General features: G+C 36.0%; 3 protein-coding genes and 2 pseudogenes across 3 annotated transcripts; 2 read left to right on the top strand and 3 right to left on the bottom strand.

Moving 5' to 3' along the window:
- Window positions 1–8,387: 8,387 nt before the first annotated feature.
- Window positions 8,388–21,251, bottom strand: LOC135275238 (uncharacterized protein C12orf50 homolog). The gene is made up of 9 exons (XM_064376676.1): window positions 21,098–21,251; window positions 20,012–20,089; window positions 19,816–19,929; window positions 17,780–17,890; window positions 13,688–13,804; window positions 12,153–12,254; window positions 11,702–11,905; window positions 9,780–9,872; window positions 8,388–8,443 (listed from the first exon to the last, which is right to left on the bottom strand). Exons 1-9 carry the CDS (start codon window positions 21,249–21,251, stop codon window positions 8,388–8,390), a joined length of 1,029 nt encoding a protein of 342 aa, XP_064232746.1.
- A 9,677-nt stretch (window positions 21,252–30,928) lies between these two features.
- LOC135275237 (uncharacterized protein C12orf50 homolog) lies at window positions 30,929–71,632 on the bottom strand. Its single transcript, XM_064376675.1, has 12 exons — window positions 71,579–71,632; window positions 69,463–69,582; window positions 69,011–69,128; window positions 45,968–46,123; window positions 44,882–44,959; window positions 44,686–44,799; window positions 42,651–42,761; window positions 38,554–38,670; window positions 37,019–37,120; window positions 36,568–36,771; window positions 34,643–34,735; window positions 30,929–30,978 (listed from the first exon to the last, which is right to left on the bottom strand). Exons 1-12 carry the CDS (start codon window positions 71,630–71,632, stop codon window positions 30,929–30,931), a joined length of 1,317 nt encoding a protein of 438 aa, XP_064232745.1.
- Window positions 71,633–76,604: 4,972 nt separating this feature from the next.
- LOC135275236 (RNA ligase 1-like) lies at window positions 76,605–90,212 on the top strand (annotated as a pseudogene).
- A 453-nt stretch (window positions 90,213–90,665) lies between these two features.
- On the bottom strand, window positions 90,666–127,993 carry LOC135275235 (centrosomal protein of 290 kDa-like). Its single transcript, XM_064376673.1, has 9 exons — window positions 127,916–127,993; window positions 105,580–105,666; window positions 103,724–103,888; window positions 103,070–103,192; window positions 101,548–101,720; window positions 95,740–95,881; window positions 94,510–94,583; window positions 93,809–93,903; window positions 90,666–90,816 (listed from the first exon to the last, which is right to left on the bottom strand). The coding sequence occupies exons 1-9, from the start codon at window positions 127,991–127,993 to the stop codon at window positions 90,710–90,712; spliced, it is 1,044 nt and encodes a 347-aa protein (XP_064232743.1). The 3' UTR covers window positions 90,666–90,709.
- Window positions 127,994–143,110: 15,117 nt separating this feature from the next.
- Window positions 143,111–143,968, top strand: LOC135275234 (small ribosomal subunit protein eS4-like; annotated as a pseudogene).
- The last annotated feature ends 211 nt before the right edge of the window (window positions 143,969–144,179 follow it).

The following is a 144,179-nucleotide window of genomic DNA, read 5'->3' as shown; positions in this document are numbered from 1 at the left end:
CTGACTTTCTCTATTGGTTTTCTTTATTTATATTCTCTAGTTCATTAATTTCTGCTTTAGTTTTTATTATATGCTTCATTCTATTTGCTTTGGGTTTAATTTGCTCTTCTTTTCCAGTGTCTTAAGGTATAAGGCTAGGTTATCGATTTGAGATTTTTTTTAAATATATAGGAATTTACAACTTATAAATATTCTCCTAAGCACTGCTTTACTTACCTGCCATGAGTTTTGGTATGCTTTGTTTTACTTTTATTAAACACAAAGTATTGACTAATTGCCCTTGTAATTTTTTTGTGATATCTTGGTTATTTACATGTGTATTATTTAATTTCCACATATTGATGATTTTCGCAATTTTTTTCTCTCTACATTTGAAACCATTATATTCAGAAAACATACACTGCACAATTTCCATCATTTTAAATTTATCTGGGTTTCTCTTATCACCTAGACTGTGATCTATACTGGAAAATATTTCTAGTGCACTAGAGAAAAACATCTATTTCACAACTGTTAAATGGAATGTTTTGCTGAAGTATCTTAGGTCTAGTTCCTTTACAGTTGTCCAAATCTTTTATTTTCTTGTTTACAATTGTTTGCATGGTATATATTTTCTATTCTTTTAGTTTCAGCTAATTGTTTCTGTTGAATTTAAAAGAGTGTTTTCTGTAGACAGCATATAGTTTTATCTTCATTTTTATTCTCACAATCTCTGCCTTTTGATTACATTTTTTAATCCATTCACAATTAATGTTATTGATATAGTTGGATTCAGGTACACGATTTTACCTTGTTTTCTATATGTCTAATGTCTTTGTTGTTCTGCTGTTTCTCTTTCTTTTACACTGATGAATATTTTCTAGTATAATATTTACTTCCTTTAATCATTCCTCATTTTTCATAGTATTTTTTCATTTGCTCTATGGCTTACTAAATATTTCTGAACATCAAAATCTATTTCATATTTATACTAATTGAATTCCAGTGATATATAAGAGGTTTCTCCTATATAGGTCTATTCCCACTTCCTCCTTTCTGTGCTATTATTGTTACATACGTCACATTTCTATGCATGACAAACCCAATAACACATTGTTATATTTATTAATTAAGATAATTGTATGTCTTTAAGGAGATGAGAGGAAAAAAGGTAAAGTATGTTTCTATAGTTTGTTCTGTAAATAGAGACTAATCATGTTTTTATTTATAATTTCTAATTCTTTTCACCTGTTCCTATGGATTTGTGTTACTATCTGGTGTCATTTCTTTGCCATCATACAGTTTTGCTTCCATCTGCCTCCTTTGTGTGACTATTGTTGAATATATTACATTTCTAAGTATTACTGGCTTAAAAAATATAATTTTATATATTGTTTTACAAACTTTTAAAACAGAGTATAGAAGGAAGAGAAATAGGCCCTTATGATGGTTTTATAGTTACACAACTACCTTGATCAGCATACTTTGTTTCTTCATGTGGATTTGAAATACTGACTCAGGTCACTTGCTTTCCACCTGAAAATTCTACTTTAGTATTTAAGGTATGCATACTGGCAACAACAAATTCTCTGTTTTTGTTTTCTGGAAATGTTTTCATTTTGCCTTTAATTTTGAAATACAGCATTTAAAACTAGTTTTCTGGACAAAGATTCTTGGTTGACCCTTTTTTTTCTTTTGGCCTACAGTGAAAACTGCCTATATTGTTTCTGACGATAAGGTAGCTGTTAATCATACTGTGGTTCTATTTTATGTAACAAAACATTTTTATCTTGTTGTTTTCCAGAATTTGCCTTTATCACTGGTATTTATCATATTTAACATGATGTGTCTGGATGCAGATATATTTGTGTATATCCAACTTAGAGTTTGTTGAGCTTCTTGTATATGCACATTAACTTTTAACCAAATTTGAGGAATTTCAGCCATTAGTTTTTCCTTCCTTACATTTTGGTAAAATGCCTCATATTTCTCTTAGGCTCTGTTCATCTTTCTTTCTTTTTTTCTTGGTTTTTCGGATTGCATAATTTCTGTTGATTTATATTCAAATTTACTGGTTCTTTCTCTTGCAGTTCTCAAATCTACCCTTGAGCTCTTATACTATATTTTTCCATTTCAGTTATTGTGTGCTCAACTCCAAAATTTCAGTTCGTTAGGGTTTTTTCATGGTTTTTACCCATTAATAGTCTCTACTTGTTAAAATGTTCAATGAGCATTGTCTGCTCATGAACGCTTTTCAAAGAAGACATATACACAGGCAACAAGCATGTGAAAAAATGCTCAACATCACTAATCATTAGAGAAATGCAACGCAAAGCCACAATGAGATACTATCTCACACTAATCAGAATGGCTACTATTAAAAACCAAAAAATAACAGATGCTGGCAAGGCTGCAGAAAAAAGGCAATGTTTATACACTACTGGTCAGAATGTAAATCAGTTCAGCCATTGTGGAGAGCAGTTTGGCAATTTCTCGAAGAACTTAAAACAGAAATACAATTTGACCCAGCAATTCCATTATTGGGTATATACAGTCTACTGTGAAGACACATGCATGCGTATGTTCATCAAAGTGCTATTCACAATAGCAAAGACACAGAGTCAACCTAAAGGCCCATCGATGGTAGGCCGGATAAAGAAAATGAGGCATGTATCCACTATGAAATACTACACAACCATAAAAAAGAATGAGATCATGTCCTTGGCAGCAACACGAATGGAGCTGGAGGCCATTTTCCTAAGGGAACTGACACAGGAATCGAAAACCAACATTGCACCTTCTCACTTACAAGTAGGAGCTAAACATTGAGTACACATGGACACAAAGAAGGGAAGAACGGCCACTGGAGCCTACTCAAGTGCGGAAGATGAGAGGAGGGTAAAGATTGAAAACTACCTATCAAGTACTATGCTTATGACCTAGGTGACAAAATAATACATACATCAAACCCCAGGACATGCAGTTTATCTTTAGAACAAACCTGTATAAACAAACCTGTACCCCTGAAGCCAAAATAAAAGTTGAAAAAAAAATCGATGCACAGTTGAACATCACATTCCTCTCACAGGAGGTATTCTATGGCCTTCTGTGTTTCTATAAGTGAATTATACATTTCTGTTTTTTTGCATGTATCATAATCTTTTACTGAAAACTCAACATTTGTGACAATATATTGTAGTAACTCTGAATATTGATCTCTCGCCTTAACCTGAAGCTTGTTGCTGTTTGCTTTTTAATTTTTGAGTGACTTTGTTGAAATACTTGAGTAAAATCTATTTTCTCCCACAATATGCAGCCTCTGTTGTCATTCCTCAGAGGATGTAGCCTTGGCATGTCCACAGTAAACAGGGATAACAAGGGCTTTAGCAGGGTTCATTTTGCCCCTTGCCCTATTTTCTCCGCTAAGTTGTCCACCTCTACTGGTATCACACTGAGATATTAGCTTCCATATATTGCTGGCTTAATGCTCTGTTGTGTCATCAATGTATAGGGCATAAATTGCTCCACGGTTTAACCTGAGCAAATTCTGACTCCTTCGGAGAGCTAAGCTTGGAGGCCAATCTTCCAAGTTTGTTCCGATCCCAAAAGAACTATTTTTAATTGTCTCTTTACCAGGTTGTCTTTGGTAAACTTCTAGCTGGGTTGCAGTTTAGTTTGCTCCTCTCTCAGAGAGACTAGCCTCCTCTTAATTACTTATCTCGAATCACCACTGTTTTCAGAGCATCCATAATTTTAAACTTCCCCACACTATGTTCTATTTCAAATAAATTTGGTTTTTTTTTGGAGCGCTTCAGAGTTTTCTACTCTCTACCTGCACAAAATCTCAGTGCTAATGCTAAGAGCAGGGATAGTCACTAAATTCTTTTGGAGTGACACCCCTGTTTTACAATTGGGGCATGAAGCAGAGGTTCTAATTTCTGGTCTTTATGACTTGTGCCTCCTGGCATGGGACCTCCACCCATGCTCCATCTGAGGCAAAGGTAATTGGGGTCCAATGATTCCTAGTCTGCTGCATGTGAGATAGAACTTTTGCTTTATGCATGGGGCTGGTGAAAACAAGATTCAAATCTCTTGGAACTTTTGCTTTATCAAGGGGCTTAATGAAAACAAGATTCAGGCCTGAAAAATAGAGCTCTAGCAACATGGAGTTGGGAACTGGGGAGGATAAGAAACGTTAGCAGCTTTCTTCCCCCCCAGACACATACTATAGTTCTTGACTAGAATCTAGACATAGAAAGAGCTCTATGTTCTTGGCTCCATCCATTCAGAGTAGAGCTTCTGTCACACTAAACTGAGAGGTGGTGAAAGGAGTGGGTCGTGGTTCCAATACAACAGACTTACCATTTCTACTGGCTTTAATTAAGATTATCGTTCTTGTATTTTTACAGTAGATGATAAGTATCAAATAATTATAAGATGTCATTAGATAAATTCATAATAAGAATGAGAAAACTTTTACCTTTAACGTCAGTATTGAAACAATGTTGAAAATTACACCCTTTGCAACTATTTAAACTTATCATTTGAAAGTTTAATGAAAAACGTCTTAGTGGATATTTCATCACAAATAAAGACCATTGTTCATCACACCTTTCTATTACATGTGTTTAAATACACATCAGAGGGAGAAAGAGATACGATGGGAAAGAGCACATTTAGTTAACAGAAACTAAAAACCAATTAGAAATATGGAACAAATAATTCAAGTAACCAAGTAATGCAGTAAAACTTCAGACACTGGTAAGTTTACCTCTCTGCAATGATTGAAACAAAAATGTGCTGAATTTGACAGATATTATTATATCTTTGTTAATTAGAGTAACTTTCCTATGAGATCACAAATACCAATGGTCTTTGCATTTTAAGAAACTACTATAATGCACTTTCCATGAATTTATACATAGATAATTTTTGTCACCTTGATTTTTCTACCCAAAGCATAGCTTCATGTCACTAAAATCAACTTTGATGTGATCACATGTATTTCACATAACTCTTTTGAAAACTATATTTTTAAAAAATATTGTATAGTAATTATGATTTTGGCTTGTTCTTTAACATATATTTTTTGCTCTCATTTTAGGTCAAGTATATCAGGGCATTTTTTAGGGAATCACCTTTTTCCCATTTTCAATCTACTTAATGTGAGTAACGATGACCCCCGGGACCCAAAGATTAGCTAATCCCCTAGCTTGAACAACTATTAAGGATGAGCATGTTTTCTACATCGTTAGATGAGATTCAATACTCAGGCTTTAGCTGAATGAGAAAGACTTATTTCTTCTGATGTTAATTGAGAATGATGATGCTAATGAAAAGACTGATTACTCACTCTTTGCCAAGAATTCTAAACTATTGAGTATTTATCTGTTAAACGTCTAAAACCCAGTGACAGATACTATTACTATCTCTACCATACAGATGAAGAAATTGGCCCACAGAGATATTAAGATGTCCATGTTTATAGTGGCAAACATGTGGTAGGTTGATGTTTCAAGCTAATCTGAGCTAGAGCTACTATTCTTAATCTAAGCCTATTCTGCTCCAAAATCTAGGTCTGGAGCTTCTGGAGTAACTGCAGTATATAGAGAAGGACAACTGGCTAAGAGCCAAGAGTTGGTGAAGGAAATATGGATCCAGCCAGGTCTGGGGTCAGCTCTGTCCCTAATCTCTTCAATTATATTAGCCAAGAATTCCAGTTTTCCCATGAATAAAATTGAGTTGGGTTTCTCTCCTTAAAACCAGTAATGTACTGGAGTGGGCTCAGATAAGCATGTGAGAACTGAGAAATTTTCAGGAATTTTGCAAGTGTACTGATGTCACATTTATAGCTTGAAATTGGCTGTAGAGAAACTATTTGCTTTACGCTAATTGTCAAATGTGAAAAACCAGAGCGATTTTGTTTTGGATTTTTTCCAGTTGGTTTTTCTGGGGGAGGGGAGCGAGGTGGGGGAAAAGAGCCAGTTGTTAAAACATTTAGCACTACTCCATCGTTTATGACCAAGACAGTCTCTACAAGAACTTACAATAGACTATCATATCACATCAGATCATGCCAGGGCATTTCATTCATGAACATCTACTTTACACGCTTTCTCAATTTTCAAAACAAATTCTGTTTTTTGAAAACAGATGTCATCAACATTATCATCATAATGCAGTATTTCCTACTCCTATAAATACTTCCATAGCTAGAACACACATGCAATACAAAACAAGTAGGTTAAAAGAAACTTTTGTATAAACAAATTATTTATAACCAAACAAGTTGTTTTTATTTAGATTCACTAGGAATTGGGCACTGTCCTTCTCTTGTCCTTCAAAGAGTACAAGAAATGCTAACTTTTGTAAAATTCACAGAGCGGAGGTTCTTCACAAAGCATTTTTCTTCCCCTTTCACTAGTTCTTTAAGGGCACCCGCATGGAATTGTTTGCTTAGGGCATTAGGGCAAATCTATACAATGCTTGCGTAGATTTTACAATAACTAATTGATCTTTGTAGTATTTTTGCAAAAAAAAAATATTTTAATCTAAACGTAATTAGGAGGAAACAAATGAACAAATCACCTTAGAAGATATCCTACAAAACAACTGGCTTGAACTCTTAAAGTTTATATGACATGGGGCATGTGCAGTGGTTCATGCCTGTAATCCTAGCACTTTAGGAGGCCAAGGTGAGAGAATTGCTTGATCCCAGGAGTTTGAGACCAGCCTAGATAACATGGTGAGATCCCATCTCTACCAAAAATGACAAAATTAGTTGGTCATTGTGGCATGAGCCTGTGGTCCCAGTTACTCAGGAGGCTGAGGTGAGAGGGTCACCTGGGCCCAGGATGTCAAGGATGCAGTAAGCTGTGTTCACACCACTGCACTCCAGCCTGGGCAACAGAGCAAGATTCTGTCTCTAAAAAGACACATGTATAGGACAAGGATGGAAAAAAAATCCTGGGAAATTTTTAAAGAGATATAAGATTTTTAAAAAGAGATTAAATAGAGACATGACAACCAATTGCAATGAATGATGCTTAATTGGAAATCGGAAGAGAAAAAAAAACCAACAATTTTACGGCTGTCGTACCCAACGTTTGGTCCCAAGAACCTACGAGCTTATTATAAATTCAGAACCTCAGCCTCCAACCCAGATATACCGAATTAGACTACAATTTAAACAAGATTGTCAGGTGATTTCTGTGCATACTACATTTTGTGGAAGCATTGCTATTACAAGCATTATCAGACAAGTAGAAAATTTTGATACAGATTGAATATTAGACATGGTTGATTCTATCAATTCTATCAACATTGATAGAATTGTCTATATATGATAGTCATGTGTGATTATATCGGAGAATGCCCTTGAACTTAGAAGGTACATGCTGAAGTATTTAGCAATGAAGTGTGAGAATATTGGCAACTAACTCCCAAATGGTTCCAAAAAACAAAAATAAAGAAATACGTGTTTGTACATTTTATGCAGATATATAAATACAGTCAAGGAAAAAGAGAAAGTAAACGTGACAAAATGTTAATTGGTGAATATAGGTGAAGAACGCATGGCTGTTCACTGAACTATTCTTGTAAATTAAAGAATAGTAAACTATCTTGTAAGTTAAAAAATGTCTCAGAAAGTTGGGGAGGAATCAAAAGTATAATGAAGCATCAGTTTCACTGGTGGTCTAAGTGGTGACTGAGAACTGTTTTGGTTTTTGGTGGTTGTTGTTTTAAGCTCACCAGTTAATTCTAATGTGGAGCCAGAATCGAGAGCATGGGGGTGAGACAAACATCAGATAGGGTACCTGGGCTTCTGAGCTTCATGTAATATAAGGGAACATGTTTCAGAAAAGAGGGAAATATATATTGAGAAAGAGAAAAGAAACCTTATTTAATGGAAGTACACATAACTCAGAAGTGCTATAATATCTCACTCTATACTGTAAATTAAAAGGGAAAGGGAGTCTTCTACTAAATATGAAGAACTTTAATAGCTTTGAAAAGAAGTCTATGGGGTAGGATGGGATAGAATTAGCCCCTCAGAGGGCAGAAGCCAGATCAGGAGGTCTGATGCATGGTCATTCAAATGACAAAAAGCACTGGAGTATACTTTAAATGTCATGTCTAATTTTTTTGTGAGACGCTTTTAGAGTCACACAGAACTATGTTTAAAGTCAGAAACTGCCACTTATGAGAAGTTTTATATTGCCTAAGATATTTGGCCTCTACACCTCATTTTCTTTATCTGTTAAGCCAGGAGACTATACCTATTTGGCCAGTTTTTATGATGATTAAATAAAATTAGGCATGAAAAGTGCTCAGTATAGCACTGCCATATGGAGCACGCTTAACAGATTATTCTAGCCCTAACACTGGGTATGTGATTTTCTGATTTCTTATAACTCCACTTCGTTTTTTAAAAGCCGTAATGAAACTGCAAGTTTACACGGTCCTATAAAGCAAGTTGTGGAGGTCTTAAACATGACTAACAAATGTTAAGCCTGAAGAACGAATATTTGAGTTCCTGCTTTTATTTTTTTGTAGGTTTGGATACTCGTTGGTCCTTGGATGAGAATGGATGCAGTATGTAGTCAGGATAAAGAATCTCCCAACCAACACAAATTATCCCAGGGGCTACCATTCGGTGTGCTGTGGCATTTCCTTAAGTCCTCTCTTTCTTCCCCAGAGAGGAAAGAACTAAGTTGAAGAACTTTTACCCTTATAACCATTATAAATTGTCTTCTTCTTTTCTGAAATATACACACACGCAAATTAGCCTGTGTGTACTGACTCAAATATTCAAGTAAAATATTTATTAAGCTATTTAAAAACAATTTATTAGCAAGTGGCTTTTCAAGACTTCAGATAAAAGGCAGGTCATAAATACATAGGCTAGACATTCTAAAGAAAGCTGACCAAAGTTTCGTTTAAAGTGGCCAAATCAGTTGTCAAAGGCATCACTGGACACTGACTGAGAATAAATAATTATCAAATGATTCCATTCAATTGTTCACTACAGAATAAAATGGCAACTAGCCAAGAAAAGATGAGCAATTTCCATGTTCAAGCTAGCTACTGTGTTTGGAACAAAATTTTCTTCAGCAAATTTAAGAACAAATAAAAAACAGTTTGTCTAAGAGAGTACACTAACCTCTAATGTATACCATAGGAGAAAGAAGAAGTGCTTACCAGGCTTGCAAAGAAAGCATGGATTGTACTCAGAAAATGTCTAGGGAATTCTTATGGTAAATATAAACAAAATTATGTTTTCTTAGCATTCTCAATTGGTTTAGTAGCTGTTGGCTTTTAAACTTAGAGATAATAACCAGAGGGATTATGTTGTCTTTTAAAATTCCATGGTTTAGAAACATGTAAAGAAAATATCTTGGATGTCCTGTCAGCCTGTACCAGCCAATTTGTCTATGGTAGATATAGCAGAGCCTTAATGTCTTGTGTTAAGACACAGTTTAATGTATTTGCTTTGTAGCACAGCCAAAAATTCATCTAACATATTACATACTTGCTGCAATTACTGTTTGTTGCCCAGGAGAGAACTGTATAAAAACCTTTTCTGGTAACAACGTAAAAATAGGCAAAGAGGAACACAGCAAAACAGTCGAATTAAATTACTAGTAGACATGATAACTACTAAACTCCAAGTAATTAAATGTGCATATATATCTTGACATTTTTATTTATCTTCATGTTTTCTAAAATATTCCTTGCACTTAAAAACTTACTCATTTTCAGAATTGCATAATACATTAAAACCACTTATAAATAGTTACCTGGATATATCTTCTCACTTTTTGAATATGTTTTTGAAGAAGGAATTCGTTTTGGCCAGGCTGAACCATTATATGATGTTGATACATGTTTGTCTGAGGGAAAAAAATCCAGGATTAAATATTTTAGAACTTTAAAATCATATTCCAAGGGTGTTTCAAAGTTATAAACATCTCGGGGTGAAGCTATTCTCTAAGGAATTTATTTTACCATTTCAAAGCTAAGGCATCAGGGATACAAGTGAGTTTATTAAGACAATTTAAGTTATAAGTGAACATGGTTACAGATTATTAATTGGCTGTTCAGTGCTTCAAATAAAGGTAAGATACAGGAGAGTATGATATCTAAACGTAATCAAAATTTTCACTGCATGACTTAATCATAGTTTTACATACGTTCTGCTAGTGTCTGTTAGAGCTTTTATTTAAAAACTGTGAAACTCTGAGGTACAGGCCAAGTCCTGTGTCCTTCCATGAAGTGACTTCCATGGTTGCACTAAGTAGCATGATGAAGTAGTGAACTCACTATCCCAGACAGCCAAAGCATTTATATCCTGACCTGGTCCTTCAATACTTATTTTTCTCTGACATAGCTACATTTCTAATACTATCTAACAATGTTATATTTGTGTTTTCAAATATTACTATGCAGCTGTATTCTCAAACATGATCCACAATACCAATAATTTGCTTTTCTCTTGTGTTGACATTTGCGCTAATGGTGCAAAAGAAATACAGAGTATAAACTCTGGCACCTTCATACAAATCTAGACATTGACAACTGTTCTAGTACTCATTGTATTCTTCACAGCCATCCACTTGCAGTTAAACAATAATAACAATAAATAAAATAATAATAAATAAAATTAAAAGCCAGTTTCACCTAAGAATATCCTGATTTACATATACACATTCCTATATCGTTCTAAAGAAAAGAGAAAAATAACTCAAATAATGCAAATGTCTATTTAAATTGTATAAGAAACACCTACTATGTACCCATAAACAACATGTTTATATACACCTACTACGTACCCACAAACACAAAATGTTTATGGGTACGTAGTAAGTGTATATAAACATTTTGTGTGGGTACATAGTAGGTGTATATAAACATTTTGTTTGTGGGTACATGGTCGGTGTATATATTTCTTAAATTATAAAAGAAACTAAGAAAGATATAGTCTTATGCTTCCGAAAGTAGAAAATATTCAGAACTCCACTAATCAGACCATGAACAAGGAAAAATACAAACATGAAATCATACAGAATTGAGCAGCAGTTTGTTAAGTTGAAAGAAATGAAACTCAACTTCAAAAGAGCAAAATCCATCTGAGAAACAGGAAGAAAAAGAGATTTGGTTCTCTTCTCCCTGGTAGCCTTGTACTTCCAGACATATACTATGACTCTGCCTATTACATGATGAAATGACTTAGAAGCAATCTATACATGGTGAGAGGGATGAGAGGTTGTCAAAAATATGGCAGTTAATCCCCAAACTAACCCTTTCAGAAAATAATCATGAAGGCCTACAGAAATGGCAAGGCACTAGTCTGACAGTGATAACTGAACAATGTAGTTAATGGAACAAGAAAATGTCAGCCATTTAAAAACAATCCTCCAGAGTGGCATGAAGCTGTCCAGGGGGAACAAAGTACAGTGCTCTGATAAAAGAAGAAGAAAAACCCTCTAGGGAGGTGCAATGTGAAGTCATTGCACTCACAACGTGAGTTTTCTTCCACATCCCTTAAATCACGTGCAGGAGTGCACGTGGAAGAAATCTTCTCACTAGTTTCTATGGTGGTGATGGCCAGGAAAAAGAAGAGGGGAGTAGGTAGCAGTGAAGATTAGCCAAGCCATCAGAAAATTCCATGGGAATGCCAACCACAGACAAAAGTAAACCACATCAAGAAAGGACCTCTCACCTGGACTGACGTTGGGTTTGGGTTCCTTGTTAACATGGACTTCATTGTAGGACCCCTGTGTGGGCCTGCTGCGGGGAGGTGCATTCAACGAGACACTCCTGACGGCATCTCTTTCAACGTGAACATAAGATGCGTTCTCAGTATTTCGATTTTTATTATTGCGATAGTAACTCATTTTATTTTGGGGACCTGGGGTCTGTGCTGCTGTAAAGAAAGGCAGGAGGGAGTGAGGAATAAAACACAGGCTGGTTTCACACCCATAAATAATATATTGCACTGTAGGTGCTTGATGGCATAATGGAAGCCAAAATAATGAAGTTTAGAGTTGAGTTGACACCTAAAGTAACATCTATGTCACATGACACTAATTTGTTTTTCAGGTAGAAGATATTTGATATTTACTCCCTTTTAAAATTACAATTTAGAAATATCAAATGTATGGACACTTTACCTCTCTGCATTCCAGAGCCAGGAAAGTTCTTTGGTTCGTCATAAATCCATTTTGTTTTTTTCACACCTTTAAAATGAGGGTTCCTCGGCTGGACATCGTTCACTTAGAAAAGATACAAATTTTACAGTTTTTTTAAGAGATGCTTTTATCTTTGAAATTACTGTGGGTGATAATTACATATCTGTGCATTCACATGTCAAGCAAGAGTAAAAAATAAATGGACTACCCTAATACTTTACTTTTTAGAAAAAAAGGTGATTTATTTTTAAGTGCCAAAAAAATCTATCTTGGAAGTAGATTGATGAGATAACCTTCAATAAGTAGCTTTCCTCAAAGAAAAATACTTTTCTCCAAACGAATGTGTGGATTCTTTTAAAGGAACATAAAATTGCATTCAAAATATAATTATAAATATCATTATAATGCTATTATTAAGTAGTTTTAGAATCATTACTTTCAACATGAATCTTTTTGTACTTTTTAGCCAAAACTACTACTTCTTAAGAAGTTGGATTAACATGAAATACTTTCAGTGAATTTTACCTTATTCTTTTAAGGTCTTAAGTTGGGTGTACAGAGAGTTTGGTCAAGACTAAGTAATCAGAATTTGTAAGTTCTAAGAATATTAAATTTTCACTTTTTATTTGCATATTTTCACATCCAAAATTTTATAGATATTCTCAGTTTTTCAGGAATTTCTATGGTACATATCTCCAGAGAATTTTTAAACAATTTTGTAGAGGGGGCATTCTGTCACTTCACTGTGCGGGGCTTCTGAAAAATCACAAGTGACCACTGCACAGAGAAACTGATCACCAAATGTGCAGTGTAGATTATACTAGTTTTCTACAGTAGACTAATACATCTTTCTGTGCTCTCTCAGTTTAAGCTTTAAGCCCTCAATAAAGATCTGATTCACTGTCCCTTCCTCAAACATCATGGCCCTGCCCTACTCCCAAGCTGCCAGTCCAATGATTTGGAATCCATATTTTTAACAAGAGCTACTAAACTGGGCTTCTTGGAGGCAAATCACAATTATTCCTATCAGTGTCAGGCTGCGATCCAAGAATATTTTAGGGGTTCAATACATAAAATAAGGAACAAAAGAAAGAAGGGAAGGGATCAGGAAGATTCACAAGTCTTCACTGTATCAAGAGAAGTAGTTCATTGAGCTGAATGTCAAGGAGAAGCCAAACTAATAAAAAATAATCCAAAATGTCATAAAAAGCTGTCAATGCATTATTCCACTATGGGTGAAATTTAAAATGTTATGCTAGTGAATCTTCCAAAAAGGTAGTATATTATTAATTTTAAGACCCAAATTTAAACTAGTGGGAAAGCATATAATGCACTAGGACCTACATCACAGTTCATTGTCAGTTAGTAGAGGATATCGTGTCTTTAATTCTTAGTTCTGAATAATTTTGAAACCTTTTTTTCCCTTCTTTTTAAAAATTCTGTTTTAAATAACCAATACAAATCCATGGCAAGACAAATATATCTAAGGCCAAAAAGTGATAGAGCTAATGTCTTACTTGAAGAGGGATCCTCTCTGCACTTCATACTGATATTCTCAGTAGCATTTAATACATGCGTTGTAAGTACTTGTCGGGTAGTTAGGGAATGCTTTAGATGAGGACTGTCCTTGTTATCTTTTAAAGGAAATTAAGAACATAAAACGTCAATATTAGTTTTAAAAAAACTTTCAGTTGGTATTTCACTATTCAAACATTACATGATGGGAACAGTTCTTTAAAATGATATATATGTTTATTAATTGTGAGGAAAGCATCATTAACATTCCCTAGTTGCCACATGGATTTCCAAATGTCATCAGTAACAAAATAAAACTCTGAAACTATAGCCATTATTTTCAATATGTAAATTAAAAAATGTGGCAATATTTTTAATATCTCCATATAAAACTTTTAAAAGGTTTTAAATTTTTATGTTGAATGGTCCCATTTAAGTTGGGGTTCTGAACATATTTTAAATGTAACAACTTTAACTTGTCATATGCTTTGAAGCAGAACTAACTTCTTGTTACATGCTTTGGAGCAGAACTCCTTGGTAGGGCTTTCCACAATGATGAAAATGTTCTAAATGTTCCTAAAAAGGAAAAACAACAAAGAAGTTCCCCTGAAATAGGCATAAAACTAAAACTCCCTTTAGGTCATTACCTGACTCCCACATTTTTCATGCACAGAATGGAACCCTAGGAATTAAGCAAAACAGCATCTGGGAGGTTAGAAACTGGTCAGAGATTTCAGCATCTACATACAGCTCGGGAGGTAAAATTTGGCACAGAAGCCTCACCAGAGTAGAGATATCTTGGTGAACACCCCATGTCTCAGTTGATAACCCAGTAAAGCAATGCTGTAGGGGTGAGGGTCATATCCTAGGAATGAGGACTATACCCTCAAAGAAATGAAAAATAATGTATCATCCCTAGTAAAGCCCAAAACCAGTCCTTCACAGAATTAAGGTGGCCAGCTGATAGTCTAGCTGCATGCCAGAAGAAAAGTTTCTTTCTTAAAAAACAACATCATTCATACACCATGTAATTTTTATCTATAATGTTCAGTAGCAAATAAAATATCAGAAGGGCATAGTAAGACAGAACAAATGAGCAAAAACCTGAGGAAAATGAGAGATATCCCAGTGTTATCAAACAAGAAGTTGGAAAAAATAACAGGCACATTGTCAAAACAGAGAACTGATAGAGAATTTAAGTAGAAAATCAATAAAAAGGTCAAACAAATTTAGAATTTAAAATATGGATTGAAGAGCAGAGAGGAAGAGAATTAGTGAACAGGACAGTAGGTTGGCAGAAAGTATCCAGATTTACCTAGAGAAATCAATAAGGAAAAAAAAAACATTTAAGATGGACTAGAGTCTTAAAAACGCACCAGACAAAAGAGAAAGTCAAAATGGCCAATGAGTTTATGAAAAGCTGCTCAACATTATGAGTCATCAGGGAAATACAAATTAAAACTACAAAGATGTGCCACTAGCCCCCCACCAGAAAGGCTAAAGTTAAAGGACTGAAAATTCTCATTGTGGGTTAGGATACAGAGCAAGCTTATCTCAAAGAAAAGGAGTGCTTATGGCCTTTAGAAGACATGTGCAAGAAAGAATGTTAACAATAGTCCCACACTGGAAATATTGTTCATCATAATCCCAGTATTCGATACTCATGGTGCTTTCGTGTGTTGTTTTTTGTTTGTTTATTTGTTTACAAACGTATAAAGAGTGGTGAAAAGTCTGAGTTGTTAGACCCACACATTTCTAGCTGAGGTCTAACAATGGCAATGCTCAGCATTCTCATTTCATTTCATACAGAGATGACCAGAGAATGACTGGAGACAGGAGGGAGCAGCGCAGCACAGTGCAAGAAGCTCTGACTCTGGGGAGAGGTGAAAGGGATCTGAATCCAAGTTCTGAGGCTTGTCGGTGCGGGAACCTCAGGAGAGTCACTTAACACTTCTTAACTTTGTTTTCTCTTTTGTAAAATAAAGAAAACAGAATATAGCAGGATGAGTAATTTCTACGATTTAAGATTATAATCTCTGTGCGATGTATGTATATGTGTGTGTGTACGTATTTCCCCAAGGAGCAATGATTCAGTGTCTGCTAATTCAGTGTTCAGGTCAGCTTTATAGAACGTAGCTACCAGGAATAACAACAGTCAATCGTGTGTGGGCTTGTGTGTGTATCAACTGTGTGTATATGTATAGACTATATACAGAGAAGAAATGCCCATGTTTTCATATATACATACATATATATAGCATACATCTTATATATAGATATGTGTGTATATATGTGGCATATATCTATCTGTCTGTAGATATTTACAGCAATATAAAAAGGCTACTGCTACAATCAACAGCATGGATCAGTCTCATAAAAAGAGCATTAAGTAAAAGAATCCAAACTAAAAGAGTTCAAACTGCATATTTCCAGTTATATAAATGCCAAAAAATGCAAAATTAGCCTATAGTAAGAGTGAGCAGAGTAGTGGTTACCATTGGGAGAAGACTACTGACTTGGAGGGAAGGAGCCATCTGGAGTACCATAAATGTGGTTATATTGATACACACACACGTAAAATTTTAACAAGCTATTCACTCCAGATCTGTGAACTTTCTTAAAGTGTATAACACATTAAAATAACATTAAGATAAGACAATACCTCAAGTATTTTTCTTGAAATTGAACACTAACTCATTAATTATAATTTCAATTTTTGATCACCTTCATTTCAAAGATGTCTTATGAATACAGGGGTCTGAATATGTTTAGATATATCTATCATATACATATACCCAGAAGATTCTTTTATCTAGTGACACAGAGAACAGTATGATGCCTGGAAAATCAATAAGCCTAACTATGCCAGAATCTAGAATGCCAGATGATGGAATTCTTGTAACATCCTTTTGGTATGGTTGTTCAACCAGTTTATGATAGTAATTTATAACGATATTACAGTAATAAACTGGTTGAACAACCACACCAAAAGGATGGTAGATAGACTAATGACTGTATAATGACATTCTCACATTTTCTAATACCCAACAAAGTAGGGAATATATTACTAATGTCACAATGTGAAGGAAAGTTTACTTTTATATGAAATCATTAGTTTATCAATGGTTGAAAATAACTTTTGATTAACCAGAAGGCAATTGGATTTAATAATATTTCAACAAAATGTCCAATTAGAATTGCTCAGGTTAAGTGGATCCCACTTATACAGGTTATATAGATAGAGGGAACTCCGATGGGAGAAACTAGCAGTGTTTCTAATTTGCAGCTAAACTGATTACTTCAAGGCAACTAAACAATGCCAGCTAGACTAAAATGCTGCAGATATAAGAAGAAAGAATCAAATTACTTTAGCACCAGAAGAAAAAAGAAAAAAAGCATACACAGAAGAAAATGACTGACACCAGGACAGCAGAAAGTATCACCAATATGCCTAAGATATACTGGTCCTTACTGACACCTGCTCTCAACTCCCTTCCTGATCTTCATGCACATTGTTCCCACCAGCCACACCTTTCAATCTCCCCACACACTCTCTATATATTTTTAAAACGAATGCCTGGAATTTTCAGTCAAAGGATTGATTTTCCAACATGTTTATGCTAAAAAGCAGTTCCAAAATATTTAAGCTATAATACACAGTTAGAATGTGATGTGTTGGCACACATGATATATATTTGAACACAGCTGCTTTAAAGCAGACTTACTCAAATGACTTATTAAGTGCCTCTTTCATTTACAGCTCTGTTACATTATATTACAGCACATACATGACACCTAAATTCATTACAGTCTGGAGTTGAGCGTACACACACACACACACACACAGGCACACACACACATCAGGTTTCTCATTAAAATATGGAAAATGGAATGTCTTACACACTGAACACAAATTCGCGCAAGGTATTTGGTAGACATTTTAGTCTCTGAAAGCATCTGATTTTGTAACGTACCTCCAACTCCCTGTGTTAAACATGACATGGTCAAAAAAAGAAAAATTAGTTGTAAAAGATAAAATTCAGACATTTGTTATGTGGTGATAGATTCAGTCAATCAGTAATAAATTAACTCACCTCCATTTTCAGAAGCAGCAATGTCAGTCCCTGGTTTCCTATGCAATGATGCTTTTATTTCACCTTGTCTTTCATATTGGTTAAATTTTTTCGGAACTGTAAGACTATCTCCTAGAAATAAGAAGAAGAAAAAGTCACTCCAGAAATTATTAGATGCTTAAATAAGAAATCTATGGTAGAATTCATGATGAAAGTAAAAAAGTTTTCAAGTTAATGCGAGTATTGTTTGAACAGTGATCTAATAAACAATAAATTAATAAATATATGAGTTTTAAATTCTGTAATTGTCAACAAAGAAGTAAACGAGTATATTCTCCTATTTGGATTATTAATTCAAAGGCAATTTAAAAATTTATGCTATCTAACACTATTGTATGTATTTAGTCAACACTAAACATATGGATATGTTTCTCATATACTGAATTTTGTAATATTGCTTTTGATTTTATCTGTTCACCATGAACAATCAGATAAAATGTATTAACACTACAAAATGCTAATTGCACTGATAATTAAATAACACTCTCGGCTTTCCTCATGCACTTCTAGATAATTTTCTTCTAAAATAAACAAAAGCAGAATAAAAGAGACATGACAACCTAATGCAATGTGTGATTATGGATTGAATCCTAGACCAGGGGAAAAAATTAATTTTACTATAAAGAACATTAATGGTATAATTGGTAAAATTTATGGGAAAAGAAGGTTGTAAATGATAGTTATCATTGGTAATTTTCTGATTTTTATATTTATACTACAGTTATGTAAAAGCAAAGCGATATCATTTCTATAACTTATTCTCTTAAAGAGCTCCGAAAATTATAATTGTATATTTAGAGAGAGTGAAAATTGAAATATGGTAAAATGCTAACATTTGAAGGAAATCTAGGTGAAGGCTATATAGGAATTAACTGAAGCTATTTAAAAATAAAAGCCTTGAAAGCATAATACAAAGCAAAACTACATACAATAGTCTTCATAATATGCCATCTTTTTTTTTTTTTTTTTTTTTTTTTGAGACAGAGTTTCGCTCTTGTTACCCAAGCTGGAGTGCAATGGCGGGATCTCAGCTCACCGCAACCTCCGCCTCCTGGGTTCAGGCAATTCTCCTGCCTCAGCCTCCTGAGTAGCTGGGATTACAGGCACGCGCCACTATGCCCAGCTAATTTTTTGTATTTTTAGTAGAGACGGGGTTTCACCATGTTGACCAGGATGGTCTTGATCTCTTGACCTCGTGGTCCACCCCCCTGGCCTCCCAAAGTACTGGGATTACAGGCTTGAGCCACTGCGCCCGGCCAATATGCCATCTTTAATGTTCATTGTTAACTTATTTTTTTCTTTTGTTTTTATTTCCTTCTGTTTTTTCTCCTCTGAGTAGTGCAGCCTTGCAATCTGTCCTTCCCTATATGGCTCCCAAGTCTTGCAGACTCTTCTCCATCTGATGGTGTGTTGCTGCCACCTACCGCCACACGTTTGAATAGTTCGCTACAAACAGACTTGCACAGCATCTTGTGAATGTTGACCCACAATAAATCAGATTCTCCAAAAGTAAGCGCCATAAAACACAGAGCCTTTGATTTGTCCTCCAGCACAGACCCTGAAATAGTCTTGTCCACAGAAGACTCTCATTCAATGACCAAATAATCTTTGTCCTGCCGCTAGCGTCATTCTGTGATCTCTTCTTCTTGGGCTAGGCTTACTTTTCTATTCAGAAAGAAAAATCTAGACCTCTTTCACAGGGGTGATTTATCTCAAAGACAAACAAAATGGTAAAAGCAAATTATTTACAGGATTACCCCATGGAGTGTGTAGTGTCATTGTGTGTTATGAAGTCTATTCATTCTGTCATTTCTCTAGGATAACATAACCCCATTAATACCAGCTTTGGGTCATCCAATACAAACACTTTTTTCTAGCTCTCAATTACAATGTATTATTTATCACTTTATTCTTCTGTACATCATACTAAATAATTCAGTCTATCACACCAAGTATCTCTTATATATTACTATGAATGCTGCCTTTTCATTTCTTACCTTTTTGCAATTCACTGCCACTTTCCAACGTCTTTTCTGACTCTTTCTCTGCTCTACGGGCCACACTTTTCGAGGATGAAATACCTGGAGGAGTATGAAATCCATAGTCTTCTCCTAATCGACCATAAGAAAAGTAATAGTTAGTATATTGATCACATCAAGTATTATAAAATACAAAAAATGTTTGATTTCTTACCAGATTTACGACAAATCTCCTCAATTGCTCTTATTTCTTCAATTTCTTCAGGAGTCCTTGTCCATAAACTAGAAGCATCTATAGGATACATTTTTCTAGTTAAATTTTCCCAAAGCCAAATAATGTGAAAATTTATAAACTAGAAAGAAAAACCCCAAATACTGTTTTCATGGATAGATTATGTTTTTATATGTTTAAAGTCAATAATTTTACATACTAGTAATAGTTTCAAGTTGCTACATTTTAAGTATTAAAGAGAGTTAGTCAAGAGAAAAGAAAGGACTATGTCATATGTACTTTGAAATGAGATGCTGAATGTATAGACTCAATGTTGAGATGATGTATGTTTATTTGGAGGTTGATGTAGGCATGAGAGACATGGAGCTGCAGCACACAGAAACAGTAATAAGTAGCTCTGTGTATTCCTAAGCACAGAAACTATGGTGGCCTGTGGCCCACAGAAGGACACATTCCAGCACAAAGACAGAGTGAGAGTTTATTTTTCTTCATGTTTATCTTGTATATACACACTTTCTGGCACCACTGTTCTGGGTTGATATGGGAGGCAAAGGATGGACTAAACTGCAAAAACCTGGGTTCTAAACCTGTTCATACTCTTGTGAGGATGACCTAGAATAATGCAGATGACAGTGCTTTATAGATTATTAACTATTACATAGACCTCTGTAACTCAAGGATTAAATGTGAAGCTAATATATTATTAATACATATGTATATAAATAGAAACATGTGCATCAATGTGTTTTAGAAACAATTTATATAAAAAATGGAACTTATTAGTATCTCTCTATATACTAATATAAACACCTGTATATATTTAAGCATCAGATATGTCTCCCAACCATCACACAACAAAAAATTTCCAATCCAAATGATCATAAATATGCTAGACATAGAACAAATTAGAACATAACGAATTAAATTTGTTTAATACAATTCACGTAATGTTCTCAGCAAAATCTGCCTTATATATTTCATCATAAACCTCTATAGTTAAACATATATGTAGAAAATGTCGTGAGGTTTCTGAATGCGCATTATAAACCTGAGAAAAGGTCTACTAACCATTTTGTTTATCTATTTCCTCTTCTTCCTCAAAATTGGTTTTTAAAACTAAAAGACCGTGGATGGGTCGTGATATATTGTCCTGAGGTTTCAAAGGTTTCTGATTCTGGGTCTGGAGTGGAATTCCTTCCAGACTTTCTTTCTGTAGTGTCATATCTGCAGAGAAAATGCAACATTTTAGTCCATTAAAGATAAATGTGATGATAAGTATATTCGATAATCAATCATTGCCCTCCTAATTAACCATATATTATTTTACAACATGTATAATAATAATGCAATAATAGATTGTGTTTCTACGCATTAGCAATGAACAAACTGAAAATGAAATGAAAAATAATCCCACTTACAATAGCATCAAAGAGAAAAAATATTTAGGAATTAATTTTAAGATGTGCAAAATTTATATTCTGAAAAGATCGTTGAAAGAAGAAAAAAATGTTGTTGAAGGAAGTTCCAGAAATGTTGAAATGGAAAAATATCCTTGTGTATGGATTGATTTGCTGTTGGTATGGCAATATTTTCCAAATTAATCTATGGGTTCAATACAACCCTTATCAAAATCCCAACAGACTTCTTTGCAAAAATTGAGAAGCTGATTCTAAAATTTATATGGACATTACTACAAAACTAAAGTAATCAAGACTATCCGAACTAGCATAAAAACAAAAATAGATCTACGTATCATTGGATTAGGATTGCAAGACCAGAAATAAACCTTTATATGAATCAATTTATGCTCAATTGGTTTTCATCAAGGGTACATAGACCATTCAATGGAGAAAGAATAGTATTTTCAACAAATGGTGCTGGGACAACTACATAGCCACATGCAAAGTAATTAAGTTGCACAACTTCATCACATTATAAACAAAAATTAATGCAAAGTGGATCTAAGAACAAAATCCAGGAGCTGAAGCTATAAAACTCTTGGAAGAATCCTTAGGTTATACAAAGCTTTCTTAGATATGACATCAAAAGGATAAGCAATCATTGAAAAATAGCCAGCCCCCTGGCACATGGAGGTGAGCCACGAGAGCACCTGTCAACAAGGCCTAGATTTTGCTGAAAAGCAGAAAAGCAGTTCCCAGCCCTCTCGGCCAGAGAGTGAAGAGACACTCAGAACCCCAAGGTGATGCAGAAAGAATGAGTAAGATCCAGCCTGGGCAACATGGCAAAACCCTATCTCTACAAAAAATACAAAAGTTAGTCAGGTGTGATGGTGCACACCTGTAGTCCCAACCACTCAGAAGGCTGAGGTGGAAGCATCACTTGAACCCCAGAGGTTGAAGCTGCACTTAGCCAAGATCATCCCACTGCACTCTAGCCTGAGCAACAGAGCAAGACTCTGTTTCAAAACAAAACCAAAACCAAATGAGATATCACTTCATACTACAGTGATTGCAATTATTACTTTTTTTTTATTAAAAAGACAATAACAAGTGTTGACAAGGATGTGAAGAAACTGGAATTTTCATACATTGCAGTTGGGAATGTAAAATGTTGCAACTACAGTAGAAAACAATTTGACAGTTCCTCAAAAGGCTGAACATGGAGTCATCATAAGTCCCATCTATTCCATTTTCAGCTACATACAAAGGGGTGTAAAAATATATGTCCATATTGTACAAATGTTCATTTGTACACAAATGTTTATATCAACGTTGTTTATAACAGTCAAAAAGTGGAAACAACCTAAATTTCCATTCTCTGATAAATGGATAGATAAAATGTGGCATATTCAGACAATGGAGTGCTATTAGGCTATAAAAAGTAATAAAGTACTGCTGCATGTGAGAGCATGGATGAATTTTGAAAACACACTAAGTGAAAGAAGTAATTCACAAAACAATAATGTATGATTCCATTTATATAACATAACAAAAATCTATTTGTAGAAACAAGAAGGAAATTAGTGACCGTATAGGTTTCAGGAGTTGGGAAGAAATGAGGAGTAACTCTTAACGGGTGTGGATTTCTTTTTTGGAGTGATCCAATGTTCCAAAATGGAATATTGTTCTTTGATCCATTTTGAGTTAATTTTTGTAATGTGATGCAGTTGTGCTACTTAATTACTTTGCATGTAGCTATCTAGTTGTCTTCGCACCATTTGTTGAAAATACCATTATTTTCCCCATTGAATGGCCTATGTACTCCTGTTGGAAATCAATTGAACATAAACTGATTCATATAAAAGTTTATTTCTTGTCTTATAATCCTGTCCCAATGGCATATAGATCCATTTTTATGCCAGTGAAAATAGTCCTGATTACTTCAGTTTTGTGGTAACTTGTAGATTTTTAAATCAGGAAGTGTAAGTGCTCCAAATTTGTTTTCCATTTTCATCATTTTTTTCACTATTCTGGACCCCTTAAATTTCCATATAAATTTTAGAATCAGCTTCTCAATTTCTGAAAATAAGTCCATTGGGATTTTGATAAGGTCTGCATTGAACCTATGGATCAATTTGGAGAACACTGGCATATCGACTACAAAGTCAATCTATGAACAAGCATAGCTCCATTTTTCAAGGTTTTCTTTAATTTCTTTCAACAATCTTTTGTAGTTTTCAGAATATGAACTTTGCACATCTTATGTTAAGTTAATTTATCAGTATTTTTTCCTTTTCGAAGCTATTATAAGTGGGATTTTTTCATTTTATTTTCAGTTTGTCCATTGCTACTGTAAAGAGACACAATCCATTATTGTATAATATTATTGCACCCTGCAAAGTTGCTAAACTTATTTTTAATAATTTTTAGATTTGCAGAATTTTTAAATAAAAGATCATGCTGTATCCAAATAAAGACAATGTTGCATCCTTCTTTCCAATCCGGAAGACTTTTTACTGATTACATTGCAACAATTCCCTGTCTTGACTATAAATGATAATGATGAGCATCCTTGTCTTTTTCCCGATCTTAGGGGTAAGCTTTCAGTATTTCAGCGAGTATGATGTCAGCTGTGGATTTTAAGTTTTTTTCTGTTTCTAGTTTGTGGAATATTTTGTGTAATGTATGTGTGTCAAATTTTATCAACTGCTGTTTATTCATCTGTTAAGATGATCGTGTGTCTTTTACTCTTTATTATATTATCATGGTTTATTATTATTATTATTATTATTATTATTATGGAAATTTATTTCGGGAAGTTGAATCAACCTTGTTTCTGGGTTAATCTCACTTGGTTATGGAATATAATCCCATTTTAAAGCTGTCAGATTTAGTGTAATTGAATTTTGTTGAGTATTTTTCAGTGACTGTATTCATAGAAAAAGCTGGGTCTGTAGTTTTCTTGTAATGTCTACGAACATCTCGTAGACATGAGTTGGAAAGCATTCCTTCATCTTTTGCATTTTTGAAAGAATTTGTGACAAATTGGTACTAATTCTTCTTTAAATTTTTGTTATAATTCAATATTGAAGCCATCTCAGCCCGATTTTAATTGTGGCAATATTTTTAAATACTTAATCAATCTCTTTATTCCTATAGAGGTATTCAAATATTTTCTTTTTTTCTAGAGTCAGTGTTGGTAGTTTGTGTCTTCTAGAAAGGTTTCTATTTTATCCAAGTTATCTAATTTGTTGAAATATAGTTGTCCACAGTATTGCCTTTTAATTCTTTTTATTTTCATAGTATTAGGAGTGATGTCTCATCTTTCATTCCTGATTTTAGTCATTTCAGCCTATCTCTTCTTTTCTTGGTCAGTCAAGTTAAAGATTTTTAATTTTCCTGATTTTATCAAAGAACCAACTTTTGCTTTCCCTGACTTTCTCTATTGGTTTTCTTTATTTATATTCTCTAGTTCATTAATTTCTGCTTTAGTTTTTATTATATGCTTCATTCTATTTGCTTTGGGTTTAATTTGCTCTTCTTTTCCAGTGTCTTAAGGTATAAGGCTAGGTTATCAATTTGAGATTTTTTTTAAATATATAGGAATTTACAACTTATAAATATTCTCCTAAGCACTGCTTTACTTACATGCCATGAGTTTTGGTATGCTTTGTTTTACTTTTATTAAACACAAAGTATTGACTAATTGCCCTTGTAATTTTCTTGTGATCTCTTGGTTATTTACATGTGTATTATTTAATTTCCACATATTGATGATTTTCCCAATTTTTTTCTCTCTACATTTGAAACCATTATATTCAGAAAACATACACTGCACAATTTCCATCATTTTAAATTTATCTGGGTTTGTCTTATCACCTAGACTGTGATCTATACTGGAAAATATTTCTTGTGCACTAGAGAAAAACGTCTATTTCACAACTGTTAAATGGAATGTTTTGCTGAAGTATCTTAGGTCTAGTTCCTTTACAGTTGTCCAAATCTTTTATTTTCTTGTTTACAGTTGTTTGCATGGTATATATTTTCTATTCTTTTAGTTTCAGCTAATTGTTTCTGTTGAATTTAAAAGAGTGTTTTCTGTAGACAGCATGTGGTTTTATCTTTATTTTTATTCTCACAATCTCTGCCTTTTGATTACATTTTTTAATCCATTCACAATTAATGTTATTGATATAGTTGGATTCAGGTACACGATTTTACTTTGTTTTCTATATGTCTAATGTCTTTGTTGTTCTGCTGTTTCTCTTTCTTTTACACTGATGAATATTTTCTAGTATAATATTTAATTCCTTTAATCATTCCTCATTTTTCATAGTATTTTTTCATTTGCTCTATGGCTTACTAAATATTTCTGAACATCAAAATCTATTTCACATTTATACTAATTTAATTCCAGTGATATATAAGAGGTTTCTCCTATATAGGTCTATTCCCACTTCCTCCTTTCTGTGCTATTATTGTTACATACGTCACATTTCTATGCATGACAAACCCAATAACACATTGTTATATTTATTACTTAAGATAATTGTATGTCTTTAAGGAGATAAGAGAGGAAAAATGATCAAGTATGTTTTTATAGTTTGTTCTATAAACAGAGACTAATCATATTTTTATTTATAATTTCTAATTCTCTTCATCTGTTCCTATGGATTTTTGTTACTATCTGGTGTCATTTCTTTGCCATCATACAGTTTTGCTTCCATCTGCCTCCTTTGTGTGACTATTGTTGAATATATTACATTTCTAAGTATTACTGGCTTAAAAAATATAATTTTATATATTGTTTAACAAACTTTTAAAACAGATTATAGAAGGAAGAGAAATATGCCCTTATGATAGTTTTATAGTTACACAACTACCTTGATCAGCATACTTTGTTTCTTCATGTGGATTTGAAATACTGACTCAGGTCACTTGCTTTCCACCTGAAAATTTTACTTTAGTATTTAAGGTATGCATACTGGCAACAACAAATTCTCTGTTTTTGTTTTCTGGAAATGTTTTCATTTTGCCTTTAATTTTGAAATACAGCATTTAAAACTAGTTTTCTGGACAAAGATTCTTGGTTGACCCTGTTTTTTCTTTCGGCCTACAGTGAAAACTGCCTATATTGTTTCTGACGATAAGGTAGCTGTTAATCATACTGTGGTTCTATTATATGTAACAAAACATTTTTATCTTGTTGTTTTCCAGAATTTGCCTTTATCACCGGTATTTATCATTTTTAACATGATGTGTCTGGATGCAGATATATTTGTGTATATCCAACTTAGAGTTTGTTGAGCTTCTTGTATATGCAGATTAACTTTTAACTAAATTTGAGGAATTTCAGCCATTAGTTTTTCCTTCCTTAAATTTTGGTAAAATGCCTCATATTTCTCTTAGGCTCTGTTCATCTTTTTTTCATTTTTTCTTGGTTTTTCGGATTGCATAATTTCTGTTGATTTATATTCATATTTACTGGTTCTTTCTCTTGCAGTTCTCAAATCTACCCTTGAGCCCTTATACTATATTTTTCCATTTCAGTTATTGTGTGCTCAACGCCAAAATTTCAGTTCGTTAGGGTTTTTTCATAGTTTTTACCCATTGATAGTCTCTACTTGTTAAAATGTTCAATGAGCATTGTCTGCTCATGAACGCTTTTCAAAGAAGACATATACACAGGCAACAAGCATGTGAAAACATGCTCAACATCACTAATCATTAGAGAAATGCAACGCAAAGCCACAATGAGATACTATCTCACAGTAATCAGAATGGCTATTATTAAAAACCAAAAAATAACAGATGCTGGCAAGGCTGCAGAAAAAAGGCAATGTTTATACACTACTGGTCAGAATGTAAATCAGTTCAGCCATTGTGGAGAGCAGTTTGGCAATTTCTCGAAGAACTTAAAACAGAAATACAAGTTGACCCAGCAATTCCATTATTGGGTATATACAGTCTACTGTGAAGACACATGCATGCGTATGTTCATCAAAGCGCTATTCACAATAGCAAAGACACAGAGTCAACCTAAAGGCCCATCGATGGTAGGCCGGATAAAGAAAATGAGGCATGTATCCACTATGAAATACTACACAACCATAAAAAAGAAAGAGATCATGTCCTTGGCAGCAACACGAATGGAGCTGGAGGCCATTTTCCTAAGGGAACTGACACAGGAATCGAAAACCAACATTGCACCTTCTCACTTACAAGTAGGAGCTAAACATTGAGTACACATGGACACAAAGAAGGGAAGAACGGCCACTGGAGCCTATTCAAGTGCGGAAGATGAGAGGAGGGTAAAGATTGAAAACTACCTATCAAGTACTATGCTTATGACCTAGGTGACAAAATAATACATACATCAAACCCCAGGACATGCAGTTTATCTTTAGAACAAACCTGTATAAACCAACCTGTACCCCTGAAGCCAAAATAAAAGTTGAAAAAAAAATCGATGCACAGTTGAACATCACATTCCTCTCACAGGAGGCATTCTATTGCCTCCTGTGTTTCTATAAGTGAATTATACATTTCTGTTTTTTTGCATGTATCATAATCTTTTACTGAAAACTCAACATTTGTGACAATATATTGTAGTAACTCTGAATATTGATCTCTCGCCTTAACCTGAAGCTTGTTGCTGTTTGCTTTTTAATTTTTGAGTGACTTTGTTGAAATACTTGAGTAAAATCTATTTTCTCCCACAATATGCAGCCTCTGTTGTCATTCCTCAGAGGATGTAGCCTTGGCATGTCCACAGTAAACAGGGATAACAAGGGCTTTAGCAGGATTCATTTTGCCCCTTTCCCTATTTTCTCCACTAAGTTGTCCACCTCTACTGGTATCACACTGAGATATTAGCTTCCATACATTGCTGGCTTAATGCTCTGTTGTGTCATCAATGTATAGGGCATAAATTGCTCCACAGTTTAACCTGAGCAAATTCTGACTCCTTCGGAGAGCTAAGCTTGGAGGCCAATCTTCCAAGTTTGTTCCGATCCCAAAAGAACTATTTTTAATTGTCTCTTTACCAGGTTGTCTTTGGTAAACTTCTAGCTGGTTTGCAGTTTAGTTTGCTCCTCTCTCAGAGAGACTAGCCTCCTCTTAATTACTTATCTCGAATCACCACTGTTTTCAGAGCATCCATAATTTTAAACTTCCCCACACTATGTTCTATTTCAAATAAATTTGGGTTTTTTTTGGAGCGCTTCAGAGTTTTCTACTCTCTACCTGCACAAAATCTCAGTGCTAATGCTAAGAGCAGGGATAGTCACTAAATTATTTTGGAGTGACACCCCTGTTTTACAATTGGGGCATGAAGCAGAGGTGCTAATTTCTGGTCTTTATGACTTGTGCCTCCTGGCATGGGACCTCCACCCATGCTCCATCTGAGGCAAAGGTAATTGGGGTCCAATGATTCCTAGTCCGCTGCATGTGAGATAGAACTTTTGCTTTATGCATGGGGCTGGTGAAAACAAGATTCAAATCTCTTGGAACTTTTGCTTTATCAAGGGGCTTAATGAAAACAAGATTCAGGCCTGAAAAATAGAGCTCTAGCAACATGGAGTTGGGAACTGGGGAGGATAAGAAACGTTAGCAGCTTTCTTCCCCCCCCCAGACACATACTATAGTTCTTGACTAGAATCTAGACATAGAAAGAGCTCTATGTTCTTGGCTCCATCCATTCAGGGTAGAGCTTCTGTCACACTAAACTGAGAGGTGGTGAAAGGAGTGGGTCGTGGTTCCAATACAACAGACTTACCATTTCTACTGGCTTTAATTAAGATTATCGTTCTTGTATTTTTACAGTAGATGATAAGTATCAAATAATTATAGGATGTCATTAGATAAATTCATAATAAGAATGAGAAAACTTTTACCTTTAACGTCAGTATTGAAACAATGTTGAAAATTACACCCTTTGCAACTATTTAAACTTATCATTTGAAAGTTTAATGAAAAACGTCTTAGTGGATATTTCATCACAAATAAAGACCATTGTCCATCACACCTTTCTATTACATGTGTTTAAATACACATCAGAGGGAGAAAGAGATACGATGGGAAAGAGCACATTTAGTTAACAGAAACTACCCAATTAGAAATATGGAATAAATCATTCAAGTAACCAAGTAATGGAGTAAAACTTCAGACACTGGTAAGTTTACCTCTCTGCAATGATTGAAACAAAAATGTGCTGAATTTGACAGATATTATTATATCTTTGTTAATTAGAGTAACTTTCCTATGAGATCACAAATACCAATGGTCTTTGCATTTTAAGAAACTACTATAATGCACTTTCCATGAATTTATACATAGATAATTTTTGTCACCTTGATTTTTCTACCCAAAGCATAGCTTCATGTCACTAAGATCAACTTTGATGTGATCACATGTATTTCACATAACTCTTTTGAAAACTATATTTTTAACAAATATTGTATAGTAATTATTATTTTGGCTTGTTCTTTAACATATATTTTTTGCTCTCATTTTAGGTCAAGTATATCAGGGCATTTTTTAGGGAATCACCTTTTTCCCATTTTCAATCTACTTAATGTGAGTAAGGACGACCCCCAGGACCCAAAGATTAGCTAATCCCCCTAGCCTGAACAAGTATTAAGGATGAGCATGTTTTCTACATCGTTAGATGAGATTCAATACTCAGGCTTTAGCTGAATGAGAAAGACTTATTTCTTCTGATGTTAATTGAGAATGATGATGCTAATGAAAAGACTGATTACTCACTCTTTGCCAAGAATTCTAAACTATTGAGTATTTATCTGTTAAACGTCTAAAACCCAGTGACAGATACTATTACTATCTCTACCATACAGATGAAGAAATTGGCCCACAGAGATATTAAGTTGTCCATGTTTATAGTGGCAAACATGTGGTAGGTTGATGTTTCAAGCTAATCTGAGCTAGAGCTACTATTCTTAATCTAAGCCTATTCTGCTCCAAAATCTAGGTCTGGAGCTTCTGGAGTAACTGCAGTATATGGAGAAGGACAACTGGCTAAGAGCCAAGAGTTGGTGAAGGAAATATGGATCCAGCCAGGTCTGGGGTCAGCTCTGTCCCTAATCTCTTCAATTATATTAGCCAAGAATTCCAGTTTTCCCATGAATAAAATTGAGTTGGGTTTCTCTCCTTAAAACCAGTAATGTCCTGGAGTGGGCTCAGATAAGCATGTGAGAACTGACACATTTTCAGGAATTTTGCAAGTGTACTGATGTCACATTTATAGCTTGAAATTGGCTATAGAGAAACTATTTGCTTTACGCTAATTGTCAAATGTGAAAAACCAGAGCGATTTTGTTTTGGATTTTTTCCAGTTGGTTTTTCTGGGGGAGGGGAGCGAGGTGGGGGAAAAGAGCCAGTTGTTAAAACATTTAGCACTACTCCATCGTTTATGACCAAGACAGTCTCTACAAGAACTTACAATAGACTATCATATCACATCATATCATGCCAGGGCATTTCATTCATGAACATCTACTTTACACGCTTTCTCAATTTTCAAAACAAATTCTGTTTTTTGAAAACAGATGTCATAAACATTATCATCATAATGCAGTATTTCCTACTCCTATAAATACTTCCATAGCTAGAACACACATGCAATATAAAACAAGTAGGTTAAAAGAAACTTTTGTATAAACAAATTATTTATAACCAAACAAGTTGTTTTTATTTAGATTCACTAGGAATTGGGCACTGTCCTTCTCTTGTCCTTCAAAGAGTACAAGAAATGCTAACTTTTGTAAAATTCACAGAGCGGAGGTTCTTCACAAAGCATTTTTCTTCCCCTTTCACTAGTTCTTTAAGGGCACCCGCATGGAATTGTTTGCTTAGGGCATTAGGGCAAATCTATACAATGCTTGTGTAGATTTTACAATAACTAATTGATCTTTGTAGTATTTTTGCAAAAAAAAAATATTTTAATCTAAACGTAATTAGGAGGAAACAAATGAACAAATCACCTTAGAAGATATCCTACAAAACAACTGGCTTGAACTCTTAAAGTTTATATGACATGGGGCATGTGCAGTGGTTCATGCCTGTAATCCTAGCACTTTAGGAGGCCAAGGTGAGAGAATTGCTTGATCCCAGGAGTTTGAGACCAGCCTAGATAACATGGTGAGATCCCATCTCTACCAAAAATTACAAAATTAGTTGGTCATTGTGGCATGAGCCTGTGGTCCCAGTTACTCAGGAGGCTGAGGTGAGAGGGTCACCTGGGCCCAGGATGTCAAGGATGCAGTAAGCTGTGTTCACACCACTGCACTCCAGCCTGGGCAACAGAGCAAGATTCTGTCTCTAAAAAGACACATGTATATGACAAGGATGGAAAAAAAATCCTGGGAAATTTTTAAAGAGATATAAGATTTTTAAAAAGAGATTAAATAGAGACATGACAACCAATTGCAATGAATGATGCTTAATTGGAAATTGGATGAGAAAAAAAAACCAACAATTTTACGGCTGTCGTACCCAACGTTTGGTCCCAAGAACCTACGAGCTTATTATAAATTCAGAACCTCAGCCTCCAACCCAGATATACCGAATTAGACTACAATTTAAACAAGATTGTCAGGTGATTTCGGTGCATACTACATTTTGTGGAAGCATTGCTATTACAAGCATTATCAGACAAGTAGAAAATTTTGATACAGATTGAATATTAGACATTGTTGATTCTATCAATTCTATCAACATTGATAGAATTCTCTATATATGATAGTCATGTGTGATTATATCGGAGAATGCCCTTGAACTTAGAAGGTACATGCTGAAGTATTTAGCAATGAAGTGTGAAAATATTGGCAACTAACTCCCAAATGGTTCCAAAAAACAAAAATAAAGAAATACGTGTTTGTACATTATATGCAGATATATAAATACAATCAAGGAAAAAGAGAAAGTAAACGTGACAAAATGTTAATTGGTGAATATAGGTGAAGAACGCATGGCTGTTCACTGAACTATTCTTGTAAATTAAAGAATAGTAAACTATCTTGTAAGTTAAAAAATGTCTCAGAAAGTTGGGGAGGAAACAAAAGTATAATGAAGCATCAGTTTCACTGGTGGTCTAAGTGGTGACTGAGAACTGTTTTGGTTTTTGGTGGTTGTTGTTTTAAGCTCACCAGTTAATTCTAATGTGGAGCCAGAATCGAGAGCATGGGGGTGAGACAAACATCAGATGGGGTACCTGGGCTTCTGAGCTTCATGTAATGTAAGGGAACATGTTTCAGAAAAGAGGGAAATATATATTGAGAAAGAGAAAAGAAACCTTATTTAATGGAAGTACACATAACTCAGAAGTGCTATAATATCTCACTCTATACTGTAAATTAAAAGGGAAAGGGAGTCTTCTACTAAATATGAAGAACTTTAATAGCTTTGAAAAGAAGTCTATGGGGTAGGATGGGATAGAATTAGCCCCTCAGAGGGCAGAAGCCAGATCAGGAGGTCTGATGCATGGTCATTCAAATGACAAAAAGCACTGGAGTACACTTTAAATGTCATGTCTAATTTTTTTGTGAGACGCTTTTAGAGTCAGACAGAACTATGTTTAAAGTCAGAAACTGCCACTTATGAGAAGTTTTATATTGCCTAAGATATTTGGCCTCTACACCTCATTTTCTTTATCTGTTAAGCCAGGAGACTATACCTATTTGGCCAGTTTTTATGATGATTAAATAAAATTAGGCATGAAACGTGCTCAGTATAGCACTGCCATATGGAGCACGCTTAACAGATTATTCTAGCCCTAACACTGGGTATGTGATTTTCTGATTTCTTATACCTCCACTTCGTTTTTTAAAAGCCATAATGAAACTGCAAGTTTACACGGTCCTATAAAGCAAGTTGTGGAGCTCTTAAACATGACTAACAAATGTTAAGCCTGAAGAACGAATATTTGAGTTCCTGCTTTTATTTTTTTGTAGGTTTGGATACTCTTTGGTCCTTGGATGAGAATGGATGCAGTATGTAGTCAGGATAAAGAATCTCCCAACCAACACAAATTATCCCAGGGGCTACCATTCGGTGTGCTGTGGCATTTCCTTAAGCCCTCTCTTTCTTCCCCAGAGAGGAAAGAACTAAGTTGAAGAACTTTTACCCTTATAACCATTATAAATTGTCTTCTTCTTTTCTGAAATATACACACACGCAAATTAGCCTGTGTGTACTGACTCAAATATTCAAGTAAAATATTTATTAAGCTATTTAAAAACAATTTATTAGCAAGTGGCTTTTCAAGACTTCAAATAAAAGGCAGGTCATAAATACATAGGCTAGACATTCTAAAGAAAGCTGACCAAAGTTTCGTTTAAAGTGGCCAAATCAGTTGTCAGAGGCATCACTGGACACTGACTGAGAATAAATAATTATCAAATGATTCCATTCAATTGTTCACTACAGAATAAAATGGCAACTAGCCAAGAAAAGATGAGCAATTTCCATGTTCAAGCTAGCTACTGTGTTTGGAACAAAATTTTCTTCAGCAAATTTAAGAACAAATAAAAAACAGTTTGTCTAAGAGAGTACACTAACCTCTAATGTATACCATAGGAGAAAGAAGAAGTGCTTACCAGACTTGCAAAGAAAACATCAATTGTACTCAGAAAATGTCTAGGGAATTCTTATGGTAAATATAAACAAAATTATGTTTTCTTAGCATTCTCAATTGGTTTAGCAGCTGTTGGCTTTTAAACTTAGAGATAATAACCAGAGGGATTATGTTGTCTTTTAAAATTCCATGGTTTAGAAACATGTAAAGAAAATATCTTGGATGTCCTGTCAGCCTGTACCAGCCAATTTGTCTATGGTAGATATAGCAGAGCCTTAATGTCTTGTGTTAAGACACAGTTTAATGTATTTGCTTTGTAGCACAGCCAAAAATTCATCTAACATATTACATACTTGCTGCAATTACTGTTTGTTGCCCAGGAGAGAACTGTTAAAAAACCATTTCTGGTAACAACGTAAAAATAGGCAAAGAGGAACACAGCAAAACAGTCGAATTAAATTACGAGTAGACATGATAACTACTAAACTCCAAGTAATTAAATGTGCATATATATCTTGACATTTTTATTTATCTTCATGTTTTCTAAAATATTCCTTGCACTTAAAAACTTATTCATTTTCAGAATTGCATAATACATTAAAACCACTTATAAATAGTTACCTGGATATATCTTCTCACTTTTTGAATAAGTTTTTGAAGAAGGAATTCGTTTTGGCCAGGCTGAACCATTATATGATGTTGATACATGTTTGTCTGAGGGAAAAAAATCCAGGATTAAATATTTTAGAACTTTAACATCATATTCCAAGGGTGTTTCAAAGTTATAAACATCTCGGGGGGAAGCTATTCTCTAAGGAATTTATTTTACCATTTCAAAGCTAAGGCATCAGGGATACAAGTGAGTTTATTAAGACAATTTAAGTTATAAGTGAACATGGTTACAGATTATTAATTGGCTGTTCAGTGCTTCAAATAAAGGTAAGATACAGGAGAGTATGATATCTAAATGTAATAAAAATTTTCACTGCATGGCTTAATCATAGTTTTACATAAGTTCTTCTAGTGTCTGTTAGAGCTTTTATTTAAAAACTGTGAAACTCTGAGGTACAGGCCAAGTCCTGTGTCCTTCCATGAAGTGACTTCCATGGTTGCACTAAGTAGCATGATGAAGTAGTGAACTCACTATCCCAGACAGCCAAAGCATTTATATCCTGACCTGGTCCTTCAATACTTATTTTTCTCTGACATAGCTACATTTCTAATACTATCTAACAATGTTATATTTGTGTTTTCAAATATTACTATGCAGCTGTATTCTCAAACATGATCCACAATACCAATAATTTGCTTTTCTCTTGTGTTGACATTTGCGCTAATGGTGCAAAAGAAATACAGAGTATAAACTCTGGCACCTTCATACAAATCTAGACATTCACAACTGTTCTAGTACTCATTGTATTCTTCACAGCCATCCACTTGCAGTTAAACAATAATAACAATAAATAAAATAATAATAATAAATAAAATTAAAAGCCAGTTTCACCAAAGAATATCCTGATTTACATATACACATTCCTATATCGTTCTAAAGAAAAGAGAAAAATAACTCAAATAATGCAAATGTCTATTTAAATTGTATAAGAAACACCTACTATGTACCCATAAACAACATGTTTATATACACCTACTACGTACCCACAAACACAAAATGTTTATGGGTACATAGTAAGTGTATATAAACATTTTGTGTGGGTACATAGTAGGTGTATATAAACATTTTGTTTGTGGGTACATGGTAGGTGTATATATTTCTTAAATTATAAAAGAAACTAAGAAAGATATAGTCTTATGCTTCCGAAAGTACAAAATATTCAGAACTCCACTAATCAGACCATGAACAAGGAAAAATACAAACATGAAATCATACAGAATTGAGCAGCAGTTTGTTAAGTTGAAAGAAATGAAACTCAACTTCAAAAGAGCAAAATCCATCTGCGAAACAGGAAGAAAAAGAGATTTGGTTCTCTTCTCCCTGGTAGCCTTGTACTTCCAGACATATACTATGACTCTGCCTATTACATGATGAAATGACGTAGAAGCAATCTATACATGGTGAGAGGGATAAGAGGTTGTCAAAAATATGGCAGTTAATCCCCAAACTAACCCTTTCAGAAAATAATCATGAAGGCCTACAGAAATGGCAAGGCACTAGTCTGACGGTGATAACTGAACAATGTAGTTAATGGAACAAGAAAATGTCAGCCATTTAAAAACAATCCTCCAGAGTGGCATGAAGCTGTCCAGGGGGAACAAAGTACAGTGCTCTGATAAAAGAAGAAGAAAAACCCTCTAGGGAGGTGCAATGTGAACTCATTGCACTCACAACGTGAGTTTTCTTCCACATCCCTTAAATCACGTGCAGGAGTGCACATGGAAGAAATCTTCTCACTAGTTTCTATGGTGGTGATGGCCAGGAAAAAGAAGAGGGGAGTAGGTAGCAGTGAAGATTAGCCAAGCCATCAGAAAATTCCATGGGAATGCCAACCACAGACAAAAGTAAACCACATCAAGAAAGGACCTCTCACCTGGACTGACGTTGGGTTTGGGTGCCTTGTTAACATGGACTTCATTGTAGGACCCCTGTGTGGGCCTGCTGCGGGGAGGTGCATTCAACGAGACACTCCTGACGGCATCTCTTTCAACGTGAACATAAGATGCGTTCTCAGTATTTCGATTTTTATTATTGCGATGGTAACTCATTTTATTTTGGGGACCTGGGGTCTGTGCTGCTGTAACGAAAGGCAGGAGGGAGTGAGGAATAAAACACAGGCTGGTTTCACACCCATAAATAACATATTGCACTGTAAGTGCTTGATGGCATAATGGAAGCCAAAATAATGAAGTTTAGAGTTGAGTTGACACCTAAAGTAACATCTATGTCACATGACACTAATTTGTTTTTCAGGTAGAAGATATTTGATATTTACTCCCTTTTAAAATTACAATTTAGAAATATCAAATGTATGGACACTTTACCTCTCTGCATTCCAGAGCCAGGAAAGTTCTTTGGTTCGTCATAAATCCATTTTGTTTTTTTCACACCTTTAAAATGAGGGTTCCTCGGCTGGACATCGTTCACTTAGAAAAGATACAAATTTTACAGTTTTTGTAAGAGACGCTTTTATCTTTGAAATTACTGTGGGTGATAATTACATATCTGTGCATTCACATGTCAAGCAAGAGTAAAAAATAAATGGACTACCCTAATACTTTACTTTTTAGAAAAAAAGGTGATTTATTTTTAAGTGCCAAAAAAATCTATCTTGGAAGTAGATTGATGACATAACCTTCAATAAGTAGCTTTCCTCAAAGAAAAATACTTTTCTCCAAACGAATGTGTGGATTCTTTTAAAGGAACATAAAATTGCATTCAAAATATAATTATAAATATCATTATAATGCTATTATTAAGTAGCTTTAGAATCATTATTTTCAACATGAATCTTTTTGTACTTTTTAGCCAAAACTACTACTTCTTAAGAAGTTGGATTAACATGAAATACTTTCAGTGAATTTTACCTTATTCTTTTAAGGTCTTAAGTTGGGTGTACAGAGAGTTTAGTCAACACTAAGTAATCAGAATTTGTAAGTTCTAAGAATATTAAATTTTCACTTTTTATTTGCATATTTTCACATCCAAAATTTTATATATATTCTCAGTTTTTCAGGAATTTCTATGGTACATATCTCCAGAGAATTTTTAAACAATTTTGTAGAGGGGGCATTCTGTCACTTCACTGTGCGGGGCTTCTGAAAAATCACAAGTGACCACTGCACAGAGAAACTGATCACCAAATGTGCAGTGTAGATTATACTAGTTTTCTACAGTAGACTAATACATCTTTCTGTGCTCTCTCAGTTTAAGCTTTAAGCCCTCAATAAAGATCTGATTCACTGTCCCTTCCTCAAACATCATGGCCCTGCCCTACTCCCAAGCTGCCAGTCCAATGATTTGGAATCCATATTTTTAACAAGAGCTACTAAACTGGGCTTCTTGGAGGCAAATCACAATTATTCCTATCAGTGTCAGGCTGCGATCCAAGAATATTTTAGGGGTTCAATACATAAAATAAGGAACAAAAGAAAGAAGGGAAGGGATCAGGAAGATTCACAAGTCTTCACTGTATCAAGAGAAGTAGTTCATTGAGCTGAATGTCAAGGAGAAGCCAAACTAATAAAAAATAATCCAAAATGTCATAAAAAGCTGTCAATGCATTATTCCACTATGGGTGAAATTTAAAATGTTATGCTAGTGAATCTTCCAAAAAGGTAGTATATTATTAATTTTAAGACCCAAATTTAAACTAGTGGGAAAGCATATAATGCACTAGGACCTACATCACAGTTCATTGTCAGTTAGTAGAGGATATCGTGTCTTTAATTCTTAGTTCTGAATAATTTTGAAACCTTTTTTTCCCTTCTTTTTAAAAATTCTGTTTTAAATAACCAATACAAATCCATGGCAAGACAAATATATCTAAGGCCAAAAAGTGATAGAGCTAATGTCTTACTTGAAGAGAGATCCTCTCTGCACTTCATACTGATATTCTCAGTAGCATTTAATACATGCGGTGTAAGTACTTGTCGGGTAGTTAGGGAATGCTTTAGATGAGGACTGTCCTTGTTATCTTTTAAAGGAAATTAAGAACATAAAACGTCAATATTAGTTTTAAAAAACCTTTCAGTTGGTATTTCACTATTCAAACATTACATGATGGGAACAGTTCTTTAAAATGATATATATGTTTATTAATTGTGAGGAAAGCATCATTAACATTCCCTAGTTGCCACATGGATTTCCAAATGTCATCAGTAACAAAACAGAACTCTGAAACTATAGCCATTATTTTCAATATGTAAATTAAAAAATGTGGCAATATTTTTAATATCTCCATATAAAACTTTTAAAAGGTTTTAAATTTTTATGTTGAATGGTCCCATTTAAGTTGGGGTTCTGAACATATTTTAAATGTAACAACTTTAACTTGTCATATGCTTTGAAGCAGAACTAACTTCTTGTTACATGCTTTGGAGCAGAACTCCTTGGTAGGGCTTTCCACAATGATGAAAATGTTCTAAATGTTCCTAAAAAAGAAAAACAACAAAGAAGTTCCCCTGAAATAGGCATAAAACTAAAACTCCCTTTAGGTCATTACCCGACTCCCACATTTTTCATGCACAGAATGGAACCCTAGGAATTAAGCAAAACAGCATCTGGGAGGTTAGAAACTGGTCAGAGATTTCAGCATCTACATACAGCTCGGGAGGTAAAATTTGGCACAGAAGCCTCACCAGAGTAGAGATATCTTGGTGAACACCCCATGTCTCAGTTGATAACCCAGTAAAGCAATGCTGTAGGGGTGAGGGTCATATCCTAGGAATGAGGACTATACCCTCAAAGAAATGAAAAATAATGTATCATCCCTAGTAAAGCCCAAAACCAGTCCTTCACAGAATTAAGTTGGCCAGCTGATAGTCTAGCTGCATGCCAGAAGAAAAGTTTCTTTCTTAAAAAACAACATCATTCATACACCATGTAATTTTTATCTATAATGTTCAGTAGCAAATAAAATATCAGAAGGGCATAGTAAGACAGAACAAATGAGCAAAAACCTGAGGAAAATGAGAGATATCCAAGTGTTATCAAACAAGAAGTTGGAAAAAATAACAGGCACATTATCAAAATAGAGAACTGATAGAGAGTTTAAGTAGAAAATCAATAAAAAGGTCAAACAAATTTAGAATTTAAAATATGGATTGAAGAGCAGAGAGGAAGAGAATTAGTGAACAGGACAGTAGGTTGGCAGAAAGTATCTAGATTTACCTAGAGAAATCAATAAGAAAAAAAAAAAAACATTTAAGATGGACTAGAGTCTTAAAAACGCACCAGACAAAAGAGAAAGTCAAAATGGCCAATGAGTTTATGAAAAGGTGCTCAACATTATGAGTCATCAGGGAAATACAAATTAAAACTACAAAGATGTGCCACTAGCCCCCCACCAGAAAGGCTAAAGTTAAAGGACTGAAAATTCTCATGGTGGGTTAGGATACAGAGCAAGCTTATCTCAAAGAAAAGGAGTGCTTATGGCCTTTAGAAGACATGTGCAAGAAGGAATGTTAACAATAGTCCCACACTGGAAATATTGTTCATCATAATCCCAGTATCGATACTCATGGTGCTTTCGTGTGTTGTTTTTTGTTTGTTTATTTGTTTACAAACGTATAAAGAGCGGTGAAAAGTTTGAGTTGTTAGACCCACACATTTCTAGCTGAGGTCTAACAATGGCAATGCTCAGCATTTTCATTTCATTTCATACAGAGATGACCAGAGAATGACTGGAGACAGGAGGGAGCAGCGCAGCACAATGCAAGAAGCTCTGACTCTGGGGAGAGGTGAAAGGGATCTGAATCCAAGTTCTGAGGCTTGTCGGTGGGGGAACCTCAGGAGAGTCACTTAACACTTCTAAACTTTGTTTTCTCTTTTGTAAAATAAAGAAAACAGAATATAGCAGGATGAGTCATTTCTACGATTTAAGATTATAATCTCTGTGAGATGTATGTATATGTGTGTGTGTACGTATTTCCCCAAGGAGCAATGATTCAGTGTTTGCTAATTCAGTGTTCAGGTCAGCTTTATGGAACATAGCTACCAGGAATAACAAGAATCAATCGTGTGTGGGTTTGTGTGTGTATCAACTGTGTGTATATGTATAGACTATATACAGAGAAGAAATGCCCATGTTTTCATATATACATACATATATATAGCATACATCTTATATATAGATATGTGTGTATATATGTGGCATTTATCTATCTGTCTGTAGATATTTACAGCAATATAAAAAGGCTACTGCTACAATCAACAGCATGGATCAGTCTCATAAAAAGAGCATTAAGTAAAAGAATCCAAACTAAAAGAGTTCAAACTGCATATTTCCAGTTATATAAATGCCAAAAAATGCAAAATTAGCCTATAGTAAGAGTGAGCAGAGTAGTGGTTACCATTGGGAGAAGACTACTGACTTGGAGGGAAGGAGCCATCTGGAGTACCATAAATGTGGTTATATTCATACACACACACGTAAAATTTTAACAAGCTATTCACTCCAGATCTGTGAACTTTCTTAAAGTGTATAACACATTAAAATAACATTAAGATAAGACAATACCTCAAGTATTTTTCTTGAAATTGAACACTAACTCATTAATTATAATTTCAATTTTTGATCACCTTCATTTCAAAGATGTCTTATGAATACAGGAGTCTGAATATGTTTAGATATATCTATCATATACATATACCCAGAAGATTCTTTTATCTAGTGACACAGAGAACATTATGATGCCTGGAAAATCAATAAGCCTAACTATGCCAGAATCTAGAATGCCAGATGATGGAATTCTTGTAACATCCTTTTGGTATGGTTGTTCAACCAGTTTATGATAGTAATTTATAACGATATTACAGTAATAAACTGGTTGAACAACCACACCAAAAGGATGGTAGATAGACTAATGACTGTATAATGACATTCTCACATTTTCTAACACCCAACAAAGTAGGGAATATATTACTAATGTCACAATGTGAAGGAAAGTTTACTTTTATATGAAATCATTAGTTTATCAATGGTTGAAAATAACTTTTGATTAACCAAAAGGCAATTGGATTTAATAATATTTCAACAAAATATCCAATTAGAATTGCTCAGGTTAAGTGGATCCCACTTATACAGGTTATATGGACAGTGGGAACTCCGATGGGAGAAACTAGCAGTGTTTCTAATTTGCAGCTAAACTGATTACTTCAAGGCAACTAAACAATGCCAGCTAGACTAAAATGCTGCAGATATAAGAAGAAAGAATCAAATTACTTTAGCACCAGAAGAAAAAAGAAAAAAAGCATACACAGAAGAAAATGGCTGACACCAGGACAGCAGAAAGTATCACCAATATGCCTAAGATATACTGGTCCTTACTGACACCTGCTCTCAACTCCCTTCCTGATCTTCATGCACATTGTTCCCACCAGCCACACCTTTCAATCTCCCCACAAACTCTCTATATATTTTTAAAACGAATGCCTGGAATTTTCAGTCAAAGGATTGATTTTCCAACATGTTTATGCTAAAAAGCAGTTCCAAAATATTTAAGCTATAATACACAGTTAGAATGTGATGTGTTGGCACACATGATATATATTTGAACACAGCTGCTTTAAAGCAGACTTACTCAAATGACTTATTAAGTGCCTCTTTCATTTACAGCTCTGTTATAGTATATTACAGCACATACATGACACCTAAATTCATTACAGTCTGGAGTTGAGCGTACACACACACACACACACACACACAGGCACACACACACATCAGGTTTCTCATTAAAATATGGAAAATGGAATGTCTTACACACTGAACACAAATTCGCGCAAGGTATTTGGTAGACATTTTAGTCTCTGAAAGCATCTGATTTTGTAACGTACCTCCAACTCCCTGTGTTAAACATGACATGGTCAAAAAAAGAAAAATTAGTTGTAAAAGATAAAATTCAGACATTTGTTATGTGGTGATAGATTCAGTCAATCAGTAATAAATTAACTCACCTCCATTTTCAGAAGCAGCAATGTCAGTCCCTGGTTTCCTATGCAATGATGCTTTTATTTCACCTTGTCTTTCATATTGGCTAAATTTTGTCGGAACTGTAAGACTATCTCCTAGAAATAAGAAGAAGAAAAAGTCACTCCAGAAATTATTAGATGCTTAAATAAGAAATTTATGGTAGAATTCATGATGAAAGTAAAAAAGCTTTCAAGTTAATGCGAGTGTTGTTTGAACAGTGATCTAATAAACAATAAATTAATAAATATATGAGTTTTAAATTCTGTAATTGTCAACAAAGAAGTAAACGAGTATATTCTCCTATTTGGATTATTAATTCAATGGCAATTTAAAAATTTATGCTATCTAACACTATTGTATGTATTTAGTCAACACTAAACATATGGATATGTTTCTCATATACTGAATTTTGTAATATTGCTTTTGATTTTATCTGTTCACCATGAACAATCAGATAAAATGTATTAACACTACAAAATGCTATTTGCACTGATAATTAAATAACACTCTCGGCTTTCCTCATGCACTTCTAGATAATTTTCTTCTAAAATAAACAAAAGCAGAATAAAAGAGACATGACAACCTAATGCAATGTGTGATTATGGATTGAATCCTAGACCAGGGGAAAAAATTAATTTTACTATAAAGAACATTAATGGTATAATTGGTAAAATTTATGGGAAAAGAAGGTTGTAAATGATAGTTATCATTGGTAATTTTCTGATTTTTATATTTATACTACAGTTATGTAAAAGCAAAGCGATATCATTTCTATAACTTATTCTCTTAAAGAGCTCCGAAAATTATAATTGTATATTTAGAGAGAGTGAAAATTGAAATATGGTAAAATGCTAACATTTGAAGGAAATCTAGGTGAAGAGTATATTGGAATTAACTGAATCTATTTAAAAATAAAAGCCTTGAAAGCATAATACAAAGCAAAAGTACATACAATAGTGTTCATAATATGCCATCTTTTTTTTTTTTTTTTTTTTTTTTGAGACAGAGTTTCGCTCTTGTTACCCAAGCTGGAGTGCAATGGCGGGATCTCGGCTCACCGCAACCTCCGCCTCCTGGGTTCAGGCAATTCTCCTGCCTCAGCCTCCTGAGTAGCTGGGATTACAGGCACGCGCCACTATGCCCAGCTAATTTTTTGTATTTTTAGTAGAGACGGGGTTTCACCATGTTGACCAGGATGGTCTTGATCTCTTGACCTCGTGGTCCACCCCCCTGGCCTCCCAAAGTACTGGGATTACAGGCTTGAGCCACTGCGCCCGGCCAATATGCCATCTTTAATGTTCATTGTTAACTTATTTTTTTCTTTTGTTTTTATTTCCTTCTGTTTTTTCTCCTCTGAGTAGTGCAGCCTTGCAATCTGTCCTTCCCTATATGGCTCCCAAGTCTTGCAGACTCTTCTCCATCTGATGGTGTGTTGCTGCCACCTACCGCCACACGTTTGAATAGTTCGCTACAAACAGACTTGCACAGCATCTTGTGAATGTTGACCCACAATAAATCAGATTCTCCAAAAGTAAGCGCCATAAAACACAGAGCCTTTGATTTGTCCTCCAGCACAGACCCTGAAATAGTCTTGTCCACAGAAGACTCTCATTCAATGACCAAATAATCTTTGTCCTGCCGCTAGCGTCATTCTGTGATCTCTTCTTCTTGGGCTAGGCTTACTTTTCTATTCAGAAAGAAAAATCTAGACCTCTTTCACAGGGGTGATTTATCTCAAAGACAAACAAAATGGTAAAAGCAAATTATTTACAGGATTACCCCATGGAGTGTGTAGTGTCATTGTGTGTTATGAAGTCTATTCATTCTGTCATTTCTCTAGGATAACATAACCCCATTAATACCAGCTTTGGGTCATCCAATACAAACACTTTTTTCTAGCTCTCAATTACAATGTATTATTTATCACTTTATTCTTCTGTACATCATACTAAATAATTCAGTCTATCACACCAAGTATCTCTTATATATTACTATGAATGCTGCCTTTTCATTTCTTACCTTTTTGCAATTCACTGCCACTTTCCAACGTCTTTTCTGACTCTTTCTCTGCTCTACGGGCCACACTTTTCGAGGATGAAATACCTGGAGGAGTATGAAATCCATAGTCTTCTCCTAATCGACCATAAGAAAAGTAATAGTTAGTATATTGATCACATCAAGTATTATAAAATACAAAAAATGTTTGATTTCTTACCAGATTTACGACAAATCTCCTCAATTGCTCTTATTTCTTCAATTTCTTCAGGAGTCCTTGTCCATAAACTAGAAGCATCTATAGGATACATTTTTCTAGTTAAATTTTCCCAAAGCCAAATAATGTGAAAATTTATAAACTAGAAAGAAAAACCCCAAATACTGTTTTCATGGATAGATTATGTTTTTATATGTTTAAAGTCAATAATTTTACATACTAGTAATAGTTTCAAGTTGCTACATTTTAAGTATTAAAGAGAGTTAGTCAAGAGAAAAGAAAGGACTATGTCATATGTACTTTGAAATGAGATGCTGAATGTATAGACTCAATGTTGAGATGATGTATGTTTATTTGGAGGTTGATGTAGGCATGAGAGACATGGAGCTGCAGCACACAGAAACAGTAATAAGTAGCTCTGTGTATTCCTAAGCACAGAAACTATGGTGGCCTGTGGCCCACAGAAGGACACATTCCAGCACAAAGACAGAGTGAGAGTTTATTTTTCTTCATGTTTATCTTGTATATACACACTTTCTGGCACCACTGTTCTGGGTTGATATGGGAGGCAAAGGATGGACTAAACTGCAAAAACCTGGGTTCTAAACCTGTTCATACTCTTGTGAGGATGACCTAGAATAATGCAGATGACAGTGCTTTATAGATTATTAACTATTACATAGACCTCTGTAACTCAAGGATTAAATGTGAAGCTAATATATTATTAATACATATGTATATAAATAGAAACATGTGCATCAATGTGTTTTAGAAACAATTTATATAAAAAATGGAACTTATTAGTATCTCTCTATATACTAATATAAACACCTGTATATATTTAAGCATCAGATATGTCTCCCAACCATCACACAACAAAAAATTTCCAATCCAAATGATCATAAATATGCTAGACATAGAACAAATTAGAACATAACGAATTAAATTTGTTTAATACAATTCACGTAATGTTCTCAGCAAAATCTGCCTTATATATTTCATCATAAACCTCTATAGTTAAACATATATGTAGAAAATGTTGCGAGGTTTGTGAATGCGCATTATAAACCTGAGAAAAGGTCTACTAACCATTTTGTTCTTCTATTTCCTCTTCTTCCTCAAAATTAGTTTTTATAACTAAAGGACCGTGGATGGGTCGTGATATATTTTCCTGAGGTGTCAAAGGTTTCTGATTCTGGGTCTGGAGTGGAATTCCTTCCAGACTTTCTTTCTGTAGTGTCATATCTGCAGAGAAAATGCAACATTTTAGTCCATTAAAGATAAATGTGATGATAAGTATATTCGATAATCAATCATTGCCCTCCTAATTAACTATATATTATTTTACAACATGTATAATAATAATGCATTAATAGATTGTGTTTCTATGCATTAGCAATGAACAAACTGAAAATGAAATGAAAAATAATCCCACTTACAATAGCATCAAAGAGAAAAAATATTTAGGAATTAATTTTAAGATGTGCAAAATTTACATTCTGAAAATATTGCTGAAAGAAGAAAAAAGTGTTGTTGAAGGAAGTTACAGAAGTGTTGAAATGGAAAAATATCCTTGTGTATGGATTGATTTGTTGTTGGTATGGCAATATTTTCCAAATTAATCTATGGGTTCAATACAACCCTTATCAAAATCCCAACAGACTTCTTTGCAAAAATTGACAAGCTGATTCTAAAATTTATATGGACATTACTACAAAACTAAAGTAATCAAGACTATCCGAACTAGCATAAAAACAAAAATAGATCTACGTATCATTGGATTAGGATTGCAAGACCAGAAATAAACCTTTATATGAATCAATTTATGCTCAATTGGTTTTCATCAAGGGTACATAGACCATTCAATGGAGAAAGAATAGTATTTTCAACAAATGGTGCTGGGACAACTACATAGCCACATGCAAAGTAATTAAGTTGCACAACTTCATCACATTATAAACAAAAATTAATGCAAAGTGGATCTAAGAACAAAATCCAGGAGCTGAAGCTATAAAACTCTTGGAAGAATCCTTAGGTTATACAAAGCTTTCTTAGATATGACATCAAAAGGATAAGCAATCATTGAAAAATAGCCAGCCCCCTGGCACATGGAGGTGAGCCACGAGAGCACCTGTCAACAAGGCCTAGATTTTGCTGAAAAGCAGAAAAGCAGTTCCCAGCCCTCTCGGCCAGAGAGTGAAGAGACACTCAGAACCCCAAGGTGATGCAGAAAGAATGAGTAAGATCCAGCCTGGGCAACATGGCAAAACCCTATCTCTACAAAAAATACAAAAATTAGTCAGGTGTGATGGTGCACACCTGTAGTCCCAACCACTCAGAAGGCTGAGGTGGAAGCATCACTTGAACCCCAGAGGTTGAAGCTGCACTTAGCCAAGATCATCCCACTGCACTCTAGCCTGAGCAACAGAGCAAGACTCTGTTTCAAAACAAAACCAAAACCAAATGAGATATCACTTCATACTACAGTGATTGCAATTATTACTTTTTTTTATTAAAAAGACAATAACAAGTGTTGACAAGGATGTGAAGAAACTGGAATCTTCATACATTGCAGTTGGGAATGTAAAATGTTGCAACTACGTTAGAAAACAATTTGACAGTTCCTCAAAAGGCTGAACATGGAGTCATCATAAGTCCCATCTATTCCATTTTCAGCTACATACAAAGGGGTGTAAAAATATATGTCCATATTGTAAAATGTTCATTTGTACACAAATGTCTATATCAACGTTATTTATAACAGTCAAATAGTGGAAACAACCTAAATTTCCATTCTCTGATAAATGGATAGATAAAATGTGGCATATTCATACAATGGAGTGCTATTAGGCTATAAAAAGGAATAAAGTACTGCTGCATGTGAGAGCATGGATGAATTTTGAAAACACACTAAGTGAAAGAAGTAATTCACAAAACAATAATGTATGATTCCATTTATATAAAATAACAAAAATCTATTTGTAGAAACAAGAAGGAAATTAGTGACCGTGTAGGTTTCAGGAGTTGGGAAGAAATGAGGAGTAACTCTTAACGGGTGTGGATTTCTTTTTTGGAGTGATCCAATGTTCCAAAATGGAATAATGTTCTTTGATCCATTTTGAGTTAATTTTTGTAATGTGATGATTTTCGCAATTTTTTTCTCTCTACATTTGAAATCATTATATTCAGAAAACATACACTGCACAATTTCCATCATTTTAAATTTATCTGGGTTTGTCTTATCACCTAGACTGTGATCTATACTGGAAAATATTTCTTGTGCACTAGAGAAAAACGTCTATTTCACAACTGTTAAATGGAATGTTTTGCTGAAGTATCTTAGGTCTAGTTCCTTTACAGTTGTCCAAATCTTTTATTATCTTGTTTACAGTTGTTTGCATGGTATATATTTTCTATTCTTATAGTTTCAGCTAATAGTTTCTGTTGAATTTAAAAGAGTGTTTTCTGTAGACAGCATGTAGTTTTATCTTTATTTTTATTCTCACAATCTCTGCCTTTTGATTACATTTTTTAATCCATTCACAATTAATGTTATTGATATAGTTGGATTCAGGTACATGATTTTACTTTGTTTTCTATATGTCTAATGTCTTTGTTGTTCTGCTGTTTCTCTTTCTTTTACACTGATGAATATTTTCTAGTATAATATTTAATTTCTTTAATCATTCTGCATTTTTTATAGTATTTTTTCATTTGCTCTATGGCTTACTAAATATTTCTGAACATCAAAATCTATTTCACATTTATACTAATTTAATTCCAGTGATATATAAGAGGTTTCTCCTATATAGGTCTATTCCCTCTTCCTCCTTTCTGTGCTATTATTGTTACATACGTCACATTTCTATGCATGACAAACCCAATAACACATTGTTATATTTATTACTTAAGATAATTGTATGACTTTAAGGAGATAAGAGAGGAAAAAAGATCAAGTATGTTTTTATAGTTTGTTCTATAAACAGAGACTAATCATATTTTTATTTATAATTTCTAATTCTCTTCATCTGTTCCTATGGATTTGTGTTACTATCTGGTGTCATTTCTTTGCCATCATACAGTTTTGCTTCCATCTGCCTCCTTTGTGTGGCTATTGTTGAATATAGTACATTTCTAAATATTACTGGCTTAAAAAATATAATTTTATATATTGTTTTACAAAATTTTAAAACAGATTATAGAAGGAAGAGAAATATGCCCTTATGATGGTTTTATAGTTACACAACTACCTTGATCAGCATACTTTGTTTCTTCATGTGGATTTGAAATACTGACTCAGGTCACTTGCTTTCCAACTGAAAATTTTCCTTTAGTATTTAAGGTATGCATACTGGCAACAACAAATTCTCTGTTTTTGTTTTCTGGAAATGTTTTCATTTTGCCTTTAATTTTGAAATACAGCATTTAAAACTAGTTTTCTGGACAAAGATTCTTGGTTGACCCTGTTTTTTCTTTCGGCCTACAGTGAAAACTGCCTATATTGTTTCTGACGATAAGGTAGCTGTTAATCATACTGTGGTTCTATTATATGTAACAAAATATTTTTATCTTGTTGTTTTCCAGAATTTGCCTTTATCACCGGTATTTATCATTTTTAACATGATGTGTCTGGATGCAGATATATTTGTGTATATCCAACTTAGAGTTTGTTGAGCTTCTTGTATATGCAGATTAACTTTTAACTAAATTTGAGGAATTTCAGCCATTAGTTTTTCCTTCCTTAAATTTTGGTAAAATGCCTCATATTTCTCTTAGGCTCTGTTCATCTTTTTTTCATTTTTTCTTGGTTTTTCGGATTGCATAATTTCTGTTGATTTATATTCATATTTACTGGTTCTTTCTCTTGCAGTTCTCAAATCTACCCTTGAGCCCTTATACTATATTTTTCCATTTCAGTTATTGTGTGCTCAACGCCAAAATTTCAGTTCGTTAGGGTTTTTTCATAGTTTTTACCCATTGATAGTCTCTACTTGTTAAAATGTTCAATGAGCATTGTCTGCTCATGAACGCTTTTCAAAGAAGACATATACACAGGCAACAAGCATATGAAAACATGCTCAACATCACTAATCATTAGAGAAATGCAACGCAAAGCCACAATGAGATACCATCTCACAGTAATCAGAATGGCTATTATTAAAAACCAAAAAATAACAGATGCTGGCAAGGCTGCAGAAAAAAGGCAATGTTTATACACTACTGGTCAGAATGTAAATCAGTTCAGCCATTGTGGAGAGCAGTTTGGCAATTTCTCGAAGAACTTAAAACAGAAATACAATTTGACCCAGCAATTCCATTATTGGGTATATACAGTCTACTGTGAAGACACATGCATGCGTATGTTCATCAAAGCGCTGTTCACAATAGCAAAGACACAGAGTCAACCTAAAGGCCCATCGATGGTAGGCCGGATAAAGAAAATGAGGCATATATCCACTATGAAATACTACACAACCATAAAAAAGAATGAGATCATGTCCTTGGCAGCAACACGAATGGAGCTGGAGGCCATTTTCCTAAGGGAACTGACACAGGAATCGAAAACCAACATTGCACCTTCTCACTTACAAGTAGGAGCTAAACATTGAGTACACATGGACACAAAGAAGGGAAGAACGGCCACTGGAGCCTACTCAAGTGCGGAAGATGAGAGGAGGGTAAAGATTGAAAACTACCTATCAAGTACTATGCTTATGACCTAGGTGACAAAATAATACATACATCAAACCCCAGGACATGCGGTTTATCTTTAGAACAAACCTGTATAAACAAACCTGTACCCCTGAAGCCAAAATAAAAGTTGAAAAAAAAATCGATGCACAGTTGAACATCACATTCCTCTCACAGGAGGCATTCTATTACCTCCTGTGTTTCTATAAGTGAATTATACATTTCTGTTTTTTTGCATGTATCATAATCTTTTACTGAAAACTCAACATTTGTGACAATATTTTGTAGTAACTCTGAATATTGATCTCCCGCCTTAACCTGAAGCTTGTTGCTGTTTGCTTTTTAATTTTTGAGTGACTTTGTTGAAATACTTGAGTAAAATCTATTTTCTCCCACAATATGCAGCCTCTGTTGTCATTCCTCAGAGGATGTAGCCTTGGCATGTCCACAGTAAACAGGGATAACAAGGGCTTTAGCAGGATTCATTTTGCCCCTTTCCCTATTTTCTCCGCTAAGTTGTCCACCTCTACTGGTATCACACTGAGATATTAGCTTCCATACATTGCTGGCTTAATGCTCTGTTGTGTCATCAATGTATAGGGCATAAATTGCTCCACAGTTTAACCTGAGCAAATTCTGACTCCTTCAGAGAGCTAAGCTTGGAGGCCAATCTTCCAAGTTTGTTCCGATCCCAAAAGAGCTATTTTTAATTGTCTCTTTACCAGGTTGTCTTTGGTAAACTTCTAGCTGGTTTGCAGTTTAGTTTGCTCCTCTCTCAGAGAGACTGGCCTCCTCTTAATTACTTATCTCGAATCACCACTGTTTCCAGAGCATCCATAATTTTAAACTTCCCCACACTATGTTCTATTTCAAATAAATTTGGTTTTTTTTTTGGAGCGCTTCAGAGTTTTCTACTCTCTACCTGCACAAAATCTCAGTGCTAATGCTAAGAGCAGGGATAGTCACTAAATTCTTTTGGAGTGACACCCCTGTTTTACAATTGGGGCATGAAGCAGAGGTGCTAATTTCTGGTCTTTATGACTTGTGCCTCCTGGCATGGGACCTCCACCCATGCTCCATCTGAGGCAAAGGTAATTGGGGTCCAATGATTCCTAGTCTGCTGCATGTGAGATAGAACTTTTGCTTTGTGCATGGGGCTGGTGAAAACAAGATTCAAATCTCTCGGAACTTTTGCTTTATCAAGGGGCTTAATGAAAACAAGATTCAGGCCTGAAAAATAGAGCTCTAGCAACATGGAGTTGGGAACTGGGGAGGATAAGAAACGTTAGCAGCTTTCTTCCCCCCAGACACATACTATAGTTCTTGACTAGAATCTAGACATAGAAAGAGCTCTATGTTCTTGGCTCCATCCATTCAGAGTAGAGCTTCTGTCACACTAAACTGAGAGGTGGTGAAAGGAGTGGGTGGTTGTTCCAATACAACAGACTTACCATTTCTACTGGCTTTAATAGATTTTATTTGAATGACTATGAGTTCGTTTGCTGTATGCCCTTAAGACAATTTCTTGAAACTTGGAAACATTTTTAACATGTAAGTTTCATCAACTATGATTATTTCACTAAGGAACAGGTTTATGGAATTCTTCACAGCATCATTCTGAAAGTTATCTAGTCATCACAAAATTTTTAATGCAAGTAGAATTATTTACAGGTTTGCCACATTGTTCACAATATCTTAGAAGAAGCCCATAGATAAAATTTTCAAATAAAATCTTCCAACGGAGATAGTGAAAACCTTTTTTATAAAATAATTTTGTGAAATCTTCTAATTGACGTGAGTCTTCATATTATTTCAGTTTACAAAATGTTTACTATATTATAACTGACTGAGCAAATATTAGAACAACATGCTCATTCTGGACATTAGGTTTTAGCAAGTGTCTTACTCCTTTTTTGCCGCTGTAACAAAATATCTGGATAATTTATAAACAACAGAAACTTTTTTATCAAGGTTCTGGAGGCTGAGAGGCCCAAGGTCAAGGTGCTGGCACGTTTGGTCTCTATGAGGACTCTCTGCTTCCAAGATGGTGCCTTGTTACTGTGCCATCTAGAGGAGATAAATTCTGTGCCCTCACATAGAAGAAGGCAGAAGGGCAAAAGGGCAAAATAGACCAAACTCTGTGTGAAGCCTCTGAGGCCTTAATCTTATTCATATTCAACATGGATTTTGGAGGGATACAAACAAGCCATAGCAGCAGTATATACTTTTTTGCCTTGTAAACAAATAAGAATAATATTGATCATCATTCATCTCATTAAAAGACAATTTTTCAATATAATTATACTTTGATGTGCCATAATTATCAATATTTGTAATGTAGTTATGTTGTTTTAATAAATTAAATGCCAGTGATAATTGTAACAAAAACTCAGTCCTAAAGGCATGTGTTAAGAAAGTCGGTTAAAGAACATAAGTCTCCATAATACGGAAACTTCATACAACAAAAATTTAAATCTATACATATTTTTGTTATATCAATGTTAATAGGTGATCAATAAACTCAAGCATAAATATATTAGGTTAGGGTAAAAATATGTGAAGAAAGTTAAACAGTAATAGCTTTATTTTTACTTTTCTTTTAAGTTCAGGGGCACATGTGCACGTTTCTTTTATAGGTAAACTTGTACCATGGGGGTTTGTTGTACAGATTGTTTCATCACCCAAGTATTAAGCCTAGTACCCATTAGTTATTGTTCCTGATCCTCTCCCTCCTTCCATCCTCCACCCTCTGGTAGGCCCCAGTGTGTGTTGTTGCCCTTTATGTGTCCATTCATTTTCATCTTTAGCTCCCTCTTGTAAGTTAGAACATGCACCATTTGATTTTCTGCAGTAGTTTGCTAAGGATAATGGCCTCCAGCTCCATCCATGTCCCTTCAAAGGATAGGATCTCATTCTTTTTAGAGGCTACATGTATTCCATTGCATATATGTGTTAAGACCATATTTTGTTTATCCAGTCTATCATTGTTGGGCATGTCGCTTGATCCCATGTCTTTGCTCTTGTGAATAGTTTATGGCTATCGTTTTAAGATAAAGAAAAATTTCCTTAAATAAAGAATTGTTTGCTTAAGCATTTTTTACCTTTTTAAAACTGTGAAATGTAACACATACACAGAAAAATATGAAAATTATAAAACATATAATATAATGAGTATCGCAAAGTCAACACCTAAGTCATGTTATAATAGCCTCCTAAACATCCTCTTCAGTTCACACAACTTTCCTTCCCCATACTCACAACAGGTACCTTCAACCTAACCTATTGAAATCATTTTTTGTTTTTTCTTGTTATCTCCCTACTAAGTGTGCATCCCTAAACATAAAGCTTAATTTTGTTTGTTTTTGAACGTTTTATAAATAGAATTAAGCAGTATCTATTCTTTCTTGCCTTCTTTAATTTAATATTTTATCTGTTAAATACCTCCTTACTCACCTGTTTCTCCTATTTTCGTCACTGTCTAGTATTGAAGGAATGTACCACACTTTATTTATGCCTTCCACTTTTGTTGCACATTTGACTCTTTCTACCCTTTAGCCATTACAAACAATGCTGTTATGTGCATTCTTGTATTTAATACATGTACCCAGATGTACATGGTAATGGATTTCATTAGGATATATGCTTCAAAAGTGGAATTGCTTGGTCCTAAGTTATACATAATTTTAACTGGACAAGATAATGGTAGACTGTTTTCCAAAGTGCTTGTATCCGTTTACATATCCTCCTAAAGTGCACAGAAATTCCTAATGTTCTTTGTCTTCACCAACAATTGGTAGAATTTTTAATATTTGCCAATATAATGGGTATATCATATCTCAAAGTGCTTTCCATTGGATTTTCCTAACTATTAATAAGATTGATCATCTTGTTTATTTACATTTGAGTTTCTTCCTTTTCCAATGCCTGTTTATGCTTTCTGCTTATTGTTCTATGACAGCGGTTCTCAAGTAGAGATATTTTTACTCCCTACCTACTATGAAATATTTGACAACGGCTGGATATATTTTTGGTTGTTAAAACAAGGAAGGTTCTAGTAGTATCTAGTAGGTAGAGGCTAAAGGTGCTGCTAAACAATCTACAGTAGATAAGAGAGACTCCAACAAAGAACTATCCAGTCCAAAATCTCAATAGTGGTGAAACAGAGAAACCTATTCATTAGGTCCTCAGACCTTTCTTGTTTATTCATATTCATATATTGAGTTCAGGTCTTTCCTTGGAGTCACATAAGCACACATGCTGCAAATATCCTCTTATTTGTTGGTTTATCTTTTTATCTTTTATATGATGTTTTTGATAAATACAAATTTTAATTTTAGTGCAGCCAGATTTATTCATATTCTCTGAAATGATCAATATTTTGTGTCCTTATTGTATTTTGAAGTCTTTAAATATTGGCCTTTTACACTTTGATCAAGAATTTACCTAGAATTGATTTTTATCTATCGTGTGAAAGAGAAGTCTATTTTTCCCTCATTAAGTGAAAAGACCACCCATTGCTCATCCATGCTACCTGTTACAAATCAAGTGTCCAGTCTGTTTCTGTGGTGTAGTGGTTATCACGTTCTCCTAACAAATCAAGTGACCATCTATGGAAAGGGCTGTTTCAGCTACTCTGTTCCATTTACCAATCTGTCTAGCCCGTGGCTAATACTACACTGTCGTAATCTCTATCACTTCATAGGCCTTGATATGTGGTTGAACAAGTCCTATAATTTTGGTATTCTTCAACCATGTCTTGACTTTTTCCGGCTCTTTGCACTTCCATATACATCTCAGAATCTGTTGAATTTTCATTAAGATTATCGTTCTTGTATTTTTACAGTAGATGATAAGTATCAAATAATTATAAGATGTCATTAGATAAATTCATAATAAGAATGAGAAAACTTTTACCTTTAAAGTCAGTATTGAAAAAATGTTGAAAATTACACCCTTTGCAACTATTTAAACTTATCATTTGAAAGTTTAATGAAAAACGTCTTAGTGGATATTTCATCACAAATAAAGACCATTGTCCATCACACCTTTCTATTACATGTGTTTAAATACACATCACAGGGAGAAAGAGATACGATGGGAAAGAGCCCATTTAGTTAACAGAAACTACCCAATTAGAAATATGGAATAAATCATTCAAGTAACCAAGTAATGCAGTAAAACTTCAGACACTGGTAAGTTTACCTCTCTGCAATGATTGAAACAAAAATGTGCTGAATTTGACAGATATTATTATATCTTTGTTAATTAGAGTAACTCTCCTATGAGATCACAAATACCAATGGTCTTTGCATTTTAAGAAACTACTATAATGCACTTTCCATGAATTTATACATAGATAATTTTTGTCACCTTGATTTTTCTACCCAAAGCATAGCTTCATGTCACTAAGATCAACTGATGTGATCACATGTATTTCATATAACTCTTTTGAAAACTGTATTTTTAACAAATATTGTATAGTAATTATGATTTTGGCTTGTTCTTTAACATATATTTTTTGCTCTCATTTTAGGTCAAGTATATCAGGGCATTTTTTAGGGAATCACCTTTTTCCCATTTTCAATCTACCTAATGTGAGTAACGACGACCCCCGGGACCCAAAGATTAGCTAATCCCCCAGCCTGAACAACTATTAAGGATGAGCATGATTTCTACATCGTTAGATGAGATTCAATACTCAGGCTTTAGCTGAATAAGAAAGACTTATTTCTTCTGATGTTAATTGAGAATGATGATGCTAATGAAAAGACTGATTACTCACTCTTTGCCAAGAATTCTAAACTATTGAGTATTTATCTGTTAAACGTCTAAAACCCAGTGACAGATACTATTACTATCTCTACCATACAGATGAAGAAATTGGCCCACAGAGATATTAAGATGTCCATGTTTATAGTGGCAAATATGTGGTAGGTTGATGTTTCAAGCTAATCTGAGCTAGAGCTACTATTCTTAATCTAAGCCTATTCTGCTCCAAAATCTAGGTCTGAGCTTCTGGAGTAACTGCAGTATATAGAGAAGGACAACTGGCTAAGAGCCAAGAGTTGGTGAAGGAAATATGGATCCAGCCAGGTCTGGGGTCAGCTCTGTCCCTAATCTCTTCAATTATATTAGCCAAGAATTCCAGTTTTCCCATGAATAAAATTGAGTTGGGTTTCTCTCCTTAAAACCAGTAATGTACTGGAGTGGGCTCAGATAAGCATGTGAGAACTGACACATTTTCAGGAATTTTGCAAGTGTACTGATGTCACATTTATAGCTTGAAATTGGCTATAGAGAAACTATTTATTTGCTTTACGCTAATTGTCAAATGTGAAAAACCAGAGCGATTTTGTTTTGGATTTTTTCCAGTTGGTTTTTCTGGGGGAGGGGAGCGAGGTGGGGGAAAAGAGCCAGTTGTTAAAACATTTAGCACTACTCCATCGTTTATGACCAAGACAGTCTCTACAAGAACTTACAATAGACTATCATATCACATCATATCATGCCAGGGCATTTCATTCATGAACATCTACTTTACACGCTTTCTCAATTTTCAAAACAAATTCCGTTTTTTAAAAACAGATGTCATAAACATTATCATCATAATGCAGTATTTCCTACTCCTATAAATACTTCCATAGCTAGAACACACATGCAATACAAAACAAGTAGGTTAAAAGAAACTTTTGTATAAACAAATTATTTATAACCAAACAAGTTGTTTTTATTTAGATTCACTAGGAATTGGGCACTGTCCTTCTCTTGTCCTTCAAAGAGTACAAGAAATGCTAACTTTTGTAAAATTCACAGAGCGGAGGTTCTTCACAAAGTATTTTTCTTCCCCTTTTCACTAGTTCTTTAAGGGCACTCCATGGAATTGTTTGCTTAGGGCATTAGGGCAAATCTATACAATGCTTGTGTAGATTTTAAAATAACTAATTGATCTTCGTAGTATTTTTGCAAAAAGAAAATAGTTTAATCTAAACGTAATTAGGAGGAAACAAATGAACAAATCACCTTAGAAGATATCCTACAAAACAACTGGCTTGAACTCTTAAAATTTGTATGACATGGGGCAGGTGCAGTGGTTCATGCCTGTAATCCTAGCACTTTAGGAGGCCAAGGTGAGAGAATTGCTTGATCCCTGGAGTCTGAGACCAGCCTAGATAACATGGTGAGATCCCATCTCTACCAAAAATTACAAAATTAGTTGGTCATTGTGGCATGAGCCTGTGGTCCCAGTTACTCAGGAGGCTGAGGTGAGAGGGTCACCTGGGCCCAGGATGTCAAGGATGCAGTAAGCTGTGTTCACACCACTGCACTCCAGCCTGGGCAACAGAGCAAGATTCTGTCTCTAAAAAGACACATGTATATGACAAGGAAGGAAATATATCCTGGTGAAAGTTTTAAAGAGATATAAGATTTTTAAAAAGAGATTAAATAGAGACATGACAACCAATTGCAATGAATGATGCTTAATTGGAAATTGGATGAGAAAAGAAAACCAACAATTTTATGGCTGTTGTACCCAACGTTTGGTCCCAAGAACCTACAAGTAGGTTATACTGAATTAGACTACAATTAAACAAGATATACCGAATTAGACTACAATTTAAACAAGATTGTCAGGTGATTTCTGTGCATACTACATTTTGTGGAAACATTGCTATTACAAGCATTATCAGACAAGTAGAAAATTTTGATACAGACTGAATATTAGACATTGTTGATTCTATCAATTCTATCAACATTGATAGAATTCTCTATATATGATAGTCATGTGTGATTATATCGGAGAATGCCCTTGAACTTAGAAGGTACATGCTGAAGTATTTAGCAATGAAGTGTGAAAATATTGGCAACTAACTCCCAAATGGTTCCAAAAAACAAAAATAAAGAAATACGTATTTGTACATTTTATGCAGATATATAAATACAGTCAAGGAAAAAGAGAAAGTAAACGTGACAAAATGTTAATTGGTGAATATAGGTGAAGAACGCATGGCTGTTCACTGAACTATTCTTGTAAATTAAAGAATAGTAAACTATCTTGTAAGTTAAAAAATGTCTCAGAAAGTTGGGGAGGAAACAAAAGTATAATGAAGCATCAGTTTCACTGGTGGTCTAAGTGGTGACTGAGAACTGTTTTGGTTTTTGGTGGTTGTTGTTTTAAGCTCACCAGTTAATTCTAATGTGGAGCCAGAATCGAGAGCATGGGGCTGAGACAAACATCAGATGGGGTACCTGGGCTTCTGAGCTTCATGTAATGTAAGGGAACATGTTTCAGAAAAGAGGGAAATATATATTGAGAAAGAGAAAAGAAACCTTATTTAATGGAAGTACACATAACTCAGAAGTGCTATAATATCTCACTCTATACTGTAAATTAAAAGGGAAAGGGAGTCTTCTACTAAATATGAAGAACTTTAATAGCTTTGAAAAGAAGTCTATGGGGTAGGATGGGATAGAATTAGCCCCTCAGAGGGCAGAAGCCAGATCAGGAGGTTTGATGCATGGTCATTCAAATGATAAAAAGCACTGGAGTACACTTTAAATGTCATGTCTAATTTTTTTGTGAGACACTTTTAGAGTCAGACAGAACTATGTTTAAAGTCAGAAACTGCCACTTATGAGAAGTTTTATATTGCCTAAGATATTTGGCCTCTACACCTCATTTTCTTTATCTGTTAAGCCAGGAGACTATACCTATTTGGCCAGTTTTTATGATGATTAAATAAAATTAGGCATGAAAAGTGCTCAGTATAGCACTGCCATATGGAGCACGCTTAACAGATTATTCTAGCCCTAACACTGGGTATGTGATTTTCTGATTTCTTATAACTCCACTTCGTTTTATAAAGCCATAATGAAACTGCAAGTTTACACGGTCCTATAAAGCAAGTTGTGGAGCTCTTAAACATGACTGACAAATGCTAAGCCTGAAGAACGAATATTTGAGTTCCTGCTTTTGTTTTTTTGTAGGTTTGGATACTCTTTGGTCCTTGGATGAGAATGGATGCAGTATGTAGTCAGGATAAAGAATCTCCCAACCAACACAAATTATCCCAGGGGCTACCATTCGGTGTGCTGTGGCATTTCCTTAAGCCCTCTCTTTCTTCCCCAGAGAGGAAAGAACTAAGTTGAAGAACTTTTACCCTTATAACCATTATAAATTGTCTTCTTCTTTTCTGAAATATACACACACGCAAATTAGCCTGTGTGTACTGACTCAAATATTCAAGTAAAATATTTATTAAACTATTTAAAAACAATTTATTAGCAAGTGGCTTTTCAAGACTTCACATAAAAGGCAGGTCATAAATACATAGGCTAGACATTCTAAAGAAAGCTGACCAAAGTTTCGTTTAAAGTGGCCAAATCAGTTGTCAAAGGCATCACTGGACACTGACTGAGAATAAATAATTATCAAATGATTCCATTCAATTGTTCACTACAGAATAAAATGGCAACTAGCCAAGAAAAGATGAGCAATTTCCATGTTCGAGCTAGCTACTGTGTTTGGAACAAAATTTTCTTCAGCAAATTTTAGAACAAATAAAAAACAGTTTGTCTAAGAGAGTACACTAACCTCTAATGTATACCATAGGAGAAAGAATAAGTGCCTACCAGGCTTGCAAAGAAAACACGAATTGTACTCAGAAAATGTCTAGGGAATTCTCATGGTAAATATTAACAAAACTATGTTTTCTTAGCATTCTCAATTGGTTTAGCAGCTGTTGGCTTTTAAACTTAGAGATAATAACCAGAATGATTATGTTGTCTTTTAAAATTCCATGGTTTATAAACATGTAAATAAAATATCTTTTAAAAGAGTCCAAAACCTTTCAAAATTCACTAGCAGGTTGAAGTTTAAATTGCAAAAAGAATAACCGGCAGCTTTATACCCCCAGACAAAAAGAGTAGGACTCCTGATAATTGTACTTAGTGCTTAAAGATAACATACAATGGCAAATCATCTAATAAGAAATTGCTTTTGGCAAGTGCCTCATACTGGAAGAGGACAGCTGGTGATTTAGACAGCACTGCTGTGGCTCCAACTCACCTATTTAATATCGACTATGTGACAGGTCTCAATTCATCAAGCAGAAGCTCTGGAAAGTTTCACGGGTTGCACATTTAAATACATAAATTTTGTCATATTTTAACCCAGAATAAAATTACACACATTGTACAATGCTCTGTATGAACCTATACTTAGCCAGTTACAGTTTGCTATGAATGGTTTGTAATAATCCCACCCTGCATTTATCAATTAATCATATGCATTTACTGACATTCATAAAGGTGGATATTCATGAAGGTATTACTTATAAATTAGTCTTTGTCTAAGGTGTAAAGATTTAGGACCTCAGTTTTGGTTAACCTGGGCTTTGGTAGATAGATATTCCTGGAAATATTGTAGGAAATATCAGGTCTAGCAGGAATCAAATTATACCTTCTGAGGTATTGAAATATTTGCAAATAAAGAGGCTATGCAGTAGTTCAATGCCTTTTTCAACTGAACTTGTCAGTTTATCTACAGTCTGCTAATTGAATCCTTTTCCCTAGAGTACAGAAATGTGTCAGGCAGAGGGAAAGCAGTTACAGATTTAACACAAATAAATGCTGTTCAGGGATTCCTGGGGTAGAACTGGCCACTATATGAGAGACAGTACTATGTGGTTGTGTTAGGTGTTTGAGATATATCAGTGAACAAAATACTTTTGCTCTTATGGAACTTTCATTCTATAGGGAGGAATTAGACAACAAACAATAGATATATTAAACAAGTAAATTATATTGTATCTGAGCAATCATTGGGAGTATGGCAATAAGAAAGTCGAACAAGGCAAGGAAGTTTGGAAGTGTGTAAGGCATGCATGGGAAGGCTGACTACATTTCAAATACAGTGTTCAGAATAGTCTTGTGTAGAACATAATCTTTTAACAAGGCTGTGAAGAAATACGCTAACATGTGCCAGGAAAAGCAAGTATACAGTGTGATTGGAGTAGAGCAAGCAAGTATATGGGTGTGTGATATAGTTTGACTGTTTCCCCACCCAAATCTCATCTTGAATTGTAACTCCCCAAATTCCCACATATCATAGGAGGAACCAGGTGGGAGGTAATTGAATCATGGGGGCGAGTCTTTCCCATGCTGTTCTCATGATAGTGAATGAATCTCATGAGATCTCATGGTTTTAAAAATGGGAGTTTCCCTGCACAAGCTCTCTCTCTCTCTGCCTGCTGCTATACATGTAAGATGTGACTTGCTCCTCCTTGCCTTCCACCATGATTGTGAGGCTTCCCCAGCCATATGGAACTGTAAGTCCACTAAACCTCTTTCTTTTGTAAATTGCCCCGTCTCAAATATGTCTTTATCAGCGGCATAAAAATGGACTAATACAGTAAATTGGTACCAGTAGAGTGGAGCACTGCTGGAAAGATACCTGAAAATTTGGAAGCAACTTTGGAACTGGGTAATAGGCAGAGGTTGGGACAGTTTGCAGGGCTTAGAAGACAAAAAACGTGGGAAAGTTGGAACCTCCTCGATACTTGTTGAATGGCTTTGACCAAAATGCTGATAATGATACGGACAAGGAAATCCAGGCTGAGGTGGTCTCAGATGGAGATGAATAACTTCTTGGGAACTGGAGCAAAGGTGACTCTTACTACGTTTTAGCAAAGAGACTGGCAGCACTTTGCCCCTTCCCTACAGATTTGTGGAACTTTGAGAGAGATGATTTAAGGTATCTGGCAGAAGAAATTTCTAAGCAGCAAAACATTCAACATGTAACTTGGGTGCTGTTAAAGGCATTCAGTTCTAAAAGGGAAACAGAGCATAAAAGTTTGGAAAATGTGCAGCCTGACAATGCAATACAACAGAAAATCCTATTTTCTGAGGAAAAATTAAAGCTGGCTACAGAAATTTGCATAATTAACAAGGAGCCAAATATTAATCCCCAAGATAATGGGGAGAATGTCTCCAGTTTATGTTAGATACATTCACAGCAGCATCTCCTAACACAGGCCCAGAGACCAAGCAGGAAAAAATGGTTTCATGGGCTGGGCCCAGGGTCCCCATACTGTGTGCAGCCTTTGGACTTGGTGTCCTGTGTCCCAGCCACTCCAGCCATGGCTGAAAGGGGCCAAGGTACAGCTCAGGCTGTGGCTTCAGAGGGTGCAAGCCCCAAGCCTTGGCAGATTCCACATGGTGTTGAGATTGCAAAAGCACAGAAGTCAAGAGTTGGGATTTGGGAGCCTCCACCTAGATTGCAGACTTAGAATTCATGCCTGTAATCCTAGCACTTTGGAAGGATGTATGAAAATGCCTGGATGCCCAGGCAAAAGTTTGTTGAAGGGGCATTTCATGAAAAATCTCTGCTAGGGCAAAGTGAAAGGGAAATATGAGGGTAGAGCCACCACACAAAGTCCCTTCAGGAGCACCACTTAGTGGAGCTGTGAGAACAGGGCCACTGTCCTCTAGACCCCAGAATGGTAGATTCACTGTCAGCTTGCACCATGTGCCTGGAAAAGCCACAGACACTGAACACCAGCCCAAGAAAGCAGCCAGGAGTGGGCTCTATACCTTGCACAGCCACATGAGGGGAGCAGCCCAAGACCATGGGAACCCATCTTTTACATCCATGTGACCTGGATGTGAGACATGGAGTCAGAGGTGACCGTTTTGGAGCTTTAAGATTTGTCCACCCTGCTGGATTTTGGATTTGCATGGGGCCCGTAGCCCCTTTGTTTTGGCCAACTTCTCCCACAATTCAAGATGAGATATGGGTGGAGACACAGCCAAACCATATCATTCCACCCCAGCCCCTCCTGAATCTCATGTCCTCACATTTAAAACCAATGACGCCTTCCCAAAAGACCCCAAAGCCATCCCACTTGGAATGGCTGCATTTACCCAATGCCTGTACCCCATTGTATCTAGGAAGTAACTAACATGCTTTTGATTTTACAAGATCATAGATGGAAGGAACTTGCCTTGTCTCAGATGAGACTTTGGACTGTGGACTTTTGAGTTAATGATAAAATGAGTCCCCTTTAGGGGACTGTTGGGAAGGCATTATTGGTTTTAAATGTGAGGACATGAGATTCAGGAGGGGCCAGGGGTTCAATGATATGGTTTGGCTGTGTCTCCACCCACATCTCATCTTGAATTGCAACTCCCACAATGCCCACATGTTGTGGGAGGAACTCAATGGGAGGTAATTTGATCATGGGTATAGTTCCACATGGAACTATAAATCTATTAATATAGTTCCATGCGGAACTATAAGTCTATTAATCTTCTTTCTTTTGTAAATTGCCCAGTCTCGGGCATGTCTTTATCAGCAGTGTAAAAGTGGACCAGTACAGTGTGGTAGAAAAATGCAGAGAGCTTACAGGGCACCAGATCAAATAGAGTCTCTCATTATATTTGGGAATCACTGACATGTGGAACATATTCAAAATCATAAGGCTAGATGAGACCACCAAGAAAGTAAACAGAGGAAAAAAAAAAACAAGAACTAACTCCTAAAACATTGCACATGTAAGAGGTTGGGGAAAAGAAGACAAACAATTCAGGGAGATTGATAACACAGCATTAGGAAGGTAGAAGAAAAAGAGAACAAGGTTGAAACGAAAAAAAATGTTAAAGGCAGCTAGAGAGAAGGGTAGGTCACCTACAAAGGGCAGTCCATCAGGCTAACAGTGAACCTTTCAGAAGAAATTCCACAAGCCAGAAGAGATTGGAAGCCTACCTTCAGCTTTCTTAAAGAAAAAATATTTCCTGGGGAGTTGGGGAGGGATAACATGAGGAGAAATGCCAGATATAGGTGATGGGGAGGAAGGTAGCAAACCACACTGCTATGTGTGTACCTATGCAACAATCTTACATGTTCTTCACATGTACCCCAAAACCTAAAATGCAATTTAAAAAAAAAAAAAGAAAGAAATAATATTTCCAACCAAAAATTTCACATCCAGGTAAACTAAGTTGCATAAGTGAAGGATAAATAAGATCCTTTACAGATAAGCAAATGCTGAGGGATTTTTTTTTTTCTTTTACCACCAGACATGCCTTACAAGAGGTCCTGAAAGATACACTAAATATGGAAAGGAAAGACAGTTACCAGTCACTACAAAAACACACTTACAAATGCAGACCAGTGACACTATAAAGCAACCACACAAAGAAGTCAGCATAATAACCAGCTAAGAACAGGATGACAGGATCAAATCCATACATATCAATCTAATCTTGAATGTAAAGTTGCTAAATGCCCCAATTAAAAGCCACAGAGTAGCAAGCTGGATAAAGAAGCAAGATCCACTAGTATGCTGTCTTCAAGACACCCATTGCACATGTTATACAATGATACCCATAGGCTCAAAATAAAAAAATTGAAAAAAGTTTACCAAGCACATGGAAAACAGAAAATATCAGGGGTTGCAATCCTAATTTCATACCAAGCAGCTTTCAAAACAACAAGATTTAAAAAAATAAACACATTATACAATGGTAAATGGTTCAATTCAACAAGAGGACCTAACCATCCTAAATGTATACACATCCAACACAGGTGCACTCAGATACATAAAATAAGTTCTTAGAGACCTACAAAGAGACTTACATTCCCATACTATAATAGTGGGAGACTTCAACACCCCACTGACAGTATTAGACAGTTTGTCAATGCAGAAAAGCAAAGCTATTCAGGACCTAAACTCAAAACTTGACCAAATGGACTTAATAAACGTCTATAGAACTCTCCACCCCAAAACAACATAATATCCATTCTTCTCATTATCATATGACACATACTTCAAACTGACCATACAATTGGACATAAAACAATACTCGGCAAATTTCAAAAAAATGAAATCATAAACAACCATGTCCTCAGACCACAGCACAATGAAAATAGAAATTAATACTAAGAAAATCACACACTACCATACAATTACATGGAAATTAAACAATCTGCTCCTGAATGGCTTTTGGGTAAACACTGAAATTAAGGCAGAAATCAAGAAATCCTTTGACACTTATGAGAAAAGATACAACATACCAGACTCTCTGAGACACAGCTAATTCAATGTTAAGAGGAACGTTTATAGCACTAAATGCCTGCATCAAAACAAAAATCTCAAATTAACAACTTAACATCACAACTACAAGAACTAGAGAAGCAAGAGAAAACCAACTCTAAAGCTAGCAGAAGACAAGAAATTACCAAAATCAGAGCTGAACTGAAGGAAATTGAGACACAAAAAGCCATACAGAAGACTGGCAAATCCAGGAGTTGATTTTTTGAAACAAATTAATAAGAAAAAGAGACTGCTACCTAGACTAACAAAGACAAAAGAAAAGAGAAGATCCAAGTAAACACAATTAGAAATGACAAAGGGAGGCCGGATGCAATGGCTCACACCTGTAATCCCAGCACTTTGGGAGGCCCAGGCAGGTGGATCACTTGAGGTCAGGAGTTTGAGACAAGCCTGGCCAACATGGCAAAACCCTATCTCTACTAAAAATGCAAAATTTCACTGTGCATGGTGGTACATGCCTGTAATCCCAGCTACTTAGGATGCTGAAGCAGGAGAATCACTTGAACCCTAGAGGTGGAGCTTGCAGTGAGCCAAGATTGTGCCACTGCACTCCAGCCTGGGGGACAGATCTGTCTCAAAATAAATTTTTTAAAAAATGACAAAGGAGACATTACCACTGACCCTACAGAAACACAAAAACTATCAGACATTACTATAAACACCTCTATGCATACAAACTAGAAAATTTAGAAGAAATGAATATATTCCTAAACACAAACAACCTCCCAAGACTAAACGAGGAAGAAACTGAATCCCTGAAGAGACCAATACTGTGTTCTGTAACTGTATAAGTAAGAAAAAATCCTACCAACCAAAAAAAGCCCAGGGCAAGACAGACTCACAGCTGAGTTATGCCAGATGTAGAAAGAAGAGCTGGTGCCATTCCTACTGAGACTATTTCAAAAAATTGAGGAGGACAGACTCATCCCTAACTCATTCTAGGAGACCAGCATCATCCTGAAACCAAAATGTGACAGAAACACAACCAAAAAAGAAAATTTCAGGCCAATATCCACCATGAACACAGATCAGCACCACAACAAAAAGCTAATCCATCATGATAAAGTATGTTTTATCCCTGGGATGCAAGTTTGGTTCAAGGTACACAAATCAATAAATGTGACTGATTACATAAACAGAACTAAAAAAAAAAAAAAAAAAAAAAAAAACACATTATTATCTCAATAGATGCAGAAAAGGTTTTTAATAAAATTCAACATCCCTTCATGTTAAAAATACTCAATAAACTAGGAATTGAAGAAATATACTTCAAAGTAATAAGAGCCATCTATAAAAATCCCACAGCCTACATCAGACTGAATAAGCAAAAGCTGGAAACAATCCCCTTGAAAAATGGAAGACAAGTGTACCCTCTCTTACTGCTCCTACTCAACATACTATTGAAAGTCCTGGCCAGAGGAACCAGGCAAGAGAAAAAAATAAAAGGCATCTAAATAGGAATCCAGGAAGTCAAATTACCCTTGCTTGCAGATGACATAACTCTCCATCTAGAAAACCTCATAGTCTCTGCTCAAAAGTTCTTTGATCTGATAAACAACTTCAGCAAAGTTTCGGGATACAAAATTAACATATAAATATCAGTAGCTTTCCTATACACCAACAATATCCAAGCCAAGAGTCAAATCGAGAATGCAATCCCATTAATAACTACCACAAAAAGAATTATATACCTAGGAATACAGCTAACCAGAGAGGCAAATGATGTCTACAATGAGAATTACAAAACACTGCCTAAAGAAATCAGAAATGATGCAAACAAATGGAAAAACATTCCTTGCTCATAGATAGGAAGAATGAACATCATTAAAATGGCAATGCTACTCAAAGAAATTCACAGATTCAATTCTATTTCTATCAAACTACCAATGACATTCTTCACAGAATTAGAAAAAAGCTATTTTAAAATTGACGTGGAACCTAAAAGGAGCCCAAATTGCCAAGGCAATGTTAAGCAAAAAGAACAAAGAAGGAGGCATCATGTTACCCAACTTCAAACTATACTATATGACTACAGTAACCAAAAAAGCGTGGTACTGGCACACAAAAAAAGACACATAGGCCAATGGAACAGAATAGAGAGTCTAGAAATAATGTCTCACACCTAAAACCATCTGATCTTTGACAAAGGTGACAAAAATAAGAAACGGGGAAAGGACTCTCCATTCAATAAATGATGCTGAGATAACTGGCTTGCCATATGTAGAAAATGGAAACTGAACCCCTACCTTATACCACATACAAAAATCAACTCAAAATGAATTAAAGCCTTCATTGTAAAACCTAAAACTATAAAAACCCCGGAAGATAACCTAGGAAATACCATTCTGGACATAGGACATGACGAAGATGCCAAAAGCCAACTGCAACAACAACAAAAAAACTGACAAAAAGGATTGAATTCAACTAAAGAGCTTTTGCACAGCCAAAGAAACTACCAACAGAGTAAACAGACAACCTACAGAACGAGAGAAAATATTGAACCTGGGAGACAGAGGCTGCAATGAGCCAAGATCATGCCACTGCACTCCAGCCTGGGGTGACAGAGAGAGACTCTGTCTCAAACAAACAACAAACAAAAACCATTCCATCAGAAAAACTTGGTGGCCATAGAAGGAAAGTAGAGTAGTTACAAGCATCAGGGAAACATGATAGTCCCCACTTCTTCAGCAAGGTTCTTACCATTCACTGCTTTACACTGTGGTGTCTTCTGAATCCATTTTCCAGAACCTACTTTAAGGTTCATCGCATAGTAGAGTCTCAGTACAATTTAGTTAGACTGAATTGAGCCACGGCTTTCGTAGCAATGGCATTGCATTTTCTCCACAATTGAGGAGTTAGAAAGAACCATCACACATGCCTGTTCTGCTAGAAGCAGAAGTGTGTAACCCAGGTCATGTCCTTGCTCTCTCCACCTATGAGACAGCTTTCTGCACATTCACCGAGACCACCAGTGAAGGCATGATCTCTAAGCTTGGCTTCAGTTGTGTGATACTTTGCTGAGACACAGCCTCCTTCTGTTTAGTAAGGTCAGTAGCTGTCTTACTTTCCATATGAATAATATCTATTTTAGATACACATAGAGAAAGTTTAACTTGCTCTTTGTTCACATCATCTTGTTAGTTACTTAATGGTTCATTCTAAGCTTTCTCTCATCTCATGAGTCCTGATAAAATCATTCCAAATTATCCATTGACCATCAAATTGCATTGCTCATCTTGTCATACTGTATTTAATGTGTCATTCTACGCTGCCACTCCAAAACCAGATTAGACTATGGTATGTCCATGTTTTCAAAAAATGTACTCACTGCTACTTGGTGACAAAAATAATCCATTGATATTTCGAGGTTTGCTGTGATAAAACATACAACTGATCCTCAGACAACCGAAAGGTTGGGTTTCCCAGAAGCATGGAATGCAGTTTGGCTAAATAAAAGGAGATGGGGGGAAATGGAGTGATTAGATGCCATATTCACAACAAATACAATGTGCTACAATACAGCACAATGAGACAAAAACAATTACAGTTCACTGATTTAGGATCATGTGTGTTTTCCAGCGTTTCTAAGCCCTGCTATTCAAAAGATGCAATGGGTATTTCTAAAACATTTTCCTCCATTAAGTTGAAAAAAATCGCAAAATGCCTAAAATCAAATAGTAGAAGGAAGAAAGATTTCTTCCCTATTGTTTTGTAAAAGTATAATCCAGCGTTATTGAAGGGAAATGCTTTAACAAAAACGATGATGCTAAGTAATTATACCTGCATTTCCATGTGTCTAAACCTGCAGAGTGGAACAAAACATTTCCTCTGTCTCCATAATGAGCACACGGTGTCACTGCCAAGGGCCTCTTCACAGTGTCGAAATCGGCACTGGGAACCCTAAAAGAAAAAGTAAACAGTGTAGAAAACTCAATTTGTTGACATTAGAGTTCAACAACAATAGGCTGCTAATCAGTAAAAGAAAATATGAGTAGATTAAATTAGAATCACGAAGATATACTCTATCAATATTAGACCGTAAGTCTAAATTTCAGCAAATTAGTCTAACTTTAGTGAGAAAGCAGCAAGATAATCTAACGATTAAACAGTATAACATGCCGCAAATGACCGATAAAATGCTACGTTTTGTTATCCGTTAATCCATATGGTCCACTAGGAATAGAGGTGCAAGACTCCAGTGGCACTTTGACCACAATCCAATGACAGAACGACTTAATTTCTCTTTCTGAAGAAAGCCAGATGAAATTTTTAAGAATTTCTAGCTATATTCTAATTGTGAAAACGATTTCTATGAATCAATCCTTTTATTAGATAACCTGTTTTCTCAGTCTATGGAGATACTGTTAGGTTTTTATGGAGCTTAAAAGGTATGTTATTGTGGAATTTTAATTATGATGTTTTGATATACTATATTAAATACATGTGCTTTGTGCCTTTGGCTTAGAAAGATAAACAATTGCCTATACTCACTGACTTCTTTATATGCCAACAAAAGTAGATGTGGTTTGTTTCAATAGGCTGGTATTCTTAAAACTTCTGCGTTCTTTTACACATAAACACACACTTGGTAAAACTATAAGCCCCTGTTGTGTGGGCAGAGAGGATAACATTCTTCCCTCTTTTGACACATGTTCCATGGTTGTTAGTTATCTTTTATCTCTCTCCTACTTCTATCTTCATTCTCTTCCCCTTGTTAAAGTAGATCCATGTACTCTCATAGCATGGGTTAGTGGGCAGGGGCTATCAAGTCAATAAACTAGTATTTGAACCTCTGGCTCCACTACTTGCCCATTGTCACAAACTTAATACTTAACTCATACTCTCTGTGCTTTAGTTTCCTCATATGTAAACAGGACATAAAAAATACTTTCCTCACAAGTTAGCTATAAAAATGACATGAGATAAGGTGTTGTGAGCTATTATTATTTTTATTTATTCATTTAATTATTTACTGATAACTTATCACTCATTAGTCACTGTGCTAAATACTTGGGGATACAGCAATAAAACAGACAAGACACTCTGCCCACCTGGACATGGATTCTGTTGTTACTCTTTATCACCCTAGCATTTAATCTAACAGGTAATAGAAGTGAATCTAATTCCTGTAGTCAGAGAGGCTGACTCTATTCAGGTTTCCTAACAGAGAGGAAACACTTAAAACCAGACATGTCATCTTTTTTCACTGGATTCTTTCTGGCATGAGCACAAAGCTTCAAATACTGAGTTTTTACCTTTATCTGGTTTTATTAAGATCCATTCATCCTCATTCTTTGGGGGAATTACCAGTTTTTCCCATTTAACTTTATAAACTTTAATTTGTATGTGGCCAATTGGCTTACATTAATTTTCTTTTCTATTTTTATGATATTTAAACACTTGTTGTTACTTAGACTTTTGACAAATGAAAACTTAGTAATTGGGTTAAAAAAAATTCAAATAAGGAAACAGATTTATTACACTAACTTTGACAGCTACCTGAATTCAACTATTTGAATTTATAATGACTGGAATCATATTAACTAAAACAAAATCTTACATCATATAATATTTCAATATTAGGAATTTAATGTCTCGAGGTGCCATCATATAGGCAAAAGTGCCACATGAATATTCAAAAGCTATAGGCATGTAACTGACATATATAAGAGTAGTTTCAAGCAAATAATAGTTTTAAATTATTTCAGATTTCTTCAGATAAATTCAGGATGTCAAAAATACATGATAGGCTTTTTTACTCCATATTTTAAGTATATAAGATATCTTCCAAGAAAATAGTAAATTTTGGTTCAGCAATGCAAGTTACTGCCATATCTTCCTTCATTCTACTAAAAAGATTAAGCATGTGAAGTACTGTAAATAGTCCAATATTTACCTTTAGGCACGTGGAATTATAAAAGAAATAGCAGTCATTTCCAAATACTGCCATTTTCAACTCTCTTGCTGCTAATCCAATGTATTTTGAAAAATATATATGTATAAGAATTGCAGAAATGCAAATATAAGAACTATCAGTGTGTAAGAGAGAAAAAGAATATCTTTTTCACAGTCTTTCAGGCTATCAGTAGTATTCCTTTAAAACTGACCTCCTGTTGACAGTATATTACACAACAGATAACTCTTAAAGAAATTTCAGTTAGAGGATACCCTCTCTAGCTTCGCAGACCACTTTTTGTTGAAAGTGGTTGCTAGGAAGCACACAAACTGAAACTTTCAGAATTTTCCTCACTGTTACCTCATCCAATGTTTGCTCATCATAAATGACCTCACATGTAACTGTAGGCTAGTTTACCTGAGAGAACACTGTATTTCCCTTACTCATTAACTAAAGAGGACTAGCAAAAATAAAATAGCATATTTTAATCTTTAAATGTTCTGATTTAATATGGACTCTAAACTAGTTGATACTTTTATAATAGAAAGTAGTAAGTATTTCACAACTAAACAACTTATAGAAGGTTTGAAAATAACACTAAATAGGTAAATGAGCTATCCATATTCTAAGACAACAAAAACAATTATTTAAATATGTATCTCTGCTATCCATTGATTTGGGAAAAATCATATTCAGATTATGATATATTAATAGGTACTTGAAAATAAATTAGGCTACATAGTCATCTTGTAGCTATATTCCATTTATTTGTTCATCCATCATAAAAAGAGTAATCTCTTCTTCCTATAGCAGAAAGGTTTCAGAGTGCTTGAAGGTTTTGAGAATCTGTTGAAAATAAGTGAAGTACGATTCCCAGAGGGAAACATTTCAATCAGCAGTTATTGATATCTTCCTCTTAGTGTCTTTCATCAACAAATTAAAACCTAGCAGAAATTAATTTAAAAATCATCAATGTATTAGTCCATTTTAATGCTGCTGATAAAAACATACCCAAGACTGAGAGAAAAAAGAGGTTTAAATGAACTTACAGTTCCACATGGCTGGAGAGGCCTCAGAATCATGGCAGGAGGTGAAAGGCACTTCTTACACAGTGGTGGCAACAGAAGACGAGGAAAAAGCAAAAGTGGAAACCCCCAATAAACTCATCAGATCTCATGAGACTTATTCACGATCACAAAAATGGCATGGGAAAGACCTGTCCCCATGATTCAATTACCTCCCCCTGGCTCCGTCCCACAACACATGGGAATTTTAGGAGATACAATTCAAGTTGAGATTTGGGTAGTGGCACAGCCAACTATATCATTCTGCCACTGGCCCCTCCACATCTCATGTCTTCACATTTCAAAACCAATCATGCCTTCCCAGTAGTTCCAAAAGTCTTAAACTCATTTCAGCATTAATCCAGAAGTCCACAGTCCAAAGTCTCATCTGAGACAAGGCAAATCCCTTCCACCTGAGCCTATAAAATCCAAAGCAAGCTAGAAACAATACGGGTACAGGTATTGGGTAAATGCAGCCACTCCAAGTGGGAGAAATTGGCCAAAACATAGGGGTTACAGGCCCCATGCATGTCCGAAATCCAGCAGGGCGGTCAAATTTTAAAGCTCAGAAATGATCTCCTTTGACTTCAGGTTTCATATCCAGGCCATGTGGATGGAAAAGATGGGTTCCCATGGTCTTGGGCAGCTCCGCCTCTGTGGCTTTACAGGGTACAGCCTTCCTCCTGGCTTTCACAGGCTGGCATTGAAAGTCTGCAGCTTTTCCAGGTGTATGTTGCAAGCTGTCAGTGGATCTACCATTCTGGAGATTGGAGGATGGTGGCCCTCTTCTCACAGCTCCACTAGGCAGTGCCCCAGGAGGGACTCTGTGTGGGGGCTTTAACTCCACATTTCCCTTCTGCACTGCCCTAGTGGAGGTTCTCCATGAGGGCCTCGTCCCTGCAGCAAACTTTTGCCTGGGCATCCAGGTGTTTCCATACATCTGAAATCTAGCTGGAGGTTCCCAGACTCAATTCTTGCCTTCTGTGGTCCTACAGGCTCAATACCACTTGGAAGCTGGCAAGGCTTGGGGTTCCACCCTCTGAAGTCACAGCGCGAGCTCTACGTTGGTCCCTTTCAGCCATGGCTAGAGCTGCTGGGTCACAGGGCACCAAGTCCCTAGGCTACACACAGCATGGGGACCCTGGGTCCAGCCCACGAAACCACTCTTTCCTCCTGGGCCTCTGGGCCTGTGATGGGATGGTCTGCCTTGAAGGTCTCTGACATACCCTGGAGACATTTTCCCCATGGTGTTGGGGATTAACATTAGGCTCCTGGCTACTTATGCAAATTTCTGTAGCTGGCTTAAATTTCTCCTCAAAAAACTTTTCTTTTTTTTTTCCTTCTCCTCAAATTTTTTCTTCTACTTCAATTCTACTCTTTCCTGTTGTAAATGTCTTTCTAGTCTTAAAAAAAAAAAAAAAAAAAACTATTACAGCCAGGCTTGGTGGCTTATACCTGTAATCTCAGCACTTTGGGAGGCCGAGGCAGGTGGCTCACAAGGTCAGGAGTTCAAGAATAGCCTGACCAACATAGTGAAACCCTGTCTCTACTAAAAAAAATACAAAAAATAATTGGGCTTGGTGGCATGCACCTGTAATCTCAGCTACTCAGGAGGCTGAGGCAGGAAAATCGCTTGAACCTGGGAGGCAGAGGTTGCAGTGAGCAGAGATCACACCACTGCACTCCAGCCTGGAGACAGAGAAAGACTGTCTCAAAAAAAAAAAAAAAAAAAAAAGCTATTACTACCCTGTGAGGATGATTCCTCCTTTCCTCCTTGTAATGAAGAGTGATGGGAAATTTGTCTCCATGGCTGGGAGTAGGCCTGAAAATTCTGTAAGTATTTTGTGTTGGCCAAAGCAGGCTCACTCTGAGTGTCTTTCATCTTTGGTGCATGCTAGAGCACTAACATATCAGTCAGAGAAGAAAGACTTTCTTCGATTTTGTAATCCTGTGACACCACTTTTAGTACAGTGGCTGGTAGCAACTCCTTGGTAACTCTTCAGAATTATGAGAATTGGGCAAAGTTGATGGCTGCTACCCATCAGAGCATGAGTCCAGTTTATGACCGTGAATTGATCTTGTGACTCTCCCCTGATGTGGACTTGTGTTTCTGCCAGAAGCTTTGCTCCAGCTACTGAGGAAGCCAAAGTTTTGGAAATAGAAAGTGCTTGCTAAGAGATGACTAGATTTGCTCCTACTATACAAATAGTAAGTGTAGTGTGGTTTTAGGAGATGAGTATTTCCCAGAAATGACAGAATGTTGGACCTAAAAGGTTCTGTGGCAGTTTGGGAGGTGACAGTTAATAGCTGTGAAAGTTGTTGTCTCTTCGAAACTCATGAAACGAGCCGCTTTTCTGAATGCCTCTGAAGGAACAAAGAAGTCACTGGCACTTGACTGCAAAATGCTAAAAAGTTTCTGGTTCCAACATTATACAGCCAGCATCAGGTGTTTTCTTTTTTCGTAAATCTGGGATGTGATGTGGGAGAGGTTTTTGTGTTTTCCTATGAGAAAAAAGAAAGCAGAAAAGAAAGTAAACATTTTGAAATGGCAAATCTATTCCATCCTCCCTCCCCTCTGAATCCAGCAATCAAAAAATTGTGAATTTTTACATTTTAATTTTTTCATTGTCAGTATTCAGCATAACTGTGAACTTTTTAAAGGAGCTGTTTTATTTGTTGGGAACCCCCTTACTGTTTAGATACTGCTAAGTGAGATATCATTGCTTAATTTTTCCAAGGGCTAAGTCAGTAATATGCTGGACAGTTGAATACATGCAGGTAAGACAAAGAAATGAGACCTGGGCCTAGTCCAAGCCCAAAAAGGATGGAAGTAAAATCAGAATTCCCCTACAACTTCAGACTAGGAACCACTAAATGCAGTGAGATGGAAAGGCTACTATTCCTAAATATTTAGTATTTATTTGATTTAGTCATTGTCCATCTTATCAGTTACCCTCAAAATATTCTTTTGAGCAGTAAGTTAAAGCTGTTTTTAGCTCGCAGTTGATTGACTACCAGTACTCAAGCCATTTCAGCTGTTGGACCTCACCTTTAATTAAAATAAAAAAGATTCCTATGAAAAACTTGAGAATGAAATCCTGGTTGTAGTTATTCCTGTACTTCTGCATTAGTCTAAGACTGAAACTTTGCGTTCACTCTGGAAAGAACATCAGAACCATTTCGACCATGTTATGCTGCACAATAAGGCGTAGTTCAAACGGTAACTTTTTTTGATCCCAGGTATTTTTATTATAGCGTTTTCTGACAGTCTACTGGAAAAGCAGTTTTCATCCTGCTTGGGGATCTGGGGATGTCTAAATATTTCTAAACTTCTAGAGTGCTTCCCGCATGAACTAAAGATAACAGGTAAGTAGGTTTCATTGGAACTGCATTAAATCGACATCTGAAATGTTCACTGCTTATTATTTGATCTTTTTTTTTTCTTTTTTTCTTTTTTTTTTTATTGCATTTTAGGTTTTGGGGTACATGTGAAAAACATGCAAGGTTGTTGCATAGGTACATATGTGACAGTGTGATTTGCTGCCTTCCTCCCCTTCACCTATATCTGGCATTTCTCCCCATGCTATCCCTCCCCAACTCCCCACCCCCCTCTATCCCCCCTCTCCCCCCCAACAGACCCCAGTGTATAGTGCTCCCCTCCCTGTGTCCATGTGTTCTCATTGTTCAACACCCACCTATGAGTGAGAACATGTGGTGTTTGATTTTCTGTTCTTGTGTCAGTTTGCTGAGAATGATGGTTTCCAGGTTCATCCATGTCCCTACATTTAACTTCCAAATAAATCATCGGTTGAAACCGAGGTGGGGGACGCACGTGGGAACGCACCAGGAACGCATCAGCTTCTGCACTACAACTCCCAGAAGGCGCCGCGGCCAGGAAGCCGCTTCTGGATGGGCCTTCCCGCCCCTAGCTGGGGCTTGGCATAGTGGGGGCGCCGCGGCGGTGGCCGGGCGCCGAGTGTGGGTGGCCTGAGCGCCGCGGGTGACACCTACAGGGCTTCTCCCCGCCTGGACAGGACGCCGTTCCAAAGCGCGCCCTCCACTCGCACTGCTTGTTGGGCTCATCATGAAGCGCCTGGGCTCCGTGCAGCGGAAAATGCCGTGTGTGTTTGCGACGGAGGTGAAAGAGGAGCCTTCCGCCAAAAGGGAGCATCAGGTAAGCGGCAGCGCCGGGTAGGCTGGGCGGCCCGCGTGGGCTTCTCCCAGCGGCGCTGGCTCAGTGCGAACCCGGCGACGGCGGCTGGACGCGTTAGAACTGCCCTGCAGGCCAGGAGCCTCTGTAGGTTTCGTTGGGGAGGTCTGGGTTGGAAGTCTTATACGCCCTGAGTACAAGTCCAGGTTCTTGTACTTTTGTTAGTTGTAAGGCAGGGCATTTGCGAGAGAATTTTCCTGATCAGGAGATTCAAACTTGCCCTCGCAGGGAAATGGAAAAACCACAGGTCAGCACCTGTGGGTTTCAGGTCAGCACCTTTTGGGGAAACCTAATCAGATAATTGCCACAGTCCAAGCTTTACTACTTTTCAAAAGTGCAGTGAGAAAGGGGGGATATTATAAGACTTGCTTTACCTGTTACGTCGGAACCATTGGCGGTGTTGACAGTAGCCTAATTAGGTCACTGAAGATCAGACCTCATGTTACCAGTAATTACTTAATTTATTCTCTCAAGGTTTTCTCTTGTAGCAACGTGTTTTCTATATAATGTGCCCTCGGTAAATGCTAGTGAGTGAATAACAAGTAACCTATATTAAGGCAATTCTTTCATATTGTACTATAAAACGTTGTAGTCTTTGATCAGTAGAATCCCCAGTCATTAGTTGGGTGCTTCCCAACTTTGTTGATTACATACAAAATCCATGTGTCCATTGGAAATCCACCTCACTTGAGTTTCATCACTGCCACTGGCCTTCTCATCTTCTAGACTAAAATGTGTTTAAGGCAGATTGTCCTGTTATCTTTAGTCCCAGCCTGTAGGACCTGACACGTGGTAGGCACTGGATAAATATTTGTTGAATTAAATAATGAACCCTGGAATCATTTCAGGCCAATTTTCCCTTCACCTTGATGCTTTTTACCTTATAGCATCTGATCTTTTCATTCTTTCTACTGCTGTCACTGCTGTTATAGTTAATATTTCATATCCTGCCCATTGCACTACCTAATTGGTCTTACTTGCCAGTCTGATCATCACCATGTTCTTTCCTTGTCTAAATACCACAGTTATTACTCAGTGTTTGTAGCAGCAATCAGCCTTTTTTTTTTAGCTGTAATAAATAATGTAATCCATATAAAACATTATCATCTGTGTTAGTATTTCACTCTACTGTGATTTCCAACTTTGTATGTTAGAGGGGAGTAGTTTGTAAAAATATTCTCCACCAGGGAAAAGAAGCAGCCCCTTCTCTTACCTTTCTGCAATTAAAACAGCTTACAGTATTGTTTATAGCATAGCATCCACATTCTTAATTATAATTCAGGGCCTCCCACTAATGAGGCTCAGTCTATCCTCCATCCTTCTTAAAGTGAATTCTCTGTTTTAGCCATCTGTTTCATCCAGTGAACATATCAACCACAATCCTGTCTCAGATTTTTGCTCAGACTGTTCACTCTGGGTCACCTCTAGAATGTTTTTAATTTTTCAAGTCAGTTCTTCTCCATAAAATCTTAAATCAACTTAGTCATCTCAGTAATTTCTCCTACCCAGAAATTGTAGAGGGACACTCAATTGATATTCACTATTTTAATACATGTACTTTTTCCCCCCAGTAATAGTCTAAAGTCTTGATGACAGGTAGAGAAGGAGAATTTTATGTACCCCTCAGTGTCTCATGTTGTCCTTTGCACATGTGGATAGCAAAGACCAGATAATTGATTTTTATGGAAGGAATGTTTATACTCATCAGGAGCTCCATGGGGCAATCTTTCCCCCAGGATCTTTGATAAATTTAGATACACACACACTGCTATTGGACCAGACCCTGTGGCTCTACTTCCCTGGGTTAAATTGATATCCTTTGATACCAGAGTCATAAGTTAGTGAAAACCGGTTATATTTTTAAAGTACTGAATCCCTACTAGATGGTTATATTTTAAAAGTATTGAATACTTTCAATATACTTTCAGTACTAGAGTACTGAAATATACTTTCAATATACTTTCAGTACTTTGAGTACTTTCAATAGTACTTTCAGTACTAGAAGGGACTAATTTCTTAGTTTACCTGGTTGAAATAGTACCTTAGTCTTAAGCACACACACAGCAGTATGTTTATATAGTACAGTGTTGTTTCACTTTGTAAGATGTTGTTACTTCAGATATAACTGTAGAAATTGCCTAAGTCTTCTTCAGCAATGAAAATGAATTATAGATAAAAAGTTGGTAGGAACCCAAGAAACTGTCTTTTTCTCATCCTTGGTGCCTTTTTTTCTTCCTGACAGTAGAAAAATCATAAATATGTCAACAGCTCACTACTGGTAAAGCTGAAAGGGACAAGAAGAGGGTACCCTCAAAGCAAACACATTCAAAGGAAAAACAAAAGACAGGTGATTCTTGGTAGTTTTAAAAGTGAAAATTGTTAGGGGGAAAACATGAAAAAAAGAAAATCAGCTTCAGATCTTGAGTACTCATTGTGCAAAGACTTAGAACTAAAATGGTACTGAAGTATATGGTGTAACATCGCTAATATGGTCTAGTGGGCCAGCTTGCGCTATCTGTGGGGCTGTATTTACTGGAGTACCGATGTGAGGTCTTGCCTAAGAGGTGATGCCAGCAGGTCTTACTTCTTTTTTATATTCTAACTGCATAGTCTAGGACAAGGCTGTTCACAAACTAGATGCTCAAACTTTGTTGAATGAGTTACCACAAAGATTTTTAGATCAATGTAGACTTCTGAATACAACTTTCAAAGTAAACAATTCATCAGACTACATGAGGAAGTCAGGTAACTGTAAGAAAACTACTGTCAAAGTGAAGCCTAACTCAAGAGTCAAGAGATTTGTTTTATAGAGGAGATTTTTCTTTTGCCATCTTGAACATTTTTTAAGTAAGTAAATAAACCATAGCTGATACAGCTCAGAAATTTAAGTTTGTAGAACTGTCATGTCTCATATAAATCACTATTAATGGTAGGAAACCATCGGGGTTAACTTTCCTTTCAAGCAGATAATATATTTTCTAAGACTATTTGTTGAATGTTATGATGATACATTTGAAGATTTTTAGGATATAAAACTGAATCAAGGATCAAATTGTTCTGAAAATTAAGAAGCTTTTAAACTGTGTGATCTGTAATGTTTAGACAGCGATGCAAGTTCTGTAACAATCGAGGTATACTAATGATAATTGCTTTATGAAAAGGATGAAAATCATAGTTTAGACAACTTATGCTTATAATAGCAGTTGTTTATCACGAAGTTGAGGAGGAAAAACATCTGAAGTTGAAGAGGAAAAAAGGAAATCCAGAAATTCATTTTACTTTGGCTCTTAAAGAAACTTCTGGGTAGCAAATAGAAACTGATGTCAGTTAATATTGAGAAAAATGCACTGAAAAAGAGAAAAGAAGTATGCCAAAAGGTTCTTGTGATACGTCTGAATGGTGATGAAGTGGGTGATTCATCTATGCCTTTCTACATTTCATTTTCAGATTTTCTATAATGAGCATGTATTAGCTTTGCAAGAAAAAATGGTTAAAAAAAAAAAGGCAAAAACAAAGTATGAACTATCTTCCATCTATTTTGCCTGCTCCCTGAGAATTTGCCCTGAGACAGGAGTATATTACCACATCCTTGCTGAGACTCCTTATGAATCAAGTCTTAATTGAAAAACAAGTTTTGTAGATCACAAAAATGTTTGTGCTTATAAAAAAGGGGGAAGTCTCATGTATTGAAGAGTAGATTGATTCTTGGGAAAACTGAAAATTATGATTGAAAGACACTGGTATTGTATACCAGGAGCACCTATGGAGTTAACGTTGATTAAACAACGTTTAATCTAGTTTTACCTTCACTCAGATCTAGACACAGTGGCTGCCTTAAATTCTTCAGACACATCAAAAAACCTCCTGAGTTGGGACCTTTTGTTTTCCTCAGATATTTACATAGTATTCCCTTGCTTCAAGTTTGCCCAAGGTTGCCTCCTCAAAGAAAGCTTCCCTTTCCACCATATCCAAAATAGCACCTCATCCCCCTTTCCTTTACCCATTTGTTTTTCTCTTTAGCACTTGTTTGTCATAGCTAACATATCATGCACTGTGCTGCTTTTGTCTCCCTCATTAAAATACAAGTTTCACCAAAGACAGGTACTTTTTTGTTCACCTCTGTATTTCCAGTGTTGAAGACAATGCTTAATCCATAGTAGGCATTTAGTAAATAATTGTCAGGTATATGATTAAATATACTGAATGCCTGTGCTAGGGTTGCAGTGCTGCAAAGAACAAAGGTGCATAAAGAAACGGAAATAATTACAGAATTATGTAGAAAATCAGATGTTGCTGTGGTAGCATAGAAGGGAGGGAACAATTCAGAACTTCACAGAAGAAATATTTTTAAATCATTCTGAAGGATGAACAGCAGACCATCACTTAAAACTAATGAAATTAAGAATATTTCAGGTGAGCATGTGTGCAAAAACATAGAGGCTGTCTATCCTAAACCGGTTTTCTCTCTTTCTTTTTTTAAGCCATTTAAAGTTTTGGCAACTGAAACTGTAAGTCACAAGGCATTAGATGCAGATATATACAGTGCAATTCCAACAGAAAAAGTGGATGGAACATGTTGTTATGTTACTACCTATAAAGGTAAAATAAAACTATAATATTTACTGTAAATGTTACTTATTTTTCTTAATCACTTTATAGACTATATGATATGAGGCATTTGCTCTTCATAAACCCTTGGAAACCCAAGTATAGTAGCCAAACAAAAAGGTCACAATTGTTACAGTTTACCTAAATTATTATTGTACTTTCTTCTTGGGGAAAAAACGGTAAACTAAAACATTTACCTAATACCCATTAAGGGCACAGGCAGTATGGTACTTGATATATCTCCAGTTTGTACAAGTAGCCTCTCCATTTCACAGATAAGAAAAATGAGGCCAGGTTACAGGCATGGTGACTCAGGCCTGTAATCCCAGCCCTTTGGGAGGCCAAGGTGGGTGGGTCATCTGAGGTCAGGAGTTTCAGACCAGCCTAGCCAATATGGCGAAACCCGGCCTCTACTGAAAATACAAAAATAAGCTGGGCATGGTGGTGCATGCCTGTAATCCCAGCTACAAGGGAGGCTGAGGCAGGAGAATTGCTTGAACCCAGGAGGCAGAGGCTATAGTGACCCAAGATCGCGCCATTGCACTCTAGCCTAGAGGACAAGAGGGAGACTCTATTTCAAAAAAAGAAAAGAAAAATGAGGCTCAGTGAACTTAAATAATTTATCCAAGACCGTATAGTGACTGAATGACTGAACTGTCAGTGGAACCTATGTTTGTGGGACCCTTAAGCTTGTTCTTCCTGCATTGATTCCAGTGGCTTTATTACTTTTGTCAGCGTCTCTAATTAGTTTCATTTTAATGTATTTTAACAGAAATGCAAATAGAAATTTTCAGTCATTTTAAGAAGAAATGTATGGAAAAGAGATTTTTTTGTGATTATTTTTGGATGGTGAGATTACCTTTCACTTCCAGAAAAAAAACAGCATCTGGACGCAGTCCTTGGGCATTAAATAGGCGTCTGGACACATTCCTTGTATCAGGAAATTCATGAAATGCAGTAAAATAAATCTAACTGTGCTAAAATGTGCATAATATTTGCCATCTTAACCATTTTTAAGTATGCAGTTCAGTGGCATTAAGTATGTTTACATCGTTGTGCTACTATCACCACCCTCCATCTCAAGAACTGTTTTCGTCTTATAAAACTGAAATGCTACCCATGAAACAACAACTCCTTATTCTCCTACCACGCCCCTTGTAACCGGCATTCTACTTTCTGTCTCTATGAATTTGACTACTCTAGGTACTTCATATAGGTAGAATCATACAGTGTTTATTTTTTGTGACTGGCTTATTTCACTTAGCATAATGTCCTTAAGGTTCATTCATGTTGGTAGCATGTATCAGAATTTCACTCCTTTTTAAAGGAATGGAATTAATATTCCATTGCGTGTATCTAGCGCATTTTGTTTATCCAGTCAACCATTGGTGGACAGTTGGGTTGCTTTCATCTTTTGACTATTGCGAATAATGCCACTGTAAACAGATGTGAACAGATATCTGAGGCTCTGCTCCCAGTTCTTGTGGGTATATATATCCAGAAGTGGAATTACTGGATCATATGGAAATTCTAAATTAATTTTTTGAGGAGCAACCATACTGTTTTGCATAGTGGTCGCAACTATTTACATTTCTACCAACGGTGCACAAAGGTTCCAGTTTTTCAGTTTCCTCACCAGCACTTATTTTCTGCCTTTCTCTGTTTGGGTTGTTTTTGTTTTTGGGTAGTAACCATACTAATGGATGTAAATGAATTGCATTTTTTATGTTTACTGGTAAAAAAGAAACAAAAGGTCCACTGAACCAGAAATGATAATATAATACAGTTTTAATCTGGTTCTTCATATTATTTATCTGGATAGCTAATAAGTAGTACAGAATATCAGGACCAACGTATAGCAGTTTCTTTATAAACCCTGGATTTGTACATTTGAGAAAACTGTAAAAGATTTTTCAGAAATTGATGTCTATTAAGAAACTATAGTGTGTATCACTATGCATGATGATGGCAATTACTGGGTTAGAATTTAACTGCTAAAGTAAGTCACAGAATGCAAAGTGACAATGCTTACAAATCCACATTTATTACTGCTAAAGGATACACAATATACCAGTGGTATTAAAAGTAAAGATGTGTATTATAGCCAAGGACTGTCTCACAGCAAGGAGTATGGCGAGGCCAGGTAAAAGCTACTATACTTCAAAGCTGCTTTGAAGCCTTGGCAGGACACATTTTCTCAGATCAGGAACCACTTATGTGTTCAGACAAACACCTTGGAACCAGGGAATGCAAAATGGAGTTACAGCTGGGGATTTTTATATATTTGCTGGTCATGTAGGTAGGCATCTTGCTGCTAAGTAACCAGCTTCAGCAGCAGAGCCTATCAGGGGTCTCAGACCAGGTGCAAGCTATGAGTGTCACTCTTAACAATAAAGAACACTAGCACAGTGCCCTGCAACTCCTCAGATCCGTGAGTACAAATCAACATTATTAGTATTTTCATACCTTGATGAGGGGTCAGTGCAATGCAAAACAGCTCAGCCTGATTCCAGCTGTGTCAGAATTAACCTTTAAAGCACAGTGTAATGTTTGGGGGGTGGTGGTGAATACAGTTATCTGGTTATGTTTCCATTTTGTAGAGGTAGCTTCCGTTGTCCATAAATGCTGCTTACTCATAAAATATGAATATGCAATGCCCTTATAAAAAATATCATATATTTACTTTTTGTCTCCTGTCCTCATTCTTTAACCAGAGAAGTAATTCTTCTCATAGCATCAAGTACCGCTAGGTGGTATATATTCTTATATTGCATATTTCCCTTTAGCTTCTTTGAGAAATTAGCCTCCTGTTTATTGAAAAATTCTATTCTGAAATGTCTTTCAAGATAAGTTTTGTTTACTTCATTCTTTTGCTTTTGTTATTACTTTTTTAGATCAGCCATACCTTTGGGCTCGACTAGATAGAAAACCAAACAAACAAGCTGAAAAAAGATTCAAAAATTTTCTACATTCAAAAGGAAACCCAAAAGGTTAGTTTTTAACTTTTCATGTTTAAATAGCTGAAATCCATGGCGTATTTATTGATATGGTATTTCTGTACATTATATCTTTCTGTATAATTTAAGCAATTTAGAATACTTTTATATATAAAAAGGATATTATTGAAAAATATTGTAAAATATTTTCCTAATATTTGTCACTGAGTCTATTAAAACATACAAATCACTACATATATATTGAAGTGAATGACACATTTTGTGTAAGAGACAAATATGTAATTTTATAAATCAAGTGTAATTAAAAATCTCAGGAAATTAATATCTTTAATTATTAAAATGCTTTTAAATATCTGTAGTAGATATATACACTCACTGTATACACATTAATGTGTTTATATTTGTATTCATAGTATATTAAAAATTCATGAATCTAATACTTAATGGAATGTTGGTTACTTTAGTTAAACTGTTAAATACTGTATACAAATGGTGTATATGAAATTGAATATTTAAAGTGTTAGTATTCTAACCGTAAGTACGGTCACATTGTGGTGATAATGAATGGAGAATAATTGTATCATCCCTGATAGGAGGTTTTAGTAGCTGTTCCCATTTTGATTCTGTTTAGTATTTTATGTTTTTTAAAGCATCACCACATATAACATTATCTCTTTTTAGAATTTTTTTGGAACGTTGAGGAGGACTTCAAACCAGCTCCAGAGTGCTAGATACCAGCAAAGGAAATAGAACAAATAAATGGAAACCCAGTGCCTGATGAAAACGGACACATTCCTGGTACCATGATGTCTCTTCTAATGCAGTTTTGCGTTTACTAGTAAAATGATCAAAATATCCATTCAATCAGAAATTACAGAATTTAATTATAACCTGGTTCTTCATTAGTATGTATAGCACAGAATTTCTGAATCAAATTTATGTAAAGTCCTATATATCAAAGATGCTTCATATCAAGAACGTCCTCTTAGCTTTAGAATCTTTTCTAAGATGGCCATTTTTTACTAGCTGTAGTCTGTGACAATAAAGCGTCTAATGAGAATAGCCTTGAGGCCAGGTGCAGTGTCTCATATCTGTAATCCTAGCACTTTGGGAGGCTGAGGTGGATGGATTGCTTGAACCTAGGAGTTTAAGACAAACCTGTGCAACATAGTGAAACCCTGTCTCTACAAAAAAATACAAAAAATTAGCTGGGCATGGCAGTGTGCGCCTGTAGTCTCAGCTACTCGGGTGACTAATATGGGAATCAGCTGAGCCCTGGAAGTTGAGGCTGCAGTGAACCATGATCATGCCCCAGCACTCTAGCCTGAGCATTGGACTGTGACCTTGTCTCAAAAAAACAAGAAGAGGGAATAGCTTCCAGGTTCTTGTCAGGTTGGATGAGATGATCTAGTCTGAAATGAGATCTCAAGAAGTGTCTATACCATTAGGGATAACAAATAGTCTATGTGCGTGTGTGCATGCGTGTGTGCGTGCGTGTGTGCGTGCGTGTGTGTAGATCCCAGAGTATCTCAGAGGGAGTTAAAAATAGTTGTCTCACAAGTTGTTTTTCTTGGGATGGGAAAATTTTGCAAAGGTATGCTGAATAGAAAGGTATCCCAAATTAAGGTTATAGGTCCTCAAGTGGCATGTCTTGAGTGCCCATTATGTGCAAAGTCCTCTTAGTTTCTGGTAATACAAAAATGCAGGTCAGAACCCTTGTCCTCAATGATCTTTAATTAGACATCGGGAGAAATCAACCAATAGTAGTATGATTTAAGAACTAACAGGAATGAATGCATCAGGTACCACTGGAGAAAAGAGGAGGAATTGCTCATTCAGCTTGTGTTTAAGAGGGAAGATCAGCTTAGGCAAACTCCCAGGAAGAGGAGAGGGCATGGGGTATTTTGGATATTTTATATAACACTTCATTGCAGCTGGAATGTTCAGGGTATATGACATCATGAAGCGGCTATAAAAGTTGAGGCTGGGCCAGGCGCAGTGGCTCACACCTGTAATCCTGGCACTTTGGGAGGCTGCGGTGGGTGGATCACCTGAGGTCAGGGGTTCGAGACCAGCCTGACCAACATGGAGAGACCCCCATCTCTACTAAAAATACAAAAAAAATTGCCAGGCGTGGTGGTATATGCCTGTAATCCCAGCTACTCGGGAGGCTGAGGCAGGAGAATCGCTTGAATCCAGGAGGGAAAGGTTGCGGTGAGCCAAGATCACGCCATTGCACTCCAGCCTGGGCAACAGGAGCGAAACTCCATCTCAAAAAAAAAAATAAAAAGTTGAGGCTGGAAGTGGGGTGGGCTCAGATCTTAAAGGCCCTTTTATTCTATCTAAAGGAGTTTCAAGTTTATCCTGAACATAATGATTTTTAATCAGTGGTACAGCAAAACTAAATTTAAGTTTTACAAACAGAACTATGACAAAAGTGGGTTGGATTTCACTGGAGGCTAGCAGACCAGCAAAGAAGTTATTACAGTAATCTAGGGTGAATAATGAAGGGAGCCAGTTCTGGCAACAAGAATGAGAAGGGTAATAGCAATAACATTCAATAAACATGGCATCAGTAAATTGTTCAGTATATATTGGAACAGTTTAATGAACTTGGAACACTTACTGCACTATATCCATTGTCCCTGAAGCTTGAGAGAAGGTAGAGAGAAAACTTATTTTATAAAAAATTTTGAGTGCTATGTCTTAGAACAGTGCTCAATTCTTACTAAGGTGAATTTTCTAGTAAGAGAATGCTAGGTGGTGCTCTGTAGTGAATAACAGGTTAATTCTATAGAACAAAAAATGAACCCTTATGATTTTTAAAAACGTAATAAACTGTTAACTTGCCCATTGATTTTTAAAGGAATATATCTTTGTGATAGACACCCAGAAAACATGGGAAATTTACAACAAAAATAGAAATTACCTGTAGTTTCAATCCAAAGAAAAATGATGTAATAAAAAATAACTTTCTTCTTTATATGATAGGTTGGGTACCAGTAGAAAAAAAACAACAAACAGTATTGCTGGCACTCCTCCGTAGTTAATTATGAATTTGAAATTGCCCTGGTACTAAAACATCATCCTGATGATTCTGGACTTTTGGAAATTAGTGCAGTGCCACTATCGGATCTCTTAGAACAAACACTGGAGCTCATAGGAACAAATATCAATGGAAACCCATGTGGTGAGTGAAGGCTTTTTCTTGTTCAGTTACAGTAACTGTCATTTATAGAGAACTTTCTAGGGTCAACTTAAAAAACAAACCCATGCTAAAGAAACGACTAACAAATTTGAGTTAGTTTCCTAGGATTATACCTATTTCTGTTAACTTTACATTCATAGAAAAAACCATTTTATTAGTCCAAAAGGTTGATTTTTATCCTTATTCTTTCCTATAATAATATTACACAACTGTGTATGAAAAGTAATGACTCAGGTGTAACACCCTTGCTTTTTAAAATTCAGGTGAGTTGAGTCAGTTGATGAAAATGCACTTTTCTTTGTTATGATAGCATCAATTTGCATAGCCAGGGGTGTAAAGTAAGTAAAGAATGGCAGTGAATACCACGTCAAGTATCAAAATATATATCATGATGAATTGAGTGCAAGTCCTGAGAGCACTATGGGTGACCTTGCTGACAAGGGGATGGGAAGACAGACCTAAAGACACTAAAGCTGTAATAGGAAAATCCTATGTAGAGATCAAAAGTAGACTTCCAGGTGTAAAGAAGCTAAGATCGTAGTTAGACAAGTTATCAGAGATGCAGTACAGCTCTTTAGCAAACATTGAAGAATAGTTTAATGTGGCCAGTGCCACACTGGTACCAAAGGTTGGTAGACTTTTTCTGCAAAATGCCAGATTAGGTATTTTAAGTTTTATGGGCCACTCTTCTGAAAGGAGGTACAGACTGTACTTACATGAGTGGGTGTGGCCGTGTTCCATGGAAACTATTTACAAAAAAAAAAAGGTCTAGACTTGGCCTGCAGGTCATAGTTTGCTGAACCTTAGTGGAGAGTACAACAAGGTGGAATTTAGACTTACTGGAATAAGGTGCCAGTGCACTTCAGTTGTATTCTTTTTAAGGAAACAACCAGCCTTTCTACCTTTATTCCTAAGTGTCTCAAAAGACTTTTTATTTGGAGAGGTACATTTTCTCATTCTTTCTGAAAGTTCCTTCAAACAAATATGGCTAATGGCAAATTTTTCCACTTAGGGTTAGGGAACAAGAAACATCCATTACATCTTCCTATACCACATGGAGCATTTCAAATAAGAAATCTACCTTCATTGAAGCACAATCATCTCTTGTCCTGGTTTGAAGGTTGCAAAGAGGGTAAAATTGAAGGAATAGTATGGCATTGCAGTGATGGCTGTTTAATAAAGGTAATGACAAAAATAGCTCGGGTGGGGTTATGTCATCTCATATTCCTACAACAAAGTAGAAGTGATACTAAAAATTATCTCTACAAATGGCAGCAATTCTTATTTGCAGTAAAGAAATTTAATTTTCTCATCCCACATACCACCATTTTTTAAGTGGTAAAACAGTGTTTCCCAGTGTGTATTGTGTGAGGCATTGATCCTAACAGGTGTGCTTCAGAATTAAAGTGATACTATGTATCCCTTGCGAGGAAATTCGTGTTGCACAGTAGTGCTCTCTGTGACATCTTGTACTAACCTGATTTAGCTCGGCATCTCCCAGACTTGAATATAGAATGTGTTGAGTAAAGAGTGCCAAGGTAACAGTTGATATATACAGAATGAATTATCTTCTACTTTGTTCCCTTTCTGTCTCCTGGACTTGTCTATTCGACTTCTTACAGGTACCAGAAATTCATAATATTCAAAACTGGACCTAGTTGTAACTCTCTGACTCCACATAATTCACTGAAGTAAATAAAAACTTGGATATTAATTTTAACCCCTCTTTTCATTACTTCATACATCCAGTTATCAGTTCCTAACAGTTCTAATCTATGTACTTCTTCTCAACCAATTAACTGTTAATTTTAATTCAAGCCAAGATTCATGCTTTAGCTGTCGTATCAGTGTCACCCTCCGAAAACAGAATCTTTCAGTTTTAGTCCTGTCTTCTCCATTCTTCACAAATGAATGAGCATATTACTTTCCTGCATAAATCTGTTCAGTTACATTAAGTATTCATGATCTGACTCCTGCTTAACTTCCCAGAACTGCTCTTCATCTCTGCCCCCACAAACACACTGACATTGTGTTTGCTCTAATCATGTTTGCAGTAGCAAAAAAACTCCATCACGTAACATTCCCTTCAATTAGAATGCCTCCTTTCCCACATTTTTCAGGTAGCTAGTCTGTAGTCAGCAACAGACTCTATGATTCTTAAAATTTTTATGAAGCCCCTGATTATGTGCCTGGCATGTTTCCAGGTGCTGGACATACACAGTCAACAAGGTGTCTGCCTTCATGAACTCACATTCTAATGGGTAAGATAGATAGACAATAAACAAATATGTAATATGTCAAGAGAAGAACAGATATGAAAAAAAAAACAGGGTAAGATAAAGTAGAGCCTTACACAGTGCCTGGCAGATAGTAAGCACTTAAATATTTCTAAGTGAATGAAAATAGTATCTGTATGCTAAAGCTAATACCTTTTTTCTCTTTCCAGGTTCATCGCCATCATCTTGGCTTATGCTGGCCAATTCCAGATACTTACATGAATTCAAGACCAGTTATTATCAACATAAACCTGAACAAATGTGACTCTGCCTTTGATATTTTTATTTTTTTACAAATATCTAATTTTTAATAAATAATGATCAACTTTTTATAAAGTTATTAATATGATCAGGGAAACCTTTGGGACTTCTGGTGAAGAAAGAATTCAAGCCTTAGTGACTATTTAGAATAGCCAGTGATCACTAGCTAATTCTCATATCCATGCCTTTTTGTCCTGTTTACAGTCTTAAAAGAGGTAAAACATAGCAAATATTTTTTGAGGGAACTATATCCTTAAGATTCCTGGAAAGAATTTCAAAAGAAACTATAGACACTGTTGCCAATGTGACCCAAAACTTAAGAACATATTAATGGCATATATTTGTTACAATTAAAAAATAAATTTACCATTTAATCCTACTTGTTGAGTCTGAATTTTTTGTTACCTCTTATTTAATAAATATGTTAAGAATAGTCAGATAAACATAATGAACTTTGTAATATAAAAATCAAATATAAGATGTTATATGAAATTTTTAGGATATGTACTTCAAAGATGGTAATGAAAATAGTTTTGAACAGCTGTTTTCACAAAACAATACTAATAAACATTACCTTCAAATGCTGCTTTTCTAGATCTGACATTTTGAGTTGTGTCTCTAGATCTTTTACTTTTTCCTTTAGTTGATCAGCATCTGTCAAAAAAGTTATACAAATTAGACTCCGCTTTTTCTCACTGTGAACGAGTTCAAGGTAATGGATTTGTTCTAGAGAACAGAGATTTATGAAACCTAGAAACTGGAAACTACTGGATTTTATGGCTGAAATACTTAAGGATGTAAATACTTGTTGCTACCTCCCTCCATCAAGTATTGCAATTTCATGGCAGACAAAAAGGTATCTGCTAGGTATTAGAAGTGTAAGGTCGGGTTATTTTTTTTACATGGTAGAAATTTTACATGAAAAAAATCCTAAAACCAGGAAAATTTGTTAGGTACTAAAAGTACAACAGAAGAAGCAGACAGTTGGGTAAGGGGCTATAACCATGGCCAAATGCTCCCACTATCCCACACAGCATTGGCTAGTCCATGTAGGTTATTACACATTTATTGCACAATTACTATGTGCAAAACATGTCATGCAGGCTGTATAATACAAAGATGAGTAGGACACAGCCCTAATACTTTGGTAGGAAAACAAAAGTCCACAAATATAGCACAAAAGTTCTAATTTATTGGATTCACCCTGCAAGTTAACATACCTCTAACTTTTTTTTTTTTTTTTTTTGAGATGGAGTCTTGCTGTGTCACCTAGGCTAGAGTGCAGTGGTGTCATCTTGACTCACTGCAACCACTGCCTCCCTGGTTAAAGTGAGTCTCCTGCCTCGGCCTCCAGAGTACCTGGGATTATAGGCAAGTACCACCATGCCTGGCTAATTTTTATATTTTTAGTAGAGATGTGGTTTCACCATGTTGGCCAGGGTGCTCTTGAACTCCTGACCTCAGGTGATCTGCCTGCTTCAGCTTCCCAAAGTACTGGGTTTAGAGTGTGTACCACTGTGCTGGACCTGGGACAAATATCTTAAATGTTTTACTACTTATATAGACAGTGATTTAGAATTTCCAAAAACAGTTCTGGTTTGATTTGTAAGCCTTAATGTTTGAAAAATGATAGGTAATCTGTCTACTTCACATCAGAGAAAAGGAATTTGAAGGCTCAGCAATTCCCTTAAGAAACTGAGGTTTAGAAAGAGTACAGAACTATCTATGGCCATATGATCCTTAATGCACATGCACCTGATCTCTGATCTCAGAAGCTAAGCACTGTTGGGTCTGGTTAGTACTTGGATTGGAGGAAAATTATAAAATTTTCCTAACGTCGACAGCTTTAATATTGTGTTTAGTCTATATATACCAAGCTGGCTGCTATGAGACATATGTTGAGAGTATTTAGTATGTACTTTTAGTTACCAAGATGCAGTACAGCATAGTGCTTAAGGGCTAGGAAACCAAGGAGCTATGGAGTTTTGTAGATTTAGATTTTAATCATGCCTCTGCTACTTCCTAGCTGACCTTGGGGAGAGGTTACTTAACCACTTCAAATCTATTTATCACATAAAATGGAGACAGTAATACCTATCATATACGTCTGTAAATATAGAATGCTTGTAACGCACCTCACATAGTATCTAGTACAACTCACACTTGATGGCTTTATTACAAATTACTAATAGGACTACATAGCACATTGAAAAAGCTACGAGAAATAGTCAAAGATTGTTCAGATATAAATTGGTATACTCCTTTGGAGAGAACCTGGAATTTCTATCATACTATCAAACAATGGCATGATTAGGTCAAGAGATTAATCATATTTTATAAAAGCAAAAACTTGGAGGCAAACTAAATATCCATCAAAACATAAATGGTTTAATGTGTTATACATGCAGTAGTAATCCACTACAGAATGATTAAATGGGTAAGACAGACTTATGAGCAGATATCAAAAGATGTCCATGATAAACTTAAATATGTATAGTATGAGTTCAATTTTATGTGACTCGCCAAGAAAATATATATACATATATAGAAACAAAGTCTATTCTTTATCCACAGTTTTGGTCTATAAAGTTAGCCCAGTTAGTGAATATCAAACCACTGTTGCTAGGGGAAATATGTACAGAGATGAATATATATAAATATACATACATATCTCCCGTAGATGATCATCTTAAATCCTAAAGACAACTCATCCTGGTAAATTCTATTTATTTTACATAAGAAAACAAGGTTCAGAAGTGTTACATGACTCTTCTAAGGCTAAAACACTAACAAGCCTCAGAATTGGGATTCAAATCCCTTCCAACAGGCCCCAGAGCCACGGCTTCTTGCATGATATTGTGCTGCCCTCTACTGTCTCCATCCTCTGCTCATTTCTGTATGAAAACTGAAGTGAGAATACTAAACATTGCCTTGTTGGACCTCTGCTGGGAACATGTAGGTTGGATTATTCAAATTTTCCAAGGCTCTCTAGGTACTGCAAAAGTGCTGTGAGTGTTGATTTGGGGATTACATACACACTTTAGTGAGTTGGTGATTTAGAAAACACATAATCCACAAATAATGAGGATCTATTGTACATTGTGGGCACATATGAACATATATATACATGCATGCATATATATGTGTGATATATATATGTATATAAAATGTGTGTGATATGTAGGAATGGGGAATGATTAGTAATCACTTTTGAATGGGAATGGAAGGGGTAGAATGATACTTATTTTTTACTTTGTAAAAGGAAAAAAATATAGGCAGTGTTTACTTATTTGCAGTTTTTAAAAATGTTCAGAGGACTTGAAAGAGCCTATACTTAGGAACTGGAAACAACATATTTGGTATTCAATGCTTAGCACTGTATTGTGATTAAATCTGTAACACCCAGATGGAGAACAAAGAGAAAAACACTTGGGCACTTGCTACTCTGTAGTATAAACAACACAAAGAGATAAATGGGAATATTTTTATATTAATAGCATGGAGATACAAAAGATCTAAAACTTCTTTTCAGTAATTTCATTTTACAGGGAGACAATGAACAGAAACTGGAGCGGAAAAAAAAAAAAAAGGCAAACCTGAATTCAAAAACTTGGGGGTAGTTAACATGTTTTTTAAAACACATTACCAGGGATGGTGCTTTCAGGTTCACTTTGATCCTTGTTAACTTCTATTTGATGGATTAATTCTGCTTTCTCTTTCTCCAGCTGACTATTAGCTAATCTAGAACACAATAATAATGTGTTAAAAACAAAAAACAGATATTGCTTCATAAAATACATGGGCATTTCTTATGAACTAGTGATGTACAGTAATCAGAACATGCTAGTCTTTATCAAAGTAAACATTTACTCTCCATGCTACAATGCCACCACTCTCAAACAAAAAACCTGGAATACAAAAGCCTCCACATTTTTCTTAACATCTGACCTGATGTCATTTTCAAGAGTAGTTTTGTTATAAGAGGAGGCTAATGAAAGTAGGCTACAGAGACCCCTGGAAGTAAAAAATTACTTGTTCTCTTTCATTAGTATTTTCCTCTGGGAAGCTAAGGTTTTATTCATTCTATGCTGTTAGAAAAGTTTAAACTAAATTACAAACTGGAAACTTACATTAAGGTTGGGTTTATCCTTTTTTCTAGTGTGTATTATAAAAAAGATAGAGTGATTAGCATTAGAAGGAAGAAATAAGTACCTTATAATAAGCCTATTAGGTAGTCAAGTTGAAAAATGCTTTTCTCTAGTTGTAGTAATTCTGGGTATATGAAAACTAATAATTTTTATTTTTTAAAAAGAAAAACACAAAGTAGTCATATAAACACTGATGTACCTAAGAACTTGCAGCTCCCGTTTAAGGCCTTGTTCTGTCTCAGCACCTTCAGGAACATGTTTAAGAATCTTAATCTATGGGGACAATGAAAAGTTAGAAGATAAAGTTTGCCATGGAAATATGGGGTTTTATAAAAATACACATTTTTAATAAAGCATATTAAAATCTGATTTTTAAAAGCACACATAGGCACTTTTCTATATTCTATTCACCATTCATTGAACAAGTATTGAGTAACTACTGCGTAACCAGCATTATCCTAGGCACAGAGGCTACAGCAGTGAACAAAATAGGCAATGTTCCATCTTGCATGGTCTTCATTTAGTGAGGAAAGACAAAGAATGTGTATGTAATGTGATATGATGTAATAACAGTGCCAGATGGTAGGAAGAGCTATCAAGAAAATATAATCCAGGGTAAGAGGATAAAGAGTGATGGAAAGTAGCATAGGGCTAGGGTTAGGGTTAGGGAAGGTCTCTCTGAGGAGCCTCTATTTCAGCAGACACATGAAGTCTGGGAGTAAGCGATGAGAATATTTGGGTGAACAGTATTCTAAACAAGGAAGCAAGTGTAAGGACTTGAAGCTTAAATGAGTTTGTATTGTTTAAAGTACTGAAAGAAGGTTAATGTGATTAAAACAATGTGAATGAAATGAAGGGAGAAGTGGTAGAAGATAAGATTGGGAAGAAAACTGGGTGCCAGACCTCATATGTTGTTTTAGGATAGGAAAAGAACTTCTAAGTTTTATTTTAGGGTGATGGAGAACCACTAGAAGATTCTGAGAATAGGACTACTCTGATGTGCTTTATGTTTTAAAAGGGTTATCTGGCAACTTTGTAGAGACAGACCAGAAATAGGAAGAGGGTGAAACAATGAAAGTGGAAGCTGAGACACCAGCTTGGAAATTACTGCAGTTGTTCAGGTATAAAACAGTAACTTGAACAAGATTGGTAAGTGATGTCTCAAGATGCCCAGAAGGAGTTAGATTTGGGATAAAGTTTGGAAATATAGCTGACATAATTAATGAATGAAAAAAAGATGTGGAGAAAAAAAAGAAAGAAGTCATTGACGATCCAACATTTCTGGCTTAAGCAAATGGGTGAATGGGGTGCCCTACAGTTGGATGGGTCTTCTTAATCGAGTCCATTTTTATCTTTATAAGACAATGCAAGGAACAGCTTGTGATATTATGCATTATTTTATCATGTAAAGAAAAATTATATTACTTACCTGTTGTTCAAGGTCTTCAGTGTATTTCTTAACCTTTTGTTCTCTCTCTGTTGCTTCTCTTAAAAGCTGTTTAAGGTCAGTAATGCTTTGATTTTTTTTGGCAATATCAGTTTCCAATTCTTTCAACTTGGTTTCATACATTCTAAAAGTATGAAGAAAAAAAGTATATGTTGAGAAACATTAAGTTTACCCTGCCCCTATGGCTCCTTGTGGAGAATACCTTTTAGTTTATAATTAGTGGTAGGCAGGTAATAGCTGCCTACTTGGTATATTTGTGAATTATAAGTTAATATAGCCCACCTGTTTATTACTAAGAATCACCTGTAAAGAGAATAAATAAGTAGATGAGAATCTGCTCAGGGCCTTCAGCCTAGAATGCTGTCAGGCCCTGAGGCTCTCAGCTCTGTAGGCTGTTGGTCCTCCAGATAGATCCACTTTGCCGTTCTGTCTGGGTGTCTGCCTCTCAATACCTTCAGCACTGCCTGGGTGTGGGGTCTCTCAACCAAGCTGGTATTCGGTAAGTGGTGCCCAAGTGTGGGGACTCGAACCCGGGACAAAGGGTTGCTTGAACAACGGAGAAAGAGGCTAAGCTGAAGGTATCCCGAGAATATTTGAAAAGAATCCCCCACAGGAGTTAGGGGGAGCCTGGAAGTAGCCTGAATACTACTGGGAAAAAAATCCTCGGAGTAAGTTGGGGAGCTCAGAAGGAGCCTGGGGTGAGTTAGGGAGACTCCCAGGTGAGTTAGGGAGAATCTGGAAGTAGACCAAAAACTTTTGAAAAAGATTCCCCAGGGTTAGTTGGGGAGCTCAGAATTAGCCCGAGAACTTTTGAAAAAACGTCTCTCAGGGTGAGCTGGGGGAGCTCGGTCATATTGGGGTAACAAGGGACAAAGATCAAGCAAATGCGAGGCTTATCTGGTGTGGTCTGTTTGGGCTTTGGTGTGTTTTGCCTTGGAGCTGTTTCAGACAGACAATGAGAAAAAGGATTCAAGAGAGGGGAAGGAGTGTGATGAAGTATGTGAAGAATCTATAGAGCAAAAAGATGAAGAGTCAATATGAGGAAAGGGTGTGCCCATCAGCACCCACACCCCCCGCTCCGGTATCCTGTCAAGGGATGGCCAGATCCTCCTAATATTTCTACCTCTGCTTCTGTTGGCGTTTGTACTCCTAGAATTACGGTAACTGGTTCCTTCAAGGAGTTCAACAAGTGAGAAAAGAGGGCTATTTGGAGCCACAGCAGTTTCCAGTTGTTGTACATCCTCAAGATCAGCAGGGGCGAGTACGGGTTGCTTTTGAACCCCTTCCCTTCAAATTACTGAAGGAGTTTAAACAGGCCATCAGCTAGTATGGGCCTGAGTCTCTGTTTGTGCTAGAATTATTGAAGAACGTGACTACTTCTTACCAGCTGATTACAATAGACTGGGATACTTTAAAGTTAACCCAAACTTGTTTGTTGCCTTCTCAGTTTCTGCAGTCAAGTCTGTTAGTTGCTACAGTTCTATCTGATGCTCAACATTTCCACACACTGACACACTTAAATGCAGTGGAGCTGCGGAAAACAAAATGACTTAACTTGGAAAGAAGCTAAAAAGATTGTTCAGAATTGTCCGACTTCTCAGCTGGTCAATTATCCTCCCAACTCAGGGGATGTAAACCCCCGGAGGTTAGAATCAAATACTTTGTGGCGAGATGAAAGAGGTAATGTAATAACCTGTGGGAGAGGATTTGCTTGCATTTCTTCAGGTACAAATCAACAACCAGCGTGGGTCCCATCCAGATATTTAAAGCTGTACTATGAGCCAGATACCAAAAAAGAGGCTTGCAGAGGACCCCTCAGTCACAGAGATGGCAAGATTAACATCGAGGTGGACTACTGTTCCCACAAGGAGGACACACCAAACATCGCCACCAACTTGGGGTCAAATTAAAAAGCTTTCACAAATAGCGGAGGAAAACCTGAAGAAAGCAGGACAGCCTGATATGGTAATTATGATGACTGTTATCACGATTAAAGTGTGTATTTCTGGAGTTGGGATAGAAGTAAAAGAGAGTTTCACACATTGGGCATATATTCTTTCCTTCCTTTAATGATCTCTGGCCTTAGTATTTTCTGTAATAATGTAGGAAATAAAGTAACAATGTTTTGGCCATCAAAACCTGAATACAAATAAAGAATGGTCCCCTAAGTTAAGAACATTAATCTGGGAAGTTTGTCTTGTGATAGAGGCTGAGGTGCTGCACAGCAAGTCCTATGGAATTACTGATTATTGGTCCCCAAAGGGGATACTTAGCATTGATTGCACTGGTCAGTCCTCTTATAGTAACATGGAATTCAGATGGCAGATAAAGAACTACAATTACTTAGAATTTATACATACTGAGATCAACAACTCTATTGTCTGGGGAGAAGGGGGATTAGTAGGACCACGACCAAAAATAGTATGGCCAATGTTAAGAGCTGAATAAAAAGAAACTGAAAAATACCGATGGCCCTAAATCCAATAAAAGTCTGGGAAGGAAAATATAATAGAGGATCAGGCCCTAATTCTTACTCATTAGAAGTTTATAAGAAATAAAAGCTCTTTAGATTCAGAGCTGTGTTAAACCCCTCATATCTTGTGGTGGTGGGAGAGTTGCAGATAGACTTCATTAACTCTAAAAGTATGAGACTGAACCTAATCAGGAGAGAATAAAACAGCTTCTGGAAAGGCCTTTAGACAGCAAGCAGGGAGGAGGGACCCAGAAGACCCTCAACACCCCTTTTCAGCAGGAAGCAGTTACAGAAGAATGACCTCGGTGTCACTGATTTAAAAGTCAGTTAAAATTACTGTACTAAAAATAAGAATGTCTTACTCTTTTTTTTCTAGTCAAAGTTTGTTATATATTTAGTATGAAAAGGTGGTGGCAAGAGATAAGGTATCCTTAATTAACAGACGGCCTAATCAAAATAAAGGATTTAGGTATTGTCCAAGATTATAAACAAGGATGGAGCCTGATTTGACCAGTTTAAAATTAATACCGTTTTTCAATCACAAAATAAGAAAATGCAAAGTAAAATTCATTGGAATATAAAATTCTATATTACTAGATATTCTTAGAAATATAAAGATGGCAAATCAAACGCTTTTCTCACAGACACGCACAGGTATCTAGGTAGAAAAACTCTAGATACAATTGTGCAAAAGCATGGGTGAGAGAAATAGTGTATGATGGGAGAGGGATAAAGCTTGTAAAAATCTGAATAGATTTGCAATTATTAAAGAGACAATAGTTCAAAAAATACTCCAGAAAAAAGTTTTGTAATTGAGCCAAACAGTTTTACAGGTTCATCATACCTAAAGAAAAATGTTTACAATATTCAAACTTTTCCAGAAAATGAACAGAAAGAATGCCTTCTAAGTTAAAATGGCCAGTATAGCTTTGGCAACAAAACCTGCTAGGATAATACAAGAAAGGAAAATTATGATTGTCTAAATACATTCAAACAGCTTTTGTTAGATCTTAGAAACTTGGAATGTTTTTAACCTGACAGATACTATCACAGATCTACCACAAGTAAATGGTGAAATATCAGAAGCTTACTCCTTCACTTCATCTACTTATCTGTTCAAAAGCCACCCAAGTAGAGAGGCCTTCTCTGGTCACCCTATCTAAAACAGCCCCCACATCACCCTGGTTTGTCCCAGCAGTCATCAAAAGGCCTGACACAGAATATGTATTAATAAGTTTGTGGAATAAATAATAAAGCAACTCTAAGGATATCAGCATGAGCAAGACCTGTGTCATGGGTCCCAAAAAGATCTCTCTAAACTGCTTTCTTGAGAAGGGTGTATAATCCTCCCAGATGTAAACTTTAGTAAATTTATTTATTTATTTATTTAATGGATTTAGGGAACCTGGAAGTCAAGTATCAAAACGAGCCTTCTCTCTGTCAAGAGAGTTCTCCTTAGACTTATGTCTTCTGGAAATGGTTTACTGAGGCTTATGCTCAGTGACCTGTACAGTTCTCAGACTAAAAGCACATATACGATCTAAAATGCAAAGTCATCTTCAATTATGGTGAAATATCACCCTCTACTAACCATTTATAAACCTTATAAACTCTTTTTGCACTAACAATTTCTTCTGTAGCCCCATAGAACCCTCTTAGAAAAAACTTGAGCCCACAGAAAGAATATAATTTACTTAAGATCATAGTAAGAATTAAATCTTTCTAAACCAGTGAAGCTACCTGGTTCTTTGAGAAAACCTAGGCAAGGTGGGCTTTTTAGAAATAATATCCAACATAAAGAAGAGTCTGGCAGTAGGAGGTACTAAATAAATACCTTTTGCATAAAAAGATTTCAGAGTAACTCAAAATTTGTTCTGAGTCCATACATGATTATAGAAGAAAACTAAGGAACGACCAAGAAATCAGCATTTAGGGCTGCTGGCTGAGAGCCACTGCTAGGGTCCGAGAAGACAGTAGAAGAGACCCCGTCCCCCACTCCAAACTATCATACTTGTTATATCATCTAACGCTGACACTGGCCTTCTGACGAAATAATTTTTCCCAGTGTGTAGATGGGAAAAGTGAGAGCTGATGTGGAGAAGCGTGGATTCTGACTACTCTAGGTTTAGTATTAGGACAGGAACCAAGGACTCCTCCAGGACTTCATGGTCATCTTCATGGCTGTCCTTTAATGTGCCTACTTAATCTTTCTTTTTTCTCCTCAGGGTTAGTTGACAGAGCAAGTGCAGTGGAGCAGGCCCTCGGTGGGACTTGCTATAGCCTCACAGTGCTAAGACTCCCATCCTAGTTGCAGTGAGGTTGGTCGCTATCTTGCCTTCCATCAGGACTATTCCAAATAGCAGATGGGGAAGATAAAGCCTCAAAGACATCAAAGAGGATATTGGAGGTGCATGGACATAAGGAACTCTATCAGAATGTTGAGATAAAGATGAGTATGCCTTTTGAAATGGGGGTGGCAGATGTGCTAGATGGTAAAGGATACTACTTCATACAGGATGACTTGAATGGGAAAAAACACGGGCAGGATCCCACTGGTGAATGACTTCCAGACTCCTTGAAGCAGCTGCTTAAAATTGGAAATGAGAAGAGCCTTTTACCTCCTCATCACAGTCATGAAGAACCACACATGATGATAGTGGCAACAGACACATGAATGTTTACTCAAACTCCCACCACCTCTTTCACAGCCACAAAAATTAGTTTCACAGGTGGGAATCCCATGTATTCAGGGTGGGAGAAAATCAAGTACCAGAAAGCAGAAACTAGAAAGGCATCAAAGCTGCTGCTGAATTCATCTTTTGGGGCTATCTGAAGAGAAGGTTGCCCAGGATACAACTGCAAGAGCATTGCAGCACAGCCTAGATCCAGTATGCCACACATTATGACAAGACAGCTCAATTATTCCTGGCTCATACTTAGGAAAGCAAATTATACAATCAAGAAGCTGCAGCTGCAGTTTTGGAGAAAAATAGCACCCAGGAGAAGCTAAGCAGCCTCAGCCCAGGCTCATGGCTGATAACAGCTTCATGATGCACACACAGCTCCAACACCTTCACCCAGCCCCAGCTCTACTCTGTTCCATGCCCTGCCACCCAAACAAGGTTCAATAAGTTAAACATTTTAAGGAAGAAAAAGACTCTGCCAATACTACCACAGAAAAAGTATTATGTTAAAACAACAACCAAACTATTCATCAGGAAGAAACCAGGTTATTCAGAAGAGTGTTGTCTTTCAAAACAATAATGCCAAAATTCGAAATGATTAAACTTTGTACGAGTTTAAAACTTTGTTCCTACCTTGTAACAACAATGGATTTCCAGCTCTTACTGTCAGCACCTTCAAGCTGTGGACCTCTGCTTTCTGCAAACTGCAGTCTCTTACCAATCTCTTCTAATTGAACTGTCATCTTCTCATTTAATATCTCTAAATTATTCTTTGCTATCCGTAATTTCTCTGCAGCATCAGTTTCCTATCATTACATGCTAATTAGTATATTATGAGAAAACATACTATTGTTCTCACAGATTCAGTGTATTCAAAATTATCATCACAAATTGAAAAATAAAAAATAACCTGGGGATCTAAATGCTGATTAAAATTTCAATAAATTCAACATTTCCCCTCCTCTAAAGAAGCAATCTGGCCAATAACTAGAACAACAGATCATGAAAATGAGGTCAGAGAAATATATTTAGTTACTAGTGATTACTTTAAATTTGACATTTTGTTCCTCTGTAATATTTTTAGAAAAAATGGGATAGTTTATACCTTTACACATGTAAATGATTCTTTGTTTTGACTTCCTAATGCTTAAGAGACCTAGCTATAAGCATAAAGTATGTGTTAAGTAACATAGATTATTATTATTTGAGATGGAGTCTCACTTTGTCGCCCAGGCTGGAGTGCAGTCGTGTGATCTCGGCTCACTGCAACCTCTCCCTCCTGGGTTAAAGCGATTCTTCTGCCTCAGCCTCCTGAGTAGCTGGGATTACAGGCATGTGCCACCACGCCTGGCTAATTTTTGTGTTTTTAGTAGAGACAGGGTTTCACCATGTTGGTTAGGCTGGTGTTGAACTCCTGACCTCGTGATCCACCTGCCTCAGCCTCCCAAAGTGTAGATTATTTCTATTATTAAACCACATTCCAAGCACAGTATCATTGGACCTCATAATATATTGATAATATTCTAACTAGTTTTAAAATATTAATTTTAACTTATTCACTAGATCTTCCATATAAGTAACAGATATTTGGAGTTAAGGAATATATTTTGGAGTTAAGGAAAATACTAATTTTAACTTATTCACTAGATCTTCCATATAAATAACAATATTTGGAGTTAAGGAATATATTTTGCTGAATAAGCAAAATAAACCTTACCGTTTAACAGGACAGTTTCATATACTCCTTACTATCTATTGGCCTAAGTCACATGCACAAACATTAACTGAAATTCCACACAGCTCTGTGAGATAGATATACTTATTATTCCTAATTTTACAGATGGAAATTTTACAGAGGAAACTGAGGAACAGAGAGGGGATAATTAGTTGGCCCTAGCTCCCATGGCTAACAAATAATAGAGCTAGAAATTAAATCTAGGCTAATGTCTACATTATAGTGCCTCTAAACTTACTAACTTTTAGTATCAATGTTTTTCATGGTTGAATGTGATGACAGCATGTATAAAAACACAATTCCTCAATCTCTTAATATCTACCTTGAATAGACACTCTCATCAAGGATATACTTTCAGTTTTCCAAGACATATTAAGTGAAATAAAAATCGATAATGATAATCATTCATAAAAGTCATACTTTTTTAAGTTCTTTACGAAGCCTTTCATTTTCAGCAATAACTTTTTCTGTGCCTTTGGTCTTGGATTCATAGTGCATGCTCAACTGATGCCCAAAATGAGCTTTAAGTTTTTCTAATTCAGTCTAGTAAAAAAACAAAAAAACAAAAACTATACATTATCAAAATAATAATATTATAAAGATAATATTATAAACTCATAAATCTTAATTCAAGGTCGTTTTGGAGACTATATTTTATAAGATTAGAATTAAAGTCTTCATTTGAATATTAGAAGTTCCCAACATTGGCTACACATTAGATATAAACTGATGACTTAAAATAATAACAATAAACATACCTGTGTTAGGACTTACCCTAAAATAATTAAATCAATTCAGGGATGGGAGCTTGGGCATGTGTATTTATAAAAATAGACACAGGTATTTAATCTGTGCTGTCAGAGAGAAAAGTATTGGTCTTGAAGTAACAAGGAAGATCAGGTTGACCTACTCTATAAACCTTAGCCATGCCTCTCATAAGTTTTTTTATATGTATAAAATATGTACTGTATTCATTAATGCCATTTTATATAGTAATAAGCATATTTGAAATTTCCTAAATAGTAACAAAACAGTAAAATATTCCCCTAAAAATGATCACACAAAAATAATTACCTTCAATTTTTCATTTTCCTGCTTAATATTAGCCATTTTTTCACTAGTTAATATTCCTGATGCTTTTTTCAACTGTTCATTTTCTCTCTGGACTTTTTCAACTACTTTTTTCATTAAACCAATGGTTTTTTCCAGTTCGGGGATTGTCTTTCCACTTCTACCAGACTACAAAAGAATATGTTAAATCTTTAATCAAATGTTTTAGAGCGTATAATACAAAGTACCAACAATACGACAGGTACATTATACTCAGTATTAATACATCCTAATATTTGAAGTCAAACCGTGTTAATTCAATTCGTCCTTAAAACAATTCTATAAGATATAAATTATAATTTCCATTTTAAATAAAAGAAAACCAAGACTAAGGAAATTTGACATTCCTAAAATCATGCATCTAATAAGTAACAGCTTAAATCGTCTCTAGCTTTGATGTCTGATCAAAATAAATAAATCTAAATAATCTATTTAGCTAATGTTCTCTCCAGTATATCGGTGTTTTCATTACACGAAATAAAACCATACAAGATAAATTGTGTCTTTAAAGAGCTCATGAATAATTAAATTTTAATTGCAACATAATAGAGGCAATTTTCTCTAAGAATTGCTATTGCTTAGAAATTCAGTTTCTGTCCAATATAAATAGAAGAGATATCTGAAATAAAAAACCTTGCATAAATGTATCAACAGAGATGAATCACTACTTAATAAGTTTAACTGCTTATTTAAACTAAAAATAATTTTTAACAGTTAAATGGTTTGCTTAATTTTTTTTGCAGTTTAGTAATCATCCATAAAGAAGAATAATCCTGTAACATAAACGTTTACATCATTTTAGTATATATTTTCATAATTAACTTATATGGCAAAGGTCAAATTAACACATATTTTCATTGATGAATCAAATGTTGCTGTCAGCAAGATATTTGTTCTGAATATTTTTTCTTTTTTTTTTTTTTTTTAAATGGGGTCTCGCTCTGTCACCCAGGTTGGAGTACAGTTGCATGACCATGGCTCACTGTAACTTCCACCTGCCAGGTTCAAGCAGTTCTCCTGTCTCAGCCTCCTGAGTAGCTGGTATAGGCATGAGCCACCATGCCCAGTTAATTTTCATATTTTTAGTAGAGACGGAGTTTCACCATGTTGGCCGGGCTGGTCTCGAATTCCTGACTTCCAGGAATCTACCCGCCTCAGCCTCCCAAAATGCTGGGATTACAGCGTCAGCATGGAACATGGTTTGTTCTGAATATTTTTCTAATAACACATAATATTTTCACTGAATCCATCATATACTTAATATTACTATCAGAATGACTGCATTATGATTGCTTCCATTTATGACACTCAGCAACATGAAATCAACAGGAGTTTAAGTCTTTGGCCTTGAGCTCATAAACAACATTTATTCATTATATAAGGTGAATAAAAAATAACATAGGGAGAAAAGTACAAGAATACAAAAGTCGGGGAGGAACGATGTATTTATAAAACATTATACCAAGAAGGCTTGAAGATATCATAACAAATGGTTACAAAATGTCAGCACTGGCTCAAGGATCAGTTAGTTAGCAGTTACCTCAATGAACAAAAAGATTCCTGGAAGTTAAACGTTTTCAAGCTGTGGAGGCATATTCAATAAAAATAGAGATGAAAGTACACAAGGTATAACAGATGAAAAATACATGACTTGAGACACACAGGAATACTTAGTGTTTGATATTACAGATGCAGAATAAAAACTGAAGCTACAGGACACTAATAAAAGCATATCACTACTATTATGATATATATAAACTTTTCATTTCTGGCTTATCACTGCTGAAACCAAAACAAATGTATGGTAAATTCTCACATACCCCTCTAACATAGCCAAGTTTCCGCTCAACTTCTGCTTTTTCTTTCTTAAGAAATTCACACATTTCCTTCAAATCACTGACTTGATTCTGAAAGATAACAAGCAAACATGTAACAATTTAACATAGCTTTAGCCACTGAAAAGAAAAGGCAAACTATTATGTGAACCATCAATCTCTTCAATTGTATAGCCAAAACAAATAATTAGGTCTCTATACTAATGGGGAAGATTTTGAACTAAGAAGTTGAATTAATAAAGAATACTGTGTATATGAAATGTTGATATATTTCCCACATTACTGCCTGACTCAATAATACAAATTTAGAATTCTGATTCTAACTGTCCCATATATTGGACATGTAGATCCTTACCAAGTGTACAGAGCAAAAGGCAAGTGAACTTCTAACACTGGTTCTATCAATGTAAAACCAGAATAAGAAGCAGTACCAAAAAAAAAAAAAAGACAGAAAAAAAATGGCAGATTAGTGTCCTCAAATAAATAAATGAATAAATAAACAGTGTGAGGCAGGACATAGCTTAATTATATCACTATCAGTGGAATTAACAGATTGCTAACATTCTAGATTAGAAAACAGAACTGAAGCAATTAGCCAAGAGATAAAAGGATTCCCATAAATAGGGTAAGGTTGTTACAAACCAGATTTCTTTGCTTCTATTCCTTACAGCAGAAATAGACATCCTCAGTTTTCAACTATTTTTCCCATTTAGGTGATCAGACAAAATAAAACTAGACTCTTCAATAAAAATGTACTAAATATTTTTCAGGTTCCAAGTGCTTTTCTGGCCACTGCAGACACAAAAACTAGGTAAGATATGATTCTTACTCTGAGGAAACTACAGCTTAGTGGGAAATAAATAAGTATAAGGAAATAATGTGCACATAACATGAAAAGTACTAAAATAAAGTGCCCTAAATATTTCCTTTCTTCCATACTTTTCCCTACAACCAATATTTCTCAGAGCAGCCTCATAGCTATGGAATTTTCCTCTTTAAATCTTTTATAAATTTCTCATGTACCTTGAATAAAATCCAACTCATTACCACAGCTAATACTTTTATCAAGAGATAGTCTTGCTTATGTTTCCACTTTCATCTCTTGCTGTTCCATCCCTTGATCCTCCCATAAGCCAAGCACATTCCCACCAAAGAATGCCTTTGCCTTCACAAATCCCACTGCATGAAGGTGGCAAGCCTACATCTTGGCTGATTTCTTCCTGCAGTTTATATCATTTCAAATGGCACTTCTCAAAGAGGCTATCCATAACCAAGACATTAAAAAGCACTCCCTCTTTAGTTATTCTTTATTACCATGCACCGTTTTACTTTTGCATGGCACTTAACATGCATGTTTGTACTTCTTCACTATCTGTGACTCCCACAGAGTCAGTTCTATGACAGCAGAAATTTCATCTGTTTTCTTTACCACTATGTGCCTAGAATGTAGAATCGCTCCTGGCATATGGCAGACATGTTGGGATTCACTTAGGGTAGTTGGCAAAATATTAGGGGAAGTATTAGGGAAAGCTGTAAAATTTATAGTCTCAAACCTTTTGGAAGGCCAAAAGGTTTTAATGGGACAGGCTGAAGTCAGCCAGTTCTTACCTTAGAGCATTAGGTCATAGGGTGAAGATCAAGAATAATAGTTGGGGAGAGATAGCATGGGGAGAAATGCCAGATATAGGTGATGAGGAGGAAGGCAGCAAATCACACTGCCATGTGTGTACCTATGCAACACTCTTGCATGTTCCTCACATGTACCCCAAAACCTAAAATGCAATAAAAAAAAAAGAATAGAAGCTTCCCCAGTTAAGTCTGTTTACCCCACGTTCCTCTGTGAGGACGCTTACTCCGTGTTCATTCATGTAAACTCTGCAGGGATAGCCCTATCAGGTGGAGGTCGAAGGAAGATTACCCATTAATAGTGTTTACTCTGGGCCCCAGAAACAAAGCTTTTATCATTCGTAAAACCATCACTCTTTTAACCATGTTAATTATCCACAAGCATGTTCACTTAGAACCTCTGTTATTAAAGCTATACTGAATAAATGTGAAGAGGAACAGCAAGTAAAGGTCCGGTATCTGCAACTGCCCTCTGAGAGCAGGTAACGACCTTCCGAGCCCACTCAATTCACTGTGCTTTGTGTGTTTGAGTGTATTTATTCATCCGCCGCTGAGTCAAGGTCTCCACAGGTGGTGATCAACGTCTCAAGTGGTGACCGTGATGTGATCAATGCCACACAGACATTCTATACAACTTTTAGTGAAATGAGTGAATGAATGTACATCAGATTGACACAGGGGAGGGCCCTTGGGCAAACCCAGGGATTCATGGAAAACTTATTAGAAGAGAAATTCCTGCTAGTCTTTTTGCTTCACACTCAAAATCTCAGATTCTTCCAAAACTATCTTTCACGAAAAGATTTCTAAACCTTACCAGCTCCACAATCCAAAGGGTTATTTGACAAATTCCAGTTTTAAGCCTTTCTCTTAAAATGAGACTCAAAACTGAATGCAATAATCCCAAAAAAGTTTGTAGAGCACAAAACCTACATATGTACTTTGTATGATCTGTTCCTTGGATTCCTATTAGTCCAAACTGAGTAGGCTCTTAGGCATAAACCGTCAAAATATCATTGGTTCAAACAGAGATAATGGTGAACTAAAACTTAGAGTCACATTACTGCTGTTTAGCTTCATTCTGTACTGTGACGATTTCTTTTTATACCAAAGTTCTGATGTTTATGTTTATCTCATTAAATTTTATCTCTTTTATCTCACCCTTGTATTCGAAATTATCAAGATCATTTCAAATCATCATTTTTGTCATCCATCATATTAATTACCTCATCCAGTTTTTTGTCAACCACAAACTTTAGCAGCAGTTTCTGTCATGCTTGAAATTATTGATTAAAATATGGATAGTTAATCAGTATTTCTTTATCATTAAAGAAATATTAAATTGCTTTAGATTTCTTTATTGCTATACTTGCAATAAGGAAACTAGTGTCCACCTTGAAGTTGATCTTTGCTCTGACTGCTGTATCTGTTTTTCTACAATGATCATAAAAGAGATTTTGTTGTATGCCTCACATATCGTCAGCTCAAACTTTTTAATGAAGTTTTCTCTACTTTTTCCAAGGTAGAGTTTTTCTAGTGGATAAAAAAGATAAAAAACAAGCAAAACTGAGGCATGTGTTTTAACATAAATGGTCATCTATTTTAATACTTGGAAAATGTATTTCTTATATATAACTATTGAAAATATAATTTATGCTTTGGCCCAAATAAATACTGATTTTTATTTTCGCATGTTGACGTTACAACTTTCGATGCTAATTAGAAATTATTCACACATTTTGCTGTGCCAATGGAAGTAAAAACTTTTTAAAGCTCAAAACAAAATAAAGATGAAATTAGTTAAAAGACAAGCAACAAATTTGAATGGCTTTCAACTAGAAAATATGAAAATCTGAAATAAATGAATAATTTTTTGAGAAAATATAGCTTACCAGAACTGACAACAAAAAATAAAGGTCTAAAAAGAAAAATTCCCCACGAAAAAATATTTTTTAAAACTATCAGAGATACTCCACCCTCCATAAAAAGTACAAGTCCCAGATGACTTCACAAGCAAAGTTACCATGGAATTTAATCTAATTGAGATAACAAGAAAAGGAGAAATGCCTTCTAATATTTGTTCTGAGCCGTAACAGAAATCAATTTCCTTTATATATACAAGGAACAACCATTAGGAATAAATAATGGGAGAAATTACTGAAATTAAAATAATAGAAAAAATGATTAAATGCCTGGGAATGAATAAGATCTTAAGAAAGTTATACTACAGTAATAAATGCCCTCATATCTTATTGAATTACAAGGACAAAGATTTATTTCTCATTTATATTTCATGTCCTTGGAGACTTGCCTGCTTACATAGTCCTCTAATTTTTGTTTTCATTTTGAAACTCAAGTTGAAAGAGCATCACCTACCAAGGACATGTTCATCTCATGACAGAGGGAAAGGCTAGTGATCCTTAAAGTTCATGTCAATGAGTAGCATATGTCCCAATCGTCCATATGATCAAAGCAAGTACTAAGGCCAAAACTGACATAAATGGAATGAGGAATTATAACCCTTCATATAGATAGGTAAAGAATAATTGGCACAACAATCATAAAGTCTACCCACAACTCAACTGTAACTGAAAATAAACCTGATTTTAAAAGAAAGATACAGTTGGATCTCATTTATGAACATTGATGCAAAATAGAGAGATGATTGAAAGTCTACTACTTAAATCAAGTGGGCTTTGTTCTAGGTATTCAAAGATAATGTTTAACAACAGAAAAATTGTTAATAAAATTCATTTTGTTAACGCATCTAGGAAAAAAGTATGATATACTCCACAGACACTGAAAAAGCATTTGGCAAAAACTTAAAACTTTTCTTTTCTTTTCTGATACAGAGTCTCATTCCATTGCCCAGGCTGGAGTGCAGTGGCACAATCACGGCTGACTGCAGCCTTGACCTCATGGGCTTACATGATACACACACCTCAGCCTCCCAGGTAGCTGGTACTACAGGCATGTGCCACCATGTCTGTTTAATTTTTGTTATTTTAGTAGAGAGGGGGTTTCACCATATTGCCTAGGCTGGTCGCGAACTCCTGACTCACGTGATCTGCCTGCCTCAGCCTCCCAAATTGCTGGGATTACAGGCATGAACCACCACACCCAGCAACACTTTTTTTAATTTTAAAAAATCCTCAATAAAATGAGAACTGATAGATACTTTCTTTTTTTTTTTTTTTTGAGACAGAGTCTTGCTCTTGTCACCCAGGCTAGAGTGTAGTGGCACAATCTCGGCTCACCTCAAACTCCACCTCCTGGGTTCAAGAGATTCTCCTGCCTCAGCCTCCCTACAGGCACCCACCTCCACACCCGGCTAATTTTTTTTTTTTTTTTTTTTTTGTATTTTTAGTAGAGACGAGGTTCCAGCATGTTAGCCAGGATGGTCTCGATCTCCTGACCTTGTGATCCACCTGCCTCGGCCTCCCAAACTGCTGAGATTACAGGCATGAGTCAACACACCTGGCCTCTTTCTTACAACGACATGCCAGTGTTATACTGAATAGGAAAACACTGGAGGCATTTAAGCTAAAGATATTGATAGGGCAAACAGGTTTTCTGACAGCACTGTAATACAACATTTTACTAGAGGTATTAAACAATGCACTGATATAAAAGAAAAGTAAATATATTGAAACATTAAAATAGAAGATATTAAACTATATTTACATGTGACTGAAATTTTTGTGCACCTGGAAACCAAAGAAAATCAGATGCTGGAGAGAATGTGGAAAAATAGGAACACTTTTACACTGTTGGTGGGAGTGTAAATTAGTTCAACCATTGTGGAAGACAGTGTGGCGATTCCTCAAGGACCTAGAAATAGAAATTCCATTTGACCCAGCAATCCCATTACTGGGTATATATCCAAAGGATTATAAATCATTCTGTTATAAAGACACGTGCACATGTATGTTCATTACGGCACTGTTTACAATAGCAAAGACCTGGAACCAATTCAAATGCCCATCATTGATAGACTGGACAAGGAAAATGTGGCACATATACACCATGAAATACTATGCAGTCATAAAAAACGATGAGTTCGTGTCCTTTATAGGGACATGGATGAATCTGGAAACCATCATTCTCAGCAAACTGACACAAGAACAGAAAATCACACACCACATGTTCTTACTCATAGGTGGGTGTTGAACAATGAGAACACATGGACACAGGAAGGGGAGCATCACACACTGGGGTCTGTTGAGGGAGACTAGGGGAGGGGCAGCGGGGGTAGGGAGGTTGGAGAGGCATAACATGGGGAGAAATGCCAGATATAGGTGATGGGGATGGAGGCAGCAAAGCACATTGCCATGCACGTACCTATGCAACAATCCTGCATGATCTGCACATGTACCCCAGAACCTAAAGTACAATAAAAAATAAAAATAAAAATAAATCCCCACCCCCAAAAAAGAAAATCAATTATACAAGAGCTACAACAATAAGATAATTTGGTTTGGTAACTGAGTTTCCAAGTAACATCAGAAAGCAATTGTCTCCAATATATGTAAAGAATTGCCTTTAGGGAGCAAACCTACAAAGGAAGCAAAAGTTGCAATCATATTATCAGTACAATGATAAAGTACCTAGGAATGAGAGTAACAAGATATATACAAGGTTTATGTGAGGAAAAACTACTTGTCTGAGCGTTTAGTAAGATTTAAATGAATGATAATATTTTCCATATTTGTAATTTAAAAACTAACTGTACGTAATAGGAGAGAAGCTTTGCCTAAAACTAGTAAAACAAGAATTGGGTACGTAATAAGTTATTAAACCACAAAGGTGATTTGTGAGAAAAGTTATAATAATAACTATCAAACCTTGGGAATATGTCAGAATCCAGGCTGAAGTTAAAGACTCAGATGGAGAAATAGAGTAAATTCCCATCTTTTTTTAACTTTTATTTTAAGTTCAGGGGTACATGTGCAGGTTTGTCACATAGGTAAACATGCCACGCAAGTTTGTTGTACATATTATTTCATAAGCCAGTTATTAAGCCTAGTACTCATTTGTTATTTTTTCTGATCCACTCCCTCCTCCCAACCTTCACCATCCAATAGGCCCCAGTGTGTGTTGTTCTCCTCTGTCTTGTCCAGAGAAAATTTGATGAGTTGCTAGTAAAGTAGTATAAATATATTGTTTAGATTTTCACAGGTAGCCACCAAAAAAAAAAAAAAAACAGAAATGCTTAAAGAGTTTTCCTCTGGGAAATCCTAGCTAGAGCAGTGAGGCGAGAAAAAGAAGTAAAAGGCATTGAAATAGGAACAGAAGTCAAACTATCTCTATTTGCTGATGATATGATTCTATACCTGGAAAACCATAATGGCTTTGCTAAAAGAATCCTGGGGCTAATAAATGAATTCAGTAATGTTTCAGGATACAAAATCAATGCACAAAAATCAGTAGCATTTCTATACACCAATAAGGTTCAAATCAAGAATTCAATCTCATACACAATAGCCGCAAAGGAAAATAAAATACCCAGGAATACATCTAACTAAGGATGTGAAACAGCTTTGTAGAAGAACTACAAAACACTGCTGAAAGAAATCACAGATGACACAAACAAATGGAAAAGCATTCTATGCTCATGGATTGAAAGAATCAGTATCATTAAAATGGCTATACTGCCCAAAGCAATCTACACACTGAATGCTATTACTATTAAGCTACAAATGTCATTTTTCACAGAACTACAGGCAGCTATTCTAAAATGTATATGAACCCCCCCCCCCCAAAAAAAGGGCCTGAATAGCCAAAGCAATCCTAAGCAAAAAGAACAAAGCTTGAGGTATCACATTACCCAACTTCAAACTATATTATAAGGCTGCAGTAACCAATACAGTAATGGCACAAAAACAGATACATTAGACTAGTGGAGCAGCATAGAATACCCAGAAATAAAGTCATACACCTATAGCTATATGATCTTTAACAAAGTCTACAACAACAAAGCCATGGGAAAAGGACGCCCCTATTCAATAAATGGTGCTGGAATAGCTGGCTAGCCATATTCAGAAGAATGAAACTGGATCCCTACTTTTCACCATATACAAAAATTAATCCATGGAGGATTAAAGATTTAAATGTAAGTCCTCAAACCATAAGAATACTGGAAGAAAACCTAGGACACGCCATTCTGGACATTGGCCTTGATAATTTATGATCAAGTTCTCAAAAATCGTTGTAGCAAAAATTAAAACTGACAAGTGGGACCTAATTAAACCAAAGAGCTTCTGTGCAGCAAAACAATTGACAGAATAAACAGATTACCTGCAGAACGGGAGAAAATACTCACAAACTATGCATCTGGCGAAGTTCTAATATCCATAATCTATAAGGAACTTAAATAAAATAACAAGCTAAAATAACCCCATTTAAAAGTGGGCAAGATATGAAAAGGACAACAAACAGATTTTTCACAGTCCCACAACACTAACCATCATAGAAATGCAAATCAAAACCACAATGAGATCTCATACCAGTCAGAATGACTATTATTAAAAAATCAAAAAATAACAGATGCCAGTACGGCTTCAGAGAAAAAGAAAGGCTTATATACTGTTGATGGGAATGTAAATTAGTCCAAACAATGTGGGAAGCAGTTTGGAGATTTCTCAAAGAATTTAAAACAGAACTATTGTTCAACCCAGCAGTCCCATTACTGGGTTTATATTCCAAAGAAAATAGGCATTCTACCAAAATGACACAGGATATCCTATATTAATAATGGCCCTATTCACAATTGCAAAGGCATGAAATCAATCTAGGTGACCATCAACAGTATATTGGATGAAAAGAATGTGGTGCATATATATCATCAAATACTATGCAGCCATAAAAAAGAACAAAACCACGCCCTTTACCACAACATAGAAACACCTGGAGCCCATTGTTCTAAGCAAATTAACACAGGAACAGAAAATCAAATATAGCATGTTCTCACTTATAAGTGGGAGCTAAACATTGGATACTCACGAGGTTGGGCGTGGTGGCTCATGCCTGTAGTCCCAATACTTTGAGAGGCCAAGGAGATGCCCAAGAGTTCTAGAACAGAATGGACAACAGTGAGATCTCCTCTCTTTAAGACAAATAAAAGTACTTATGGACATAAAGATAGCAACCGTAGACACTGGGGACCACTAGAGAGGTAAGGGAAGGAGGCAGTCAGCGTTGAAAAACTACCTATTGGGAACTATGCTCAGTACCTGGGTGATGGGATCAATCATACCCCAAACCTCAGCATCATGCAATATAGCCTGTTAACTAACTTGCACATGTACCCTCTGAATCTAAAAGAGAAGTAGAAATTTAAAATAAAAAGTTTGCTTTTGGGATATGGGCCTGGAAAAGGGGAAGGGAACATTTTATTTTCCTTAGCTCTACAGTAATAATTATTTTTTTACTGTATGCATAATTTCCTTATTTAAAAAACCAATACGAATTAAATGATGGAAAATTAAATACAAAAGAAAAGATATAAAATATTTATCCTGGAGAAGGTGAAAATTCATTGAGCCCCTAACTTTTTTGGACATCCTTTGTAAATCATAGTCTCCATAGGTAAAGAAAAATCAAAGCAAAACCAATCTATGAATTACTGAAACTATGTGATGCACAAAAAGTTTGAGAAAATAAGAGAGACAGTGCCATTCAACATCTTGATATTCTTTATGGCTGATATGGTTTGGCTGTGTTTCCCCACCCAACTCTCACCTTGAATTGTGTCAATCCTCACATGTCGTGGGAGGGACCTCGTGGGAGGTAACTGAATCATAGGGACGGGTTTTTCCCCTGCTGTTCTCGTGACAGTGAATAAGTCTCAAAGATCTAATGGTTTTATAAAAGGGAATTTCCCCGCACATGCCCTTTTGCCTGCCGCCATGTAAGATATCCCTTTGCTCTTCCTTCATCTTCCACCATGATTGTGAGGCTTCCGCAGCCATGTGGAACTGTAAGTCCATTAAACCTCTTTTCTTTATAAATTACCCGGTCTTGGGTATGTCTTTATTAGCAGCATGAGAACATACTAACACAATGGTGATCACAGGTCATAAGACTGAAGCTTTGCAAGAAGCCCCATGTAACAGTTCCCAGTGCTCTTGCTGACCTTTTTATAATATGATCTCTTTCTACTTCTAACTTTGTAGTTCTTATTTCACTTTGAATTTCTACACACAGGAATTCAATCTTTGTGAAGACCATGAATTTCTAGGTCAGGCTGCAATCAGCTCAATTTATTTCCAACCTTAAAGTACAAAACGTATCTCTGGAATTGTACTTTTAAAGTAATTTTTACATTAGGTCTTATAATGTTCAATTGTCTTACATACTTTAGAGTAGTTGATAACGTTGTTCTCCCTCCCTAAACTTTTCTTTCTGGTTTTGCATTTAAATGGAAAGGACCTACCTCCTGAAACTCAGCAGAACGGTAAATTTATTGAGTGTTTTGACAGGCATAAGAAATTTTTTAATTATGGTAATTTTATTGGAATTATTAGGAAATGGAAAATGAATAGGAATAGGTAAAATTAGGACGATTGTATTATTTCTAATTAGGCAATAGCTATTTTAAATTAAAGAATCACAAAACTGATGCACCAATAATGCTCTATGGCAACCTAGGTTGGATACTGGCACAGAGAAAAAGATTAGGATAGGATAGGTGAAAGAGCAGGTGAAATCCAAATAAGTCAGAATTTTAATTAACGATAATCTGCCGGTCAACTTCTTACTTTTGAAAAATGTACCATGTTTATACAAAATAGTAACATCAGGACAAACTGGGTGAAAAGTGTTAAGAAACATCTCTACCTTTGCTAATATCTGGAGTCAGGGAAATGGGGGAAGGAATTAAGTATTAGTGTAACTTTGTAAAGAAAAGATTTACTACAGGGGCAAAATAATTAGGCCTTCAGATCCAACAGAAGGAAGAAACACAAAGCTTTTTGATTTGGCCCAACATTGACATCTGCCCCACTTAATGTATACAATAAAAGCTTTAAAAAACAAAATCACTTGTATAGAAACATTCATTTCTTTTCCCCTGGATAATAAGCATCATGAACCTTCAGCTCCTGCTCTATCATTGGTATTGCTGCTCTATCATTCATTGGTATTGCTGCCATATCATTGGTATTGGAAATGTAGTAGGCATTCAGTCATTTGATCAATAAAAATTAAAGTAATTTCTCATTGATATTGCATTTATGTTTATGGTGTATTAAGCTTCTAACATATCCCAATTACTCAGAATCAACTGGCTGAATGGAATTGATTCTGATTTGTATGATCAAACCATATAAACAGGGTTAGTTATAATGTGTTATAATTATTAGTGAATTACCACCTAGATAGGGTGGTATTATCAGGGTTGTTAATGATAACAGTAAACCAATCTGCAGGAAAATATCTCCATATTTTTTCAGTTGCTACTTCCTTTATGAGAAACCAATAGCAAAAGGCATCTATCCTGGCCATCATGGTGGTTTATGTCTGTAATCTCCAGCCCTTTGGGAGCCCAAGACTGGCAGAACACTTGAGGCCAGGAGTCTGAGACCAGTTTGGCTAACATGGCGAAACCCCATCTCTACTAAAAATACGATTATTAGCTGGGTATGGTGGCACACTCCTGTAAACCCAGCCTACTTGGGAGGCAGGAGAATCACTTGAACCCAGGAGGCAGAGACCACACCACTACATTCCAGCCTAGGCTACAGAGAAAGACTCCATCCCAAAAAAAAAAAAAAAATCAACTTTTTCTATGATAGCAAAGAAATATTAATAGTTTTTAAATATGAAAGGATTTAGCTTTGTACTATGCTGATAATTTATTAACTTAGACTGAATATTTAACATATCTCTGAAAAGTAACTGTACATGTTATTACCAAAAATAATATATCTATGATTTGATTACCTTTGTTAACAAAGCTGACTTTAGATTCTGGAAAATCATTTCTCCATTAAGGTTAGACATTCATACACTTAAAATGACAACCTTTAATTTAATATATCCATTTAGGAAAATAATAGAAAATATCTGGCTTTGCAACCATTATAGCAGTTTAATTATTCAGAAAATTTTTAACAGTACAATATATTTCAATGATATGGAGATTATTAAATGTTTTAATGGAATCATTCATTTGGAAGAAGACTTTCATCTTACAATTAATTTTCCAGTTACCAAAATGTTAAATTAATAAAATGTTCACATCTTTTCATGTAATTAATCATGTAATTGAAATTCACAAAGCCCAATGTCTGATGCCTTTTTTTGCATGGTTTACTTATTGATTGGACCAAGAATATATGGTTATATATGTGAAATTAAAAGGGTACACTGTTCAATGGAGAGTGAGGATCTCTCTATGGCTCTGCATTTCTTTATCTAAAGCAAATCACCTGGTATACTATATTTATGTCCACTCTTTATCTTATTGCTGTCTTTATAAGTGATACTCCACTTTATAAGTGATACTTGTAAGAAAGTGTTGCTACTACCTGGTACTTCCAACATTTGGAGAAAAAAAATTGGCACATAAAGGTTTTTAAAAAATATTTTATGAATGTCTTTTAATTTCCTTCTTCTAAGTTAGAACAAAATTCTACATCTGATAAAGTGCCTTTAGACAATATTTTCTTGTTTGTTTTTGTTTTTACCAAACAACTAATTTTGATGGTTCAGACCTTTATCCACTAAAAATAGTACTTAAATACAATTGCTCCCAGTCTTTTCTAAATATACTAAAACAATAAATCACTACTCTTAATCATTGGATGGCATAATTATATACTTCATGGTTCAAAGTTAGAGAACACAGCAGGGTACCTTATATTTTTAGAAATCTATGAGCATATAATGTGAGACCTAAAGACATGTACCAATTTCACTGGAGAAAAGCAAGTGACTGTGGATTGCCTAGGGAGCTTAAATTACTTCAGTATTGATAAAAGGCAATAAGCATAATTCAAATGCAGGATTCTTCATCAAGCCTGAAAATGAAAGCTCTTTCAAATGAGAAGATAAAGGAAAGTATAAATACTGAATGGCAAAAGTCTTCCAAAGCATCTTAAGGAAAAACTAAGGAAGAAAGATTTAGATATATGAGTCGTATTATTTTCCTAAGGTTGCCATAACAAATTACCACAGATTGAGTGGCTTGAAAAACAGAAATTTATGTTCACAGTTCTGGAAGCTAGAAATCTGAAATCAATAAACACGTCATCAGTTCACAGTCCCTCTGAAAACCATAGGCGAGAATCCTTCCTCTCCTCCTGCTAGTTTCCAATGGTTGCCATCAATCTGTGGCTGCATCCCTCCAGTCTCTGCCTCAATTAGTCTCATGGCTTTTTGTCCCATAAGTGTATCTGTCTCTGTTTCTCTGTGTTTCCATGTCTTTTCTTACAAGGATGCCAGCGATTGGATTTAGGGTCCACTCAAATCCAGTATGACTTCATCTGAACTCACATCTTAATTATATCTGCAAAGACCCCATTTCCAAATGAAATTGCAGTCACAGTTACAGGGTTAGAATTTGAACACATCTTTTGGGGGAATACAATTCAAACCATTACAGGCTCTGAAGGAAAGTAACATCTCAAAGCTTTTTCTTAAGAAAGCTGTGCCATGCCAAATAGAAATAAACTTAAGTATGAGAACTATTCTGTGAGTATTCTTTTTCTTCGGCCATTTAACTCAATGTGATCATCAAGAAAAGAACTGAAAATATTTGTCGGGCCATAGATCTCCCCAGGGAAAAACTGTAAGGGGACACCATTCACAGAGGCTATGGTAGATATGATGCTTCCTGGAGTGGTAGCATTCAAAGTGTGTGCTTCAATTTCCAATTCTTTACTGGAGCTAATAAGATAATCTAAAGGAATTAATCAAGCTAATGATAGAGTAATAATGGGAGTGGAGCCTGGATAAAATTGGAATGTCCTATCCAAAGAGACAGTGTTATTTCACTCCTTCCTACTACTTCCTACTATGGTCATGCAGAAATATGGTTCAGTGCTACTAGGCAACTCATTTTTAAAAAGAGAAGAATAGGACTAGGTGTGGTAGCTCATGCCTGTAACTCCAACACTTTGGGAGGCTGAGGTAGGAGAATTGAGGTCAGGAATTTGAGTCCAGCCTAGGCAATGTAGTGAGACTGCATCTCTACAAAATTAAAAATTAAAAAAAAAAAGGGCGTAGTCACGTGTGCCTGTCGTCCTAGCTACTTAGGAGGTTGATTCATGGCTGCAATGAGCTGTTATCGAGCCACTGACTCCTACCTGGGTGACTCTAGAGAGAGACACTGTCTCAAAAAAACTTAAAAGTAAAAAGTTTCAAGAAAAGTATGAAATTTTAACATAAAATTCTCTAATGTTTAAGTAATAAAAATGTTTAAACTATAGGATGATTTCAGATGTTGAGTCTCTAATTTGCAATCTCTGATTCAAATATATCTTCCTCATATTATGGGAAAAAGTTTCTTAAACTAAGAATTCTGACCTTAAACGGGAAAAACTGAGAAGACTTTAACCCTAATGATGGCATAAGTTGTATAACTTCCACATAGGCATAAGCATACACTAATGACTTGCTTTTAATTTCACTGTGACAATGGAAGTAATCAGAAGAGAATTCCTCTAGTGCTTACCACAAAACTGCCATCTGTCCCTGTTTTCTTATTTCTTCTGCCTTCCCTCCTGTTACAATGGATGAATGATTCATGCTGCTCTCTAGGCCATCCCCTCCACCTGTGTCATGAATCATATTCTTTTTTTACCACTCAAAGCCATTTCCTTAGCAATGCAATGATACCTCTCTCCCTCTCTCTCTCTCTCTCTCTCTCTCTCTCTCTCTCTCTCTCTCTCCCCCTCGCTCTCTCTCTCCGCCAAATTCCTTAGAAGTGCTGTTCTTCCATCTGTAAAGATTTTATTCCCAGAATTTACTGAAAATGCTAATATGCAAGGTCAGCAATGACTTCTACTTTTCCAAGTTTTATCAATTCTATGGCTTCATTTTATCCAATCTATTATCAATACTTGTTCAACACCTCTTTTTGAACTCATTTTCACTTCACTTCGATATCACCGTCTGGGTTATCCTCCCATTTCTTAATCTATTTTGACAGTTTCCCCATTTCATGTCCCAGAATGTTCAGCGATGTGAAAATAAATGTTCGGTCACATCCTTGACTTGCCTGGGGCCCAGAAGTCCTGTGGGCAAGAAACTTGAACACAGCTCATAAATAACATGTCGGTACACAGAGACCTATCTAGTGAACTAGGAACCCTAATGGAAGCTGATTTAGATGAAGAAGGGAAAAAGGAGCTCAGAATATTATATATATATATTATCCCAAAAATGAAGAAGTCTGGCAAAATGTGGCAAGGAATGAAATGTAGAGAGAATAGTGATCCCAGGTTTAATGTGGGGTGCTACCTGTGACCTAACCCAGCAGCACCCTCCTGTAACACTGCACACACCCTACAACCACAGCAAGAAAGAAGAGAGAGCTCAGGAATAAGGGTGAGGGAAAGTGTACCTAGAGTTTCAAAAGTCTGCCCATGAGGAAACCCTTTGCTTAAACTGAGCAAGTCTCAAGAAACAGAGGGCCAAAACCCATAGAGGTCAGGAGGAAATTGGCCATACTGGGATAACGATGCAGGCAGCCACCCTACGAGGGGAAGGAGCATCTGTCAGTGCAACAGGAGCTGAAGAGGCAAACACTAGAGAGAAAACTGTCAGAGAAGAAAATACCAGCTCTGATTCTTACGTACAACTTCCACTAAACACTCCTGGAGGGAAGAAAGATGTGAAACAAAGCCTGGACTTCCAGTTCATCAGCCGTTCGATAAATGATCTGAAATTATATAAAACTGCTAACAAAATATCCAAGCAAAGTCACACATGGTGTTTGTTTTAACTTCTTAAATATTTTTTTTCCTTAATTTATGAAAACAGCCTTTCATTTAGAACAATTGTCATGAAGAATTTTACTCCATTTTTCAGGGTTTGAACCCTGAAAGCTTTTAGATCCCACCCTTGATCTTTCCCCTCTTACCACGCATCTGAGCAAGCCAATAAGAAGGCCCAGCAACTCCATCTCCTGGTGCCAGTGGGGAAGTTCAAAACAAATTGGGCTGGGATTGCACAGAAATGCTCACAGCATCCCCACTCTCTAACCACATTAAAAAACAAAGCTATTATCATCCCTTGGCTCGAGCCGTTCCAAACTGGCTTGGTTGTCCACCCTGTTCTCCCCAGAAAGTCTCATTTTGTGAGAAATAATCCATTTCATATTGTCTTGGTACATGTGTGGCATCCTCAGTCTCCACTTGGAAAGAAATTTTGAATGGGAAGGATTGATCCCCCACCCTCCACAGGTAGCCACAAAAGAGCAGTGTTATGATGGAGTGTACCAAAAAGTCCCATAAAATATAATATCTAAATAATAACAGGTAAAAGAAACTGAGAGAAAATAAAACAATCTTTGGCAGAAAGTGAACTATAACGGTCAGTTCCCAAAGTCCCCATCTCTTTCCATTTCTGGAGAACATCTTCTGAAGTTATACCTCCCTTATTAGTGTTAAGCTATAAATAAGTAAACACTTGGGAAGGTTCCCCATGAGCCCTTCTCAAGCTGGAAGCATCCTTTAGGAATTCACAGCATATTTTCACTCAAATGCCATCAGTGTTCTAATACATTTAGAAAGAAACAATATGTAATGAAATATACACATTGAAATGACATTTTATTACCTCAAGCAGTATCTCCCTTTAATCTCCAGCTTGTAATCATTCATCAGGTGCTATTCAACATGAAGCTTTCTCATTTCTGAGAGTGTTCACAGACACTTTGCATATAAGCACAATCTATACTTGCCAACTGACAATTGTTGCAGAAATCTTGCTATCTCTAGAGCAGATAGAGTGAGCATGAGAAAATGATTAAGGGCTCCTTGCCGAAGGGAAGAGAGAATTCCATTGAAAAATCCTTAGAGATCATTGATTATTAGGTGAAAAACCAAAAAGAAAACAAGAAGGGGAAGGAAAATTAAAGCCTGAAAACAGATGTGGAACATTGTTTTGCATGTAAAACATTGTTTGCATGTAAAAAAAAATACATGTTTTCACTCAGATGATTAACCTCTCGAGGCTAAAATGTTACTGGCTTTTGGTGCACTCTTAGTTTCTCACAGAACGAAACCCAGCATTCTGCTTGGCATGGGTTACAGTCTGAATTTTATTGACTATTTTAAAGTTCTGACATGATTTTGATCTTTACTTAGACATTAAAAAAAATGTCTGAACAAATAACAGGGTAAAATTCACTCTTCAACCTCTGGAACTGAATTCAGATTTGGTAAGACATCAATTCAAGGGTAAAACAACTTTAAAAGTCCATTAACAATGGTCACCAGTTAAAAGCATCTTTAGTGCTATGACAGGATGTATACTGTGTCTGGCAGAGAGAAAGGAAGTAAAAGAAATAATTTATCTTCCCCCAAATTTTCATTCTGCATCACTGCAGAATTTTAAGAACTAGAGGACATTTTGGAGATGGCATTTCACTCATACTCAGGCACTAAAGTATTTACAATCCCTTACTTTAGCCATGACTTGAGTTCTCAAGTACATTATATTTAATTAGGGTAATTTATACTATTATCATAAGTCTTTCACACATGGTGTGATAAATTCTTTCACACATAGCCCTTATTGGATAAAAAATTACTCTACATACTAGATAGTCTCTTATAATAGCAGTGTGGGAAAGTGCCTAGCTTAGTGTTTTGAAAATACACAGGTTCTTAATAATAATGGATAATAGACAGATTCTAAAAAGTGAAGAATAAAATGGTGAACTGGTTAAATGCTACACTCCATTAACAATCCTTCAAAGACTGGTACATTTTATGGTGTTTTAATAAATGTGGCTATTGGAACAGCCTCTAGAACGCTTCTCTTGGATTCTTTTTTTCTTACTTGAAGAGTAATACATAAAAGCTTCTGAAGATTCAGCAAAAAGCTATTTCAGCTGTCTCTTTTCCTGGCTCAGTACATCATTCCCCATAATTGTGTCAGCAAAACCAAATTGTAGTTGTAGAAATTAAGGAAGATGAGTATAGATTTTCACAAAGGACTAAGAGACTAAGACTGAGACTTTTCTGTGTCTCTGGACAACATTTGCTGGGAGCAGAGGTTTCCTGCCATCTTCATCAGCTAGACATGCAAAGAAGAAGGAAATGGGAAAATAGGAAACTGTTATAGAAAAGATCTGTTGTTCCAGGGTAAAAATCTTCCTTATACAGAAATATTTCTGGTTTTGTTTCATTTTTCCCAATTCAACTACAGAGACAAAATTAAAAAGCTTTTCTAGGATTCTAAGAAAGAAGAATAGCAAACTAAATAGAACAACAGCTAACACAAGCAATGGGACTGGGTCCTATTAAAAAAAAAAGTACATATATGACTATTATTTACAGAATGTTTCTGGTTTTGTTTCATTTTTCCCGAGTCAACTACAGAGACAAAATTAAAAAGCTTTTCTAGGATTCTAAGAAAGAAGAACAGCAAACTAAATAGAACAACAGGTAACACAAGCTATGGGACTGGGTCCTATTTAAAAAAAAAGAAAAAGTCCATATATGACTATTATTTGCCATAAAGCTAAACTGATGATTTAGACGTTCGTTGGTGGCCTCCCTAGAAATCTTCCTGTCCTACCACTTCCCAAATAATTCTACAAAGTAAAGTAGAAGCAGGAAAATGGACTTCAATCCTCACTTAAGCTCGTTGCCTCCTGCTGGGCAAAGGATTTAGTTCACAATCAAGCATGTGACCAAAGCCAGTGTATAAAACAGTGATTCTTCTCAAGCTTGTTTCAAGAATTTCTAGATCCAAACCCGCCCCTTTTGTCCACTGGCCATAAAAGAAGTTTATCCATAGTCCTGGTAGCTATTCAAAAATCATTTCAAGACTGTGGGAGAACCATCACTAGGGAGGTGTTGACTATCCAGAAGGCTGGACTGAGAGAAAGGGAGAGAAACTGATTCTCAGTGACACCTAAAACCTGCTCTACCTCTGGACTTTTTAGTTATATGAATCGACAAATTTCCATTTTTAAGTGCGTTTCAGGTAGGTTTTCTGCTATGGCCACAGAAGTGTAGTAAGAAACTGGCAACACAATAACTTCAATTAAATTTTTCAAAAAATATCTCTTTACTCAGCATGTATTTACATGTGCCAAAAACCTGTGCTATGTCCAGAGGATGCATGATATGATAAACAAGACAAATGTGGTCTTTACCCTTCCAGAATTCAGAACCCAGTGAAGTATTTACAGATCAGGCAAGGTAACATGTTAAGTGCCAAGATGGGGAAAGCTTAGAGTACCATGGAACAATTAGAAGGTACAGTACTGTGGACATTTATAATTGTGAAGACTCTTACTTTATTTCCCCTTCCTAAAGCTTCTGGATTTTTTTAGAGAATTATTTTTCCACCGAATATTGGTAGAATTGTAAATTCAGACACCTGACTCATACTACATAAATGAAAAAGTTTGAGTTCTCTTTTCCCACAGCCCAATTAATTCATGGTATGGATATATTAGTTTAGCTTAGCTCAGCTAATCAGCTGCTCTCTCCCAGAGCATACATCTTGAGTGACTATCACAAATATAGAAGAAGCAGTTGGAATTCATTATTCATCCCCATGTAGCAGCCAAAACAAATGGGTCCTGTTATATTTGCTGAGCTTCCTGCTTTCTTAGCCTCCAACACTTCTTTCCTATTGGTAAATTCTGAGAACCTTGATAGTCATCCCATAACCTCTGTAGTGCTTAAATTAGGCAAATGTAGGTGTTCTTCTTCATGACCAAGGAATCCTAACTCATGCTTTGGATGTAAAGGAAGGCTCTCTGATGAAGGTGACAACTTGGTTGATACCTTTTTATTGAATATTAGGTATTTATCAAATATTTATCTATCTTTCAAGATGGGGCTGATTAAAGGGCAGATATGCCTAAGATTGGTTTGAAGTGTAGAAGATAGGTAGAAGAGTGTGAGCTTGTAACTTCGTGAATTTAAGCAAACAGAAAGGAGCAAAGGGAAACAAGGCCCTATACAGAGTAAAGAAATGCAATATATACAGAGTTCAAGAAAAGAAAAGGCATCAGGAATAGTGAAATTGTTATGGAATAATTTGGAACTATGACAAACTGTGAGAAAATGCAAATGAATTCAGAGATCTGTGGCACTCAAAGAGTAACAGAATATCTCACAACTAACAGACAAAACAAATGGTGTAGAATAAAAAGGCAAAGATGAAACCTAAGTCACTGACTGTAGCCATCATCAGAAGAGCTTTTTAATCCATTTTTGAAGGAGGATTCATGATGAATCAGGAGCATTTTTATTATTCAAATGGCAGAAAGAGTATGTATACAAAGACATATTTAGCTACAGTTAATGTGTAACATATGGGTATAGACTGGTTTTTAAATAAATCTGCACATAGCCCATAGTTTTGTTTCAGACTCTTCTTAACAAATGTATTCCCTTATGTTCCAGAGCTTCAAGTTTAAAAACCACAGTGTATCGAGATTGCATATACCTAAGATTTGTATCCAAAAGGCCAGCTAGTCGTGGTTTGGTGCCAAGATCAGAATAATTATGTTTGATTGACTCTTCCAGCTCTCCTGTTACAGTGACATTTTTAATGAACCTGGCAGGCGATACTATACAGTAGTGCCACCTCATGTCTCTCACTACTTGCAGTGAATTCTATTCAATCAGGTCAAAGCTGCCTGAGTTTCAGATAATAATAAAAAGAATCACAATTATTCATCTGAGCAGTTGAATTTCCCTGGTACTGAATTCTAGGAACAATTTTTATCAAGAATTGTTATGTAAAAGCCGCAGAATGTGTCCTCAACAACAATTTTGTTATTAAAAATCTGTCCTAAAGGCAATGAAACCTTTTTCCTGTGGACATTTGTATGTCATATATGACTAAGATGTTTTTGGTGATACTTCTAAATGTAAACTTCTTTTATATGTCCTAGTTTCTCTCATTTAAATCTTTAACCACTTACTGAGGATGTAATTTGTGCAAGGCATTATGCTAGGTGCTAAATGAGAGTAGCATCCCAATATGAATCATCAACTTGGTAAAAGTTAACTGCATCCAAATAATTTTGGAAGCCTTTAGAAATACAGATTCCCAGGTCTTCATGAGGACATTCTGATTCAGAAGTTCTACTCTAAGTGGGGAGCGTTGGCATTTTTAAAAACTCCCAAAGTGATTTTCTTGCAGAGCCAGGGTTGCTTTTTTTTTTTCTTCTTTTTTTTCTCTCAGAGTAAGCCAGAGATATAGATGACATGGTTCTCTCCTTTAAGAAGCTTACAATCTGTTTATCAAAGTGTGTAACAGAGTTTCATAATCAGATTATAGAAAAACTTCAGTAAGTGCTTTAAGAGAATTGCAACTGAATCTCTGAGCTTGTAATCCTTCATGTCATACATTTTCATTGATTTCCTAAAACAGTATTCGATGACAGTGATTTTTTAATCTGGAGTCCAGAGAATCCCAAGAGGTCTGTGGATGGAAATCAGTAGATTCATGGACTAAGATGGAGAAAATAATTACATCCTTATTTGTATTAATTTCTAGCTGATACTTGTAATTTACTGCAATTATTAATGCGGGCAAAAATCCACAGTATGATTAGCAATGTCCGAAATAATAAATAGAGGTCTCAAACTGTTGTTTATTCTTATCACTACTTCATAGAGTATTTTTATAAGATGTGTTACTAAAAACCAAAAAAGTTACTATACATAATATTTTGGTGTTTCAGTAACTACATGCTGAGAAGGCCTTTTTACTTTGTAATTATTTGAGGTGTCCATAAGCTACCAGACTTCCAGAGAGTTGCTGAAAATGGTTAATAATCTCTGCTCTCTGAGAGAAAACCGCAGGATGTTAGAACTAGAAAAAATGATACCAATCATTTAATCCATCCTCATTTTATAATTGAAAGTAAATTATGTAGTGAATACTGTGGTCAACGTGGTCAACTTCCTAACAGCCTCTCCCGGATGAGAAATAGCAGTGTAGTTTTTGTAATTGACCTCACGTGAAAAGTAGAATCTGATTTCTTAAGGGAAAATCACTCCTCCCATCAGAGATTCTTTTGGAGTAGGCCAGTATGCATTTCACAAAAGAGGAACGTTACAGTTTTCTGGAAAAAAATTCTATATTATTTCTGAAATAAAAGAGAGGGATTACCATTCTCCCTCTTCTTAAATGAGTTTGGGAAAATGTTCTTTTGCTTTTGCTGGTAGTCGTTTTTCAGTTATGATGGGAACCATCCTAAAGACAAATCAACATACAAAACAAAACAGTAACACCACGAGAGAAGAGAGAAAAGGAGCCAGATCCCTGAACAAACTGAATGATACCGACTCGACTCCACTTTCAAATTCCGAGATACAAGTTAATAAACTCTATTTTGTTTTTTCCGCTACTGTGAGCTGATTTAAAATTGCCAGCACAATTGGTTTGGCATCATTTTACTTCCATTTTAAATTCAGTATTAACTGAGCAGTTACTGTGCACCAGATACTGCCTGTATTAGTTCGTTTTCATGCTGCTGATGAGGACATACCTGAGACCGGATAATTCGTAAGGAAAAGAGGTTTAATGCATTCACAGTTCCATGTGGCTGCGGAGGCTTCATAATCATGGTGAAAGGTGAAAGACATCTCACATAGCAGCAGACAAAAAAAGAAAACTTGTGCAGGAAACTCCCCTTTATAAAACCATCAGATCTCGTGAGACTTATTCACTATCTTGAAAACAGCCTGAGAGAGACCTGCCCCCATGATTCAATTACCTCCCACCGGGTCCCTCCCATGACCCGTGGGAATTGTGGGAGCTACAATTCAAAATGAGATTTGGAAGGAGACACACCCAAACCATATCACTGTCCCAAATAATTTTTTAATGTCAAGTCCTATTTTTTTCCACAAAAGAAATCTATTATTAGAACCAGTTTTTACAAGGTGTTGAGCAGTTAAGTGACTACTGAGGTGGCCAGTTAGGAAGGGATAGAACTGGAATCTGAAATTGCCTGAAGACATGGCATCTATATTGGTTACGGAGCTTCCTACTGTCCACTCAACATGACCCTATACCAAGAGTAAAATAGTATTGCAATATGAAGAAAATGACAGTAATTATATTAATATAAATTTTCTGTCTCTCAAGGAACTTATCATGATGTTATGTAGAATGATGGGGAAATATTTATCTCTCTATTTCTCTTATGCATTTAAATTCCCTGAGAGGAGACTATAATTGAAAGTGAGAAAAATCTTACATTTACTTAAAATGCAATAGATGCTTTTATATAGTTCCAGCATCTATGCTCCCACACGAATTGCTGTTTTGTGACTCAGGAACACCTGGACATTAAGCAAATTAAAAAGCTGCATCCTGGGAAGTGAGGGGCTTCATTGAGTTGAGGTTTAATTTTGGAGTATTAGTAACACGGGAGAAAAAACAAATCAACACAAAGCAGTGGTCAGCTCCAAAATGGTGGTGTGGTGAATCCAAGGAGTCACCATGTGAATACATGAAAGGGTTCTGGAAACCGGGCTGTGAGAAAACAGAAAACAGACTGCAAAGCTGTAAATAAAGCATCAGAGCTACTTGTGGGCAATTCTAGCAACAGTGTCATTAATGTAGTTTGATTTAATTGGCTTTACAGGCAGACTAAAGCCAGGCAGTAGGATTCACAGCTGCTGAAGTCAATCCTGTGTAATCATTTTAAACCACTGTTTTCAGACTTATTGAATCAAGAAGCTTGCAAGAAGTATTGGTTAAAATAACAGATTCCTAGGTCTCCCTTTGTAGAGCTTGACACAGTGAGTATCAGATAGATACAAACATTTGAATTTTAAACAAACCTCCATAATAATGAATCTTGAAAACTGGCAATTTAGGAATCACTGATTTTAGACAAATCAAATCACAGAAAAACCGTGGTCAAAACTATAAAATGGAGGATACAACATAAATCAGTTTAATGTGCATTACTCCTTTCAGTTTAGAAACATATACAACTTCCATTTATGAGATATTTATTGACTATTAACTACATGCTAGCCATTGTGTTATGTGTGGATATTTAATAATGAACAAATTGTGGCTGCTCTCCCCAGAAGTGTTTAGTCTATAGAAGAAATACAGAAGTCAACAGTCAATTACAATACCCTTTGATGAATGCAACGTTAAGTAAACATTATTACAGTAACAAATAGAACAAGCTTGTAATCTAAATTTATGAAGCCAGGCCTAAATTGAGAATTGAAAGGCAGCTGGGAATATATGAAGCATGTACAAAAACTGAAGAAGTTGTACCGTTGGGTAAAGCATCATGCGAGATGTGGGCAAAGTAGTGAGCAGTAGGCAGGAGAGGTACATGGAAAACAGGTGATAAAGGCTCTTCACAAGGAGTATGCAGAGTCACTAAAGAGATTTAAGTAAGGCAGTGACATAATGAGATTTTCGTTCTAGAAGGAACAGTGACTATAAAGGGGAGGATGAGAGTAGTCAGAGGTCATTTAGGAAGCTAGAGCAGTAATGTTGACTTTGATGATAGATAACTGTTGCATTCACTTTCTTTTGCTGCCTAATATTGCCACAGATGTAGTGGCTTTAAATAACACATACCTATTTCTGTGGGTTAGGAGTCTGAACATTGCTTAGCTGGCTTAGTCTTATATCGTTGCAATCACATATTAATTTGGGCTGTGCTGTCACTTGGAGGCTACAGAGGGAAGGATTTGCTTTCCCACTGCCATGGTTGTTGGTAGCCTTTAGTTCCTTGTGGTTGTAGAGCCAAGAGCTTCAATTTTTGCTGACTTTTGGCCAGAGGCCACCCTCCCAGAAGCTACCAGCATTTCCTTGCTATGTGGAGTTCCCCACCGTAGCTGGGGTGACAGGAGCACCTGCAGATGTGCCCACCACACCTGAGTTAAGAAAAGGCCAGTAGGGATGGAAAGAAGTTGATGATTTTTAGCTATACTAGATAGTCTTGGATAATATTACAATGTTTGCATCAATTACCACTACAATTGGGTCACTTAAGAATCTGCATCATATTTACTAAACTGAAAAATAAAAACATCAAAACTTTGCCTTTGGGGAAATAATTTGCTCTGCAAGTTCTGGTATTATATAGAATAATTGTCTTCACTACCATGCAATGATTATAAATTAGGTGTTTGCTCTAAGTAGAGAAATAGTCTTGGGAGGAAAATTCCACCCTATGGACAGTGAGTTTGAAGATGTTATTTAATTACCAAGAAAAAATACCCAAAGAATGACATCCTTTCCTAGCAGCAGTAACAGCAGGTATTAGTCAGAGTCTTGGCACATGAGCAGACGCTAAAGCCCTGAAACTTCACTTGCAAGTAGTTGAAACCAAGCACGTCATTTCAACATGTCACTCTTATTTGACATTTCAGGAGAAAGATTACCAATTAGATTAAGTAATTTAGCCAAAACCTTAGGAATTTTTTTCAAATTATTTCCACCTTGTAGCATTGTCACGTGTCTCCAATTTCTACTTATCCTCTATACTTCCCAGGTGTGTTATTCAGAGAGCTCCAAAGCCTGTTCAAATCATTCAGAGAAATCCCATAAGCTCCAGCAGTATCCTGGGTAGTTAATAGGACTAAATTAATACTCTTTCATGTACGTTCAGTGCTAAAAGTTCAAATTCTCAAGTGCTGATCTGACAATAGATTGCAAAATATTCCTTGACAGTCACACAGGTGAAGTATTATTTTAAACTAAAATCCCGTATTATTGTTACTATATAAGAATACAAATGGTTATTTCAGGGTATTGGCATTGCTGGATGATGTAAATTTCAATTTTAAATGCATTCTTGATCACCAATGTGTTTCATCAGACAAGTAAACTGAATTGGCTCACAGGAGCACCACCTCAGCAGGTGAGTTTAAACTGAAGACAGAATGCTGCCCACTGGCATGTTGGTACTGTATGGAGCAGCTGCCAAATAGCTTTGTGCTCATGTCTCTTATTAGAGTTTTATTTTCTCCAGCTTGTTGCTCCTTCAGGCAAGACACATGGGCAAGGAAAGCAAGACATGCTTTTAGTCTCCAAAAGTAAATCAGATTATAAAGTAACAATAAATACAGCCAGCCAAATAATTATAACAATGTCATTAATCATAATACAAATAATGATCAATATAATAATTATAATTGTTATAATAATATAGCTAAAAATAATAGTAGCTTATGTTTTGATGGTACATATGGACAAGTCAGAGTGTTGAGGTAGTTAGCCACTCTAAACTTCTCCTTATCCACATTTCAGAAACGAAACTGAAGCTTAACCCTATTCAAGTATTTTATCCAGAGGATCTCATTCCTGTCAGAGGCAGAATGCACATTCAATTGTATCATCTTTGAGGTTCCTTGAAGTTTTAAAAGATACATATATGGACAATTTTATTCTAAGGGTGTGGGGGAAAAAAACCCATAACAATCTGAATAAACTGCCGGTTAAAATAAAAGAATGATTTAGACGGAAAAAATATTTAAGAATCAGTTCTTATTATTCCTAATTCTGTGTCGTCACAAAAATATGGCATTAATGTACTAGAAATCACAATTTAAAAAAGAGTGCCATTTCCCATTCTGTATCATGAACAAATGGATCTGGTGTCCTGGAACTAGTTTGGTTATTCATACTTTTTATTTTTCTATGGTGTATTATTTCCTTTAAATGTCTGAGATGATATATTTCCCAGGGTTTGAAAATAAGTGTCATCTATTGGGTTGATTTCACCGTGCCATTCTTTGTTTTCACTCCTAGTACACAGTGCACAATGGTCTCTTTATTAATATCTGCGGAAAAGAGCACTTACTGTTGGAACTGATACCTCCTAATCTCAATAAAGTCTAAGCTTGCAGCACTCCACCGATGTTTTTCTTTTTCCTTTTTTTCTTAGGTTGAATTCTGGACACATAATCATGCCATTATAAATACTGCCTATGGGATATGAGAAAGAGAAGTCATTTGCTTGCTACACCCACTGACATACCAGATGACAGTCAACTGCAAAACATTCAGGCGAGTAAAAAAACAGAAAGCACATTGAGCCTTCCATGCATGCAGGAGAATTGCAAGCATATGCTCACCATGTCTTTCTTAATCACAGGTGCTCAGATTATTCTAGGTATTTTATTACGTTCCACCCAGTGCATTACAGTGAGTGTGAGGCACAGGGTAAATACAGAGAACGTGTATGATGTTGGGGAAGTGAGGACAACTTGCTCTGTGAAATGATTGCCTCTCTTTCTTCTCTCTTTTTATGATTTTGTTCTCATTCCCTACAGACTGAGAACATGGCTAAATAACCTGCAATATTGTCTCAAGTTGAAAGTGAAGTCAATACCTACCACATAGCTCCATCTCCCTCCAAAGACCTCTCCCCTTCTTTTCCTTTTCTTTTCTTCACTCTTAGATAATCTAATGGTCTACCATACAGTTGGGAAATACTGCCCCCATTATCATTTCAATACAGTTAGTGAAAGAAGAACAGAGCTTCACAAATAAAATGATGATGCCACTTATTAAGTTATTGTCTCTCACCTCCAAACCCGCCTCTCCAGCTTTGCTTTGTGGTGGGGCTCTGAAAACCATTTTCTATACACAATCTACTGCCATGCTTAGTCTGACAATGCAGAGTGCTAAAAAGGAAACTGCTATGTAGAGGAGGAGAAAAAGACGCTCTTTCTTGGTTCTCTTTTGGCTCCTGATGGGCTTACTGAGTACTATGGTTCTTGGCAACATAATAAAAACAGGGATTCTTCACCCTGGCAGAGGCAAATCTTTCTCTTAGAAAGATAGAAGACTGAGAAGCTAGAGATAGAAAAGGAGACATGCTCCCTTCCATGGGTCCCCTTTGCGCTTCTTGTGGGATTCCTGTCTGCTTTAATTTTGGGGGAACGTCAGTTCAGCAAAACACCTCAATCCTGACAGAGGCAATTCCTTCCCATATTAGCAACTGAATCCGGTTCTCAGCTTTACCAGCACAGAACCAGCTTCATTAATACCAGCACCGTCTGACTGGCAGCCCCTCCCCAAAAGTCTGGGTTGCAGCCCCATTGGATCCTCTTCTGAGCTCAGAGATGGGAGCACCAGCTGAGTAGCACCCTTTCTTCAGAGAGATGTGGCATGTCAGATCATATCTTGCCAAGGGTCATGAGAAATATGATTGAATGACAAGTTATCAGACTCTCTCCATAGCTCTAAGGAACTTCAAGCTTTTGTGGAGTGTTCTAATAGAGCAGATGGGAGATGCGGGTCATAGCTTTAGAGCTGGATAATTAGTGTTTCACATGCCCTTAGTTGAGCATTTTTAGACTCTATTTTTAGAGCCTGTTATATTGCTGCCTTCACTAATTTTAACTGCTTTTTTTTCTAAGAGCTTCTATATCTTCAAAGATCAATACTGTAAGCTTGTAGAGCGTAGGGTACTTCTGTCTTCTATGCTCAGTACATTGACAGCACTTAATATGTCTGAAACGACAACAACAAAGGTATAGTATGGCTTCTGCTCTATTTCCCGATTTGTGTGTCATGAACAGCAGGTTGCCAGAAAGGCTCTACCTAAAGTGTATAGAGAGATAGGATTGTCCCACAGGAATAGAATGGTAACTTAATAACAACCTTAATTTACAGTGTCAGCAGTGGAAAAAAATGTATAGCAACAAGAAATGGCAAATTGCACCTCTATCAGGCAAAAGGAAAAAAGAACCAAACAACATTTTTTAAAAAACAAGAAACTCAGGAGAGTTCTACTAAGATTGCTATAGTACAGCCTTCTTAAAACAGCACTCTCTAGGGCCTGCCTATTGGCATCATTAATATAATAGGCTTGGAATAGATGCTGTGAAACCCTATGAAGCCACCAAAGAATGGAGGAAAACTGAAGGGATGAATAATACAATGAAATCACAGAAGTCCTAACCTCATGAGGCTATTAATTCTGCAGCAATTTCATCACAGAGCAAGAAGATCGCTTTTCTAGTGCCTTAAATCAAACAGCAGGTAGCTACAGCCTCAAAGTAAAAAGTGTTAAGTATTAACCAACTTTCGGACTTGAGACATTGCAGAGGCAGAGCTGGAGATTTCTCAGGGTGGTTTCTCTCCCATTTTTTTTCCTTTCTTTACCTTCACGTCTTCAAACTTGATAAGAATAAAATTTTGGTACCATATCTTTCCTCTGTGGATGTCATTGTTACCCTTCCTGTGAAGAAGAGAACAGTTCTCATATGAGTCATGGCCTAAGTTTTAGTCCAAATCAATGTAAGTATTTTGGAAGTGTTTACATTCAAGACACTTCTGTTCCTTTTTTTTTAATTAATAGAAGTATAAAACAGAGACTCAAAATCAAGACAAAAGAAGTTATGGCATTTTTAATTTCTCTTTATCAATCATAAATCTTAAGGAAGGATTGTCATTAGTTCTGGAGAAGTCTCCGGAGGAAAGTGTCCTGGACTTCAGATTTATAAGATCATAAAATCTCAATATTGGAAGGGGATAAAAAGGTCATCTATGTAAGAAAACAGCAAGCTTTTTCTGTAAAGAGCCAGTTAATATTTTAGGCTTTGTGTGTCATGGTATCTGTCATGCTATTCAACTTTACCATCGTAGCTTGAAAGAGTGTGTACGATATATGGAGCATGGTGAGGTTCCAATAAAATTTGATTTACAAATACAGGCAGTGAGCTAGATTTGGCCAATGGGTTTTGATTTGGCCACCAATGATCTAGAATGTCCACCCATGAGAAGGAGAAAAAAAAAACAGAAAGAAAACTTTAATATGAAACTCAAAAGATGTCTGCCAGTATGGGAACAGCATGGAGACACCTCAAAAAATTAAAAACAGAACTAACATATGATTCAGCAATTCCACTACCGAGTATATATCCAAAGGAAATGAAATCAGTATGTTCAGTATGTTAAAGAGATATCTGCACTCCCGTGTTCATTGCAGAATTATTCACAGTAGCCAAGATATGTGTCCATCATGGATAAATGAGTAAAAAAAAAATACTATATATATACACACACACACATATATATATACACATACACACAACAAAATACTATTCAGCATTAAAAGAAAAAAATTCCTGTCATTTGTGACAACATGAATGAACCAGTAAACATTATGTTAAGTGAAATAAGCCAGACACAGAAACACCAATCGCACATAATCTCACTTAAATGTGAAATCCAAAAAAGTGGAACTTAGAGAGTAGAATAGTATCTACTCTCTAATGGGGTTGGGTTAGGAAGTAGGGGGTCACAAAGATGTTGGTCAAAAGATATAAAATTTCAGTTATGCAAGATGAATAAGTTCAAGAGATTGATTATGCAAAATGGTGACCATAGTTAATATCAATGCATTTTGAAAACCACTTAGAGAGTAGACTTTAAGGGTTCTCACTACAAAAAAAAGTGTTAAGTATGTGATATAGTTTGGCTGTATCTCCACCCAAATCCCACCTTGAATTGTAATTCCCATAATCCCCATGTGTCATACAAGGTACCTGGTGGGAGGTAATTGAATCATGATGATGGTTTCTGCCATGCTGTTCTCGTGATAGCAAGTGAGTCTCATGAGATCTGATGGTTTTATAAGAGTCTAGCATTTCCGTTAATGAAACTCAGTCTCTGTCCTGCCACGCTGTGAAGTGGTAACTTCTGCTGTGATTGTAAGTTTCCTCAGGCCTTCCCAGCCATGCAGAACTGCTAGTCAATTGAACATCTTTGCTTTATAAGTTACCCAGTCTCAGGTATTTCTTGACTGCAGTATGAGAATGGACTAATATAGTAAATGGGTGTATTAGTCTGTTCTCACACTACTAATAAAGACATGTCTGAGACTGGGTAATTTATAAAGAAAAAGAGGTTTGATGGACTCACAGTTCCACGTGGCTGAGGAGGCCTCACAATCATGGTGGAAGGCAAAGAAAGAGCAAAGTCATGTCTTACATGATGACAGGCAAGAGAGAGCATGTGCAGGGAAACTCCCTTTTATAAAACCATCAGATCTGATGAGACTTATTCAGGGGGCACAAGAACAGCACAGGAAAGACCAGCCCTACCATGATTCAGTTATGTCCTATCAGGTCCCTCCTATGATGTATGGGAATTATGGGAGCTACAATTCAAGAATGAGTTAAGACTTTGGGGGACTGTTGGAAGGGCATGATTGTGTTTTAAATCTGAGGACATGAGATTTGGGTGGGACAACAGGCAGAATGATAGGGTTTGGCCATGTCCCAACCAAATTTCATCTTGAATTGTAATCCCCATAATCCTCATGTGTCATAAGAGGGACCAGATGTAAGGTAATTAAATCATGGGGGTGGTTTTCTTATGCTGTTCTCGTGATAGTGAGTGAATGCTCACAAGATCTGGTGGTTTTATAAGTCTCTGCCATTTCCCCTACTGGCACCCATTCTCTCTCCAGCCAGCCTGTGAAGAGGTGCCTTCCACCATTGTTGTAAGTTTCCTGAGGTCTCCCCAGCCATGCAGAACTGTGAGTCAATTAAACTTCTTTTCTTCATAAATTGCTCAGTCTTGGATATTTCTTCACAGTGGCATGAGAACAGACTAATACAGTATGTGAGGTAATGCATATGTTAATTTGCTCAATTTGGCCATTTCTTAATGTATACATATTTCAAAATATCATGTACAAGATAAATATATACAATGTTTATTTGTCAATTAGAAAATAAATAAATATATAAATAAGAGGTCCAAGATATCTGACCTCCATTTGATTATTCATCTTTTTATATTTCAGATATAATAGTCCAACCATTAAGGGCATAAATCTTAAATGATACATTTGTACATATGTATATGCCCCTGTAAATACCGACCAGATCAAGACAGAACACTTCCAATACTGCCAAAACACCCTCTTGTTCCCCTTAAGGATCAATTACATACAAAAATAATGCCTAGTTTTACTTTATCCATGTGAATAATTATTGTTTCTTTTTGAACATCACATAAATGGAGTTGGGCGATTTCTAATATGTTGTATGATGTTTCTGTTGCTCAACACTATGACAGAGGAATTACATCATTTTATAGAACTCATATTCTAAAACGTGCAATTTCAGACATGTTTAGTAGAGCATTAGCTATGATAATATACTAAATGTTCAATGATGGGGCAATGTTTTCTTCAGTGAGGTGGATATTTTTGTGTCCACAGTACTTATTTATAACTTAAATTATATTAAAATTGACCTGAGCCCCCATATAACATATTGGCAAATGTTTATTATTGAATTTTTGGGGCTCCTCCCTTCCCATCATCCAGGCCCTTTACCCTTCATCTAAGATCCATAGTGCTTTATGAAGTACAAAAGAAAGGAAATTCAGACATCTTTTCCCAGACTAGAAAGAAATCAGGTGTATACCAGTCTGCAACTGTCATCCCTGCCATTTGTTCTCCCCACCACACAGGTGAGTTTTGCAGAATATTTTACTCCAGCCCTGCTGACACATGCCACAGTGAAGTCTCTTCCTAGGTCCGTCTAAGTCTCTCTTGCTGAACTCACTAATCATAATCCTTTAAAGAAAAGCCTGTCTGCAGGTAACTCCACTCTCTACATTTTGGGCTGAGCCACAGGTGGCCCTCACTTAAGGACCAAAAGCTTTGTAGTGCTAAGATGTTTAAGCATCCACATCATTACAGCATTTGCTTCCTCAAAACACCCACCTAGAGAAGAGTTAGGTATCTGAGAGGTAGTTGGGTGTAATAGTAACATGAACTCAAGATTCAGAGAGCTCAAATTCAATTTCCAACCCTTTTACTTACTAATTGTGTGACTTTGGAAAGCTGTAATCTCTCTGTGCCTGTTTTTGAACGTGGAAAATGGTTAATTGTTTTAGTAACTACCTTATAGAATCGATGAATTAATGAATTAATTTTGTAAAACTCTTGGAATAATGACTGACATGTAGTAAACTACACTATATAGTTATAGCAATTAATTCTGAAATGCAAAACCTTTCTGCCCATCAGTTGCCTATAACAACTTAGATATTCTAGTCCCCATAGGAATAAAACCTAATTGCTTAGAAAGCTCTAGTCAAATGTGCCAAACCAGGCTGACACAGAAATGAAAAGATTGAAGACAAAATTGAATATATTGTAGGATCTCTACTGCAAAAACTTATACACATGCATAGAAATCATACTGGAAGAAAATACATAAACATGTAAACAATCATTATCTCTAATCTGACTATGAATAGCTAATTATCTTCTTTATATATGTTCATAATTTCTATTACAATAAGCAAGTGTAACTCTTAGCATTAACTTTAACAATGAAATCACCTTTGTGTGTATCTTATTTAAAAGAATGGATAAAGCTTGTACATCAGTGCCAGAACTTCATGCAGTAGATTTATAACCACAGGATTTAGATGTCAGTACTCAACTGACATACCCAAACCATGTTTTGCTAGCATCTAAAATAAGACTGATAACCCTAATTCAATTGGTTGTCAAAATTAAATGAGAAATTGCATGATAAAACCTTTTTATAATGTAATATACTATACAAATATAAGAAATTTCATTGATTTTATTATTAGATTTAAAAAGGCATATAAGGTAATATTTTCAGAAACTCAAAGTGCTCATTTATACGAAGAACATTAAGGAAAAATGAACAAAACTTCCAGCTAAGTAAGTGATTTAAAAGCTTACAGAGTCAGTGCCTCTTCACTTCCACTGTGAATGAACACAGTAGGCTGTTGGCTAATTTTTATCTGCTCATGTAAGAGACAAACTACATGAATATACGCCAAGTGCTAGAAGATTGCATTACCACAAAAAAATCATTAAAAGCTGGGGATTGTGCTACCCATTAGGGATATAAAAATAAGTAAGTCAGACCCTTGACCTAAAAAATTTCACAGTGTAGAGAATTTGGAGACAATGTCATGCATACTTGTGCTACCTTAATCTAAGATGGTATATACCTTTAATCTTCATGTAATATTATCTTATTATAATTACTCTTGTTTTTCATAAATGTTAAAAATTTACTTGGATGTTGTAACACACACACACACATACACACTCCTATTGTTTTTGATTGTTAATATTAGAAGACAGATCAATGAATGTAGGCTCTGTTGCTTTAATTCGCTGTTCAGTTTCGGCTCTTATGGACATCATTCGTTAAACGAGAAGGTAGTGAGTTCGGAAAGTATTGAGTTGAAGTTGGAGTGAGTTGAATAGAGTAAATTTCCCAATTCCTTCTACTCTAGTTTTTATTTTTATTTTTATTTTTTTATTTTTGAGAGGGAGTCTCACTCTGTCACCCAGGCTGGAGAGCAGTGGCATGACCTTGGATCACAACAACATCTGCCTCCTGGGTTCAAGGGATTCTCCTGCCTCAGCCTCCCAAGTAACTGAGATTACAGGCTCCCACCACCACACCGTTCTCATTTTTGTATTTTAAGTAGAGACAGGGTTTCACCATGTTGGTCAAGCTGGTCTCAAACTCCTGACTTCAAATGATTCACCCACCTAGGCCTCTGAAAGTGCTGGGATTTCAGGTGTGAGCCACTGTGCCTGACCTCTACCCTTATTTTTTAACTCTTTCAAAAATTCTTTCTTTAGCCTTTCCTTTATTTTCCCCCAAAGCCAAATTTAGAGACCACCACACCAAAATTTAAGACTGAAATCTCAAGAAGGAATTAAAATAACTTTCTGTTTGCTTTACTTATCACCACACCACTTACTGTTACAAACATATGATCAACAGAAGTAGATGACTCTCAGACAAGTACAGTCAACGTGTAGCCACAGGACTGTACTCATGGATTAGGGAGACAGAGTTAAACAAAATAATTTTGGACGCAGAGTCACAAGACTGTGTCCTGATCCAGTCCAGTGGCCCCCTAATTTCCTTAGTGCAAAGTGGAGTGCTTAATAAATACAAGGCTGCTGAAATGCATTTTCTTTTATCCTTATCCAGATCAGTCATTGGCGATGCAGATAAAATACCTTTAATCTATCCATTTTCCTCATAATAGAGTTATAAAATCGTAAAGAATAAATTTTAAAAGCTGGGATGGGATACATTTACCTTCTTCATGAGGAAATTCCCCTGAGGAAAAACGAAGAAGCAGGGGACACAGTCAGTTTAAACCTCTTGTCAAGTGAACCTCTGGGTAAATAGACCATTAATATATATTAGGAAGAAGAGATTTTATCTCTGAAATGCCCTTATACTTCACAAATATCCCTGATATCACTGGATAAAGATTATCTACAGTAAATAGGACCCAGGATCTAGGAGGCATAACTGCCTGAGGCATGTCATGTAAGCTATGCAATTCCCTGCGGTAGAGGGTAAAGATGTTTTTTAATTTCAGCACTCTCGTGTGAGGAGACAGGTAACCACACTTAAAGACCTCATCTGTTCTGGGCCAGGGGACATGTCCAATGTTGAAAGGAAGGATTCTGAGAAACATACTTGATGTTCCAAACCTCCCTCCGCTTTCTCTGAGCCTTTTCAGGTCCTTCATCCTCATAATTGTGTAGCAGATATTGATACCAGGTAAGATCTCTGAGTCCATTGAATCCAATTTGGCAATGCAGTACTCTGTATGAGTGCATAAATATTTCAGAACTACCGTATCAGTAGCAATAATAGCGATCATAAAGAACTCAATCATCATTTCCTTGGAGGGGAGACTCTGACTTCACAAGTATTTTGACATAATACTCATAATGATGAATGTGTCCTTTGTTTTCATCATGCTCCATATTAAGTAGTGCAATTGTGCTATAGTTAACAAAGAAGTCCCCCAAATTTAATAGTTTCAGGAACAGGAAATACATTTCCTTTTCTCATAAGAGTCTCAGAGAGGTGTTTCCTGTTGGAATAGGGAGGTGAGGTCTACTCCATATACTTATTTCAAGACTCAGACTTACAGAGGCTCTGCCATCTTCAAAATATGTGGCTTCCAGGTTCACCCTGGGGCTTGTGATCCTGTTCAGCCAGAAAGGAGAGAGAGCACGGAGGAGCAATTTGAGGTATTTTACGTGCCAAGCCTAGAAGTGCATCCATCACTCTGGTCACTTGCTTAGCCTCAAGCTTAGTCACATGGCTTCACCTAACTGCAAAAGAGGCTATTAAATGTAGTCTAGCTTTATTCTAAGAAAGAAAGGGGAAATCGATTTCAGAGGACAGCTAACCGTCCCTGCCACAGGCCCAAGAAGGGACTGATTCTTTTCTGAAGTTATAAAACAAATAATCAGACCCTTAAGAGAGGTCAGGTCAAGAATTTCTTGACAAGTCTCTATTTTATATCAAAGGTAATATTAAATAACAGTCATATATTTACTTCATTGTTTTCTTAGCCCTCTGCTAATGAGGTTTCTTTCATTTGTTTAAATGGCGGAGGAGTGCAAACGTCTCCCCAACCCCATTCATCTTAGAAAAATGAGAGATACAGAAATAGCCATTTTCTACAGATACTACGTGGCAGCTGCAGTCAAATAAAAAATATATCCTCAGTTCTTCTAATACCTGACTCTGTCTCTTATAAACAGGTTGATGAGTGGGGATAATGATACAGGAGAAGCAAGTCTCAAAAGTGGGACTTAACTCAGGAGGATTCTTGGCTTTCACCAGGAAAGAATTCAAGGGCAAGCCAGTGCTGTTAATCAGCAATCTATTTTGAATGTTACCGTCCTTTGCAGGGTGGGGCTAGTTCATAGTCAGTGCACCCAGAGTTGGCAACATATGGGCTGTCGGCAACTATATTTATTCCCACTTATACCTACTTTCAGTTACATGCAAATTAAGGGGCATGATAATGTAAATTGATGGGTGGGTTATTCAGAAATTTATAGGGAAGGGGAAGTAACTTCGGGGTCCATTGAAAAGGGTGGTAACTTCCTTGTTGTTGCCATGGCATTTGTAAACTGACAAAGCACTGGGTGAGAGTGTCTTATGCTAATGGACAATAAGGGCAGCTAGGGATATTTTGTATTGCCATCTGCTGGTTCCTGCCAGTTTCTTCACTTCATCCTGTTGGAACCAAGAAATAAGTCCTGTCTATCCTCTACCTCAATAAAATCCAAGAACAACCTCTTTTTTATACTCAAGGCAGTGGCATAGTTTATATTCTCTAATGGAAAAATATATAACTGGAAAGTAGCAAAGATAAATTCTAACCAGAGAGAGACACAGAAATTTAACAGAAGGTGACTCATTCCTATTTTATCCTTTTGTTGTAACATGTACAAGTTATTTCTTAAGATGTAACGGTTGGAACCCACAGTGACTTGTCACCACATTGACATGTCGCCCATGGTGGCTATTTTTAATGTTGAAGGAGAAGGAAGAGCTATCACAAGGTAAAGATCCAAAAGGCTTCTCAGCGCATGAGTAGGATCTTCCAAGGACCCCTTGGGATCCAGAAGGGATCACATCTCTCAGTTATATGTTATAGCTCCATGTAGCTTTCTTTATTACAACCAGAAGCATATGATTTTTTTTTCTTTTTGGTTATTTAATTCATGTCTTTCACTCCTTCTCAAAAATAAGCTTCATAAGAGCATTGTTTCGGCTTACCATTTAATCCTCAGTTTCTAGCACAGGACTTGGCATGTAATAGAAACCCAATAATAGTTGGTAAATAAATAAATGGCAAAAAAAATGACAGTAACAGTTAACATTTATTGACTCTTTCTGTGCCTACGGCAACCGTGGGTTATGGTCCCAAGAAGCATCTCACGTGGGTTGCAGCTTAAGCATTGGATTGTGGATAAACTGACTGGTATGTTTGTTCCCTGTCCATCTACTGGTCCCTATAAGCTGAAAGAGTCTCTCCCCATCATCATTTTTCCTAAGGAAGAGCCTTACGTATGTCCTGACAGGAGACAAAGTAAAGAAGATTTACATGCAGTGGTTCATTAAGATCAATGGCGAGGTCTGAACTCATATAACCTATCCTGCTAGACTGATGAATGTCATCAGCATTGACAAGACTGAAGATAATTTTTGTCTGTTGTATGACACCAAGGGTCATTTTGCTGTTCGTTGTATTACACCTGAGGAGACCAAGCACAAGTTGTGCAAAATGAGAAAAATATTTGTGGTCACAAAAGGAACCCTTCATCTGTTGATTCAGGATGCTCACACCATCTGCTACTCAGATCCACTCATCAAGGTAAATGACACCATTCAAATTGATTTGGAGACTGGCAAGATTACGGATTTCATCAAGTTCAACACTGGTAACCTGTCAACACTGGTATCCTGTGACTGTGGACGCTACCTTGGGAAGAATTGGTGTGATTACGAACAGAAAGAGACATTCTGGATCTTTTGATGTGGTTAATGTGAAAGAAGCCAGTGGCAACAGCTTTGCCACCCAGCTCTCAAATATTTTCTTTTTTGACAAAGGCAACAAACCATGGATTTCTCCTCCCCAGCGAAAGGTTGTCCACCACACCATTGCTGAAGAGAGACAAAACAGATGGCCAAACAAAGCTGTGGGTGAAATGGTCTCCAGACATGTTAGAAAGATCCTAGTACTTAATTAAAGTTAATACAGCATGAATAAAAACATTATTGAAACTTTCCTACGTATCAGACACTGTGATGAGCAGTTCACATATAGCTGAACAATAAGACAGATGCCTCATTATCCCCTTTATTTAGGTGATGAGATAGCCTGGGTCACTTGCCCAAGGTCACTCAAATAGAAAGGTACAGAGTTGGAGAGGTTTGAAAGTTAGTCTTGATTACTCTGGA

Source organism: Aotus nancymaae, unplaced genomic scaffold (assembly GCF_030222135.1).
Source record: "Aotus nancymaae isolate 86718 unplaced genomic scaffold, 86718_ANA_hifiasm-v0.15.2.pri h1tg000016l, whole genome shotgun sequence".
Lineage (NCBI taxonomy): Eukaryota > Metazoa > Chordata > Mammalia > Primates > Aotidae > Aotus > Aotus nancymaae.
Note: the sequence above shows the minus strand (reverse complement) of the source record. Positions and strands in the feature narration are given on the sequence as shown.

Coding starts and splice junctions, on each gene's coding strand:
- LOC135275238 (XM_064376676.1), bottom strand. CDS start 21,251: ATGACACTACAGAAAGAAAGTCTGGAAGGAATTCCACTCCAGACCCAG. Junction 20,090..21,097: donor GGAAATAGATAAACAAAATG/GTTAGTAGACCT, acceptor TGTATCCTATAG/ATGCTTCTAGTTTATGGACA. Junction 13,805..17,779: donor TGCTGCTTCTGAAAATGGAG/GTGAGTTAATTT, acceptor TTCCTTTAAAAG/ATAACAAGGACAGTCCTCAT.
- LOC135275237 (XM_064376675.1), bottom strand. CDS start 71,632: ATGGCAGTATTTGGAAATGACTGCTATTTCTTTTATAATTCCACGTGC. Junction 69,129..69,462: donor TTAGACACATGGAAATGCAG/GTATAATTACTT, acceptor CCTTTTATTTAG/CCAAACTGCATTCCATGCTT. Junction 38,671..42,650: donor TGCTGCTTCTGAAAATGGAG/GTGAGTTAATTT, acceptor TTCCTTTAAAAG/ATAACAAGGACAGTCCTCAT.
- LOC135275235 (XM_064376673.1), bottom strand. CDS start 127,993: ATGATTATGAAGCCTCCGCAGCCACATGGAACTGTGAATGCATTAAAC. Junction 103,193..103,723: donor AGGAAAATGAAAAATTGAAG/GTAATTATTTTT, acceptor TTTTTTTACTAG/ACTGAATTAGAAAAACTTAA. Junction 93,904..94,509: donor CGGGAGCTGCAAGTTCTTAG/GTACATCAGTGT, acceptor ATTGTGTTCTAG/ATTAGCTAATAGTCAGCTGG.